This window comes from Citrus sinensis, chromosome 3 (assembly GCF_022201045.2).
Source record: "Citrus sinensis cultivar Valencia sweet orange chromosome 3, DVS_A1.0, whole genome shotgun sequence".
Taxonomy (NCBI): domain Eukaryota; kingdom Viridiplantae; phylum Streptophyta; class Magnoliopsida; order Sapindales; family Rutaceae; genus Citrus; species Citrus sinensis.
Window position 1 is genome coordinate 6766355 of NC_068558.1, and position 143194 is coordinate 6909548.

At 33.1% G+C, this 143194-nt stretch overlaps 13 protein-coding genes, 1 long non-coding RNA gene and 1 other non-coding gene across 42 annotated transcripts in view; 4 read left to right on the forward strand and 11 right to left on the reverse strand.

Moving 5' to 3' along the window:
- Positions 1–3997: 3997 nt before the first annotated feature.
- Positions 3998–20592, reverse strand: LOC102607057 (DNA-directed RNA polymerase IV subunit 1). Of its 9 annotated transcripts, none has more exons than XM_052437601.1 (20): positions 20541–20592; positions 20319–20396; positions 17571–17695; positions 16860–16980; positions 16641–16762; positions 15631–15681; positions 15340–15549; positions 13075–13230; positions 12857–12952; positions 10881–12749; positions 10459–10628; positions 10281–10347; positions 10061–10179; positions 8057–8205; positions 7198–7457; positions 6914–7087; positions 6669–6806; positions 6141–6397; positions 5360–5471; positions 3998–4688 (listed from the first exon to the last, which is right to left on the reverse strand). In XM_052437601.1, the coding sequence occupies exons 3-20, from the start codon at positions 17658–17660 to the stop codon at positions 4518–4520; spliced, it is 4332 nt and encodes a 1443-aa protein (XP_052293561.1). In that variant the 5' UTR covers positions 17661–17695; positions 20319–20396; positions 20541–20592; the 3' UTR covers positions 3998–4517. The 9 variants fall into 9 exon arrangements, 8 of the variants coding, with proteins under 8 accessions (XP_052293561.1, XP_024954741.2, XP_052293562.1 ...); XM_025098973.2 differs by having other exon boundaries at positions 20319–20400; positions 20489–20549; XM_052437602.1 differs by lacking the exon at positions 20541–20592 and adding an exon at positions 20489–20503 and having other exon boundaries at positions 20308–20400.
- Positions 20593–23773: 3181 nt separating this feature from the next.
- On the forward strand, positions 23774–27588 carry LOC107175325 (protein FAR1-RELATED SEQUENCE 5-like). Of its 2 annotated transcripts, XM_052438893.1 has the most exons (6): positions 23777–24296; positions 24665–26757; positions 26847–26909; positions 26997–27068; positions 27136–27204; positions 27292–27588. In XM_052438893.1, exons 2-6 carry the CDS (start codon positions 24676–24678, stop codon positions 27391–27393), a joined length of 2388 nt encoding a protein of 795 aa, XP_052294853.1. In that variant the 5' UTR covers positions 23777–24296; positions 24665–24675; the 3' UTR covers positions 27394–27588. The 2 variants fall into 2 exon arrangements, with proteins under 2 accessions (XP_052294854.1, XP_052294853.1); XM_052438894.1 differs by lacking the exon at positions 27136–27204 and having other exon boundaries at positions 23774–24296.
- Positions 27589–28377: 789 nt separating this feature from the next.
- Positions 28378–30701, reverse strand: LOC102616464 (uncharacterized). Its single transcript, XR_370035.4, has 2 exons — positions 30308–30701; positions 28378–28931 (listed from the first exon to the last, which is right to left on the reverse strand). It is a non-coding gene; the product is annotated as an uncharacterized LOC102616464 (long non-coding RNA).
- Positions 30702–39486: 8785 nt separating this feature from the next.
- On the forward strand, positions 39487–43193 carry LOC102608039 (calcium-dependent protein kinase 17). 11 transcript variants are annotated; one of them, XM_052436572.1, is made up of 6 exons: positions 39543–39644; positions 39793–39893; positions 40284–40974; positions 41070–41366; positions 41731–42129; positions 42593–43193. In XM_052436572.1, the coding sequence occupies exons 3-6, from the start codon at positions 40386–40388 to the stop codon at positions 42856–42858; spliced, it is 1551 nt and encodes a 516-aa protein (XP_052292532.1). In that variant the 5' UTR covers positions 39543–39644; positions 39793–39893; positions 40284–40385; the 3' UTR covers positions 42859–43193. The 11 variants fall into 11 exon arrangements, with proteins under 11 accessions (XP_006477382.2, XP_006477381.2, XP_052292528.1 ...); XM_052436573.1 differs by having other exon boundaries at positions 40369–40974; XM_052436576.1 differs by having other exon boundaries at positions 40488–40974.
- A 521-nt stretch (positions 43194–43714) lies between these two features.
- LOC102609104 (uncharacterized) lies at positions 43715–50376 on the reverse strand. 3 transcript variants are annotated; one of them, XM_052436578.1, is made up of 10 exons: positions 50237–50376; positions 49253–50120; positions 48232–48336; positions 47728–47815; positions 46733–47312; positions 46302–46355; positions 45608–45705; positions 45338–45463; positions 44362–44451; positions 43715–44122 (listed from the first exon to the last, which is right to left on the reverse strand). In XM_052436578.1, exons 3-10 carry the CDS (start codon positions 48309–48311, stop codon positions 43997–43999), a joined length of 1242 nt encoding a protein of 413 aa, XP_052292538.1. In that variant the 5' UTR covers positions 48312–48336; positions 49253–50120; positions 50237–50376; the 3' UTR covers positions 43715–43996. The 3 variants fall into 3 exon arrangements, with proteins under 3 accessions (XP_052292538.1, XP_006477384.2, XP_052292537.1); XM_052436577.1 differs by lacking the exon at positions 43715–44122 and adding an exon at positions 44210–44276 and having other exon boundaries at positions 48232–48383; XM_006477321.4 differs by lacking the exon at positions 50237–50376 and having other exon boundaries at positions 48232–48383; positions 49253–49796.
- LOC102609568 (UDP-galactose/UDP-glucose transporter 2) lies at positions 50168–53496 on the reverse strand. The gene is made up of 7 exons (XM_006477323.4): positions 52940–53496; positions 52575–52603; positions 52298–52499; positions 51882–52124; positions 51677–51778; positions 50989–51096; positions 50168–50648 (listed from the first exon to the last, which is right to left on the reverse strand). The coding sequence occupies exons 1-7, from the start codon at positions 53063–53065 to the stop codon at positions 50391–50393; spliced, it is 1068 nt and encodes a 355-aa protein (XP_006477386.2). The 5' UTR covers positions 53066–53496; the 3' UTR covers positions 50168–50390.
- Positions 53497–56563: 3067 nt separating this feature from the next.
- Positions 56564–62138, reverse strand: LOC102623253 (uncharacterized). Of its 2 annotated transcripts, none has more exons than XM_025098446.2 (3): positions 60798–62138; positions 57517–57637; positions 56564–57303 (listed from the first exon to the last, which is right to left on the reverse strand). In XM_025098446.2, the coding sequence occupies exons 1-3, from the start codon at positions 61545–61547 to the stop codon at positions 56795–56797; spliced, it is 1380 nt and encodes a 459-aa protein (XP_024954214.2). In that variant the 5' UTR covers positions 61548–62138; the 3' UTR covers positions 56564–56794. The 2 variants fall into 2 exon arrangements, with proteins under 2 accessions (XP_024954214.2, XP_015385232.2); XM_015529746.3 differs by having other exon boundaries at positions 56564–57315.
- A 3956-nt stretch (positions 62139–66094) lies between these two features.
- TRNAY-GUA (transfer RNA tyrosine (anticodon GUA)) lies at positions 66095–66185 on the reverse strand. The gene is given in 2 exon segments: positions 66095–66130; positions 66149–66185. It is a non-coding gene; the product is annotated as a tRNA-Tyr (tRNA).
- A 676-nt stretch (positions 66186–66861) lies between these two features.
- LOC102610170 (dehydration-responsive element-binding protein 1B-like) lies at positions 66862–67869 on the reverse strand. Its single transcript, XM_006477325.3, has one exon. The coding sequence runs from the start codon at positions 67755–67757 to the stop codon at positions 67026–67028; it is 732 nt and encodes a 243-aa protein (XP_006477388.2). The 5' UTR covers positions 67758–67869; the 3' UTR covers positions 66862–67025.
- A 7520-nt stretch (positions 67870–75389) lies between these two features.
- On the reverse strand, positions 75390–76629 carry LOC102610481 (ethylene-responsive transcription factor ERF027). The gene has a single exon (XM_006477326.4). It carries the CDS (start codon positions 76347–76349, stop codon positions 75660–75662), a length of 690 nt encoding a protein of 229 aa, XP_006477389.3. The 5' UTR covers positions 76350–76629; the 3' UTR covers positions 75390–75659.
- Positions 76630–92103: 15474 nt separating this feature from the next.
- LOC127901412 (uncharacterized) lies at positions 92104–94219 on the reverse strand. Its single transcript, XM_052438657.1, has 4 exons — positions 93890–94219; positions 93647–93784; positions 93045–93560; positions 92104–92841 (listed from the first exon to the last, which is right to left on the reverse strand). The coding sequence occupies exons 1-4, from the start codon at positions 94217–94219 to the stop codon at positions 92104–92106; spliced, it is 1722 nt and encodes a 573-aa protein (XP_052294617.1).
- Positions 94220–101427: 7208 nt separating this feature from the next.
- LOC102623553 (protein DETOXIFICATION 49-like) lies at positions 101428–103629 on the forward strand. The gene has a single exon (XM_006477528.3). The coding sequence runs from the start codon at positions 101718–101720 to the stop codon at positions 103257–103259; it is 1542 nt and encodes a 513-aa protein (XP_006477591.3). The 5' UTR covers positions 101428–101717; the 3' UTR covers positions 103260–103629.
- Positions 103630–115328: 11699 nt separating this feature from the next.
- Positions 115329–117084, reverse strand: LOC102610779 (BAG family molecular chaperone regulator 1-like). Of its 3 annotated transcripts, none has more exons than XM_006477329.4 (5): positions 116850–117084; positions 116381–116649; positions 116018–116274; positions 115781–115927; positions 115329–115705 (listed from the first exon to the last, which is right to left on the reverse strand). In XM_006477329.4, the coding sequence occupies exons 2-5, from the start codon at positions 116616–116618 to the stop codon at positions 115475–115477; spliced, it is 873 nt and encodes a 290-aa protein (XP_006477392.2). In that variant the 5' UTR covers positions 116619–116649; positions 116850–117084; the 3' UTR covers positions 115329–115474. The 3 variants fall into 3 exon arrangements, with proteins under 3 accessions (XP_006477392.2, XP_052291632.1, XP_006477391.2); XM_052435672.1 differs by having other exon boundaries at positions 116381–116643; positions 116819–117084; XM_006477328.4 differs by having other exon boundaries at positions 116819–117083.
- A 1213-nt stretch (positions 117085–118297) lies between these two features.
- On the reverse strand, positions 118298–122298 carry LOC102611681 (lysophospholipid acyltransferase 1-like). Its single transcript, XM_006477331.4, has 8 exons — positions 121848–122298; positions 121390–121445; positions 120736–120956; positions 120246–120642; positions 119827–119912; positions 118952–119015; positions 118748–118866; positions 118298–118630 (listed from the first exon to the last, which is right to left on the reverse strand). Exons 1-8 carry the CDS (start codon positions 122150–122152, stop codon positions 118490–118492), a joined length of 1389 nt encoding a protein of 462 aa, XP_006477394.2. The 5' UTR covers positions 122153–122298; the 3' UTR covers positions 118298–118489.
- A 19016-nt stretch (positions 122299–141314) lies between these two features.
- The window catches only part of LOC102611976 (rRNA biogenesis protein rrp36), a 4088-nt gene continuing 2208 nt past the window's right edge, over positions 141315–143194 (forward strand). For 2 of the 4 annotated variants that reach the window (XM_006477332.4, XM_006477335.4), the window contains exons 1-4: positions 141315–141710; positions 142474–142597; positions 142702–142832; positions 142922–142988. In XM_006477332.4, coding sequence (XP_006477395.2) covers positions 142496–142597; positions 142702–142832; positions 142922–142988 — 300 coding nt within the window. In that variant the 5' untranslated portion in view covers positions 141315–141710; positions 142474–142495. Of the gene's footprint in view, positions 141711–142393; positions 142598–142701; positions 142833–142921; positions 142989–143194 lie in introns of all 4 variants that reach the window. The other 2 variants (XM_006477333.4, XM_006477334.4) reach the window with 2 other exon arrangements.

Here is a 143194-nt window from a genome sequence, read left to right on the forward strand (position 1 = left end):
AACAACAGCCGACACAACGACCGCCAAAGATGAGTTTGTGTGCAATTTGTCAACTAAAAATGACAATAATGATAATAATTAACAATAAAGAAAGAAAGTGGAAGTATAACAGTCGGCGATAGCGGAGGATTGATTCTGTGCCTATGGATAAAGACAAAGGCTTGGGGTTAACGTTTGATTTGTGCCGAACGCTGCCACTATACGCGGACAACGCTATAACAAGTGTCACGCACCCATAACATGATTAACTTAGACGCACTGTGCAGCCGTGGATCGGATCCTTATCCAAACTTAACCCATTTCTCTTTTATTATGCATCCATTCAAAGTTGTACAAGATTGCATTTACAATTTTCTTTTTTAATTATAAATCAATTAAGTGTTGAAATTTCCGTTTTGTTTTAGTAGAATTGATCCGATCTAGATTCATGATGATTATAAATACATCAAACAAAAATACCAAGTTACTTTTCTTACTTGGGATTCTATTAAAATTAAAATTAAAATTACGTTTATTATAATCAATCAATAATTTATTTCTTACACTCTCAAAACACTTTGGAACAAATAATTTCTTTAACATAAGCAGATTTTAAAGAATGTAAGTATGTAACAACTAATTCATTGATTTTACAGCTAGTTCTTTAATGCAATGCACGAATATATGATGACATGTGACGTAGTGATAAGGACTTCTATGCTTGTGGTTTTGTCCAAAAAAAAAAAAAAAAAACAGATTGCGTTTACTAATCGGTAATTGAAATAATTTAGAATTAGAAATGAACTGAAATCGGAATGAGAAATGAGAATCGAAATAAATAATTTGCTTCAGTTGTAGGAATCAGAATCGAAATGAACTATATTGCCATTAATTTGTTTACTTTGTCTGGGAATCGAAATGTATTATTATAAGTTATTAGAATAACCTTAGTTGATTATCATTATTATTTAATATGATAAATGTGGTTATTATTATTCAAAATAATTATTTTTAATAATAATAATTTAATTGAGAAACAAAAGTAAAATTATGAAATTTAAATGAGGTGAAATAAAGATTTCAAAAGTTTAAGGACTTGATCCTAAAAATATGCAAGTTCCACATGTTTTATTCTCATTTTCACCTGTATTTAGTAAGTAAGAATAATAAATTATTCTCATTGTAGATTTCAATTTCCCAATCTAGAAAATAAATGGACCATTAATGTTACTACTCGAAAAAATAAAATAAAAAATAAAAAATCATCGAAGGGTGGTGATATTGCAATCACATCCCAACTTTTTTAAAAAAAAAATCGTAATTATTATATTACCCTTAAGTAATTCAATTATAGTTGTGTTGGACTACCCCGCCCGCAAAATATTGATTGGTTGTTATAATTTGTATGCCACCGTGAACCAGGATTCCATTTGGCATGCTTTCTTTCTTTCTTTCTATTGTATTTTTATTTATTTATTTATTTTCAAACTCCCATTGTCTTAATAACAACGTGATAAACAAAAACATCAATGACTAATTATAGTCTATAGAACAAAGATAAATATCTATCGATTATTTGAAGTTTTACGTTTTATTAAAAACGTATAAATATCTTTTTTTGTAATTATCCTCATGAAATTCACAGAGTGTAGCAAAATCACAATTTGTTACAAGATTTTCAGAATATTTTTTTTTTTTTTTTTTGGTTTGTGATCCAAATACTTCATTATTTATTAACCTCGTGCCCTAGTTTGCATGGAGAAGAAACTTGCTTCCACAATTCAATCCCGACATTATTTTCACCGAGATTCTTCCAGCTTTTACTGCTAAAAAGCTTTGATCAAGATAGAGATATTACTACTCTTTGATTGAAGCTAACATAAAATTTGAATATGTGAATTTAGAATTTGCCTACTCCTTATCTTTTTTTTAAAAAAAAAATATTATGAAAGAAAATATGAATTAAATTTAATATATCACTAATAAAATTGAGAGCATCTACGATTTAAACTGTTTTATTTTATTTGAATGGGACAATTTAACCTTATTAAAGAGAAGTCAACGAGCTCATTGTCATACCGAAGGACCACGAATATTTGTTTGGACGTATAAAAGTTACGTACACGCGTGACGTGTTTAATGATATTAATTAATAAGTGATTGCGGCCATAACATAAAAGAAGTGGCTGTCGCCATGAGACAGTGGTCCATTAATTAATCTAACATCGAATATATAAGTACAATTAAGATATTTTGAAGCTAAGCTTTCTGTAACTTCTATTGATACGGAGCTGTTTTACTACGACCGAAGTTTTAGTCACTAGTCAGACCGCTTAATTATAGATCACGTGATACAACCAGCACTCCTTTAAAAAATTTATTTGTTACTTTCTGTAATCTCGCACGCACAGACACAGACACGCACCTAATATTCCATTCCCTCCCGACAAAATCTAATTGTTGTGCTGCTTGTTGGCGGCCTTGCGATTCTCATAGATCTACATATTTTTTCGATACTTGCGATATAAAGATATGCATGAGATTACATTTTTTTTTTTATTTATATAACACGTCGCTGTCAGACATGATTAAAGGAATAATTTGGTGAGAAATTTTGGTTGATTTGAACTCATTCCTACTTCGGATCGTAGAAGAATACGTTGTGTCTCTGGGAATTTAATTACCGGTTGAGATGGGACTGTCGTTTTCAATAATTATTACCGCACACAAAAAAAAAAAAAAAAAAAAAAAACCATCAGTTCTTTCAATTCTAATTAAAATAACATATCAGAGGATTAATCAGACAAGATAATGAGCGTTGTTACATTTGACGTGTTTATGTATACGCTCTTCTCCTTACTTACGCAAATTAAGCTGCCGTGACTGAAGACTACTCAAAACAACGCGAGCCATAATGATTCTTGATGCAATCAAGTCGGGATTATTTATTCAACTCAGTACTAATCGAGTGTTTGATTCTTAAACACTACACATCTGTACAACAATATAATAAAGCAAGCACATGTCTTTCTCATACTTGATTATTGAAGTTCCTCTGCAAAGCTCCATTATTGCTCAGTCACCCATTCCTGGATCACAACAAATGACATGTGGTTGTAATTGGTGGTGGGGTGACTAGGGGGACTAGCACGTGATTTAGACCCTACCTCATGAAACCTAAAAGCCCACTTCCCACAACGTCCTCAACTGATGGATAGATTCTCTTTTGAAATTTGGTTATTCGACTGTGATGGGGTATTTTCGCTTTTAGTAATTAGGCCAGGCACAAAAGAACAATGGAGATATGTGATAAAGGTGAGAAGCACTTTTAAAATAACTGCTTCCCAAGTCTTTTATATGGGAAGAAATCCAAAGCTAATGTTAAAATGTGATGGGGATTGCATCTGGGGAGTGGGGATCACATAAGAGGATATTCTTCTTTATGTTTCAAGTTGGCATTCGCAGATCCGTCTGCTAGGCTCAAGCTACCATTAAAATTTAAAACTTAAAAAAGTGCATGCATGAGCAATGCACCTTTGGCCTTGGGAGAGTCCTTACACTCATAATGTAATTTCTGAAATATCTATATTAGTCCTGTATATCAGTATTCTTTTGGGGAAAAAAAAAAAAAAGTGCATACATTTATGCCAAAGAAAAAGTAAAACAAGTTTTTGCACTGCTTTCCTTTTCATGTTTCTTCTCTGCATGTTGCCTAAGTTTAGCTCCTTGACAAAACTACAAGAAGCTGACAAACACCCAATTTTCCATCTGAAGCAAATTTAGCCTAACTGAAAATACCTGAAACATGATGACAAGTAACTGCCACGAAAGCATATGCTCCATAGTGCTACATGAAGGATTTCTAGAACATGTATCGAAATCATAACAAGGCTAAATTCACCTGGCATTATGTTTATAGACACTTGCGGGGTGGGATGTGTAAACCATCAGCAATGGGGTTAGATGCAGGATTAGATTTGGAACGCAAGTTACCGAGATGGATGAAGAGAGAAGGCTATTCACGAGAATAACTGGAAAATCTTTTTCCATTGCGATATGAATTTATTGATACATCTTGAATATGAGAGTGCCCTTCACAGAGCTTTTCTTTGCTACTTCCACTAGCATTTTTTTGCCTAACTTCCAAGGGAAAAAAGATCCCAGTAGAAGTAGCAAAAAGAAGCATGGGAAAGGTACACTCCTATATTTAAAGAAATAACTACAGAAAAGAAAAGAAAGGGGGGAAAAATGAAATAAAAAAATTGTTGTACAGAGTCAAAAAACAACAGGCTTACTGTTTATGTAGCCTCTCCCTGTGACGCATCTTTCGAGAATTTACAGCTTTGGAAAGATACAAAATTTTGGAAACTATATATCCTTCTTCGATGGGGCATTGCCACTGTCAGAGTAGCAAAATTCATCACAAAATCTTGAGTCAGCCATCCAGCAAATCAGACTTGATTAGAATTGTCGAGGAGCACCAATTTTAACACTTCAGACACAAGGACATTGGATATTTACATGTACAATGAGATGGATCATGCAGTACCAAGTCGTTTCCATTTTGCCCGATAGATTTCTGCTTTCTCGGGGGCAATGATCTCAAGAGCACCAATAACACACTTGTGATATGAGAAGTCCTCAATTGAGCCATCTTCTCTTACCAATGAAAAGCAACGTGAATTCTGATGTTCAGGGTGATAGGTAACCTGAAAAAGATGGGGGAAGAAAGTATCATGATATCTCCTGCCACTATACGTACAATAATGCTAAACTACCAAAAGTAGTTTTTTTTTAAATGATGCGAAAGAACATGGCATCAGACTTGTATAAAATGTAAATGATCAGTTTGTTGAGGTAATAAAATTAGCCATCCAACTGAAAAGTCAGTTTCCGCCAAATCCCCTTTCTATCCTATCCTACAAGAAGCAACAATTAACTGAGGATCTAAGACAAATTCATCAATTAAAATAGGATTCCTTTGCACATATTATAAATATTTTAACTCTATTTTTATTAGATTTCTCCTTTATGTTAATTCCATGTTAATGAAAAGATTGCGCCCCCCCACAACCCCCCCCCCCAAAAAAAAAAACCTTGACATGTCAAAACACACACTAACCTCCCAAAGATCCATGTAACTTATTGCTTCATTTTATCTGAATTGTGTAAGTGTTGGTTAAAACTGTAATATGTGGAAAAGAATGGAAAAGAATACTGGAAAAGTGCCACAAAAATTTGATAACACTTTTTATATCGCCAATCTACTACCAACAACTATTTTCCTATAATTGAATCAACAAAATACAGGTTAACAGAATAGGTCAAGTCAACCAATCAGAACCAATAGAGATCTTAAAAAACTCTTTTAACCACATACCTCTATATCTGGAGGCTCAATTCCAAGCTTTTCATTGCGTCGAGGATGAAAATATAAAGCCCTTATCACAGTTGTTTTGTCCTTTTCACTTAACCTCTGACCAATTGAATATCTACAACAAAAGCAGCCACATAATTTTTTAGGAGAAAGAGAAAAGGCAAAAGAAACCTTTGCTCTCATTTTTTTACCCAAAAAGGAAAAAATCTTGTGAATTCGAAGAACTAACGCATCACACAAAGGGATCATGGAATTAAACAATATGGTCAGTTAGAAAACCCCCAAATATGAGTACATTTCTTAAATCTGCATTTTGATATGAAATATAAGCATGTGGGTTACTCAAACATTTCCTCATTACCGTGCTCTACTTTGTTCACAAAAGAAAGGACACTCTTAATACGGGGGGGGGGGGGGGGGGGGGGGGACTGACTTTAAATTCCACAAAGCAGAGCACACAGCTGGGAAGCCACCGTGCCTTGAATCACTTGATAAAAATCACGTAGGAGATAGAGAACACCATTCTACCAAAAGTTAATTTAAGTAACATGTGCGAAGCTGTGCAATTCAAGATGCTCCAATACAAGGCATCATTCCAAGGTGAAACTCCAATATGATCATTCACAATTTCAGTAAGATGTTACAGTTAATTTACAAAAATACAAAGGGAATAACAAAATCATATATAATCAAGTGTGATATGAAACTGTGTTAATTAAACATAAATGAATACCCCACTAAAGCCATAGACAGAACAAGGAGGAAATCATTGGAGAATGCTTACTTGTGTAATATTTTCTTTAAGGCATTACTGAGCCGTAGGACATCGTTATACGTCCAAGATTTTCTCAAAACCCCTCTAGATATGGTCTCGAAATCCAGGTTTCCCAGCCCTTTAAACGCAAAATCACCAAACTTAGCACCACATTTGTCAGATATAAGGCCCTGAGCTTTGCATACTTTAAGTTTTTCATTCTGCTTAGAACTGACTGGGGTGCTCAGGAGGTTATATACATCCACTGGCTTGGAAAGTGTGCGTCCCTGATGAATAATTATGGAACAGGAAATTAGAACTTTTAAATACAATTTATAGCCAAGTAATAAAGTCAAATGCTGCTCCCTCACAACTAAAAAAAGAAAATAAACAGATAAATAAATAGATAAAAATATAATCTGAAGAAAGAGAATAAATGCATGACAAAAAAAGTTGACCCAAAGCATTAATAAAAGGAAAAAAAAACAATTAAATTTCGACATTAAACGGTAAAAATTTGCACACTACTAATACTGGTAAGAAAAAATCAAAATTTACCTCCCCAGAATATATAATATCAAAGTGTCCGCCGGTGCCTACAGAAGGGACCTTTCCCCATCCTAGTGCATCTACACTCCCCTGAAGATTATCCACAGCTCCTGCCTTTGCAGCTTTAATAAAGGAAGCACCAGGATTCTGCAACAACATCCGAAACTTGAGTATGAACTACAGGCTCAACAAAAGCTTCTTTAATATCAAACCTCAAAGTTCTTCAAAGTAGGAAACAAGGCAGAGGAACTAACAGAAAAGAATGCTTGCACAAAAGGTGACGATACAGAAGAATGTTTTCGTTGTAGAGCCAAGCCTTTTGCATTTAAGCCAACAAACTCTCCTGTAGCTGACAGAGTATTAGCAACAATAAGCAAATGTTCAGGAAGTATGTTCTTGCCAGTGTCAGATATAGCGGACTCCAAATTCTGCATTTATAATTCCGTATTAGCAGTTAAGTATGAATTTATCACACATGAACAAAAACCACAAAAGAAAAAAAAAGGAAAAAGGAAAATCACAGTCAAGAGAAACATACAGTGAGAAAAAATTGTAACCCAGCGTCAATCCCATAGGCCAAACAGAAACTGCGAATATTATCTGGATGACTGCGTGTCCAGTCAATCATATCCATTATCTGGTGGCAGTCATTCATAAGTGCACTCCACAAACTTGTTATATGACATTGCCCAGACATAGAAACCCTCAGATAGAGCTCACCGAATGAATCGTCATGGGATTTTGATGCTTTTTGTTTATCCTTCCATAAAATATCCACCTTCTTAATCTCCCGGAATCCTAATAAACATGAAAAAAAAAAAAAACAAAGAAAAGAAGACTAAATATCCACAAGGGTAACATAACATATATGGAGTACCTAAATGCATTCTGGATTTTCAAAACTTTAAGTTTTGATAGTCCATTTTGCAGAGAAAAAAGAGCAGAACATTTATCAGGTTTCAAGAATTATCTGCAAGTTAAAAGATTAAAAAATAAGCGGAACTACATGGGCTCGTAATCACTATTCAGATATAAGAAACTGCATGTTTGCAAAACCACATAACAAAACTAGCTCAGTATACTCTTTTCATGTTTGGTTTTGAAGCATTTAATCATGTTTCTTCCCATCTTTGACATTCAGAATTGTCAGATTTCTAATTTTCCATTCCAGACATGCTTGGAACAGATTCAGTTCTTCCAATTCAACAAGATTTAAGAATACATTTAAGCAAATCCAAGTCTTGAATCAAAGCAATATCTACAAAGGCACAGACAAGACCGACATTTGAAACTACAAATGAGAATCAGCAAACTAGAATCAAATATCAATCAACAGTCATATCTGTTAACTTGAAAATTAAAGCAAGATAGACCTAGACATGCAGAGTGCTACCAACCTTTGACTACTGTTTTCAGAAGGAAAGGCATCACCCACATTTGAATTGTCTCCAAATCTATGGAAGTTCTCTTGAAGTTTTCAACAATCATGACAGTGACACAGAATGCGTCATTGCATTCCTTCTGCATGTTAATTGAAGAACAGTCCCTGCCATTTAATTAGATAAATTAAGATGAACAATAATCTCAAAAAAGAAATGGACAATGATGTTCCAGACAAGAACCATTATGGATTATTGCAGTAGAAGGAAACTCAGAAGTTCCAAACAGCTTTTAGTGTTATACATACGGTAAATTCAAATCCATAGTTCTGGAAAAACTGAGAGAGTACAAGAATTGGCTGGGAAAAAGTACAATTTGTAATGACAGTATAAATTTAAAGGCAAAAGCATGAAAGAAAAAGTAACCCACAATGAGAGAAATTGGAAGTGAGACAGCTATGACACTAGATAATAACTGCACAATTTATAAATTTCATACTTAAACGAATTTTAGCAGAGCAAATAACACAATTAAACAGCTTCAGATAAACTGTCAATCATTTTAGTGTAAGATATTAATAATATGCAAAACTACAAATGGTATGTCGCTAAAAAATTAGAATCCAATAGCATGTGTGTGTGCAATAAAAATTCTTTCCAGTAATTTGATTAAGGGAAATTATCCACTGTCCACCCGTTTTTTCACCGTTTTTCAAAAATACACTAATCTTTTTTTTTTTTTTTTGCAGCGCTCCACCTGAAGTTATCATTTTTTTCATTAGTCCACTCTCGTTATAACACCATTAGAACTTCGCTGACATGTAAAATTGTCATTTCACAATGACACAGTAGTGGAAAGGTGCAAAATAATATAACTTCAAGTGGAGTTCAGCAAAAAAAAAAAAAAAAGGTGGTCGGTGGATAATTTATCTTTTACATTTGAGGGTAAAAAAGTCATTTATACAATATTCTGTTAGTTTTCTTAATGGTTTCCAAACGGAAGTGGAAAAGTGAAAAGAAATGTAATTTCAGTAGATTCCAGCAAAAAAAAAGAAAAAAAGAATTGTGTATTTTTGAAAAAGTTGGAAAAAACAGGTAGACGGTGGATAATTTCCCTTTAATTAAATATTTTCAATCATATTTATCAGACAGCCTTCTTTTATATTGGAATAATCAGCAAGATCAAAATACATAATGATAAAATGCTAAAAACTCAAATGCAGACACTGCCATTTCTGGAGGAGATTAATAAAATATCAAGAAGATACGTTCAAGTTGTATGCCATAAGGCATGAAACAGGACTTAGGAGCTTATACCACGCATACTTGACCTCAGATATAGCATTATTATTTCAAAACTTTATCAACTGAGAGACAGTAAGACAGTAAGAAACAAATGTGACTGATACTCAAAACATAAAATGATTCTTTCAAACTTAATCAACTGTTTCATGACACTAAAAGCAAGTATTCCAGCATTAAATTACTACCTAAAACTCATTATCAATAGATTTAAGGATGAAGAGCAATTAGGAAAAGCATATACATACCAGAAAAAGGGAAAAAAAAAAGTTAGAAAGAAACAGATGTAAATTATAACAGCAAAATGATCAAAAGGACCAGAAACTGCACCCATTTTATGCAGAAGATAGAAGGAATATGGGTTCAAAAGTTGCCAGCCTGAGATTAGATATGCACGCTGGTAACAATCAAAAGTTGGTTAAAATTAAGAAATGAATTCAAGCCCAGATCACTCCACAGAAATGAATTTAACTGTCCTGTTTGGAGTTCAGCGCGATCAAATCAAATGTAGTGTCCATACCTAAAAAGTGGTGACTTTAAATAGACAGAATACACAATCCACATTGAACTCCTATTATATCAATCTCTACCTGTTATCTATTATACCAAGAGTTTCAATCTATTCATAACACTAGTGGTAAATAGAGTTACATGAATGTCCAGTAACTTCCTGTTGTAACAGCAATTAAATTTCACAGTTCCAGGGGGGAAGCAGCTTACTTGTTTGAAATGAGCATATCAGGAACACTGATTTTCAATTCTGTTCTAGCGGCTTTACACTGCCGGTACAAGGAATCAATAATGGAATGTTCTTTCAATCCTGTCCTCTTCATGATTTCCTGAAGGCACAAAAATTTATAGCAAAAAACAACACAGGCATATAAATGATATGTATATCCACATTGTGCTACCTTGCGCACATGGAAATGGCATATCCTACCTTGCGCACATGGAAATGGCATATCCAAGGACTAAAATGCTTCATGCTGCCCGTCTGTGGAGAGTAGCTAATATCCACAAAAGACATCAATCAGTATGAAATCACCACTTCACCATTATAGCCAATTTAAAACCAGGAGAGCAGTAAATGAAAATGAAATAGAGACATAGAAGTTGACATTATCATGGAAGTAGAAACAATATCTGACAACATTAGGCACTCCAAATGATTCTTGACTTCCAGGGCTCCATATTCAAAACCATGCCTCCTTTTCCCCAGTTTGTTGGATAAGAATAGAGACATAGTCTGGTCCGCATTGCTTTTTTTCGACCCGCATTCCAGTACGTTCTGTGCAATTTCATCAAATATCAAAACTGGTAAATTGAAAGTAATACTCAGATCCGTTTGAACATGATTGATGCATCATTTGTTTGGAACACGAAATGTAAAAAATTTTATTAACATGGTTGATCCATCAATTAGGAAACTCCACCTGGGTCATTAAAGATGCACTTCCACAAATTTTGAAGGAAAAGAAAAGGCACATAAACAAACTTGACTACACTTCTCAGAAAGAAAAGGGATGAAGGGAAAATGCACCTTTAGATTTAGCAGCGGTGAAGTTTCGAGCAAACTGATAGGTTGATCTAATGCACTGTATGCCGCCTCAGAAATAGCGCAAGCAGATAGTGAACCAACAGGTTGGTCACCGATCTCACCTGTTGGAGTAGATGTCCCCTCAATATTATAAGAGAATTGAACAATCTGATTCCCATAAGCATTTCTCACTGTTCCATCATATGCTGTGCACAGATCACGCATGAAGAACATAAGTCTTCGAGTAAGAGTACCCGGAAGATCAGCATTGTCACTAAAAGAACTGTCTCGACTTGTTACTGAATGAATAAAACATTCTAAGGGATTCAATCCTGTCAAAAAGGAATTTTCAACAACAGCGGATGGTATATAAGACTTGGCACATTCTGTATTATCCCCAGCCCTTAGCCTGTTCCAAGCAGCACAAGAGAGTTCATGGGGAAATCTAAATGACAATGGGGCTAATGAGTGTTGCAGACCAAGACACAAGCTATGCTGAACTAGCTTTAGTAAATTACCCTTGCTTCCTGCCTTAAACATACCCAACAATGAGTTGTCCTTACTCCCATACTTGTAGGCTAAATTCTGGATATCCCAGAACACATGCTTAAAAGCATCAACAGAAGCTTGACTGAGAGCGGCTGATCTCTGCTTTTCATAAGACAGGTGCTCCCCTTGCAAAGACCTGGTGCTTTCACTATCTTTAGCACTCATAAGAAAATTCATATGAGAATCCACCATCAGCTGTTGAAAATTACAAGTGTCCTGAGCTTCTCGCAAACCATAAAAAATTTCATCCATCAGAATTTTTCGGGAGCATGAGTGAGAAGCGAGGTACAAGTCTGAGAGTGAAACAGTCATGCCCCTAACTGACAGCCACTCGCAAAGAACTTCCTGAGCAGCATACAAGAAGTCAAGAACTTTATCCCGATAGCGCTTGATAAGATATTGGAAAAGATTTCCCTCATAGTCACGCAGCCAAGAAGATCCTTCAGCAGATATGAGCTTCCCACCACTAATATAAACATCTTTTGATGGAAATGTATACTCAAAATCTGGAGGCAAGAGCATGCTGAATAACTGCTTCCCAGACCAAACACTATCCTTTGAAATTTTGAAAATATCGGGTGACAGAAATCGATGAGGGCAGAACATTTGCAGCTGCTGCATTTGCAAATGGCTCAATAGAACACCATCTTCCATGAGTAAATGAGCAGCAGTCAAACTATCTTGACCAAGTGAGAGCAAGTTCCTACCACTCTGCTGATTAATTAGTTGCTTATCTAAAGCAACAAGCTCAGTGAGCTCAACTCGAGCACCAATTGCTTGAGGAATATATCCATGAAGGCAGTCACCGTCAAAGTCCCCATGGAAAGGGGAGCAACAAAGTGGATTTATTGTGACCACTGAGCTTATTGGAAGGACCTTCACTGTTAGAGCAATCAGGGAGTGCGGATGTATGGAGGGTGGCCTGTTTATCAATACAATGTCACCATCAGTTAGGGGCCTATAAATTATATCCCCTAATTCAAGTGCATCAATACGTCGAATACGAACCAGCCCACCTTTTCTGCAAACATAAAGCTCCCCTTTCTCAAGAAGACGAAAACTAATGCAGACACTTAGCCTTTCCCAGTTCCAAGAGTTCAGACGTTCAGAAATTTGTAACCTCTCTGCAACTTGACAGGGTATACCAATTTCTTTGAGTTTAATGTTAGGGTCACCAGTAACAACCATGCGAAAACAATCATCATTTCTCTTCCCAAGAACAACATCTTTGATCCATCTGAGACCAGAGCTGTTGGAAATATCAATATTCTTCTTTTGTCGGACCTCAGCAGAATCTTTTCTCGATGACTTGTCTAAGTGTAACTGCATTTCAAAAGTATAAATAAAAGCCAAAATAATTTTTCTCTCAAATAAGAAGATGCTGAAGAGTGCCTAAAGAAACAAATGCAAAACAATGTTGCACAACTTGCCTTTGATATCTTCAAGCAGTCCTGAACGAGATGACTCAATTCAATATCTCTCCCTCTGTAGTCAACCATTTTCTTTAAATGCCTGGTCCAATTATCCTACAAATTAATCAAGTACAGCATGACATGAGAAAAGAAAAACAGAACTCACACGCAATTATTTAATTAAGCCATCCAAATCTTAAGACAAGAAAAGCAGAGAAAGAGAAAAAAATACTTACAAAAAACAATTTCTTTTCATGCGAAAATGCATGTGGAACTTCTGTCACACGGTGATTATTTGGTGTTACTGGGAAACATTTGAGGAAGGGAGCATCTTTACTCAAAATAAACTCCTCTCTGATACTTGGATCAACATCTTTCAACAAATAACTTACCTATATAAGTGGACATCATAAGGACATTCAATTGGCAGCAGAGAAAGAAAGTATGACCTTATGACGAAAACAATAGATCGTGATTCTAGCTTCCAAAACCTATGACAGAAATGCTTTCAAAATAAAAACCATATGGATTTCCAATTACAACTTCTATACTCTGTTGGATTCTTCACTACTGGTTTACGCTATTTAGATTAGCAATAGATAAAAATGGTATAAGTTAACTGTTTAAATCCCCTTGCACTAGTTGAGATATGACAAAATAATGTCGTCAGGCCCTTGCTTATTAGCTTACACTTATCTGTTTAGTCATAATTTAATATTTCAAAATTCACAATTCAGACTACAGTTAGCAGAACAAACTAATCTATTTGACGGACATTTAAGCTTTTCCCTTCAGAAATTTCCACAAGAATAACAATAAAGTTCATTATCATACAACCTTTTAAGAGATGGTATAGCCTCAATGATAAAAGGTCATGCAGGAAGTAGCTGCAGAATTTTTATTTTATTTTATTTATTTATTCATTATTATTATTATTTTTGGTGAGGAGCAGAAAATATATATTAGTAAACAAGAATGAGGTTGGCAAGGCATCCAAACAAGACAAAAATGCCTGACACGTGTCTACAACTATACCAAAACATTTTGGAAGAGTTTTTATCTGTCTGCGCAGAGTGTAGAAAAACACCCTAAACCCTTGCTTCAAGAACCCCCCCAAGGAACCCCCCCCCCCCCCCCCCCCGGGTCAAAACCCTTCCCAGTATAGATGGATGCAAAAGATGGAAAGAACTTTGTCTTCACCATAGCATTCCTCCGCCCCCATCAGTTATCTCTTTATTAGAAATGGCTTCTGAAAAGAATTATAAGATTTGTCCTCAGTCCAACTTTACAACAAAAGGCATCTTTTTCCACCTCCTGGAAATATTACAAGAAAGATAAAGCAAGACTGACTGAAAGATTGGTATCATGGGGGAAGTGGCATTTGAATAACAGAAACTATTACAAATATCAAGCAATTCACAATTGATATGTAAAGCAATAAAATACTAAATAGTATCTTTAGTTAATACATAATGATATATTAATACCCTTTTAGTTAATTTCCCCATAACATATATACTAATACATAGAGTAACTTGGTAATATAAGTAATATAGGAATAGTAAAATAGTATAACAAAAGATTAAAGACACAAAATAATTCACATTTAGAAGTACATGAGACAATAATCAGACAACAACAAATACAAATTGGTTTATCTAGTTATTTGATTGAACTGTTCCTCAGACATTTTGAATGAGATACAAAGAAGGCCATTTGGTGCAGTGCAGGACACAACGTTTAAGAAACCAAGCAATATTGACAGGGAGAGTCAAGTTTTTGAGGCAAATGACTACTTCTTGGACAAAACTTGCTGAATGTATCAATCAATCTAAACCTTCTTTTTGGCTACTTATTGATGTTATATAAACAAAGTAATTTGGTACTGGAAAATTTTAATAATAATGATTATGCAAAATCATCAATATGCATTTATCTACAATTTTAATGCAAGCAACAGTCCAAAAGATAGATTTTGGCCATTAGTAACAACCATACAGAATAACTGAATGATTAAAAGAAAAAAATATGAAGAAATTAAGAGGAAAAGTAATTCATATTTAATGGAAATACGAGCAGAGGCAACACAAATATTGCCAACATAAGGAGTGCAGGCAAAAACATAGCAAGAAATTATTCCGTGCTACATTATAAACAGAATTGGCTCGCATGACTATGGTATTTTCTCTAGTAGCAAACAGAAAGATATTTTACACATAAAATAATATCTTTTACAATGAAGGTAAACAGGCAGCCTAAAACCAGACCATCATAAAAAAGAAAAGAAAGAGAGTGTTATAGTCGACTAAATCTAGAAATATGACTATCACTTATTGGATCTAATACAACAGACATGAATATACAGCAATCAGGGTCTTTCCAGCATTCAACATAACATACACATCTGCAATTTGTATAAGTGTGTGTAACTGTTTTACAGAAATGCATATTCATATTAATGGAGAAAATTATATATATATATATAGCAAAGGGCGTGCTACCTGTTTACATGATAAAACCTTTCTGTTTGGTTTCACACTATTTTCTTCTTGTTGAGCATCAAATGGAATAAAACCCCAGTAATCATCAGGCAATTTTTTATTCTTCTTTGACAGCTTTTCATCTATTTCAACAATAATAGCAGTTTTCCCTGAGAGATCTTTAGATGAAAGTTTAAACCGCATTCTTGGGTACCATTGTGCAGGATTTCGCTGTTAATAGGAAAAATTAGATTCATAAGCCACAAAGGAGAAAAAGGGAACAATCTAAACAGAAGAACCAAAAATACTTACAACACAATATTTGCAAACCCTTGGCTGTTCTTTCCGTGAAGAACCAGCCCCCTGGGACATGCATAATAAGAAAAATCAGAAAAGCATGACCTAAAAGATTATTCCACATTACAGTCGTTGACAAGACTGACAACTTTTTAGCCATTATACTCCCTAATATTAATCTTGGACTAGTATGCAGTGCAAAGTTTCTCACATTGATCACATGTAAATTCATGGACGGTGACAAAAATCGAAACACCAGCAAACTCAATTTTTCTTTCAAGCATTTTAGGACAAATCATAAAGAAAACATCAAGCAAAATACAACAAACTAAAACACTATTTGAAACATAGTCCATTTTAAGATTTACTACTTTCACCAAAACGCTATCACATATTGATCAATGGTGGATTGGGTGTGGGAGCACTAGCCCTTCCCAGCACAGTGAGTCTGCAAAAAATTTTGCAACTTTTAGCCAATTTCTAGCCGCTGCATAATCTGCATTATAATTTTTCCCCAAACTCTTTGCAGCCTGCTAAACTAGTTTATAGTCTATATATATATATATATAACTTCACATGGATGTTCATGATTCAGGCTCTTAACTTTTTTTCAGACATAGGGATCATCAAATGCACTGAGAACTAGATAAAAGGATTTCAGATTTGACTCAATGACGTCAAAGATCACAACTTTTCTTTTGTTCTCTGCAGTAAGATAATTAGAATTTTGTTGAATTGATAACCGCAGGAGGTCAAACATACATACAACTTAGGTGTGTGTAGTCATGTACTAATACTGCTGATATGGTTACTTCTAAGCTAATTAAACACCATAATGCTGCATTGGACGTTACTTCTATATATATATAGAGAGAGAGAGAGAGAGAGAGCTCCACTATTTTTTTAGATTTCTCAATCCCAGAAAATGGAAATATATCTAGCTAAATAAAGATAATCACAGATATCCCTAACTTTTCCAGTAGTACAAAACTTCTCATATCAACTCATAGCACTAGGTACCTAACCTTTTGTCTTTCTTTCCGGATAGTTTTGCACTTAGGACAGATACTATTTAAAAGCTTTGCAATGTCTGATAGAAAATATGGATGTAGTATTGTGAATGGAAACTTGATAAAGCCAAAGTGCCCTGAAAATTGATGGAAATACAGTTAGTGCAAAATTAGCAGAATTTATAAATAAGTATATATCAGTAAAGATAATATCGTCCAAATTATGCATCAGACCTTCGCAGGCTTTCCTATCTTTAGCTCCACATGAGGAGCACTCATTAGTTGGGTTCGGAAGCCCCAACCTAGGATTGGTGACCTCACTGACTGCACCAATTTCCATTACGGATAACTTTTCCTGTTTAATAAATCAGAATATTAAACTTTATCATGATAAATACATCACATCATTCTGAAAAATAAACTTAAGCAATGAAATAGTAAAAAGGTCTTCTTTCTCCATTTTGCCACGGCTAAACAGCCAAAGCATATAACATACAAGAACACAATGTGATGGGTTAAAAAAATCAAAGATTGAACGCAAGAAACAATTGTAAAGGAACATCAAAAGAAGTAAGAACTGAAAGAACAGAAAAGTACAGAATGAGTGTAAGGGGGGATGGAAATAGGAAATTCGTGGGGCTGCTTCAAAGAATAAATTTCATTAAACTGATACGTGCAGCAATACAATCTGATAGCTCTAAGGAGATGGGGTAGCAAAACTACCTTTTATAAACTTTTCAAAGTATAAAACAGAAAAAGAAAGTACATTAATGATGTAATGTACACTACCTTTTCGAAGTAGCATTTACTGGTCAAAACTTAAATGCACATGCATGCACATCGGTACGTGATTTACACACAAACACGTCAAAATGAATAAAATTACAAAAGAAAGGACACCAGGCACATAACATAAGTGAATAATCAGCTGAAATAGGGTCTCACTTTTTCAGTGTCTGTTGAAATTCCAAGAGATATCCCAGTCAGGATACCAGAGGGCACTTCCAGCCCTTCTTCACAGAATTCATTGTCCATTGAAGTTGGTGACCTTATATAATGGTTCGAGCAACCTACAAGCACATCCAAAGGAAGACCAACCATAAAATGGTGTTAGGCACAAATAAACACATATGCATAACAATAAGATTAAATCTAGACATCTATTGTAAAAGACCGTTCTGACAAAAACACACAATATGATACACAATAGTGCATCAGCCATGGATTGCCCAATAAAGTTCAGTAGCTTGGGGCAGCAACACAATTCACCAATGGTGAAACCAAAGACCCCTTCTTTTATCCTTTTTTCTAATTTGCTTGAACAAACTATTGTGTAATAAATCTTTGAAGGTTCCAAAAAAACCCATAAAAAAAAAACAAGGAAGAATATAAAATAACTATTAAGTTAAAGTTATCAACGATAAGAAAACCTGTTTGAAAATTTCTCTAAGACATATGTCAAAATCCCTTCAACCTGTGAGATTTGCTTGTCAGCAAAATCCTCTTGGCTTCATGAAGTGTCTTGGTATTGTGCTAAAGGCCTAGCACAAAAGACTTTAGAACTTCTTCCTCACCCACTAGCCAATCAGAAACTCAGGAAGAAGGGAAAACAGCGAAAAAATGACAATAATCATAAACCATCGGAAACAGTGTTGCAAAAACATCTAAGGCCTTAGTAAGTAAATCTTGCCACAAATTTCAATTATTATTATTATTGAAATTTGGTAAAGAAAACTATGAGTACTTATATTGGTATATAATGACAAGTGACACGCAAGTAGTGGACCAGGTATCCACCTAAAATCAATTAAAGCTATACAAAATTGTATCAACCCCCATTTCAATAAATTTTACTAGCAACAAACTTTAAATTTTTTTTTTTAAACGGTCTTCTTCATCTATTAATTGGAATCATCCAATGTATTTGTAACTAACGTTATTAATTTGATACCACATGCACATCTCGACAATTGCCTCGTGGCAGAAAAACACTCAAGCACACAATTGGTCTAAGGCTTTCTGTCAATATTTTAAATATGAACCAAACCATATATTATTAACAAATTCTTCAGAAATTATGAACAAGGAATAAAGAGATCAAGTACTGCAATCAAAAGAAAAAGAAAAGAAGACTTAAATATGTTATCTGGCCTAATACCACCACAGCTGGTCTAGGAGAAATGATAAGAGGCAAGAATCAACAAAGTATTAAATGTCCATTTGGTTCCTCAAAAGATTAAGGGTAGTTTAATATGTGTCTAAACAGAACCTTTGAGTATAACTTGTGTCATGATATGAATAGGCATGCCACCACCAGAAAAATATATATTGCTCAATACATTTATAGTCCTTAAATTGTTGTGGTTACAACAAAAAGTTAAGATCGCTTGCTTTGCATATTTGGAATCAATCTTCAAACTATCTCTCGTCGTAAAAGAAAAAGAATCATATCAAAAATGAATAACCAAAAAAGAAAAGCCAAAGGCATTCTAGCGTACAAATAACGGTCAAAACAAAAATAGATAAATGAATGAATAACAGCAAAACTTATAGCACTTAAAAATTAATCAAGAGATCAAACCGAAAGGTATTAGCTAAAGCATAGCTTTGGGCATCTGATTGATGCACCTCTAATGTATTTTATAAAATTCAGCACCGGCTTGCTACCCTAAGAGAATTCCATGTTACTTAAGCATGAATGAGGAAATCACCCTGATAAAAAGAGTAGGTTGCATGAGAACTTCAAAAATTTTCACCAAACATGACAAATATATCCATTGCACGCCAATTTATTCATACGTCACACATGTAATTCATAACAAAAATAACACGAGGCAATCAAGATCGCACACGTGCCACATCAAACTGAAAAATTAACATGCGGACAAAGTGGCAGTTACTTTTAAACACTTCCATAACCCACCATAATCAATTAGTACATACAAACTACCATTCGCGCCAATTCAAAAATCAAGTGCGAACATCATCACTGCTTTCTCAATTTGAATTTTTTTTTTTAAAGTTTCAAATAAGCAAAAGCACCAAACCCACCAATCCACCACCAAAAACAAAGGATCCCTCCATGAACAATCTAATGAAACAACCTACATGAGCTGTCAATTTCATTCATTGATCCGAACACATGAAAACCCCCTCACCCCCCCCACCCCCCCTCCCCCCCCCAAAAAAAAAGCCAAGAAAAACAAAACAGTGCGAACTATAACCAACTAAAGAAAAAAAAAAGCAGCTAGCAAGTCATTTATTTAAAAAAGAAAAAAGAAAAAAAAAGCGCACCATTGACACCATTGATCAATCAATTACAGAAAGACTTCGTCATTTGCAGCTTAAAAAGAAAAGGAAAAGAAGTCATATCAATCACTGACGATCAACAAAAAAGACTCAAACTTTATAAGCACATTGCTCGAGTTTCAAACTTTTACCCCCCTAACGACCAACAAAACCCCATATCACTCACTCACATTACTTCAAAACCCATGAGCTTCATTACTCATTGCATCCAAATAAACCCATATTTACATGCAAACAAAGAAACAAAACCACCCACCGTAATCCCCCAAAAAAAAAAAGTATTAAAGAAAACAAAAAATAACGAGACAAATAAATAACCACGATGAATTGTCACATACAAATTCTGAAAATAAGAAAAAATAAATAAACAGACCTTTTACTCACTTTGTAATGTACTTTTAACAGTCTTCACTTGAGAAGACAGGCAAATACAAAGAGAACTCAAAGGACTGAGCAGAGTGATGATCTTGAAACAAACAGTAAAGAAGCCCAGTGAATAATATAATAAATAAAACCACTGATAACTGAGTTAAAAAAAAAAAACGTAAATAAACCAAGAATTGAAGGGCAAAAAGGCTAGTGAAGACGCCGTCGTTTCGTTTCTACTGATCAAAAGACAAAACGCCGAGTTCAAGGCAAGAGAGTTGCGAAACTGCAACAGTAACGGTAGACTTTGAAAGAGACACGGGGGCGAGGACTATTTTTATAAGGTTCTTTTTCTTGTGTCAGTTATATACCCCTGCTTTTCTTTTTAATTACGATTTTATCAGCCCTTTTTCCTAAATAAAAATTGACAAATAAAGGAATTTTGTTTTCTAATCTTTAATTTATGGGATTCAGCTTTTTTTTGAAAGAAAATCTTATCTTTTCAGATAAAGCCTTTGGATTTGATTATTACTCGAATGTTATTGATTATTCTTACAGTTTGGAATTTGGAATAAATTTTAAAATTATGGGTATTTATTCATATATAATTATTACTTTCAAGGTATGGAGACTTTATACTTTAATGGTCATAACAATTTTATTACTTAGGGAGGACGTAACTTAAATTGTGGTACAATTTTTTTTTTCAAAAAAAAAAATTGTATGAGGAATGGAATATAATTTAATATATTTAAAATATAATAACATATGATTTTAGATTTTTTTTTTCTATCACAACGTAATATGTAATAACATAATCTTTTAGTATTGATGTTACACATATCTTGTTTGTGGTTGAAAGATTGAACATGATTCTTAATCAAACATGAAGAAGTAATTAAGGTTGGACGAAATGATTATAATTGAACCAATAATCAACTTAAACCAATCCAAACTAATTCCGTTCAGTTCAATTTTGACATTTAATTTTAGTTTGATTTCAAGAACTTTTGATCAATTAGTTTTCGTTCAGGACAAAATTTAAAATATAAACAAAAAATTAATATTTGAATTAAAGTTGGACCGAATCCAAACATTTCAATTTTTAGAATTTAATAAGTTCAAAATCAAAACTAAATTTACCAACATCAGAATTAACATTTTATTTATCGAAATTAAACTAATGAAAATGCATTATTACGTATATGTAGATAATGAAAAGTTTTCATGAAATAGTAATAAATAATAATAATTACGTTATTAATCCATACCATATTCCTCAAATTTCCTGTGATCAAATTTGTCCACAGCCAGCTAAGAATGAAGTTTAGGTTAATTTGTACATGCTACATTTGCATTATTTTCTAATCTTCCCAAATACACACCAATTGATTTTATTATTATTTTTTGGGAAGTACAACTAGGAGTGTTGTTATGAAGAAAGTTAGTTGTCATGGGCAAAGCAAAATTATTAATTATCCAAAACAGGAGAATGAAAATGAATGAATGAATTTACTCGCGGGGAAGGCTGGAAGAGTGGCTGATTCGTAATTAATGAGAGTGGTGGGGGCCAATTATAGGTCCCAGCATTCTGCAGAGGAAGCTAAAACAACAGTCAAAGGGCAGACCTGGAAAAGCCGGAAAAACAGAAAAACATTGGGCTTTGCGCTGAGACATACATATTTTATGAATTATGAGTTTGGATAATTTAACTTAAATTTTTTTATACAAATTTTAAGTCATTAAATACGATTTTAACTTTTAATATTCATCGGGTAATTTTTAAAAACTTTTCCTGAGGTTTGGGTTTATTATAAATAGATGACGAGAATTTATTTATTTATAAAAAATCCTCTACTGTCAGTTAATTTTAACATTGACCGTTAGTTGACTGTGCAAAGATAATATTACCCTTAATAACAGTTTGTAGACGGATATAACTAAAAAAAAACTAAAATTGTTGGTTATTTTACCCTCTTTAAATTATTGATATTTCCTTAAAGTTCCTACAAGAAAGATAAAATTAAAAACTTGAAAAATCCTCTTTAAATTATTGATATTTCCTTAAAGTTCCTACAAGAAAGATAAAATTAAAAACTTGAAAATGAAATAGTCATAATCTTTACCTATGATATTATAAATCTTTGAAATTGACAAGGATAAAATTGTCAAAAAATAGGATTTGTGCTTTTCGTGCCAACAATTTTAGTTTTTTTTTTAGTTATGTCAGTCTACAAACTGTTGTTAAGGGCAATATTGTCTTTGCACAGTCAACTAACGGTTAATGTTAAAATTAACTGACGGTAGGGGAATTTTTTATAAATAAACAAATTCTCGCCATCTACTTGCAACAAGCTCAAACCTCAGGGGAGATTTTTAAAAATTACCCAATATGCATCACCATGTTGTGTAACGTTAATAATATATAGCTCCATAGCTAGAGTGATTGGCAAAACTAAATGCAAATTCGTAAAAATTATATCATATACATTAGAGTGGGACTAATCTTTTTAAATTTTCTATTAGATATTTTTTAAATTTGAAATTTCAGGAATGTAGTACTTAATTAAAAAATAGTATTATAATTTTTTAAAACTAATGATATAGACGAACGATATTTTAATTTACGTGTATAAGTAAAGATATTTATGATATTGTATTTATACCTACGATAAGATTTAACTTGCTTAACATGCACAAGCACTACTTTGTTCGTCTATTTTTCAATTAAATTTGTACCATCCTAACATATGTAAAATTAATTTTTTTTATTAAACTAATGTGCACTTAGTTTGAATTTCAAATTATTGTGCACCACATTACATATTACCGCTAGGTGAACTAATTGGACAAAATATTTTATCATAAATTTGATACCGACAAAAAGCAACAACAACACCTCCGATATCACACGGCACAAAAGAATTTTCACGTTTTTTTAATATAATGCCAACTAGTTTTTTATTGGATGCTATGAAGATTGATTTTAACATGATTATGGTTCTTCTTTAAAAAAATATGTTATGCATATTTCTAAGATCATGTTTGCAATATTATAGAATCACTAATTATAAAAAAAAATATAACAATAAAATTATTTAAGAAATAAATCTTTAATAAATAATTATTTATTAAATAATATGACGTGCTTTAAAAATTAAGTAGAAGAAGTACACAAAGGAGTACAAGCAGCAGGCGACAACCAAACACGGCCTGAACTGGAAAAATCTTCGGTACGGGACAAAGAAAAGTTGCCACACGCACACAACGTGGATTGGGAACCTACAGAACCAAAAGGGTGTTGACGTGGCAGGCATGCATTGGAAAAAGAGCGAATCACGGAAAAAGTTTGTGGATTTTAGCCTTTTTGACAGTGATCGGAATTTGGAGCAGATTCTCATTTATTATTGCTACTTTTTTGAATTTTGTGGATGTGTGGGGGAGTCATTGTTGAAACAACACCGATATTCAGCCCACAATAAGCACCACAGTAAGTCCCGAACGGTGCGTTTTATTTGTAATATAAAAGGGCACTGTTTGAACAAGCAAACACACTGCACGCGCATCTCATCTCACGCATGCATCACTCTCACTCATGCATTTCACACCAAGCAACGAGTTCAATTGCAGCCAGTTCTTTGCCATCTTCAAGCTCTGCTCTTCATCGTGGGATTGCTCTGTCTTTCAGTTTTCTCTCTTTCTCTCTTTCTCTCTCGAGCGTGGGTCTCTCTTCGGTTGTGGCTCTCTCTCTCGCCTTGGGTCTGTCTTCGGCAGTGGCTCTCTCTCTCACCGTGGGTCTCTCTCTCTCGCCTTGGGTCTGTCTTCGGCTGTGGCTCTCTCTCTCACCGCGGGTCTCTCTCATCCGGCCTCTCACTCATCTCGCTGCTCTCTCCTTCGACTTTCTCTCGTCGTGGATCTCTCTCGCGCATCTCGTTGGGTTTCTCTTTCTCTGTCTGCCCTGTAGATAGTTGTAGCCGTCGTAATCAATTCGTGGAGGTAATTGGTTTAATTAATGCCCAATTTTGGTTGTAATAATTCCGAATGTGTGAAGATTCAATTGTGAAGTCAAATTTTTATATATTAAATCAATTGCGCAATAATCTTAAGGGTATCAATTGCGCAATAATCTTTATATATTAAATCAGCATCCATTGGAAAATTAATAAGCACATTGGGTTATATATTAAATAAAAAATCACTAAATTCCAATCAAAGGCATCTCGTATGCTGCAAATTCTGCTGGTATATATTAAATTTGTGTTCACAATTTGCATCACTAGTTAGTTTAGTTGTGTGAGGTTGTGCTGAATTATTTGTATTTTGTTACTTTCATTTTGTCAATGTGAATTATTTCAATTTTGTAGAAATAAATAATATGGAAAAAGACATCGAAGTTGAAGAGTTGGAGAAATTTGAGGAGAACGATGAGCCAATAATTGGGATGTCATTTGATAGTGATGTTGATTTGTTTATTTACTTCAAAGAGTACGGTAAAAGAAAAGGGTTTCCGATTTTGAGGAGAACTAGTAGAAAGGATAGTGATGGGATTCTTAGAAATGTGACTTTTGCTTGTGGGAGAAGTGGTGAAACAAGAAGCAAATCTGTGAATATTTTAAAGCCCCAACCTAATGCAAAAACAGGCTGCAATGCTAGATTGGGAGCTGGTTTAGGGGATGATGGAAAGTGGACAATTCGAAGCTTAAATCTTGAACACAACCATGTGCTGTTAACTCCAACCAAATCCAAGTATTTTCGGTGCAATCGTAGCCTCAATACATATGCAAAAAAAAGGCTTGATGTAAATGATCGAGCAGGAATCAGATTATGTAAGAATTATCAATCACTTGTTATTGAGGCTGGTGGTCATGAAAATGTGACATTCATAGAAAGAGATTGTAGAAATCATGTCCAAAAAGAAAGAAGATTGCGGCTTGGAGATGGGGATGCTGCTGCTCTTCAAAACTATTTTATGAAAATGCAAGTAGAAGATAATAGGTTTTACTTTAGTATGCAAGTGGATGATGAGGGACGATTAAAAAATGTTTTTTGGGCCGAGCCAAGGAATAGGGAAGCGTACAAGGAGTTTGGAGACGTTGTTACATTTGACACCACGTATCTTACAAATAAGTATGATATGCCGTTCGCTCCATTTGTAGGAGTTAATCATCATGGGCATTCTATTCTGTTTGGGTGTGGATTGATTTCACACGAAGATATTGAGACATTCACGTGGTTATTTCGAACATGGCTATCTTGCATGTCTAATTTAGCTCCTAATGGAATCATTACAGATCAAGACAGGGCAATGAAAGTTGCAATTCAGAATGTCTTTCCCAATACTCGACATCGGTGGTGTTTATGGCATATAATGAAGAAAGTTCCAGAGAAGCTAGGGGGTTATAAAGAATATCGTAACATAAGTAATGTCTTGCATTGTGCTGTTTATGATTCCCAGAGTGCTACGAAATTTGAGGAAACTTGGCACCATATGATTACAGAATATGATTTGGGGGATAACGAATGGTTACGAGGCTTATATGACGAGAGGCATCATTGGGTACCTTGTTATCTAAACAATACGTTTTGGGCAGGAATGTCATCTACTCAACGTAGTGAAAGCATGAATGCATTTTTTGATGGTTATGTTAACTCAAAGACTACTTTGAAGCAGTTTGTAGAGCAATACAGTTGTGCATTGAAGAATAAAGTTCAGAAGGAAGTTGAAGAAGATGTCAGGTGTCTTTCCCAACAAATGCCATGTGTAACCGATTACGCAATGGAGAGGCAAGTTCGAGATGTGTACACTATTTCAAAATTTCAAGAATTTCAGCAAGAAATGATTCGGAAAATGTATTGCGAATATGTCAATTCTATGGGTTGTGAAAATATTGTTAGAGAGGATGTCAAAGTTGGAGAGGGTAAAAAGAGAACCTTTTTTGAAGTTTATTTTGAAAAAGAAAATGGTGAAATACGTTGCAGCTGCTCAAGGTTCCAATTTAGAGGTATTCTTTGTAGGCATGCCATTGCAATCATGATCCGCAATGACGTAGAAGTACTTCCAGAAAAATATATTTTACGAAGATGGAGAAAAGATGTGTGGAGATGCCATAGTAGAGTGAAAACGAGTTATGAGCTTCATAGCTGTACGGATGAGCAAAAACGATATGAGAAAATGTGTGCTACTTTTGCGGAGGTTGCAAATATGGCTGCACATACTATTGAAAGCTCTAATCTTGTTTTCAATTGGATTGAGAATGTACGGGGGGATTTATCAAAGGCAATTCTTTGCGGAGATAATGAAGTAACTGTTGTTACAGGCCAAGGAAGTTGTAGTGTGGAAGTAGAAACAGTTAGAGATCCAGCAGCTCGGCGTCGTAAAGGTCGACCACCTTGTCAAAGAAAGAAATCTAATAAATTTTCAAAATCTAAAATAAATTCCTCACGTTCCAATGCAAAGGTACTTTTAAAATGTATTTTGAATTTAATTAAAGTTAAAAAATTTCTAACATAAAAGATGTTCAAATGTATGTTTTGTTGACTTTACAGGATGGACAGGTGAATGAGCAAGTGCCGACTGTGGTCCCAACACACGAGAACAATGTTGTAACGGTAGGTTTTATGGAATTCAAATGCATGTCGTTGATTTTTATTACTTAATCATAGACGTTTTTCTAATATATTATTGATCCACTGTAGGCATTTCAAAATCCTGAAGGAAGTTATATTGATATGAATATGTACCCACATGGAGTTATGGACTATTATAATGTAAGTTTTTCATAGTATGTGTTATGATTTTTTTATTATCTCTTCATTTAATGTATGTTTGTTTTAGGGTCTTATGAGCTTACCTCATATGGTTGGGGATAATGTTTATCTAACACCTACACAAAATTCTTGTACGGTAAGTGGTGATAAATTTAGTATTTATTCATATTATCTACTTTATTCTCTTTTATTATAACAAAATATTTAATTTTCTTTTTAATAGGAACCACAATTCCAGCAGCCTGGACATTTTCAGCAGCTACTCTTTCAGCAAGATAATGAATATGAAGTTGATAAGGAGTTTCGAAGTGATTTCGTAGAATAATCTTGTTTTTGTTCTTGCATGTTCCTTTATTAGATTTATATGCTACAGCTGTGTTATTATTTGGTCATGTGCTATTGGATTGGAATTGAGGGAGATGCTGCAAATCTGTTATTCCTTAATTGTGTGCTACTGGAATGGTGGATGGATAAATGATATTCTGTTATTTTTTAATTCTATGCTACTGGAATTCTGATATTCTTTAAAGTGCAGAAATTGTTTTATGTTATTCTGGAATTCTGGATGTATTCTATGCTACTGGAATTCTGTTATTCTTTAAAGTGCAAAAATTGTTATGCTACTGGAATTCTGGAATTATTTAAAGTGCAGAAGTGCATAAATTGTTATGCTACTGGAAAGTGCAAAAATTGTTTAAAGTGCAGAAGTGCAGAAATTCTGTTATTGTACTGGAATTCTGGAAAGTACAGAAATTGTTATGTTACTGGACTTCTGGAATTATTTAAAGTGCATAAGTGCATAAATTGTTATGCTACTGGAAAGTGCAAAAATTGTTTAAAGTGCAGAAGTGCAGAAATTCTGTTATTGTACTGGAATTCTGGAAAGTACAGAAATTGTTATGTTACTGGACTTCTGGAATTATTTAAAGTGCAGAAGTGAAGAAATTGTTTAAAGTGCAGAAGTGCAGAAATTCTGTTATTGTACTGGAATTCTGGAAAGTGCAGAAATTGTTATGTTACTGGAATTCTGGAATTATTTAAACTGCAGAAGTGCAGAAATTATTATGCTACTGGAAAGTGCAGAAATTGTTTAAAGTGCAGAAGTGCAGAAATTCTGTTATTGTACTGGAATTCTGGAAAGTGCAGAAATTGTTATGCTACTGGAATTTTGGAATTCTTTAAAGTGCAGAAGTGCAGGAATTATGTTATTGCTTTTTATTTGGTCAAAATATTATAATTATAAATGATTATATTTGGCTTTGCAACAGAGGAAAAATTAATTGATTCAAAGAAGCAAATGACACAGGAGTTATGGACTACCAACAAATTTATTGCAAAAAAAGGAATATCATTTCCCCATCAATACCAAAGTTATCTTAAAAACTGGTTCAACAAGTCATTGCACTAACAATACATTAATTAATTACACAACTTAAATATAATACATATTAAAAGAGTTATCATTATTTGCGGGACGTATGTTACAAGAACACTTGGTTGTTGTCTTCGCTGAAATTCTTGCTCAAGCAACTGAAATTTAAGAGATATGCATTCGATTTGATGGCCCAACTTGCGGACTTCTGCTAACAACATGTCAATTTTATTCTGATTTATAATACGATCTTCCATCCCTCTAAAATCATTACATTCACTGCTCTTCCAATCATCATCCCATTCAAAAGCCCCACATCCTTTGCACTTCCAAAACCTACGATTCGGATTTTCTTTTGTTCGTGAAGTTCGCAAGACCTTATTGTTGTTGCAGCATTTATCACAAGCTTTCAGTTGTGTTTGAATTTCGTTTGTGCTTGAAGACATAATGATTGAACAAATTCTGTTCAATATACACTTCAACCCAGATTCCTTCCAGAAAGAAAAAATGGTAGCCAATATATTAAAAACCAGCTTATTGATTTTTTTTCTCCCCCCCAAAAAAAGAAATACATCTTACTGCATTCATTCAGCTCAAATAAAATTATTTAATTTCAACTACAAAGAAAACAAAAAGAAGAAAAATATGGTCAAATGAGAAGAATGGGCATGGCTCTGTTCTTAGAAATGAAAGTGAATTGATGGAGTTGACTAGTTGGGGGTTAGTGTAAGTAACTTTAGACCATCAGCACTTGCAGGATTAGTGTAAGTAATTAAAATATGATGTTATTTTTTATTATCTCTTGTAACTTAAAAATAACTACGGGATAGTAACATAATGGCTAAAGATCTTAATGTTTCAAAACCTTAGTTGCACTATTACAACTCCATAATTAACTTTTTATTTTTCCTACCTGATTTAACATATATATTTGTTTTCCAGAGAAGTATTAAAATATGGTGACTTGATAAACTCAAATATCATGGGTAGAATGTTACTCTACGGCTTTTAACTCAAGTGGGTTGAGTCATGCTGGAGGTCAACCAAAACCCAAAATGTGGAATGAAGAATACTCAGCTCCAAACACACAGCTGACATATGCTTCAGCAGACTCTCGCACTAACTTAATGCGTGCATAGCTTTTTAACATAAATTCACTTCAGGAATAGCTAAAGCTATAATACTTTTAACCTTGATTCAGGACATAAAACCCCAAGCTTAAACAGATTGGTTTCAACTTGCATGACTAACTTCAACACGTGGAGAAAAAATTTCTAATATGGTAAAATTAGAGATTGGAAGTGTTTTTGTCTGTGCTTACTGTAAGTGAATTACCTGGGGGTTTTAAAGGGCTGAAAGAAATTTTTCTTTAGTTCAAAGCTTTGAGTATGCATACTTAATAATCTAGCAATTATTACTTACCAGTATATCAATACAATATTTTCATCTTTTAGTCCTATAACTTGTTGTATTTGTTAGAAATCATGTCAATACGGAAATCTAAATCAAGGGCACTGCAAAATTTCACACATCCGTCATGTAAAACAAAAGGGCCTTCCAACTGAACTAAAGCTATTTTTCCTGCAATTATGACCCAGCAAACATGAGAGGAACTAGGCAATCACATTTACAATCTTTACTAACTGATGTGATGAATAATCGAAATAAACTAGCTTTTGGATAATGCTATCACTCTCTACTCATCTTCAAACATAAAAGAACAAATTTCAAACTTAAATCTCTCTCTATCACTATGAACAGTTGCAATTTCACCCCTTCCAAAAGAAAATCATCCTTGTCCGGTAACACACAAATAAATAATTCACAATAGTCAATGACAAGCAATACTCACGAAATTTGCCATTACCTACACAATTTGAGAGCAGCAGAGACGATAGAGAAGAGAGAAAGCAGACCCACGGTGAGAGACCAACGACGAGAGATCCACGGCCAGAGACAAATGCCAAGCACCACCGCCGAGAAAGTTTGAGAATAGAGACGACAGGGAAGAGAGACAGCAGACCCACGGCCAGAGACCAACGCCGAGCACCCTCAGAAGGTTTGAGAACAGTGAGATTTCTGTGAGAGCAAATGGAGAAAAGTTGTGCGTCGCGTGAGATGGATTGCGCGTGTGTTGGGATTGCTATGTGTATTACACGTGAGTTGGCTCATTTTATAGTATGTCCAAAACGCACCGTTTGGTGCTTATTGTGGTGCTTAACGTGGGAAGAATCTCATTTTCCTTGTTGAAAACGATATATTTAACATGTGTGGGTTCCTCTGTAATCAATCAATTGATATGTAATTTCATTATTTAATTGCAGTCATACCATTGTGGACAATATATATCAGTGCTAATATAATAATATTTTTATTATTACCACTACTACCTAAAAATTATAAAATTATCATTCTTTGATGATACAATTCTTTGTGTATATTATTTTTTCTGAAATACTATCAAATGTCATTCTTTGATATATAATTGGAGCAATCTACACTCAATTATTTCACAATTAATAGAGAATTGAAACTAATTCTTATAATACTTTTATAAAGATTTAAATTCTTACTCTCACACTTTGTGAGTGCAAACAATCTTTAAGTAGGACAAAGATCTATTGATAACGATTAATATATTTAATTGCACACCAAAACAAAAGCAAAATTATGACCATCTATAAAGTAAAATTAATTTAATGTTTTCATAATGGAAGACAATTACAACAACGAAAAATGTTTGCTGTCGAGAATGCCAAGAGAAAGCTAAGAGAATAAAAAAATGAGAGTAAAACGTAATCCCATCACTCGATCACACACACTCTCTTTCCCTCTCTCTCTCTCGATTTTGTCCTCACTATTTCCGACTTCCAAAATTCCTATCACGCTTCCTCACTCTCTCCGACTACCAAAATCCCCATCATGCTCCTCTACTTTTACTTTCAAAATAGAAACTTAGCTTTGCTCTTTTCCTTTACTAAAACTCTACATAAGTTCTCCCAACACAGAAGCGCAGCCCGTTTTAGATCCGGACGCAGAACCCAAAGTTGGTAATTGTTTGATTATAAAGATGGATTCTTTTTGTTTTGAATAGTAATTTTTATTGATAAATAATAATAGAAATGCACCTACGTTTTGCTTAGGATTTGTTTGTTTTGAATATTAATTTATGTCGTATCCGTAATAATATAAATGTACGTGTGTTTTGCTTAAGTTTTACTGCTTTAGAGATCAAATGATAGCAATCTCTAATATTCCTATAACCAATTTACTAGTTAGATGATAGTGATAAATGATAATGATAATTTTGTTTGATTTAGAAATTTTTAAAATTTTAATTTTTAGAATCTTAATGGATTAAAAATTTATAATAATTCATTCTTAATACAAATGTTAATTATTTTGTAAAAATGGAAAATTTAAAAAATGAGCATGTAATTGAAGATGTGCAACCGAAAAAAAATGAGCCAAGTCTTTGGATGTTATTTGATAATCATGAGGAAATTTGAATGTTTTACAAAGTCTATGGTAAATAAGAAAGGTTTCCTGTGAAAAAATTAATTAGTAAAAAAAGGAATGATGAGATTGTAAAAATTGTCATATTTGCATTTGGCCATAGGCCAGTCAGAAAGTAAATCTATTAATGTGTCGAAGCTTAAATCTATTATAAAAACTAGTTGTGATACCATAATTGGAGGTTGTGTAAGTGAAGATAGAAAATGGGTTCTTCAAGCTTATAACCTTCAACACAATTATGGATTGAGTCTGGACAAAACTATGTGTTTCCCTTATAACCGTAGCATTAGTGTAAGTACAAAAAAGCGTATTGAAATGAATGATTGTGCGAGAACTAATATTGCCTCGAATTTTAATTATATTATTGTCGAATCTGGTGTGAATAAAAATGTCTCATTTAAAAAAAAAAGATTGTAGAAATCTTATTGACAAAGGAAGACAATTACAACTTGAAGTAGAATATGCTATGGAAATTCTAAAATACTTTCAGAAAAAGTAAGTAGAATGCAAGGGATTTTGTTTTAGTATTGATTTAGATGAGCAAGATCGATTAAAGAATGTATCTTGGGCATATCCGAGAAGTAGGACAGCTTACAAATATTTTGGAGATGTCATCACATTTGATATCACATATCTTACCAATAAGTATGACATGTTATTTGCTCCCTTTTTCAGAGCTAATCATCATGGCTAGTCTATTTTGTTAGGATGCGAATTGATTTCACATAAGGGTACAAAGACATTTACGTGGTTATTTCAAGCATGGTTATCATGCATGTTCTGTTCTCCTTCCACTATAGATAAAACAATGCAAAAGATAATTGAGAGTTGTTTTTCCTACGACCAGGCGTTGATGATGTTTGCGACATATAATAAAGAAGATGTTTGAGAGTTAGGGGCTTTTAAAGAACATGAATATATTATTTCTTCTTTATTTTTTGTTGTTTATGATTCACTGAGCCCTGTTGTATTAGACGAAGCTTGGCTTGACATGTTATGATATATGATTTATGAGATACTGATTGGTTAAATGGTTTATATGATGAGCAGTATTATTGGGTTCTATGCTATTTGAAAGAATGTTTTTAGGCAGAAATACCAACAACTCAGTGAAATGAAAGTATGAATGCATTTTTTTATGGGTCTGTTAACTCAAAAACAAATTTGAAACAGTTTATGAAGTATTATGAAAATGCGTTGAGAATGAAAGTTGAATTAGAATGACAAGCAAATGCCAAATGTTTTAACAAAAGTATTTTATGTGTAACATGATATGAAATGGATAAGTAAGTTGAAGAAGTGTAAACTATTTCTACATTTAAAGAGTTCCAATACGAATTAATTACGTTGATGTATTGTGATATGGTTAATTATATGAGATTAATATATGAAATCAGTCAATCATATGGGCAAGCCAAGAAACTAAGCTTTGAGGTTATTTTTTAAGAAGTTAAGTGTGAAGTTAGCTATATCTGTTTAAAGTTTCAATTTAAGGAGATTCTTTGCAGATATGCCTTTGCAATGTTGATATGTAACAATGTTGAATTACTTATAAAAATGTACATTTTATTAAGGTATAGGAAAGATTTGAGGAGATGCTAGAGTCAAGTGAAAGTTAGTTATGGTGTGCAGAATTTATCCATTCAATAAGAGAGATTTGACAAAATATACACTACATTCACTAAGGTTGCAAACATACTTGCTGATGATGGCGCTCGTAAAGGTCATTCTCCTTGTCAGAGGAAACAACCTTCAATATCTAAGAAACCCGACCAAAAGAAGAAGATTGCAAAAAAAAAAAAAATTGTTGAAATACAAATTTATGTTTTTTAATTTCATTTGGTTTTTATTTAATTGTTTATCATAATTTTATAAGATTCATAAGAAAATGATTCATCGTCTTATAAAAGTGCCTAATAAAATCTCCACATAGTAGAGCAACATGGTCATGGTAAGTTTTTGAATTTTTATGTTAAACTTTTCTTTTATTTTGAAAATACGTAACTAAGTATATTGTTAAGCATATATATACGTTACAAGAAGAAAGTACTATTAATATAAATCTCAACTAATGTGAGACTCTAAGCTACAATAATGAAAGAATTAAATTCATGAAGAAATTTTAATTTTTAATTTTTTATACGGATTTTACATATATTTTTTTATTTGCTTAGGTACTTATATACCCAACCCAATTTGGTGGAAATAATATTTATCAATCATTTCCTTATAATTGGCACACAATAAGTTGTTATCTTAAAATCATAGTTTCTTAATGTATACTTATATTTTTAAATTTATAAAATATAACATGATGTTTTAATTTTTTATGTATTATAGCAACCTATCCTATCGAATGCTTTGTAGTCACATTATTCTTCTCCTTCAATGATGTACGAAGGATCTGGAACTGAGAATTTCCAACAATTGCTATATCAACAATGACTTGTATTTTGTTCAGATTATTTTCTCTATCATTTTGCTTAAATTTGACTTAAAATGATGAATTAATCATTGCACAGTTGTTGTTTTTTCAGGACAATTTTTATTGGCCCAGTAGTTTTTTTGATAATTCTCGATGACATATTTTTGGTAATTATTTATGACATAAATCATTACAATTTCAATGTGTTTGTACTCATCATGTGTTATTTCGGCATCCAATAAAGATTTATAATAACAATTTGAATATAATTTCAAACACAATCAAGTGAAACAACTCATAATCTTATATTTGAAGGAAAATACTATTATATATGTTTACAAGTTTTTTCCAAGAAATATTATAAATTGAAACAACTTAAAAATAAAACTTGAATATAAAGCATTGTACAACATCACAAGTATTCTAATGAAATCATATCATGGCGTCTGTCTCTTTTGAAGTTCATTGTCAAACAATCATCTCTGCACTCTATATTGTTGCATATGCTCAAGTTCTTTATAAACAAGTAAAATTCAACAAACAAACACTTAATCTCCAATGTCAACTTTCTAACTTCCTTCACTAACAAGTCAATTTTTTCTTCGCTAGATTTACGGTCTTCTACAGATTGAAAGTTTTTACATCCTCTGCATTTTCAAAACTTGTGATTTGAATTCTTTGTAATACGTGACGTTAACAACTCCATTTTGTGATTGCATTTGTTATATTTTTGCAGTGAGTTTCGAGTTTCATTTATGCTATATGACATTGTCATTAATAGACTATTTTAATTGCCAAAAAAAAAAAGTACGAAAACACAAAACACTTTGCAACAACTCATATTTTTTAGCCAAGAAACATAAAAAAAAATTGTCAAAAAATGAAAATTAAATGAATGAATAAGAAAATTAATTAGTCATATCTAATATTCTCAAATAGTTAAAAGAAACACTAAGGATGTTTTATCACAAGATATTCATGTAAAACCAAGTTATTAGACAATGAAAATTAACAAAATTCAAGTAAATTCTAGGAAAAAATGAGTTCAAACAAAATATGGAGTTAGTGCATGAGACAAAGTATAAAAGTCTTTCCCCATTAATATTCCAAAGATAATCACAACAAGTAACAACAATTCTAGAAGCACACATACTAACTCTCAAATTACAAGAGTCAAGAAAGTAGAATGCAGCAAATCATCTAAATAAAAATCTAGTAAACCGTTGAAATGACCATGCGAACTACTAAAATTTCCCAAATTCACGGCAATTTTACATCACATTGAACCAAAATCCAACACTTTTCACATAGTAAAACCTAAGTAAAATGAGGGATTTTACATTTTTATTTCACCTAGAGCAGTAGTTAACAGCTACTATTACTGATACAACAAAAATTAATATTCAAAACGAAAAATTCATCTTTATAATCAAACAACTACCACCAAACAACAGATACTGAAACCTAGGGAATTCACAAAATTAATCCATAAATGGACAAAACACAAAAATTTATCATTTCTTTAATCACTGGCTATAAAACGGGCGGTGAATCTAAAATGGGTGGTGGTTGGGCTCTTACTTGGCAGCGGACTCAACAACCTCAGTAGTGGGTTTAGCTTCGACTTCGGCTTTGGCTTCGAGAGTAGTTTTGGGTTTTGCTTCCAGATAAAAAACAGACGGCGCTTCTGTATTTGGGAGAACTTGCGTAGAGTTTTGGTGAAGGAAAAGAGCAGAGCTGAGTTTCAATTTTAAAAGAAAAAGCAGAGGAGTGTGATGGAGATTTTGGTAGCCGAAGAGAGTAAGGATAAAGTCAAGAGAGAGAGTGATAGAGTGATGGGGATTATGTTTCCTCTCATTTTTATTTTTTATTATCTTTTAACAATTAAAAAATATTAAATTACCGAGAGAGAGAGAGAGAAGACTCTCTCAACTTTCTCTCAGCATTCTTAATACCTAGCATCACTCAACTTCATATTAACTTCTCCTTTAAAAGATTTGGTAACTACCAAGTGGTAGTTACTACTGAATGGGTTTGCATATCATGGGCAACCCTCCGATGGATACATTATGTCGGAGATTTTAAAATGAAAAAATTGAGGCAGTTAGCCTATATCTAAGTGGTGGATTACAGTTCTCATAATTTATAGTTTGAGTTCTTATGAGAATTTCTTTTTTCTTTTTTTATTCCCAATTGAAACTTAGATTAGTTTCATGTTAATAGATATAATACATATCAGTAACTGAAAAAAAAATAAAAAAATAAAGTAATTAATTTTTTTAAAAACTAAAATCAATCACAAAAAGAAAGTTACCATATAGTTAAGAAATAATATAAATCATTTTAAAATATTGAGGCAATTAGCCTATATCAGAGTGGCGGATTATAGGTCTCACAATTTATAGTTTGAGTTCTTATGAGAATTTCTTCATTTTTTTTCCTAATTGAAAAATATATTAGTTTAATGTTGATAGATACAATACATATCAGTAACTGAAAAAAAAGTGAAAAATTAAGTAATTATTTTTTTCTCAAACTAAAATCAATCACAAGAAGAAAGTTCGTGTACTTGATACATCACCATGCTTAGATTTGAAATACAAAAGTTTACGAGCATTCCTACTTGGACATAATTTTTTGTTGATAGATTTTAAAGAAAAAAACATGTAACTATTAAACTACATTTACTAAAATGTAATTTACATTAGGAAAAAAGGAAGCAATCTCATTTGTCAGACTTATTAAATTTTATTTTGTAGCTCAAGGGTCAAGGCCAACAAGAAAGAGGGTGCAATCAAAATATTAGTGAGGTGCTTATGATTTTACATTTTAACAAAAGATGGCCCCCTGAGCCCATACCTGAGACCCATCTAACTAAAACACTCCCTTGTTTGTTTGTCTGTCTTGTTTTGTTTTTACTATCTTCGTTCGGAAAAGTCAAATATAGGAACCGACTTTTGGCTGTCTAAATTACGAGTGATCTTTCAATGAAACATTGGTTGTTTTTCTCCATTTTGAAAATTGGAAGAGTAAAAATAAAAATAAGCATTAAATTTTTACTAGCAACATATATATTGGCAGTGTTGATAGAAAAATCATGCATGTGCATACTACTTTTCGTCCTTCTGCTAAAATTGAGCACTTTTCCATAATCTTCTCCCTAAGTTTTGCTTCAATCTTTCTTTGCAATGGCAGCGGAAATTGACAAAATAATAACATTTTTAGGTGTATAGGTCCCTTTATTTTGGTTAATATAAAAAGTTATTAACGGTAATCTCCTTTACTTTAGAAGGTCGTGGGATGATGCTGCAGCTAGCCTTATCCAACTGTTGGGAAGAGAGTGAAACATGTTTTTAAAAGTGAGGGTCATGCCCTACTTTCGTGCACTTGGTGGTTTTGTAATCAACTTCTTCAAGTATATTGATGGTGTGTTAATGGTTCTTTCTACTGGTAAGTATTCTTGCCTTGTTGACTTACTGGTTTTGATCAATTTATAGGTTTGATCTAGAATTTCTCTTTTTCTCGCTCAAGGGATCCTTACTGCCCATTTGGTGGTCTATATTCCCACTTTTGAGGAGTCTTTATTTCTTATCTGGTAGTCCCCATTCTTTGATGTAATGCATTGACAAACTTTCTTATCAACACACGGATTGGCTTTCTCCATTTTGAAAATTGGGAAGAGTAAAAATAAAATTAGGCATTAATTTTTATAATAAAAGAGCTTTTCTTTTCTTTTTTTGCAAGGTTGATAGATAAATCATGCATGTGCATTACTACCGCTTCATTTGCTTCATCATTCACAGCATCAACTTCTCCAATTTCGTCCTTATGCTAAAAGTGGACACTTTTCCATAATTTTCTCCTAAAGTTTTGACTCAATCTTTCTTATCAATGGCAGTCGAAATTAGAAAAAAAATAATCATCATAATTAGACATGATAAATTATGGAAAAAGAAACAAGGGTCATGCTTATTTCTTTTTTTTTTTCCTTTAAAAAAGTATTTTAAGGGAGAAAAATTCAAAAAACAGGAAGTCAAATATTGATTAAACATTATTTGTTAAATTATTTTTTTTCTAAACTAGCATTACCATTTAGCCGCCCAATTTAAGTCTTAAATTCTATTAGTATTGTACACACACAAAAAAATAAATAAATAATTGAACAATGTCATGAGCAACGCGTGATCATTCGCGAAAATAATTTTTGATGAGGTGGTAATTTTGTCCGAGAAGATAATCCAAGTTCTGGTGTACTTGACCCTGACTCGGTCTCAAAATCACCATACAACATAGAAGTCAAAGGCGACACAAAGTGTTTCATTGAAATCCATGTCAAAATTCTAAAAAGTCAAACAGTTTCTTTTTATTTTTTTAAAAAAGTTAAAATTACATTATTCGGTGCCGTGCAAGAAGAGTGTAAAGCTGGTCTGTCAACATGGAAACACAGTTTTAAGGCAACGTGACAAGATGCACACAAATTTATACAGTCACAGCTAATCACAACACGAATCCCAGCTGGGATTTTGCTTTCTTTTAATCTAATGCAATAATGATATGAAGTTACAAATATAAGTAGTTCCCTTCCCTCAACATTTTTGCTTTTTTTTTTTCCCCCCCAAAAAAGGCGCCCAGTCACGGCCACCTGTACCAGCCCCTGATCAAACCAATCAATCAGGACCCACACTCGTCAGAAACGAAATACAGAAACGCAATCATGGCCATCCAACCACTGCTTCTCCTCAGGGTCCCACTTTCAACTTTCTCACTGAATTACCTGATAGCTACCCTAACCCTTGTTGCATTTAACTTGCTTTAATTTCCCCTCCACCGCAATAATTTTGAAATAAATGTATTTCCAAAAAGCAAAGTTTAAAGATAAAATAATAATGGAAGCTTCCTTAAATTAAAAATACAAAAATATAAACTGCTGGTAATTCGCTTAATCATATTTCATAATAAGGGCACGTGCCCACGTGAGGGTAATCTGGGAATAAAAGGGTTTGCAAAATCGGTGGCCCGGATTGTCAAGTTGGCTCTCTTGGACACGTGTGAGATGCTAGTGGTGAGGGTATAATTTTGATTTGCACATTACTTCGTAGTGCTTGGTATTTCGCAAGAATAAAATAATATGAATAGTTATGTAATGGTTCTTCCGGTTACCGGTAACATGTGGAGAGTGTTTGAACTAATGAGAGAAGAAAATGTGACTGGTTTTTGGACCGGGGGTGATGGAGTTGATCTTCTTCAATGGTTCATTGAACAGGTCAGTCTCTGTCTTTTCTCTCTCTAAGCTACACTAAAATGTGGCTCTTTTTGATGCATCATATATTTTGTTGACTAAAGATTTGAACCTTGTGGTTGTTTTGGTGTACATTTTTTTTTTAAATTACAAATGTTCGAGGTTGTCTCAGGGTTTTCTGCATGATGTTTCTATTATTGGGAAGCTTGCGGGTTGTTTTGTTGTCTTGAAAGTTAAGAACTTTTGAGCTTCAGTTTGAGAATTCTCATGTGGGTGAGTTTCTGTTTTGTTTTGGAGGTTCTGCTTTGTGTTTTATTACTTTCTGTTCCGCTTCCGGATCTGAGGAAAAAGTTCGAAAAAGATAGGCTGCTTTTATTTTACGTTTTGCATACATGTAAAGGAAATTTAAGCATTCAAACCATAGAAAAGGATAACATGGTATGGGAGAAAAGAAATATAGAAACCATAGAATTTTGGGGTTTAAGCAAGTTGTCTGAAATTTGAAAGTTCTTCTTTGTTCAGTAGGTAGTAGATGTTGAACATCGAAGAATCCCATCTTCGTAGTTTTGGCAATTGGTGGGTCTATCCTTTGTTGTCAATATTGTTCATGATATGAGCTTATTTAGTGATGATGGGTTACACTCCTTTTGGATGTCGATTCAGTGAATTATTTTGCTAAAGGAAGATGATGATTAGATAGTATTGAGACTTAAAAGCAAGTTGTTGATTGGTGGCTTCTTATAATTAGAGTTGAGCATTATTGGTATGGACACAAACAATAGTGAAGATAGTAGCCAGCTTTCAACACAATTCTGCAACAGTTACAAAGTCTCAAGCCTTACTGGAACCATTTTGGATGCAACCCAGATCTCAAATTTGAGCGATCGGTATGTTCTTGGAAAGCAATTGGGATGGGGGCAATTTGGTGTCATTAGAGAATGTTCCGATAAGTTTACTGGTGAGGTTTTGGCTTGTAAGTCTATTGCAAAAGATAGATTGGTTACGGTCGAAGACGTTCGTAGCATCAAGCTGGAGATTGAAATAATGACTAAGTTATCAGGGCATCCTAATGTTGTAGACCTCAAAGCAGTTTATGAGGAGGAGGATTACGTACATCTGCTGATGGAATTATGCGCAGGTGGGGAGCTATTTCACCGACTTGAAAAATATGGGAGGTTTTCTGAGACTGAGGCTAGAGTTATTTTTAGGCACTTGATGCAAGTGGTTAGTTATTGTCATGGCAATGGAGTTGTTCATCGGGATTTAAAGCCGGAAAATATTCTCTTGGCTACAAAGTCCTCATCCTCTCCAATTAAATTAGCAGACTTTGGTCTGGCAACTTACATAAAAGCTGGTAAGGCCTCTATCTTTTACTGTCTCATTTAGTGCGGATCTATAAGTATGGTTGCAAGTTTTCCTATGTAAGTATATTTGGTTTTTGTCAAACAGGCCAGAATTTGCATGGGACAGTTGGGAGCCCGTTTTATATAGCCCCTGAGGTACTGGCAGGGGGCTACAATCAGGCTGCTGATGTGTGGAGTGCTGGCGTTATCTTGTACATTCTTCTCAGTGGGATGCCTCCTTTTTGGGGGAAGACTAAGTCAAAGATTTTTGATGCTGTTAGGGCTGCAGATCTACGGTTCCCTTCTGATCCCTGGGATCATATATCTGCATCTGCCAGGGACTTGATCATGGGAATGCTTCGTGTAGATCCTTCAACTAGGCTGACTGCAGCAGAGGTTCTAGGTATGTCAGTTATGCAGTTTTGTCAGTAAAGTGGCTTAAAAGTGACAAAGAAGTTAGTAGATATACTCTGGGTTATTGCGTGGCAATTGAAGTAAATAGCAATAAATACCTAGTGAACTAGTTTTGTGCTTGTTCAATTTGTGAGTTTGTTGACTAAGAATTTGATTGCTGTTGTATGTGGTAAAAAGTTATGACATTGTCAGTTAAATGCCATTTGTGATTATTTACACAATAGAGCTGTTTCTTTTCGGTACTGCATATTAAATGTAATTTGGTTCTTATTGAAAAGTAATCTTTGGATGTCACAAAAGATGTGTTTTCGAAATTTCTACACCGAAACTAACAATATAGTTTACTTTTGCAGCCCACTCCTGGATGGAGGAATGTGAACAAGTAGCACAAAAACCATGCAAGCAAGATGACCTTTGTTGCAAACAGCTGGAAGTGGGTGGAAGTTCTTTCTCTGCCACATTTATCTCCAGGAATATGGACTGTAGTTTTGGTGATGGTCAACTGGAACAGTCACCTGCATTCACTTGTAAATCATCATTTTCTGCTTTCCTCGCTGATGACGGTACTCCTTGCTCAGGATATGGAGGTTTTTCTTTTAGCAGCTGCTGTAAATCAAGTGTGGCTGACTTCTCTTCACCAATCCCTTCGATGCCAAGCTTTTCTTTCTTCAGCCCAATTTCTGCAGTTGAGCAAGGAAATGCTTCATTAGGACATAAAGTCAACATGACAAAACTGGACGAAAAGCATGGAGGTATATATGTTCATATGATTCCTTGCCACAGGTTTTGTAAAGGACCATTGCATAGTCTAATAGTTAAGTTTGGGACCAAATATTTAGGTTTATGTCTTGAGTTAATTGTTCATAATCACATTGCTTTAATTAAATATAAAATAGAAAGGATCTAGGAAACTAATTAGAGGATTGATATTTGTCAAGTGGAACATGATGACAATGGCTGGTTCTGCTCATTATTAAAATCAGTGCACCACAAGTGATAAGTAACACACGCATAACTTCCTACTTTGTTCCTAAAGAGCAGTTTCCTTACCTGGCTGTGTTCCTTTATTGCAGATTGAATGCACTAATGATTGCTTGAAAGAATTACCAAAATAATCTAGACCACTTTTCTCTTGGTTGCAAAAGTAATATTGACAAATTGGGTTTCTTCTCTGCAATAACCCTTAACCCAAGCATTTTGGCTTTGCATGTACAGAATCAAACTTGGAAAAGCTGTTTGTTCTGCCAGGTTCCTTACTTCCTGTTAGGCGTGAGGTAAGGGAAATAGAGGACAGGACAGAAGTTCCAAGAGGTGGCACTACTGCTTCAAGGGCTTCAGGCATCCACAATAAACGGAATCGTACAATCGGACTCGGTGAGCTTGATCAACTTAATCTCGTGGTGACCGAATCAGTCATCCGTTGGGCATCATGCACGCACATCCCAACTGCCCCATCCCTTAGATTATCACTTGTCTGTTAGAAAGGGATATGCAATCAATATTATTGGGTGGGTGTTTGAGCGGGGAAGATTATTATACTGACTGAAAGAACTGTATGCCTGAGAACTGGAAGCAGAGACAGAGATTGGTTCATCTGAGAAGCTGAACTCCTATATATAGGTCCTGAATTGTTTAATTTTTTGTGATGTGATTGAGTAATGATGCTTTTCTGGTCAGGAAAATAATTGCAGTGTATTAGTTTGAGGTTACTAAATTCAATTGACTTCTTAAAATTCAGCACAAAAGTTTCAACTCTAATTACTAATGCAAATGTAGAGGATATGGCTGCCATTTGTCTATTTAAAAGCTTTTTTTACGTGCACCGAGTTTTTTTTATTTTATTACATGCGACTATTGCTTAAACTACAATTCATATTATATGAGATTATAATTGATATTTACAAATTAAACTATTATTGAGACCAACTTATATCAATGTTTATAGAGTTCTGCTCAAATTTTAACGAGGAATGACTACTTCACTCACACTTAAGTAGGGTAGAAGACAATCTTCTCTCAATTATACAATATAATTAAGGAAGAAAATACGCCTCTTAATTTTGATTGATGAAATTAAATCAATTATATGATTTTATGCATCAAGCTGAACCGATTAATCTTGAACCTATTTGCTTATCCACCTGGTGCCAGGAGTGCAGGCTTTTATATAAGTTGGATAATTCCAGTCTTAAAACATCCAAAATGCTTGTTATCGAGCATCCTAGTGCAAGATGGGATAAAATTTGTTCTCGTAGAAAAGAATCAAAATAGTGATGTATTTAACTTCTGTAACTGCACTATATTGAAAAGACACCTGACAACAAAAAGAGAGAGAACACAGGAAAAATTGTAAGTTAGTTTTTTTAATCATAAATATTAATCAAATATCATGCCGACTATTCTCTTATGATACAAGTATATAACCTCTTAAACGTACGATCATGTCGTAGGTCTTAACTTATAAAAACTTACCCCGTTGCTCTTGAGCCTCAAATAGGAAAACAGAGGCCTCACTTCATTATACAGCAAACTTGGGAAAATTTAAGTCATAACAATAAGGGTAATGCCACTATTCCAGGAATAATCATTACAATTTGATACTGTCGCCTAACGCTACACTCACGAAGCAGGTGCATATTCTTGGATAGCTGTTGCAAGCTTATTACGATCTTCCTCCGTTTTTGTTCTGATTAAGAAGGTACGTGCTGCAGCACTGCCATTATTGCCACCACCAGCATCATCACCCTACAGAACCCAAAGGAAGTTACTAACTATAAATTACATGATATTATTAGCATAAATGCTTTAACATATAACTTAAGGACCTTTGGTCCCAGATGAACCCAAAGGGCCTTAATGTTTGATCCTAAAATCTGCATAGGGAAGCCTTGTATTGCATCTGTAGTTGTTTGTCAGATCTAAACTAACCAACCAAAACAGTATAAATTAAATGCCAAAAAAAAAATCATATTAATATGATTTACCGAAGTATGAAATATTGCAACGATGGAATTCTTTTGTAAATTTGTCTTTATTCCTGGATAAAGCAAAGCGTTAAGCAGCACCCTTCCCACCTGCCGTAAATGAAAGGTTAATAAACGTGGAAGTATATGTTGAGTAAATAAAAATCATGCATGAACATCAAATAAAAACAAAAGAAGACGAAGAAAAATTAAAAAGAAAAAAACATGACACAACATGAGTTATAAAGTTATTACAGAAACAGGGGCAATGTCAGGAAAATGAGCAAAATGAGAGAATTTTCCTTAAGAAGGAATCTAAGATACCATGACAACACATAATTTTTCAACAGGAATAGACACATATTAGGAATAATTGTATTTTTAAATCACATTCTCTACAAGGAATATTGAATTGAAATATTATATCCAATCTAGTGGTGACGCCATTTTCTTTATTTTGCTGTTGCTTTTGTTCTCCACTAAATGTACCTCAAGAAAGACATTGCCTGAAGCTGTTGACTAATGATCTCTCCATTCAGTATTCTCCACCAACAATACATGCAAATGTAACAATTAAATATTTCCCCTTGAAATCCATCACTTAAAAGAAATGACTCATATTGTCTTTCTAATTTAATGAAAAACAATTAGCCAGATAATGGAGACGGTACATTAATGTCACTGGATTTCAGGGCAATTAAATTGACGATCATCAAGTTTTAGAAATCCGATGCCCCCAGGGGCCTGGCTGAGTAGATTTCTTACAGTTTCATTTGACTGGTCACCCCTTAAAAAAAAAAAAGTTTAGAAATGCAGTTGACATTCTGCGCAATTCCCCAAGCCGTAAACATAAGTACCTTGATTTCAGTCTCCATATTCTTAAATCTATCACTCTAAAAAACAGAAATAATAAGCAGGAGCAAATTTATAGTTAACTGAACAAGCTGTCACACAAAATTAATTTCACACAACAAAATATATAAAAGAGGGAACATACATCATTTCGAACAAGAATTGTTGGCTTGGACTCTTTTGTACCCTTGCTGATACCCTCTTTGCATTTTATGGAAAGCTGCCCTGTGCCTCTATCTTTCCACGTGTCTTTATCAGCAGGATCACTCGACTGAACATATAATACAAATAAAAAGAAAAAGATATAGCTGTGAATAAGCTTAAGAAAAAATTATCTCTTGAGAAGGGTAAGAATAAACACCATGTATCTGGCACTTCGAGGCATAACATTGTATAGGTTTTCACAAGAAAATACCTTGACATAAAGTTTGCACTTGACTTCATGGACTACAATAATGCCCTTCTCTTCTGACTTCTTCAGAGATGGGCTACTAGGCTGCGGTACTTCATCTTCTGATAATCCAAAAACAGGGCATTAATTATGCTTGTGAAAGGAGAAAGAAATTCCCGGTCAATAAAGAAATATTTATAAAATTATCCATTGTAGAATTCATGGTTCTGTGAAGGTACAAGCTGTCAACATAAAAAAGGAGAAGACATCATAAAAACTGAGACCCTGAACCAGAGAATAAAACCATAAACAAAGGAAAAGCAACTCTACTACAACTGATTTCTTTTTTCTTTTTTTGATAAATACTACAACTGATTTCAGTAACACAAGAAGTCAGAAGTCACAAAGGCAGGAAGCTCAATTACATCAATTCTCGGAAACCAAAGGCACAGTGCCAAGATGGTAAAAACAACCAACCAACAAAGTTTCATTACTGAATCTGCCATTCCTTCATAAAATCATTTTGATCTAAACAACTTAATCAGAAGAATAATGTGAGTATTTGCAACCTTATGAAGAGAAAAAGATTATCAAATATGTCATGCAAGTGAGTGTGAAAATGCACAAATGGTTTAATGAAGTGATGGGTTTAACAAATCAAATAAAAAATATACATGCATACATTTATGTATGTATTAAAAAAAAAAAATCAACTCACCACCATCAGCGTCATTCAAATCATTACTGTTTTGGAGAAGCGAGCTTTGATTTCCTGGAACAAAAATATTGAAGCAGCACCACTAGAAATCATATAATCTCCCCAAAAAAAGCAAATGCAATCAAACGTCAAACACATTACTCCTTCATTTGTATGTTTCAAATTGAACAATCAAACCACACCCTACTAAATTATCATCCTTTTCTAGTTTAGTGTTAAAACCAGAGAAGGCAGATAATCTAGCAAATAGTGCAGAGATCATTGTAAACAATCCGTTATGGATTATTCCAGATTTTACCATAACCTATTATAAAGTGTTTCCACCTTTATTATTCAACTAAAACTACTTTCCATATCATCTAGAGAATACACATGTAGGAATACAAAAATTTAATAACGCAAATCATCTAAGTACAAAAGAGAACACTTACCAAAGAAAACAGGCGTTTGACTGTTGGAGACAGCTCCAGAGCTCCATGAAGCTGCACTGTTGGAGATTAGAGAACTCCCTGAGGTTGCATTGTCGGAGAATAGAGAACTTCCTGAAGTGCCATTGCTGGAAAATAGTGAACTTCCTGAAGTTGATTTGTTGGAGAACAGTCCAGAGCTCCCTGAAGCTGCATTGTTAGAGAATAGTCCAGAGCTCCCTGAAACTGCATTGCTGGAGAACAGTCCAGAACTCCCTGAGGCTGAATTGCTGGAGAACAGTCCAGAGCCTCCTGAAGCTGAATTGTTGGAGAATATTCCAGAGGTCCCAGAAGCTGCACTGCTGAAGAATATTCCAGAGCTCCCTGTAGCTGAACTGCTAGAGAGGAGTCCAAAGCTCCCAGAAGTTGCAAAGCTTGTGGTTGTAGTTACCGGAGTAAATGTTTTCTCCTGAGATGATTTTACATCATTAATCTTGATTTCAGTTTCTAATTTCTTTTCCTTTGCAAAAGGTTCGGCAGCAGATGAATTTCCTGCTTTTAAAGTATTTGCTTTGAGCCAGTCGACAACATCACGGAACTTCTCCTGCAAAGGGTCAAAGTTGCACATGAATGGAGTTAGAAAATCAAACATAATGTCTTCACTTACATTAGATCATATACGGACAGAGTATTGACTAGAGGCTAATTTTAAAAACAATAATGAGCATGAGCATTTCAAATCACATTTTCCCCTGAAAAGGTACTTAAAACATTATTTTATTGAGAAAATGGCCTTAAAATTGGCTGTTAACTAAATCACAGCTAATATTATATTGTTCATCATTTTGCAGATCCTTATCACTGTGGCGAGGTATGTCCTAAGCAAATATGCTTGATTGCTAGTTTGCTACACAAGTTATCCATAAAACAATTACTAGAAACTAAACCAATTCAGTTTGCAAACCAAGGGGATATATATTAACACTTTCCAAATGTGCCAAGAGTTTGCCAGAAATTACCATTATCTTTGAAGCATGAGCTAAGTAGTCTTGAACTCCATCTTCCCAAAGTTCATCAGGGTGGTTCTTCAATTGTGTTTGCACCCAACTATTCATGAAAAAAAAAAGGTTACGTATTCAACTGTCCAAAGATTTCCATATGACATAGTCATGAGGGAAAGAAATAATAACGAATCAAAGTCCGCAATTTCTAGGACAAAAACAAGGAAATTAAACTAAACTACTAAAGACCAAAATACAAATTTATTACTCTACAAATACAGTACAATATATTTTTTTTCTTGAAAAAAAAAAATATAAGCTAGTTTAAATATGAAATATAAGACAACATACACAATAAATTTGACGAACGTATTAGTAGTACACGCAAGTGACCTCATGAGCTAGTCAATACCAACCACACGAGGAGAGAGAGGGGGGGGGGGAGGGGAAGAATAACATACTACTCAATGGAAGTGCAGTTTATGAAATAGGGAAATAAGGAAGGGAGATAAAGAAACAGACCTAGCGAATTGGGTATTGAGCGCACTGACATGCTGTCGAGACGACTCAGCGCGTTGCATATCCAATGGTTCTGTTGTCATTGACTGTTGTTGAGATGGCTCAGCCCTGTGAACATCAAACAGGGATCCTTCCATTATTCTTTTATTTCCAAACTGCATCAACATTGAAAAGTTTACAATAAGTCTTCACATGATAGTAGACATATCAAAAACATGCAAAATATGCACCCAAGACTAACATGAGAGAATTCAAATATCATTTACCAGAACTTGAATAGTTCTCTGGAAGCCAAAGCTCCATTGTGCGACAGTTCAAAGGGCATTGTGGATATTGTAAGAAGCATTTGAATGTTGTAACAACCAATAGAACAGAGTTCATGCACAACTAAGTCTTGATCCTAATTATTTCAGCTTCCACTTGCATTAAGCCACCAAATAACAAATAACTAGATTCTTAGATCTCCTCATTTGCAGTAAAGAAGATAAAAAGAAAACCCCATAAATGCAACTATGCAAGGTTCTCTGAATTCTAACAAAGATAGCCAATTCCAACATAAGCTAAATTCCAAAATCCTCAAACCAAGATTTTCCATAACCTAAATTCATTAAAAAAAAAAAGAAAAAAAGAAGAAGCACCATGTAAGTTCACATGATTATAGATTTTCATAACTAGTACTCAAATAACTCGATTCACCATGTTACTCAACAACTTTCCAGATAAATTAAGCTGACAATGCCAAAATAATTTGAAATTTTCAATATTTCTGAGTTTACATTGTTTTGAATTTAATAAACTAAAAACCAACCAGCTATATACATTGATCATAATGAATAAGCTAGGCAATTTAAGCAATGTTTTCAATTTAAAATTAAAAAAAATCAATAAACCTACTCCAGTAAAGCTTAATTGAGTGGAAATTATTGCTGTCAAACCTCATAATTTCAATAAATACGCAAAACGGAATAATAAATAGCTTAGGGCTTATAATGAATGCGGAAACAAAAAAAAAAAAAGAACTTACAGCTGAGTCGTTCGTGTCCTTGGCCGAATCCGACATGGCGAGACGTTTCGTTCCTCTCATGATTTATTATTTATTTTTCGTAATGGAACTTTATTAATTTTAAAGAGAAACAAAATGAAGCTGCAACGGGTAAATTTAGGGTTTTGGTTTGAATTTTCTTATTGCTTATATTTGAGGCTACTGCCTGTTGGTACAAAAAAAGAGAAGGGTGAATTTTTTTTTTTTTTTTTTAATTTGGGTAGTAAATTAATGAAATATGGGAGAATTGTGACCGTTGGATCAAGTGGGGAACTAAACATTTAATTGGGACCGTTTAACGAAGAGGCTGCCATCATTTGTTTGTATTTTTTAGACATGGGCCACGTGCTGTTGTGATGAGGTTGCCCAAGCTCATTGGGCCCACCATTATATGCAATTGGGCCTGCTTTTTTATCCGAAAGATGCAGAGTGATAAACATCTAAATTGTAATTAACTTTGGTTTTTTTTTTATATTAAATAAAATACAAGCATAATCTAATGGTGCAGACTGCAGAGTGATAACTGATAAACATCTAAAATGTAATTAATTCTGGTTTCTTATATTAAATAAAAAAAAACAAGTATAATCTACTGGCACACTGCAAAATTAATTAAGGTTAGTCATCAAAATCTTTAATGATTATTATTTCAAAAGTTACCAAACTCTCACGCATTCATGTTCTTAATTTTGGAGCAATTTTAGTATGTATATGTGCGTGCGTGCGTGGGTGGGGTTCGCGCACATGATCATGACGTGTTTGTTATGTCCCTGCAAATTTAGAACGGAGTTTTCTCGCCAACTTTCGCAACGACACTCACTCCCGTGCGGAGTCACACGAGTCACTTCCCCTGTTTTCTTGCACAAAATTGGAAATGTATTCAATTGATGCATGTGGTCACTGTAACTAAATTGAATTACCAATTTTTCAAAAGAATGTAAATTCATTAGCAACAAAGAACTTTACATTGCAAATAGCTATTATTGCCTCTGCTTCTTTGCTGAAATTCTACTTCTATGCCATGGATGTACTAGAAGACCAACGAAATGAAATGAAAGTTCAAAAATAAAATATATAAAAAAAAAAAGACAGAGAAAAAACAAATAGACCTTTGTATAGTTTATACTAAGGGTTGTTTCTCTTCAACTTCTCCGTTTGTTTCAACCAAGCTTTTCTCTTCTGGCTCAGGGGACTTCCTGCGCTTGACATTGTTGTGTGAGTTTGGTCTGTTGTTGGCAGGGGCTTTATTTTCTGGCAACATCTTCAATATGATTCCCATGGCAATGAGCAGAAGCCCAGTTCCATGCTGTTCGGTTAATGGCTTTGTAAATATCAAGTATGAAAGAAACAGTGTGACTGCCTTTCTAGCAGTGGTTATCTGCAAGTGAATGCAAAAGTAAGATCCAACAATTAGAGGTTTTTGAAAACAAAAAAAAAAAATTCAACATGAGATCCAATAATATACGGTGTTGTCATTTTCAACGATGTTCAGATGGTTCTATTTGGAGAACAAATGTAGTGTGACCATAAAATGTTAGGAATGCTATCGTAACAAGAAAATATCAGATGAAAACAGGGAACAAGGTGAACATAATCGAAATCTTCATATGCCTTTATAGAGCATTTTGCAATGCAGTTTGGCGATCAACATAACAGAATCATTTCAAATCCTGTTGATGAAGTAGATATTTAGATAAGCAGATAGAAGATGCACTTACCATGGCAGTGGTAGCAGCTCCAAAAAGGGCAATGAGAGACAAAACAGACACCTGACCCACAAATGTGGCCATGGCTTCAAATACTAACACCCCATATACATATAGATGCTGCAATACATTGAAACAAAAAGTGGAATTATTACTAAAGACACAAACTAAATACATTGTAGGAATTGAAACCTGATTCTAAAAACAGAAGTAAAAGCAGACAATGGCAAAGCAGACGTATTAATATTCCTAGGTGACTTTGACAAGGATCCCACCAATGTAACAACAGATATGAGTTGCAAAAGACAAAAAGAGAGAAAGAAAACACAGACAATGATCAGTACAAATAAAAATAATGGATCAGCTTCATTTGTCACTAAACGATTAATTAATCTGATGGGCCAACTGTAGTACTCCTAAGACCAGCCAAAAAAAAAAAGAAAAAAAGAAAAAAGGGGACCAGCAGAAAATATTCCTGCTTGACCAAGTTGGAATATAGTATTAAGCATTAAATAAACTAAAGTAGTAGACATTCTACCAGATCATTGACTTTCCCCCCCAAAAAAAAAATTCATTTAGGCCGGCTTTCTTTATTATAAAATTCACATTGAATAAACCTCTCCGAGGAGAAGAAGCAAAAGAAGAGAGAAAGAGAAGGAAAAAGGAAATAATAAATATATCGAAAGGAAATGTTCTTTACTTGTGAACATGAATTCCAGGCCCTAACAAGCTCTCCTGTTAGAATCATCGGTACAAGTAAAAAAGGCAAACCAACTACTGTAGAGCAAAACAGCATCTCCATCTGTCAAAGAAATATTAGAAATCAATAACAAGAGAAAGAAGATACATTTTTGTGACAAATTATTTTTGTATTCATATGCTAATTGTAAATGATGTTTGATCACCTGAGTTGTGTCAGGATTCACTGTAAAAATTGCTTCTTGCAAATTTCCCAGAAAGGAATCCATAACCAAAGCACCGGAAATCATTAGGACACCGATCAAACTAAAATTCGGAGAAGTTTGGGCATCCGCCATAGTGAAAAGTATCAGACCAAAAACAAGAAGCAGGGCAGCGACATATTCATGAGCAGGATACTTCCTTCTCAAGCCAGGAATAAAGGCCCCCATTATCATCACCGGCAGTACCTAAATTCTCAAATCACATGAGCTCTCATAAGATATAAAGTAAACCACAAGCAACCAAATATGCATCTCATACTCACACATTCCCTAATGCAAATTGCAAAGAGTACAATAAAGGTTTAAACTTGACAAAGACAGCAATAACAAAAAGTTTTAAACTCTATCTATAAATTTACCTTTGTAGATTTGAACATGATCTGTGCCGGATAATTAAGAAAGGCCAAGGACCCCTTGGTTAATCCATGAGAACCCATTAATACCGCTGAGAGTTTCACATAAGTCTTCCACGGATTCACCATCTGCTTGGTGGTGAAACCTTGCAAGTATATGAGTACCAAGTACACAAATCCTTGCACAAAAGTGAAATACCAGCCATAGCTGCAAAAATCAAATATTTAAGTAAGCAAACAAACCAAAAATGTTAAAGTAGCAACACCATTGCGAATTTTATACCTAAATTGAAGCCGATTGTATACATATTCCTGAAAATCAAACAAATGAATATGTAACTAATCAGATAATAAACGCAAATGATTTAATTATGACATGGATATAAGAATTCAATACGAATAAAACAGTAAACTAAGAACAAGAGAAATGACAATTCCATTTCTTTTATTTTCCAAATTTTCTCAGGATCCAAACAGAGAGCTGGGCAGCAAAATCAAACACATGCAAGATTAATAACTCAAACAAAAAAACATAGCCAGTTCAAAAAAAAAAAAAAGAAAGAAAAGTTTCCCACAAAATATATAAATCAAATTTAAACCCTCAGAGAAATGGGAAATTAAAAAAAAAAAAAAAGAGGTAAAACAAACCTCACAAATGCCATTAACAAGGTAGCCAAAGAAGAAGCCAGAAGAGCAGATGAGGAATTGCTGCCACCTGGATCGATCAGAAAGAGAGATACCGAACAGAGACCTTGCTTGCTCTTCGTGCCTCATCTTGTTAATGATCGTCCGATCAAGAATCAATCAAAAAACAACCAGGAAAAAAAAAAAAAAAACAAGAAGTCTATCAAGATTGCTTGCAGTAGCGGTGCTGCATGGCGTTCCTGTATTTAATATTATATTTTATGAGTAGTAGCGAATTTGGTTAAAAAGAAAGGTTGGTTTCGTAACATCAAGAAGAAAAGTATCGAAACGATAATCTAAGTTAAATATGATATAAAATAATTTTATTAACGGAGGTTGCCGGGTGTTTGTGCGATTTTGAGCTTGAAACTAGGGGGTTTTTAAGACTGGGGCAAATTCATTCGAGAGTCACGACGCGTTTGGTGGTTTCCAAGAAAAGTTTCTTCCCGGTTTTCATTTTCTCGCGAAAATGTTGTTGAAAAGGAAAATTTTACTAGGATTTCGCTTTGATGTTTCACAAAAATTTCCAATCTCATCACATTGGGGAAAGAGGCCTGTCTAAGTCTAACCCTTCCATCTTAATTTGACAAGTGTAAAGTACTAATCCTCTCTCTTTTCAGTAATTGTGAATTTTATTTATTTTTTTAAATAATAGTGAACTTCGATTAATTAAAATTAATGATAAGTGTGGAAAAATTTGTTTACATTTGTCAAATTCATATTAGCTGCCTGATCGTAAGACTCTTTCCATTTGGTTAAAGTTGTCATTGGAGAAATTTACAATTTTTTTCTCCTTAATTTGGACATATATAATATATTCATCTAAAATAATTGAAACAATTTAATCTATGGGTGATAAAACATATATTTAATTTACTTTATAAAAAAATCTCGAGTGCTCTTAAAATATTTTTTTTCACTTTTTATTACAGGTACATGAAAAGGTATAATCTAAATGAGGTTGGTTTATCAAATTATAATTCTCTTTTCATTTGGATATAATTATTATCAAATAAGTATGTAATTTTTTTAATTTTGATAGTCAATATTTAATAACTTCACCTAAAAAATCTAAAATGTTTGAATAATCCATAAACGTAAAAGAGGGAAATCCAATTGTTGTTAAATAAATTGGTAACATTTACCCTCCCATTTAATCTTACAAAATAAGCATATAATGCGATCATATATAACATTATTCAGGTTTATATTGTTTTTCAATAAGATTGCCGCTGTTTATGCATATGGTTAAAGAGTATTATGGTTAAAGAGTTTAGTATAATCTACTCAACTCATTTTTAATAACTCGCGAGATATTGGACGTAATGAACTCGTGAGTAGTTTCAAGTTTGATATCATTTATTCATTTGCACGGCTTCTCATGCCATGCCGCGTGTCAAATTGACTCCTTACAAACAGGCCATGGCTGGCAATATGACCAGTAGAGTGTTGTTGATGGTATAGAGACCGACCTGCTGACCGAATTTGCTAACATAATGGAAAACGACACCGTTTTTGTCTGGCTCTCATTTACTCTCTTTAAAATTTTTAAAAAAAAGTGCAATATTGAAAATAAATTAACCCATACATGTAAATGAAAGTTGGGAACAAGAAAATAATGGTGGTTTGCTTATGCTAGATCTATGTGAGGGGGTATCAACTTATTTTGAATATTACACGTGTTTATTAGTTGTGAACGAAAGTCAACCAAAAATAGGACCGTTTTGCTATTTTGTCAGCAAATTCGGTTTCTTACCTCTTTAGTGAAGTGAAAATTTAAAAATGTTTATAAAAAGAGTGATAGGTGACAGTTGATTGCTGATTTGAAGGCAAAATCTAAGCTGGAACGTAGTGTGCATTCCTTCTTTGGGTACTACGATGTCAATTGCGTTGAAGAATGGTTTATCATATTGGTGACGGATTGGTGGTCCGTTTAATGGGCCTAGGAAAAAAGGACTTCAACTATTAACTCAGCAGCATAATAGCTTTTAACGGCCCCATAAAATCTTTCTAGAGTTGGACTATTTGCACCCCTCTAACCTTCTCATAAAACTCCTTTTTCCAGTTATATTGATTTTTTTTTTGATTTTTTTTAAATACACTTCTAATTTTTTATTATTAAAGCTCAAAATGGTATTGTGCCATTTTTCATTTCTTTGCAATCTTATTATTACACCATACACAAATTAAAAATATTATGGGTGATGAATTTTTTAATGTCAGCCATCAACTGAAATTACACATATTTTACATTATAACTTGAAAGCAATCTCAAATATAAAAATATTCAATCAATGAGAAATATGAAAAAAAGAGTTTATTGTTATAAATTTGTAGAACTTATTTTAATTAAGTAAGAAGCAACGGGTAGAAAGAGAGAGAGAGAGGGAGATTAAGAGATTGATTATGAATGCAAGTAATTTGTTAGGGAAAAAATATATGTGTGTTTAATTCTTATTTGTCCTTAACTATAATTTTATTTGAAGTGGAGTTTTACAATGGCTTCATTCATCTCTATAACACCTCTTTTGAATGTTATTTATTAAAATATTTTCAGTTTAATTGAAAAAATAAATGTATTTTTTTAAATTAACTATCTTCTCATAAAATTTTATCTAAAAAATTATTTTTAATTTGCATAAAAATAATAAAATATTAAACTTTATCTTAATTTTTTTTCTTATTGTATAATTTTTATCTTCATAACTCTAAACTCTTATAATTTTCTCTAAAAATATTTTTAATTAAGATTTAAAATATAAATATAAATTATGAAATGAGATGCGTTTAAAAAGTTTGTTAAAGAATAATTTATCCATGTGTTTAACTGAATTTTCATTCAAAATAAATTAATTAATTTGCGTTAGGTTATTTAAGTAATTTCAATTAAAAAGGAGTGTTATGAGAAATTTTGAGGGGGGTGTCAAAGCCTAGTCTAATTGAATTGATCCTGGGCCGGATTACATCACATTTGATTCTGGTCCTTGATTCAATAAGGGACTGCATTAGTGGATCCAGGAAAAATGGTTTGGGCTATGATAATGTTGCTAACAGTAAAACACGTTTAAAAAATGCTAAGAATTTGGAGCCGCACTGAACAGTTTTGTATTAAGCTGTATCATAACCACTATTATAATGATTATATTATAAATTACCGGCATTTATCACTAGCATTGAGCCGCACATTTTATTAAAAATCAAACAAAAATACCAAAGACATAACAATAATATAATCATGAATTAAAGTAGAAATCTTAACATAAAAATATATAAAAAAAAAAAAGATCAACAAGAAATATGAGAGAGTTCAAGAAATTTGCTGTGCAAACCGAAGCTAACATGAATGTGCCAAACGTGACTTAAAACTGCCACCAAAACAATAGTCCCGTGGTGAACTGGTGTTGTTTACAAAGTTGAGGATGTTACGAAGGGTCTCGATAGCAAATCATTCTCTCAATAATTGGGAGATAAAGTAGACATATACCTCGTTAGGTATGATTCTCGAGTCTACTTTTAATGATGGTGTAGTGTAACTATTTTTTTTTTTTTTTTAATTTTTGTTTGAAAGTTACTAAGCTAATGAAGAGGAACAAGGAACCTCATCTATTCCCCTTGATATTTCAAAACTTCTTGAACCAATTACCAATATTCCCCCTAAGAAAGGAGAACAAACTAAAATCTCTCCATTACAAAGCCTCGGGGTGGTATTAGTCATTCAAGCCAATTCTCTCCCCGCTTCAAAATGACTAAAAACAACCCCGAGATTTCCCAATATTCTCACAGACTTTGTCGCAATTAGTCATCGCTCATCAAATAGAATCACCAGGAGAGATCAAGAACAAACTCATCCATCAAACGATTAAAAATCTCAAGCTCCAAAGCCAAACCCACCTCTTGTTTTTCCTCTTCATTAACATCACTCCACCTCCCATTCTTCTCCATATCGTTAACATAAGCCTTTCTCCCATCTTTCACCTCCCATCCCTGCAACAGTTCTTGGGGCTGTCCGTTAATCCAGTCTTCTGCTTCCCTCAACAAGTCCCGCTCCGTTTTCGCCTTATTTTCCGCAAGCTTTTCTCTGAAAAAGTCTGAAAGCAGATTCTCTGCCTTGCACATATTGTAGCGATTAGATGGTGATGTTGATTTCATAAGCTTAAGTAGCTCCTGAACTTGTTTAGCTGTTTCGTCTTCGAATGATTGTGTTGATGATGATTCTAGGAATGTATCATCAAGCTGGAATGATGCTATTCGTTTCTCTAAGTCGATTGGCTCCAATTGAGCGAGGCTTTCAAATCGTCTGAGCTTTTGCATGAGCTTTTGTTTCGTTCCTGCCCTCAAAACTTCAGTCGTCACCCTTAGCATATAAAGTTATAAACTATCACATTATATGTATACTTGCTTAATTTATATTTAACTAAGGGAAAAAAAAAAAGAAGTAACAATTTATCTAGAACTAAGAAACCTAGCTCATGCAGATAAATATAAATATAAATACACACACACCCCATACACAAGACAGAATGAGCTTCAAGTTGTGATACCTTCCATGCCGGCAAGTCTATGGTCGAAAGGAGGAGAGTTAATGTCTTTTTCATCTTCAAAAGGACAATCCAGCACAGATACTGGACTAAACTGCTCCTTCTCTTCCTCACTCCGCCAGTCCTGTTACAATCAATACATCCAATCATCGATTAGACCAAATAAATCTTCACATTAATGGAAAATGTTAAGCACTTAATTTGAAGTGTGACCATATCTATGCTTTTATAATGCTGGTTCCATTATTAATTTTAATTTAATATCATACGGAAGTTAGACAATACAATCCAACTCAAATTTACATTTTAAAAACGTGTGAGTTCAAGCAATATAGACGATAGAGCGACTCCTAAAACAATGGATTAAGATTTTATTTGGTTAAAAAATAATTTATCACACTTTTATCCATAATTCTTTCGATTTTTTTACTTTTTTTTTCAGGTGATGTTATATTTAAAGGAAAATTTATAGATTCTCCCTTCAAATTTAAGTTAGCATTTACCTCAAAACTTAAATGGACTATGATACTTATCCATTCAAATTTAAAAACGCCACACTTAACCCACTTTCCCTAACAATTTAATTTATTTTACAATAAAAGGTCCATATAGCCTTTAATCAATTCAAGTTATTTTACAAACTATAAACATCCAGCAAATTACGAAATATTATGTATCTATGTCATGACAGTATTGTCTTCAATAAGTTGACTTAATTACTTGATTTATGAAACTTTTTGTTTTTTTTTTTATTTTTTTATTAATTTTTTGACTTAAAAACTGAAAAATACAAACAAATTGAGCAATGCATTATTTGAAGGTTTTGTGAAGCTTATTTTATGTGCTATCAATGAAAGAATATATTGTCTTATGTAATAAATAAAATTAATATATAATTCATGATGTGATGGAAATGGAATAAAATGAAATTGTCTTATTATGGAACAAAACTTTAAAAGAAATACCAATATACAAGGGTCCGGCTATGTTGTAACTGTGGTACCGTGCCACAGTTGCAACCAGCCATTGGATCCACTTGAATGGAGGGGTGCAACAGTGGATTCAAGTGGATCCAATGGCTGGTTGCAACTGTGGCACGGTACCACAGTTACAACATAGCCAAGTCCAATATACAAATACCTTATGATGATGCCAAAATTTTTATTTAAAAAACAAAAATTAGCTAATTAAATTAACTTATCAATTGCAATTTATTGTCATATTATACGCAAAAAAAAAGATCATTTTGATGAATATTTACTGTTTGTAAAATAACTTAAATTAATTAGGACAATGTGGACTTTTTCATTGTAAAATAAGTTAAATCGTTAGTGTAAAGAGGTTAAGTGTACCATTTTAGAATTTGAAGGAGGTAAGTGTCAAAGATCATTTGATTTGAGTTTGGGTTAAGTATTTAAGGGAAAATCTGTAATTTTCCCTATATTTAAAAAAGTAAATAAATAAATTGATCTTATGGGTGATTTTCAGTAATATCCTCTCAATCATCTCCAACCCACATATAGGTGGACTTCATGTCTAAATTAGCCCGAACCTTCCCCAGACCAAAGGTTTAGTTTGTTTGGTTGTTCCTATCAAGGGCAATTTCGTAACGTCATAACTTTTCTTGAAGCTGGCTTGAATATATGGTCAAATGCATGCGCTTTCAAATGGCCTTTAATTTGAAGAATTATGAAAAATGTTTAAATTTTTCATAAGACGTAATTTTTTTTGAAATAAATTTAAACTTGACGCAAATTCTGAAAATTTACTTCAATATTTGATGATATGTAGGTGCTTTTAAATAGATTTAAGTAAAAGAAAATCAGTTCAATTTGTATCAAAATGGAGGTGTCGTCAAATGGCTTTACACTTAAAGAAAGTTTAAAAATTTACTCTAATATTTGATTAATGAAAGTGTTATACTGTTATCAGATTGTTTTCTTATTGAATATATCATTTAATTAAAATTTAATTTAATGCAAATATGAAATACAAAAGAATATAGTTTTTAGGATTATATGACTTATTTTATTAACCAAAAATTTCCTTTTTGACTTTATTTATATTGCCTCATTTTTTTATTTTCACATATTACAAAATAATCACCCGCATAAACATCATTCTTATCCATTGGAGGTATTAAATTTGGATTTTTTTTTAAAATTTCTTTCATAATTGTTTACTAAAAGATATTACTGTATTTTCCCTCAATTGTTATTACACTTAACAATCAAATGTTTAGATAAAGAGAGGTTAGTGTTATTTTAGACATAAAATCTATTTGTATGCGTGGGTCAAAAGATGATCTAGGGAAGGTAGTGAATATCACTCACGTTTTTATATTTCGACCGGACAAATTAATGTCAATACAGTAGAGCCCGAGCCAACCGCCCGGGTCCCGGGATCAATAGAAGTAAATCCCAAGATCAATTGAGCTGGCCTAGTCAACTCATTAGGCGAGAGGGGCATGACATCTGTCCAATCATTAATTAATTGGGCCACTCAGTGTGAAATTACTTTTATACACCCGGTGGAAATTAATGAATTTTAATGACCAATTCAGTCCAATGGAACGTGCAAATCACACCAGTAGTTGCATACACAAGACAATACTAATGACCCCATACCCTTTTGGTCACCGACCAAAAAATGGGGAAAAAATAATAATAAAGAAATGCCACCGGATTCTAGACTGCCCATACCAAATCCAAATTTCAATCTTCACTTTTTAATTTGGTTCACCAAAACTTAACGACTCCAGTAAGACCAACTATAAATCTCTTTTTGAGTTTTTTTCCCCCCTTTAAATTAACTAAGTTTGACTAATTCAATGTCTAATTAGACTAATTTTGCTTTCCTTTGACAAACAAGTTTGAATTTACTTTAAGGGCATTAAAGTAAATCATGTATAATTATTTGATTTAGAAAACAAGAGAGGCAATCTAGTATCACGTGTTCCTTGAAAGTTGCTGACCTTGCAAGTTTCATCGCCGTGGATCAAGGGCGCATGACAACATGTGGCGAGATCCTGGACCTTGAAACACTCGACCCAATTTAATCCCATAGTCTCGAGACGTACTCTTTGATTCCCAAGGTATACCCCACGGGCGAAACTCATTAAATTCCCAGTCCCCCCACATACAAAAGTTTAAAATCCCGGATATATCCCCTTCGGTGGGGAGATGATGATAGATTAACAACCAATCAGAGAGAGCCACCAACAGACAGAGATATAACATTTAAAGTACACACGCGAAGCATTAAATAAAAAGCTTGCAACGTACCTTTCTGTTTTCTTCCGAGCTGGTGTCCGAATCCTCACCGACTGGTACGCCTACCGTATTGCCGCCGACCGGTTTCTTATCCGGTGATTGTAAAAATTTTTTAATCTCCACGGAGTCATTTTCACTTGAACTCTCTGAATTACCACTCGATGAGTGTAAAACATGCGCGGTAAAATCACTCTCAGCCCAGCTGTTGTTGCTCTCACTCTTGCTGCTAGTAGTACAGGTAGAAACCCTCTTGGGAGTCAAGCTTGTTGTAATCTGATCAGACGGTTGGTGTTGCTCTTCAAGATACTCGCGGAAAATTTTGCACCGTTTGATTGTTCCCTCTTTCTCATTAGCTTTTCTCCAAAAGCTCCTTTTTAACAGCTTACGCGAAAGACTTCTAGGTAGAGCAAGCCCTTTCTTGCTTCTCTGGCTCTGCGTCTGCTGCACCGACGATGACGGAGACTTAGCAGACGGAAACGGAATCAGCTTAACGGCGTTACGGAGAGCCCCCGAGGCTCTCTGCAAGACAGAGATTGTCTTAGAAGCAGCTACTTTTGAACGGCTTCGTTGTAGGAGCTGCTTAGTATTGTTGTAGTCTTTGGCTTTGAGATCGACCTTGAGGAGAAATCTGACGGTTGTGCAGCATTGTCGACGTGGAAATGATTTGAAGCCACTTGATGAGCACGAACTGAGATCATCTTTGAGATAGTCTTTAAGCATCAATGGCTTTCTCTCCATTGATAAAGTCTTAACTAAAGCCATAATGTTTTCGAATAATAAGAGAGAAATAAAAGAACTGATGATCAATATTGATCAGTAACAGAAGGGACCATGAAGTGACCCAAGTTGAATGCAAGCTCAGAGGGTGTACAGAAAGCTAGCAACTTTTGGCATGGGTTAAGGTGAAGATCTCAAGGTGAAATGTTAATTTGAAGAGGGAACTGTTAAGAATGAGAAGAAGAAGAAGAAGCTCGGAGGATGCTTCTACTGTGTTGAGTTTTTGAATCTAAAGTTTGGTTATTTTAATGCTTTAGTTGTAGCGAGGATCACTGAGTTTGAATTGTGATTTATTAAATGCGGTTGCAGAATGTAATGCGAGATTTATAAATTTATTGCAAGGGGGGGTTGTGTCTGTGTGAGACTGTGTAAGTTTGATAATTAGGTTTTTCTTTTAGACCAATGTAAGAGAGACCAGGAGTTGACCTTTGACAAATCTTGAAAATGATATGCCATCTTCCATGCAAACTGAAACTGGCCATTCATCACGCGCCGGGGCACGTGTGCATGTCGTTAAGTTCTATACGGAATCGCAGTTAACCAGAGAGAATCTGATCTGGGTTTAATGACCCCTTTTTATTTGTTTAATTTATTATTATTGTACAATATTTTTTAATTATATTAAAATTCCATCGCACCGTTTACCAAAGAAAAGCTATCAAGAGTTAAACTAGTTGTACAATGGAGCAGTGCAAATAATATTTATAATTTAAGCATACAATTTATCAATTTTTTTTTAAATAGTTAAAATAAACTAACTCTCACTAATGCATCATGGATTTCCCATTATTTTGGCAAACTTTTTTTTTTTCAAATGTTACAGGTGGGGCACTAATCATGGAGGTGCTAATGATTTTGATTTGCCGGCCACAAAATTCGAATAAGTAGACACTAATTAGTAGCAAGTACATATGATTGATGGTTAATGATTTTTTTGTTTGTTTAATTTGGCAATCATCTATTGTCGTACTGAAGAATGCATGATGGATCGATCAGTTCAGTGGCGTTCAAAATTTTATTTGATCAATTAATATACATTTGATAATAATGGCAAGAAGCCAAGAGTAATTTGAACGGGAACAGAGTATTGTTTTAACTATTTTAGTGCATGCCTGGTCAGTGATGAATCATGACGATTCACAACTTGCAAGCTAAAGTGAAAACAACATGAATGCATTCTACAATTTTTACACCCACTTAGCTCCAGCCCCGCTGGCAAAATCATTACATAATGTCATACGTGTCGCTCCCTGGCTAGCCACTAGCTAATGTCCATTCTATTCCTCGACGTTGCATTGGCCAGCAACCCCAGTCAAAAGTAAAACACTTGCTGAATGTCGGTTGCTTGTTTTGAAATTGTGGGCTTTGCTGATATTAACCTCAACATTATATTTAGTAAAATGGCCACCGACTCACCGTGCATACATCAACATGACTTTATATTACTTCCTCTTTCGATAAAAGTCCAATTCACATCCCACAAACAAAAATAAGGACAAATGCAGAGCAACTAATGAGCATTGAGCAGCCTTTTTGTACAGTCTGTGATATCTATTTAATAAATTAATAATGAGACATCTGAGCAACGCAAACAGTCCACTAGAATCCAAAAGTACAAAGGTGCCATGTTTTTGAAATAACAATGCTGGACGAAAATTAGCAGCCTATGGGTTATACTGATCGGGGGATAAACATTTGTTTATTTTCTATATTGCGATTTAAGTTTCTGTTTATATCTTATATTTTAAAAAATATATTAAAACACTCTTGTTGTTAAATATATTACATTTTACTTTTAGTTTTTTTTTTTATAATAATACCCTTATAATAATATTTTTAGAGAAATTAATAAAAAGGAAAAATAATAATTTCTCAAATTAATTGTAAAATTATGTAACATAACAATTTACACGTATTTTACTTTTAAGATTAGTTTGGTTAATTAATTTTTTTATAAAATAATTATTCATAAGATTGTTGTAAATAAATCAAACATTTCTTTAAGTTGGTTGATAGTAATTTATTTGTAAATAATTATTACTAAAATTGGTGTACTCGTACAAAAAATACTAGTTCTTCCACACTGATATTTACCTGATTAATTTACTAATAAATAATTATTAGATAATTGACTAATTAATTTTTTATAGATAAATGAATTAATATCAAGAATATTATTGGACGATATTATCATAAAAGCAAAGAAAAGTAAAGGTGAGAATATAACATATTTAACTATAACGATAGTATTTTAGGGTATTTTTAAAAATATAGGAACTAAACAGATATTTGAATCAAATATAGAAATTAAACAAGTATTTACCTCTTATAGAACAGATCATGAATGAACTCACCATATATTTAAATATTATGAAAGAGTGGTTCTCACCTCTTTAGCCCTATGCCTAAATTTGAGGGAGCAAATTCGATATTATACCAATTCAATTTAGTAATTAGATTAATCCTAGACATTGAAAGAGCATTTTACGAATTTGGAACTACAAACAATTAGATAAGAAATAAAAAAAAAAAAAACCAATACACTAAAGTTGTATTCGATTTTAAACGTGAAATTAATCAAACTTATTTTTCTAGAATCTTTTGTTGTTAGCAATCAGTTAATTAGTTAATCATGACTCTGAATCATTGTGAAATGAATAACTAATTAATATCCTTTTTAAATGAAAGGGATTAGAATCCATCGTGAATAATTATTATATTCAACAAAGAAACAAAAATACTTCGATAATCATAGGAAATTCTATAATGTCATGATTACAATTACAATATTAATGCTGTAATAAACATAAATTTTGTAAATTATACATAAACTAGTAAATAAAAAGTAAAATAAGCAAACTAACATAATAGTGGTAAATTATTGTTTTAAAATTGTAAACAAAACATATCATTATAAAAATAACATAAAACTTATAGATCAACACTAGAATTTTAATTTTAAAAAATAGTTTTTATTTAATTCATTTAAGTAAAGAAAAAAATTACTCATCAACTGAAAAAAATATTGTATTGAAAATAATTGGAATAATTTTTATTAAATTTGTTTAACCATAAATTTTATATTCATGCTAGGAAATTTATATACTTTTTTTTCATTTTATATCATAGTATTTATTACTACACAAGTCAATTAAGCAAAATTATTTTTCTTGATGTGAATCAAGTCAAAACAAAATAAAAAGACATTCTTATATTACTAGACATATATGAAATATCAATAAAATTATATCTAAATTTTAGTTTTATATATATTTCATTTAGTTTCAAAATTTACTTCTTACTTATACTAAAAGATCATTTGGGGTTGCTTGTTACTTATACTAAGAACGATGCAAATTCAATTATCTTACAAATAATTTTAAAAAATATGAAAAAAAATCTTCCAAAATAAAATTTCACATAAATCATCACATGCATTATATAAACACAAAACTATCATTATTCAATTTAGAAATGCAAACAATAAATATATAAGGTAATCATTATTATAGTGACTTTTCATTTTGCATTTGTAAGTTTTTATTTTTTTTTCAATAACTGTTATAATATTTACTTATTTTACACTTTATCAATAAATCTCCTATTTCATTTACATAATTTATATATCATTTTACACTCAATGTTGAGTTACAAGTTTTATGTTACATTTGTAAGTTTGTATTTTGTTTATCAATAATATATCATTTTACCACTTTTATTTTATTTACTCATTTTACTTTATATTTACAAGTCTTATATTTTATTTACTTAATTTATGTTTTATTTTACATTTAATGTTGATTTACAAGTTTTTTATTACATCTGTAAGTTAATTTTTTGTTTACCAAGCAATAATACATAATTTTACCACTCCTATATTAATTTACTTGTTTTACATTCTATTTATAGGTCTTATATTTTGTTTACTTAATTTGTGATTTATTTGATACTTAATTTACAAGTTTTATGTCATATTAATAAGTTTTAATTTTATTTACCAATGATATATCAATTTACCACTCCTATGTTAATTAACTTATTTTACCTTTCATTTATAAGTCTCATGTTCCATTTACATCATTTATGTTTTATTTTACACTTAATGTTGATTTACAAATTTTATGTTATATAAATAAGTTTTTGTATTATTTATAAATAATACATCAATTCATTGTTATTATGTTGATTTACTTGTCTTACCTTCCATTTTCAAATTTTATGTTCCATTTGCACAATTTATTTTATTTATTAATAATACACGAATTTATCACTCCAATTTTAATTTACTTATTTCACCTTCTATTTATAAATCTTATATTACATTTACATATAGTATATTTTATTTATACAATTTATATTTAATTACGATATTAATAATATAATTTTAATCATGACATTACAAAATGACCCTTACACATGTTGCGGTATTTTCAAAAGATCAATATTCAAGTAAATCCTCAATTCGACCCATTTTAAACATGTTTTACTGTTTTAGTACTTCTTTTTCCCCTTTCCTAGGTAGGTTAAAAAAATCCGACCTGCCGGATTCGAACCAGCGACCTAAGGATGTGCTGTTGGATAACCCACTACAGTCCTCCGCTCTGCCAACTGAGCTAAGGTCGGTTTGCATGAAGGCCACGTTTTAAAATAATTAATATCTTAGTCGTCCATAAAATTAGGCCACACAAGAAGCCCGAGCTCGACTTATTTGGGCCACATTGAGTCTAGCGCACCTGCCTTGGACAAGCTTTCAGAGGTTCACATAATTGTTTGTTTGTTCGGTTTTGGTTTTTTGTACTTGTTTGTTATTCACAAGCACCAATATTTAACGCTTCATGCATATGTGCAAATTAGATTATTTTTTCCTCCAAATTAATGTGAGGGGCCACTTGATCCTTTGATCTTTTAGTTAAACTATATAAATGACTAAATCAACCAAGGGAGTTATATTGTTGAGTCTTCACAATTTCCTCAAAATGCAAAAGGTTATTATAGCTATACTCCTTTTCAATTTGGTTCTAATGTGAAGGTCGTGACCCTTAGGATTTGTCCACGTGGTTTTCAAACAACATTATTTAACTTGTCACTTGAATTGAAATCTTATGGTATTAGGGTTTAAATTTTCGTAAGTCAGTTTAACTGAATGGTTATTTCAAGCAGTTTTATTTATTTGATCATCTGAGTTTGAATCCTATCAGTAATATGGGCTAAAAAAATTAATTTGTACTCTTATCAATCCCTATCTTTATAAAAAAAAAATTCAATAATTGAGAAAGTAAATATATTTGATACAATAAAAGATAAAAATAATCCCTTGTTATTCTCAGTTTCTCACAACCATGCAATCTGAATTTTATAACTATATGTAGAACTGCCTTAGCTAAATTTAAATTAATCTACATGCACAGTAAATACACTGAAAATATTAAAGTGAAAAAAAAAAACTACGGTAGAAATTACTCGTCAAATTGAATGACTCCACAACGACACACAGCCATCACTTTCCCCGTTATTATGATAATCCCACTTCATAACATCATCATTTCCAAAAAGTAAAGGTGGTGGTGAAAGAAGCAAACCCTCCGCCATGTCCGCAAGCAATCCCGGCATATCAAACACCGCGTGTTCATCCATATATAACACATTTTCTGGCAGCAATGTGTTTTCTTGCATCGTTTTCTGTACTTCCTCAAGCTTCACATGGTGAATATTGCTTTCTTCAAGTTCATCATCACGAGGTCTAAATGCTTCTGCTGCCTCAGCTGCAGCTTTCCTTATATCCTTAGCATCCGTGGAAGCCGGCACCGGTAACCTCCACACTGAGTCAGCGAAATTCAGGCAAGCTGATTTTCCTCTCAGTGCCAGCGCTGCCACGTCATGTGCCCTTGCAGCCATTTCTGGAGAAGGATAGGTACCTAGCCAAATGCGTGTTTGCTTGTTGGGTTCACGTAGCTCACATACCCATTTATTATTGTTTCTCCTTCTGACTCCTCTGAAAATCGGATGACGTGTCTCCTTAAACACTCTCCTCCCCGCCCGCTTCTTCGGCCTGCTCGTTGCTAGCAGTACTACTTCCTCGTCTGAGTGGGCACCTCGCCTTGGCGGCGCCGTGCTGCTGGCATCTGACTGTGTTGATGACTCCGGCTTATTGTCAGTCAAACCAGGATCTGAAACTTGGCCGAATAATATGTCCATGGTTTGAAGTTAGAAGTGCTGTGCTTGTGGAATCTGGGATAGAAAGTGCGTTCGAGTTTGACTTGTTTACTTGTTCTTGGTTCTGGATTCTAGGTTAAGGAACAAAGAGAGTGAAAGTGAGCGCTGTATTTATAGTTAAGTTGAGTTAAGATTTTGACACGTGGGCGAGAAATAAACACGCACACGGGTCTAATGGCTGCTCTCTCAAGTTGGCTGAGCCGCTATTGGGCCACGGTTCCTACAGAGTAAGATTGACTATTTGACTTTTGTCATTCAGTTTACTAATTATGGAAGAGGAAAAAAAACGCTGATTTGAAAAAAAAACGAAAAAAACAACTGACTGACGCTGAGCCTGCCCAAGTGTAATTTATTTTATTTTGTTTTTTCTTCTTATTTTTCTTCTTTTGCATTTTTTTTCCTTTTTTTGTTTCACAATGTGCTCCCATAATTTTAGTTTGATGCGGCATCTTAAGAGTTGAAAATAACACGTGTAAAGTTGTTCAAAGTACAGTGCGACATGTATGGAAGCACGATTCTCGTACGTCTTGTCTGCTTTTCGATGATTGAATTAGAAAAGATGACACCTGAAGGATTTGAATCACGTGGGAGATTTATTTTCAAAGTAATTAAAGTAAGAATGTTCTTTCGTAACTGTTACTATGAAGGATCTATCCAAAAAAAAAAAAAAAAGTATAGTTCCTTTAAAGTTCAATTTTAGTAAATTTAGGAGGAAATGTTAGTTTGGTCTCCCAATTTTAAACCTATTTTAATATTAAATTTTCGTAGTCTCTCTTAAATCGATTTGAACTCATATATTTATTATGTAACAAAATAATAATAGACGGATTATTATAAAAAAAAAATACTTTTTACTAGCTAGAATAGCATATGCACACATACGGTCCTATAATAAATTAACTTGACAAGATTATACGATTCCTCCTGAATAATTTTGAAGAGGCGAACAAATTAGATAAGGCAACTAGAGTTGGGAAATTGAGAATAATTACTGTATGAATTTCAACATTGCATGGAATAGTATATGCGCACATAATAATAAGATCTAATAAATTATTGTCACATCACTAACGTTATAAAATTAAAAATTTAAGGATTGGTTCAATTTTGTCAATCAATTTCATGCAAATTAAAAATTAATCATGCGCCCAACAATCTTGGCAACTTGAGTTCAAATCCCCCTAACTCCCCTTTGATAGGGGTTTATTTATCTACCTGCATTGGGGGCCGTATTAAAGTGAAGGTTGTTATTCGAACTGTCTCGATTGATGTTTGACTTTACTAGGACTCGAACTCCCCTTTTTTTTTTTTGGTCTAAATCATTCGGTATCCGGTGACCACATTGGGCCCCGACTACTCCGGATTCGAAGAGAGGGCGATTCTCCTCCCAACGTAGGCGACTCCACCAAGACTCGAACTGGGGAGCAAACCTAGTCGAGGCTTGAGGGGTTCAGTTCGCTACCAACTGAACCAACCAGTCGTTGGTTCGAACTCCCCTTTAATAGGGATTTATTTGAATATCCGCTTTAGGGGTAGAATAGATTTCTCTTCCATATTCAAGCGAGGGTTGTTATTTAGGTTGTGCCTTTTAGAATTATAAATAAGAATTCTAATTTATGTCTGATTGTAAAATATCAATAGAGTTCTTATCAGTATATCAAATTATATATATATAAGTGCTCACTAGTCTCTTATTCAACAAATATGAAACTAAACTGATATAATCAATAGATTTAAATTTGTTCAATTTTGTTTCTTTAATTCCTACACGTGATGATATCACTCAACAAAAAAATCAAAGATCGTCGCCCATTAAATAGTTATTCTATATACACTAATTAAACAATTAAAAATCATACGGTGAGCATAATGGTCAGGTTGTCCAAAGAGAGTCATTGGTCCATTATAAATTAACTAATTTATTCAAGGATGAAAACCAGAAATTTACACGTTGCCCCGCAAGTGGAAAAAATAAATATTTGCTAAGATTTGGAAAAATAAAAATAAAAGAATTGAAATTTCACAGCCCGTGTGGAGTAGCAAACAAAAGCATTTGTCTTGTCATAAATGTTTTTTAATTCGAGCAACAAAAGTGATAAAAACGTTGGGTAAAAGCTGTCAGTGAGTCAGACGATGGTGAGTGTCTACTGTCTACTTAATTAACGTGACGTGATGCAGATACATCTGGCAAAACCTTCTTGATTAAGGAATGCGTGACATCGCATCAAATCGAATCATCCTCATCCACGAAATAGAAACGGTTTTAACCACTAGATCCTGGGGACCAGAAGCGAGACCTGCTCATCGTCAAGGCGTGGGATCGGTTCATAATTCGGCGTTCACATTGGCAGAAAGCTTTATGGGCTGTAATGGGCTTGATAATTATTCTGGATCTGCTACTACTAACACCCCCGTAAAATTCTTATAAAACCCCAACTGTTAGGACTCCCCCCTTTATTAGTCATCAAAATGTCAGTTCCGACGTTTAACCTAAAGCCCTAAAAACTTTTTTGTTTCTCTACAAACGCCAATTTTACCCTCTCTCATAAGGTCCTTACTGCCCCTCTTTTCAAATTACGTCCCGAATTCTTGTGTTGCCAATGGATCTTCCTTTGAAATTGGCCACTGAATCTTCCTTTAAAATTGGACGGACAATCTCGTACGATAAATGTATAAGTTCTTTTAATTGGGTCCGACCTCAGTATGCGGCTCACCTTGCGGCTAGCTAAGTAGCTGTAGAATACTACTGTAAGCACCCCAGGACCAAACCGTCTACACCACACCACTCTTCATTATAAGGCACGGTTCTTTTATTGCATAAAAAAATAAGAATTTTGAAAAGAGCTGTGACATTTCACCCCTCAAATTTTCTCTCCAGCCCCCACATTTTTATTAATCATACTTATGTTCACAATTATCCTTATTAAATAATAAAAAGAACAATAAAAAAAAAAAAACACAACAAATACAATTCCAAAAACACTAGCCGCCTCCTACCACCTCAAAGCAATTGTACCACTATCCCTTAGTTGCCGATTGACCCTAGTAGCAAATTCTCCGACAACCATCAACCTATTAAAAGATAAATAATGAAAATGAACTAGCAATAAAGCGGTCGAGATTAGGATGAATAATAAAGAATGGTGACTTGAAGTAGTAACAATGGTGGTAGAAGGTAGCTAGGGTTTATGGAATTATTTTTTATTCTTTAATTAAATTTTTATCTTTTAATAGGGATAATTTTATAAATAAGTGAGGTTGATTGAATAATGGGGACTAATGAAAGAAATTAAGAGGGTCAAATATCATCACTCTTTTGAAAACTATACGTTGCCGTGAACCATTTTTACTCTCAATGTCCACACTCTTTCTCTCTTATTGCCATTACTACACAATTAATTTTTTTTTTATGAAGTATTACGCAACTAAAATGCCAATTTTTAAAAATATTGAATATTGAATATTTTCATAGATACATCCAAAAATCCTGTTAAAACATCTTAAGCCCAGTTCATTACCTGTCGGGACTCGGGATACATCTTATGCATAATATTTATTGTACAAATTGGAAACATGCTCCCTAACGAAAGTGAAAAATTACTCCTCATGTATACATAGAGAGATTCAAATCGGCCATAACTATGAGGTCAGAAAAGATCCACCACTGAGCTAATTACTAGTTTGTACTATTAATAAACCAATTATACAATAACAAATACAAATGAAGGAGTATATACTAGGGCACTTAAAATTTTTCTGTACTTAGATCGCTATTGTTTGTGACTTTTATGGACCTAACTTTTCTCTGTTTATAGTGATATAAACTCTTATACAATTTCTTTTTGGTAAAAAATAATATGTCAATATACTATTTGCCGGATGTTGTCATAGGTCAATTCATTTGTTACATTGAATTATATATAGTTTAATGATACTAATAGTATATTGACACATTAATTTATACAGAAAAAAAATTATATAGAAGTTTGTAACCCCATCGTTAACCATACAGATTATACGAGAATAACAAGTAGATGGTTCCTTTTTTCTTTTCTTTGCTTTAACATATATATTATTGCAATTATGCGCCAAGGATGTGCAATGATTTAGGTAAACATCAATATCTTATAACTTTGTTATAGACCAGCATTGAAAAATTATAGTTAATTAACAATTAAGTTAAACAGACAGAATAATGATTACTAATAATTAACACAATAGTAAAAGAAGAGAAAGAATATATAGTTACCATAACTAGCAAACCAATAATAATAATAATAATAATGATGGAGATCACTAGGGAGACAAAGCTTTGGTGGACCACTAAATGTTAAGTTTGAGACCTTTTAGCATGTATTCCAAGGGAGAAAAGATGAGATATTTAGAAAGAGAGATTAACAAATTTATTTCCACCTAACATGTTTTCCCTTCTATTCATAAATTTATCCAAAACTAAACAATTTTTCAATTTGAAGAATTTGTTTAAGATTAAGGTGCTTCGATTTTTAATCGTAGATTGTTAAATTTATAACATCTTACTGTTAAAAGAAAAGCTAAAATTATTCACCAAAAAATATAAAATATTATAGATAATTGAGGCATTATGACTTTTAATACACAACTATTGTGAACTAAAGTTACTGACTTTGCAAGAATTTTAGAACAACATATAAGATAAAATTATTCAAAAATCTATTTAGTAAAATATTTTAAAAAATAAGCTAAAGTACAATAGATATAAGTGTGCCTTAAGTTAATTAAAGTACCTATGAATAATGTGTTTGTCCTTCCATAAAATTTATCTTTATAGCTGGTTAGCTGATGTTGAATTTCATAGATTGCTCAGAAGGAAGAGAATGCTATTATTTTCTCTAAAGAGATATAAAAGCGTTTTTCCATTGTCCTTATATAGACAATAAGACCAATCGTAACTATATATTATAATAAAGAATCAAAATAAGACTCCTGCTAGTAATTTCTAAGACAAGTAAGCTTCTGAATCTTATGCATTAGTATATTTATTAATTTATAAAATCAAAACAGCTTTTTTGTTTTTTGGTGTAAAGTATATAATGCTTAAAGATATATTAAAATAAAAGAAAACAGCCAGCCAGCAAAAAAATAATTTAAAATGCATGATTTACTTAGTAGGGAAACGAAAACGAAAATTCATTATTTCTTGAGATTTTTTATATTGGTAATAATTAGCTCAAAAAGGGACTATAAACGTCAGCTTCATGGTTGATGATTCTAATGAACTTATTATACATCTAATTAATTATTTTGCGTGTATTATGTGTGTGTGCGCTTTATTTATGGGAGAAGAATGGCGAGAGGGACGCATCAAGAAGAAGAAGAAGAAGCAACAGTGACTTAGAAAAAGAAAAAAAAGTGGAGTTGGTTTTGTCGGCCATATATGCCAAACCAATGGATGGATTAATTGGCTTATTGATGTGCCATTTTTAATTTCTCATTCCAAATTTCGGCTGCACAAAGCACTTATATATTAATAATACACATGCACTATCTTTCTTTCGGCTTTTGGATTTCTTGGCCGACTTGCATCCATGCATCTTTTTTTTTTTTTTCCTTCTTTTATTTTGCACATGGTATAAAATATTTTGAAGAAAACTAAAAAAAAATAAATTATAATTTAATTAATTAAATTTGGGATGAGAAGTGTCCCTTCCATTTTGAGGAAGGGTAATTGATGCAGCAGAAAGTAAGTCAAATACTAGCAACAGTTGCCTAAAATTGCAGATTGACTTTAATTTTAGTAAAGGCGACGGGTCTACACTCTACATAGACCTTAAGGATTAAGGGTCCACTTCTAGATATGACAATATATGATTGTCTCCTTAAAGTGGAGAAAATACAAGTGGGGCCTCACAGTCACAGCATTGATTTGATCGCAGCGCCTCAAATCTTGACTACGTGTTGAAAACGCATTGGCTAAAACCACTTTACACTTCTTCAAATCGTTTGATACGTGGATTTTACGAGTATGTTATTAAGATAAAAATTATTATGCCCTAGCACTTTTACTTAGTGATTTTCATATAATTTTATTTAGTTAATCAATCCGGATTTGATTTTTGATGAATATGGAACACCTTACCAATCTCTACTTAAAAAAATAAAAATATTAATAAATAAAAATTCCCATATCAACAGAGTTTTAATCTCTAATGTTACTAAGGATACTTGCATAAAATGTGGCGGACAAGTATTATGAGTATGCCATCTGCTAAGCATGAAGATTTACTTGTAATCTGAAGATGATGACGGACAATAAACGTAGTATCATATTCAATCACCAACTTATTCAACCCGGAGTATGAGTTGAGATTGCTCAGCAGCTAAATAACAGTAGTAAAAAGAAAATATAGACAAGCAAAACAATCTATCAAAACACCCCCACCATCTCAAAATAAATTATCAGCAGTTAGTATTACATAATTTCCTTTATTCAAGCTATCCATATTCGCCTTGCAAAATCTAACATTCACTTCCAAACTCAGAATTTGGTTAAGGTAATACATACATGTGTACTGTTTATATAAATTTCGATCAAGTGCATGAGTCGCATATCAATTTATTGTTGGTAGAATTGTGTTATGGGGTCCACAACTCCACTAATTAACGAACATCCACCACATGAACCTATAAATATTAATGATGACTTTTAACCACTGAAATTTGAGGGCTCCCAAACCTTGTCAAATAGCACCTTTGTCATCCATAAAATTGAAAAATTGAGACTTTAAAGCATTAGACAACAAGCCGGTAGAATAATAAAGTCAATCTCCTATTGACATGTTACTTATGTAAGAAATCGAAAATTCACTATATTTCTTCTATGAAATGTAGGTTAAATTTCTTAGTTTCTATAGCATGGCTTAATTCTGGTGACTTATTACTTAACGTGGATAGTTATCTTTTTGCTATCTAGTGATGATGAGGTTGTAACTCATGGAGCATTCTAAGAAAATTTCCTCATAAAGCAATTAAATCGTCGAGCAATGATGAAAAATCATTCAAGAGATAGAAAATTTTTCTTTATATGTAATGATTGTAAAAAAAATTAACACAAAAATTTTATTAACTAATTGAAAATTGACACATAAAGAACTAAAGAAAGGGACAGAACAGTTGCCCATGATTGCATTTGTACCCAAGACATAAATTAGTCTCCAGTAATTAATTCTTGCTACTTCAAATCCACTTTTAATCTTTCATAGAAAAGATATTGACATTTTAGTGGGGCCCCTAATGTTTTGAATTTGATTCATAATCTCAAAATTCCAAAAGGATGCAAAGACATAGTGAGAGACATGATTAAAGAACCTTGTCTTTCAATTTTGCTTAATGTATGAGAGGGAGAGATAATTAAAACTTTTCATGAATTCTTTCTTTTATTATTATTATTTTTTCTTTCAATCTCAGCAACGTGTTTACCATATTACCCCCATATTATTCAAAGCTGCTGCTGATTCAAATCTCCCGTGGACGATACACAGTCATATAATTTTCATTTAAAAAAAGCAAATTAAACTATTAAAGTATAAGAAGATCGAAAAGATAGAACATAATTGTGTAGAAGACATGAGAATATGAAACAAGCGGCGGACCGTAACATTACGTATATAAATTGATACAGTGTATAATTAATAAAGCAGGAAGCACACAACATGATCAGTAAATTAATTTAAATAACTCTACGTCCTGAGACTCACTGTTTCTTATCATAGACTACGTGAATTATCCTATTTTTCGTTTCACCTCTCTCTCCTTTTTTCAAGATTTATTGAATTATCTTATATTACATGACCATATCAAACCGTAACGAACAAAAATGCCATGTTCAGTTCATTAGGAGCATTATCAAAAGTAGCTCCACAAACGTTCTCCATCAGAATTCTCCGGCGAATCATCAGACGGCGAAGAGTTTAGTCTAGGCGGGGACACCATCATTCCCTCTGCCATGTCCACTAGCAAATTAGGCATGTTCAAAAGTGCGTCCTCGTCAACAAATTCTCCAATCACATCATTGCTGCGCGACTGTTCCATTCTTTGATTCTCATCAGGATCACTTACACTTTCGGCCTTTCTTCGAGCACAAGAAGCAGCCGCAGCTGCAGCGGCGTTACGTATGTCCACAGAAGAAGAAGAAGCAGGCACCGGGTAGGTTGAAACAAAGTTAGGGAAATTGAGCACAGCATCACTTCCTTTGAGGGCTAGGGCTGCAACATCATAAGCGGCCGCTGCCATTTCAGGAGTAGGATATGTACCGAGCCATATACGTGTGCTCTTGCGAGGCTCCCGGACCTCCGACACCCATTTGCTGTTCCGGCACCGGATTCCTCGGTACAACGGGTGTTTCTTGGTGGAGCTTGACGGGGCAGCGGCCATGGTACTGGTGTTAGATGATGGGTGAGCTAAATTTTCACTTATGGGAGAAGGGTAATTTTGACACGTGGAAGTATTATTGTGAAGGGAATGTGGCCCTCGAAGTTGAAGATAGTGGTCTAATTCGGGTACGTTGGTAGGATTTTGAGGGTCATGATCACCCATATATAATATAAGGCTTTTAGGAAATATTGAAGATAAATAAATATATATATATATATCTGGGGGATTAGTATAGTTATATATGTTGGGTACTTAATTAAGGTGATATAGCAATACATATTTATAAAAAAAGTGAAAGCGTGGGCAATTCGCGGGGTCGATTGAAACTCGTGGTATCCAGTAATATTGCTAGCTGCTAGCTAGGGTTTTCAAGTCTACTTGCATGTTTTCTAAGTGGAAAATGATAGTTGACACTCTAATATATATATATATGCATACATATTTTTATGTTTTTTTTTTTTTTTGGGAGCTATATGATGAAATTGATGGAGAGAACGCACGCTTAATTATGCTCGCACGCTATTAATTAGTTACGATATTGCCTTACATAACAATAGCAAGGCCAAGAATTGTGAATTCCGCTGTTAGTAATTAATGTAGAAGTACATCACATAAGCACACACGAATAATTCACGATTAGAAATATATGAGTTTGATGCTGAGATTTTTATGTACAAGTCATGATACTGGCCAGGAATTTTATCAGGGGGATTTGCAAATTCAAAGAATATGTATGTATAGTTGTGTTCTGATACATAACTACATAGACTATTAATGAGTTTCATTCGTTGAATGTTCTTAATTACCTGATTCTAGGCAAATTTAAATTAAATCTGGTAACCAAAAATTAGGTAGTGGTTCGATCAAATTATATTTATAATTTAATCAAACAAGGCAAAGTTACAAGTATCTCATAACCTAATGACAATTAATGAGTGACAACTAATCTAAATACCACACACATGTTCCCCCATGGATGAAGGATCCTAGCTAGCTTCAATGAGATCAATCTTCATGAATAGTCCGCAGGGGTCCCATTTTCGTGCTTGCATCCTGACCAAAAAGGGCCAGAAAACTGCAGACAGAGCAAAAGATGTTTCTTCAGATACGATTATTACAGTCAAATCCATGTTCGGTTTGGGCGGCTGGTACTGGTACTTTCCTTGGACAATATTTGGCCAACAAGGAGTTTTTGTTTTTCCACGCCCTTTAACAGTCTTATTAGTTTCTCTTTGTCACACATGATTTTAGTGTCTGATTGTGTCACTTCCTTTTCCTCATCTATGGAATCCTTAATCTTTTGGGTACGGCTAATACCTTTTCAATTGTTAATGTAATGTATGCTATTTACTGAAGAGATTTCAGATTTGAAGGTTTCCTACCATTCAATGTACTCTAAAAAATCTTTTGTTGGGACCAGAAATATGTTGTATATTTGAATGATAAGTGCGTGTGATGTTATTGCCCACTCGTGGAATTTCCCAGCAAATCTGTGTCACTAGAGTCTTGAATTGCCAACAAAACTGAGTGGATGGTACCTTGTGGTCCTGCATACATTATTGTTCTTAGAATTAAGAAAAATGTTTTCTTGATTAGCAGTTGCTAACTATTTAACAAGATGTTTTTGAATATATTTGACTATATATTGTTTTATTGATAAATTTTCCTATTCTATCGTGGTATGCTAAAACCTATGTGCGTATGACATATATTTTTTTTTCTTTTTTTCTTTTTTAATTTTCAAATCCATTAAGCAGAGTTAGTTAAGGACCTAAAATTCCTTTTTAACCTCAGCTTCTTTCTTGTCACTCATAATTAAGTGCTTACTTGCTTTACAGGAGAATGAGTGAAGAAGTGAGAATTAAATCTTTCCAAATATAAGTAGCTATTTGGGTAGAGAAATGAAATTCTTTTATAGATCTAAATATGAACCTAGATTTTGTCATAGGGCCAGTTTGGGATTGCGAAAACTGATGAAATAAGTTGCGGATTAAAAAGGTAGTTTGGTGTTTTGGTAAATTGTGCTATTGTGGTTGTTGTGAGTTTGAAAAGTAAAGTATATGTGTTTAGTAAATTTTATTACGAAAATGTTGTTTTATTATATAATGACCAAAATAGACATAAGTTTTAATTTTAATTTTTATTTTTAGAGTATGTTTAATAAATTGTTTACACATATCTTTTTTTTTTAAATATGTAAAATTACATTAAAAACTCAATTAAAAAAAAAGAACTTTATAATCGGTTACATAAAATATGATAAAAATTCATAGTTACACATAATCTAAATAAAATAAAAAGTAATATGTATTACATATTTACATTCATAATAAATTTTTTGCAATAAAGTTCCTCCAATTTTTCATTTCTTGGGATCCAGACCCATTAGTATTGTGATACTTTTCTTGAGTGTTATTATCTCTTTCTATTCCTTCATTAAATATTGAAGTAGGATAATTTTCGATGTTGTCAAAATGCAGATCACATTGCACATGTCTTCTTATATAATTGTGTAATGTCATGGTTGCAATGACTATTTTCACTTGTTTGGCAAACAGATAGCTAGGTATGTCTCTTAAAATCTTTCATCTTTTCTTCTCCATACTCCAAATGTGCGTTCAATAATGGTTCTAAGCAATGAGTGAGCATGATTAAATATTTCTTGATAACCTGTGGGTTTACTACCTTGACGAAACTCTGGAAGGTGGTATTTTTCACCTTTATATGGACCTAAAAAACCACTAATTTGGGGGTATCCTGCATCCACTAAGTAATATTTTCCTGTTGAATAAAAAACATGTAAATTTATATCGTAATATTTTAAAAGATTAAATTAAAATTCAACTTGAATACTTTGTTAACAAAAATACTAAATATTTAAGAAATAACTTTAAAAAAATGAAACACCTTTGGGAGGCTGTGGAAAATTCATTGTATGATTTCTAATAGCTGTTAGAAAAATCCTTGCATGCCTTCCCAACCTGCAAGTGCAAAAATAAATTGCAAATCAAAACTACATTCAACCATTATATTTTGAGTCGGTATTTCTTTTCTATCAATATATGGTATTTGATCTTCTAGGGATATTGTGGTAAGAACATGCACACCATCTATAGCACCAATATAATCCCAATAATAGCATGAAAACATATTTATTACTAATCTGTAACTTTGAAAAACAAAAATTAAAAATAATTTTTTAATTACCTTAAAGTGGGGCATGTATTTCGAATCTCTCAGTATTTCTTTAGGAACCTCCTTAAACTCAGGATCTTCTGGCTTTATTATATCTATTGCTATAAGATACACAATATCTAATGCTTGCCTAAAATATCTGTTGATGGTTTCACCTGAGTGTTGAAAGCATTTTTGTGCTAACCTATTTCCAACCTCATGTCCCAAAGTACGCAAAAACATTCCTAGAATCTCAGTAGCCCCCATTCTTCTTGAAACTTTTAGCCCATAATTTATTTTTAGATCAACATATAATTTAAAAAAATACAGACTTTTCCATTCTAAACATCTTGTAGCACCAATTATCATTTCCTTCTAATACATCCTTCAACCACATAATTCCAGTTTGTATAGAATTCATACAAGGTTGTTTATAAATATATTTGAGATAATAGTCTTCTATAAGAAGTGCAGAGATACATACAATTTGGTCGAACACCTCATCATCAAATGCATCCATTTCTAAAATAAACTTATAAACAATTATTCAAAAATTATCACTAAACATGTAGTAAAATTTAAAAAAAAAAGTAAAAATAAAAAGTTGTTATAAACAATTATGAAAATCATTCATAATTATTATTACAACTAATGTTTAATGAAAGGTAGTATGAAAACAGTATCAAAAAATTAATTGTTCATGAAACACCTTATTCTGAAAAGAAACTAAAATCTAAAAGCCTAAAGGAAAATCTAACATCATCTAATGAGATTACTACAATAACATATTTTAAGATTATAAACCGATGATTTCTCAAATTGAAGCCATTTAAGCATTGTCTCTGGGTCTTTCATGATATAAAAAAAAATCTCTCTCTTCTCTTTAGATAAAAGAGTCGAGTGGTAAATAACCATACGTCGCTTCCAACTTCCACTCCAGGTAAAAATTCAACCATTTGCATCACTTCAGGAATACTACAGCTGATAGTGTCATTTTTTTTTTATCCTCAACAACATTTATAGGGTGGTCAATCTATTGTGATAATTTCATAGCGCCTCCCATCTTTGCCCTTCCTAATCTAACCTTTTTAAATTTCTTCACCTTTTTATCTACTATCTCACATATTTGAGCTTTTCTTTTATCCACCAATTTCTCAAAATTTTCAATACCTTTGTCAGATTTTAATTGATCAGTGAACTCATCCAAATCACCATTACTTTCTCATGGAATAACATTTTTCTCTAGCTCTTCATGACTTTCATATGGAAAGACACCAGCCGAAGGTGCCCAAGCATGCTTTTCGGTGGCTGCAGTGTTCATGAACATCCTGTCCAACTGCCCTTCTAATTCTTTATCAAAGCCTCCTTTACGAAATGTTAAACACTGTATAAAGTTAAACACTAATTTTGTATATAATAAAAAAAATTGTAAATGGTAAAATAATCAGCATTCATACCTTTATTTTCTTCTTCCACTACTCTTCAGAAGCATCAATAGTCTTTAATATGGAATTCCATCCTAGACCAGTTTCTTTCCCCACAAGATCTTTCCATAATTTCCAATTACTTTTAAGGGCATCCCACTTATTTTTCAAGTGTCTTTTAGTATACGTTTTTTCAGTTGTCTTAATGAAATTTGCAACTAAGCTTTCCCATCCAACATTAGTAAAATGAGTTACTAGTGTGCCTTAATAAGTTGTGCATTACTGGAAGTTTCAGTAGAGTTGGCAATATTGTTATTCTTCATCTATAATAACAAAATGTAAAATCCAAAACTCATTCATGACAGTCATGGCAAACAAGCAATAACGGATATCAAGCACTCAAGAAATCAAACAATTATATCATTAATGAGCATATCACAATCAAAAGCCACGTTCATACAAACATGGCTATAGTGAAATATAATTAACTATATATTAAAGTTAGACATTTTGTGATTATAAGAAAAATAGGTCTGGAAATATGTATAAAATACAAACTTAAATTATGACAATAGATTAAATAATTACAATAGATATAAAACGCTAAATTAATACCAATGAATTAATGCTTCGTTCAACTTTTTTTTTCCGCATTGTAATATTTGTAAGAAAAAGAAGAACAGTAAAACGAAGAAAGAGAGAGGGGGCGAGGGGACCACTGAATTAATTCACCCATTCTTTTAATGCACCCAATTTATTTTGGAAGCATAAATCAGGGAATTGTGAATTAATGCACCCGTTCTTTTTCTTTGTTTTTTTTTCCTCTCAATTAATTTTTTTTCTCCTCTTTCTGAATTGCATGACGGATTTTTCTTGAAAATTCTGATATTGACAAAAAAAAAAATGCGAATGAAAAAAAAAAAAAAACTCAGTTGCCTGACAAGACACACAGGCAGGCTTCCATGTTTCAAATTTTGCACAAACAAAAAGACGGATTGTTCTTTTCAAAACAAATAGCCAACAAATTTGAAACAATTAATTAATATAAAATATAAATATATATAGATTAAACTTTAAAAGCCATAGTTATGAAATTAGAATGTGAACTTATTGGATCAAAACTGGAGAGAACGTACATAGTTATGGCGGTAACTAAATTATGACGATAATATAATATCTAATGATTTATATACTAGGGTTTATGGATAAGTAAGATACAATTATATTTTTATTAAAATATAGGGTTATAATAGGAAATTTAAAAAAGTGTGGTAGCTTAGTGAATAAACTGCTTATGAAAAGCAACCCCTACCTTCTTTTAAAAGCTGCTGACAAAATAGAGAAAATGATTAAATAAACTGCTTTTACAAAATTTACCAAATACTATTTTTATAAAAAATATGAAATAAACCGTTTATTAAATTTCAACCGCAATCCGAAAATGACCCATAGACGGTCAAGATCCATGTACTGATTTAAATAGTTCACACGTACTCTCATGGTAAGAAAGATGACCTCAATATTTTGTTAATTTCTCTTAACGATGCCACTCAACTGCTTGATCAATTATTACTCCAAGAAAGCCACAAGATAAATATAATTATGGAATTTAGGAATTTTCAAAATGGGCAAAATGTTATTGGGAGATAATTCATAAGTAGTAAGGATTCAATGATTGATATTTTTTTTTTTTGAAAAGTAATTTCATTAAGCAAAACCAATTACAAACTGTTTAATAACCAAGAGGGTGGAGCTAAGTACCACACTCTAGAATCTGACATAGAACTTCCTGCCCTCACAACAATGTGAGCAGCAAAATTCGCAGATTGACTAACAAACGAGAAATTCACTTCTCCTATAGATAGAGCTAATGCCCGACACTCCTCAATAGTGAGACCAAAGCCATTAGGGCCTGAAAAACCCTCAGTCAAAGCTTGAAAAACTTGAAGGCAATCCATCTCAACAACACATGGGAATTGTAATTTCTTTAACCAGCTAAGAGCCTCCCGAATGCCAAGAGCTTCTGCCTCCCTTGAACCGAACATTCCAGGTCTGCCAACACAATTTACTGCCAAAAAACAGCCATCTGAGTTACGAAGAACACAACTTAACCCAAACCTTCTCTGTGATTCAAAAATGGTTGCATCTACATTACACTTAACCCAACCAAACTTAGGCCTTTCCCAACTCACAGCCCCATGAGCCAACCTATGCACATCATCATCAACATAATACACTTGCTTTTTAGCTACTTGCCATTGATATAGAAACTGCCCAGCAAAATTTAAAACCTACTGGACATAGCCAAACTTGTCGTTCCAGATTATGTCATTTCGATGGATCCATATTCGCCCGCAAATCATCATAGCTATATTGCAATCCTCCCTGCTGCAGCGTGTAAAAATATGCTCAAGCCACCCCAAAAAAGAAGCACAGCAGCCAACAAACCTAACAAGAGAAGAGAACCAGCATGACTTAACAAAGTTGCATTCTATCAATGCGTGCAGAACAGACTCCTCATTAGCACTACACACAACACAAGTAGATGTGATCTCTACTCTTCTAGAGATTAAGTTAACTACAATAGGCAACACATTCTTTGCAGCCCTCCAAATAAAATTCTTAACCTTGCTAGGAACATTCAATCTCCACAGTTTCTGCCACACACTAGCAAATAAATCAGGTGCAATAGGATTAATAATTTGTAACAGCTCCTCACCTTATAGCAATCGTGAGGATTGGCCTTCCAGTACCATAAATCATTATCCCGTCTGGAGCTCAGGGGAATTTGTAAAATCAACTCCTTATCCCTTACATTAAAGATATCCGACACAACATCATAATCCCAAATCCGTTGATTAGGCACCATTAAACCACTTACAGGAGTGTTGAGTGTTAGAAAATGTATATTTATAAAGGAGAAAATCGTCATTTTACATTTCACGTCTTACTAATAACCCTTACTTTTATGTATTTAAGCTTCTTGTAATTTAATTATGTGTGTTTTAGTTTAATTAAGTATTTTATGTATTTTAGGAGCATCATGGTCATTTCACAATAAACGAGAAATCAGACGGCAAAACGGACATCACTTTTGAACTCAGGACGGTCGAAAACCTTAAGAGGAGCATAAAAGGAAAAATGGCACTGTTCACATGTACGGTACTATTCACGTGTACGGTACTGTCTACGTTATTGTTCACGGCACTGTTCACATAGACAGATTGATGACGTGGCATTGACTGATGAGGTGTCATGATCCTGTTGGACTAAAATTCTTATGTACTGTTGATGGTGACGTGACAGCATATCAATAGACCAAAAATCTCGCGTACGATACATGCATCACACAGGATTATTTTCAACCAAACCGCGTCACTGTTCAACCCGGGTCAAACCGTGTTACTGTTCATCCGCGTGGTCAAACCGCGTACTATTGACTGATGACGTGGCGCAATCCTGAGCGTCCAAACTGTTTTTAATCCGATGGCCACGATTTACTCAATGTATCTATAAAAAGGGGGTCTTCCCCCCCTAATTTGATAGCTTTGAATCCATTTTTGGGATCCATTTTCTGTAATTCCTTCTCTATCTTGTATTTTCTACGTATTTTAATAAATTTTCATTTTGCCCCTAGTTCAATAAATAGTGGCTAATTTTCTTTCAAGCTTGGGTTGAAGGTAAAGTCTCAACATGTGTCATGGGCTTTATTTGGTAAATTTACTTTCTCTTCCCCTCTAATTTTTGTGGATGTTTTGACTACTCGTCGACAAATAATACTAATCTTGTCTAGTACTGCCTTGGTTTCACCGGCGCTCTAGTACAAGGTTATTATTATTTGGCACGATAAGCCCTTAGCACCATATTGATTAGAGCGTGGTTCATGAGGTGTGGATTTCTCCCTCATGATTTAATTGGCATTAATAAGGATTATTTAGTCCATGATGCATGTTGATACGGATCCAGATACCCAAGTACGTCATCTCAATAAATTTCTCTTCAATTTATTCTCGCCATTTCAATTTCAATTTTAGAATTTATTCTCGCCATTTCAATTCCAATTTTAGGATAATCTAAATCATTTTGACCACTAATCCAACCATCCATTTACAAAATTAATTCTACACACAATTAAAATCCACCTCCTCGTGGGATCGACACTCGTCACCATTAGTCTATTCTACAATAGATTCGTGTGCTTGCGGGTTCAATAAAATTTGCATAACAAGTTTTTGGCGCCGTTGCCGGGGAGGTAAGTAATTTTAATTCATAGAATTAATTTTTGTGAATAATTTCTTTTAATTGTTTTCTTGTAATTTTTTTATTAAAAAAAAGTGAATCTACATTTAAAGGTTAGTATTTCTTTTCTTTTTCTCTTCTTTAAAATTCTGTAATTTAATTTTCAGTTTATTTTTCTTTATAATTTTTTTTGTTTATCTTATTAATTTATTTTTTGTTAATTTATTTCACGTATTTTTATAGTAAAGTTGTAATAGCGCAATAAGGTTAGTATCGTAATTTCTCCCTCTTCTTTATTTTTATTTGTTTTGTTCTAATCTTTATTTTTATTTTATTTGTTTTGCATGCATGGTCGTAGGTCATTATTACATAATCTTGAACCTATAGACCTTGAATTAGAAAAAACACTGCACACACACAAACAAGTTAAAAATAAAATGGATTTGCAACCACAAGAGAGGTCATTTAAGGACTACTTCAGTCCTTTAGCTAATTTGAGCACATCATGCATAAGATTCCCAAATGTAGTTGCTAGGAGTTTTGAACTAAAACCTAGTGTGCTAAATTGTCTCCCAACATTCTATGACTTAGAAAATGAGGACCCATATAATCATTTGAATGATTTTCATGCTATTTGTCAAACTTTTAAATACGAGAATTTTTTAGATGATGATGTTAAACTTAGATTATTCTTATTTTCTTTAAAGGATAGAGCTCGTTCATGGCTTAATACATTGCCTGCTAATAGCATTACATCATGGGAACAAATGGTAACAAAATTTTTAAATAAATATTTCCCAGTGCATAAAACCAATGCTATTCGCAGGGAAATCTCGGAGTTTACCCAGAGAGAGGACGAGCATTTTTTCGATTCAATGGGCTACTCTTGAAGTGTCCACATCATGGGTACGAGAAATGACATCAATGCCAATACTTTTTGGAAGGATTATTGCCGAATGTGCAAGAATGGCTAATGGCAACAAGAGGATGAGAGCTAATGTCAAAAAGTGCATCAGAGATTTGGGAATTTTTCCAGCGACAAGCGGATAATTCCCAACAACGGTCGGTCACTCAGGAATACTAGAAGAATTAAGGGAGTACATGAGGTTCACATTGGCGAATCCAGTTCAGAAATTAAAGAAGTCAAGGAGATGGTTGAAGGTCTTGCTCGACAAATAGCATCGTTATCGACTGCTAAATCAACAGAACCACATGACCATGACTCATACTCAGATCAAGCCAATGCCATAAGTGTAATGAGAAAGCCATCAAATTACAACCCATACTCTAATACATATAACCCTGGATGGAGAGACCACCCAATTTTTTCATGGTCTCAAGGATTCCAACAGAATGGACCAGCAGCTCCAGCTCCACCAATGCAACAAATTTCTCAAATTCCTCAAGCCTCTCAGTCCCCATTTAGATCATACAATCAGAACCAGAACTACTCTCAACCCAGACCAAGGGAGGATGCATTCCAGAATTTCAAGAATGTTACTCACTCCACGATTGAGCAACAGAATTGCACCATTGATGGACTACGAAATGAGTTGAGAGTAGGCTTCAATTCACAAGCCCAATCAGTTTCAAGCCTTGAGAAGATGGTGGGACAACTGGCTTCTTCAGTTCAGACCTTGGTAATGACCGTTGAGAAAGGTGGGTTTCCAAGTCAACCAGTGCCTAATCCTAAACGATTACATGAAGCAAGTACCAGTTCACCACAGCAGCATGGAGAAGTCAAAGAAGTCATGACCTTGCGAAAAGGAAAAGAAGTCGACAACAAAGTGGAGATGCCGGTGACAAAAGAAAATCAAATTGTACCTGTAAATGTTGACGACTCATCACTGGAGGAGAAAGAAGAAACCAACCCACGAGAATACGTTCCCAAAGCTCCATTTCCTTAGAGGTTAGCTAAAGGCAAGAAGGGAAAATCCACAGGTGAGATTTTTAAAATCTTCAAACAGGTAAGTGTTAACATCCCTTTGCTTGATGCTATTAAACAAGTTCCATCTTATACTAAGTTTCTTAAAGACCTTTGTACTAAAAAGAGAAATATTCATGTTCAAAAGAAAGCATTTTTAACAGAAAATGTTAGTTCTATACTCCAATATAAAATTCGTCTAAAATGCAAAGACCCAGGCTCCCCCATTATCTCATATAGCATAGGGAACCACACAATTGAGAATGCTTTGTTGGATTTAGGAGCTAGTGTAAATCTGTTGCCTTACTCAGTATTTTTGAAACTTGGACTTGGAGAATTACACCCCACTTCAGTGGTGTTACAGCTTGCAGATCGGTCCACGAAAATACCTCGTGGCATTGTGGAGAATGTGCTTATCCAGGTAGACAAGTTTTATTTTCCTGTTGATTTCATTGTAATTGACACTCAACCAATACAGGATTCAAGGAAGCACATCCCCATTATTTTAGGCTGACCTTTCTTGGCAACTGCGGATGCTTACATTCAATGCAGGACTGGAAATATGCAGTTGTCCTTCGGCAACATGACTATGGAGCTAAATATTTTCAACATTGCCAAACAACCTCACAGTGCAGATGATGGAATTGTTGATGTGGATTTAATAGAAACAATAGTTGATAATACTTTTCTTTCAAACCTTAGTGATGATCCTTTACAAACATGTTTAACTCACTTTGGTTTGGATTTTGATATTGACAGATCCTACTTGACTAAGCACCATCTATGGACACTAATAAATGGAAGTCAAGAGTTGAACAAGTAGCACCATCAGAGAAGAAACTCATCCCATCATCAGAATCACCACCAAAACTCGAGCTCAAACCATTGCCCAACACATTGGAATATGCGTTTTTGGGAGAAGAAAGTACTCTACCGGTAATCATCTCATCATCCCTAAATGACGAACAAAAAGTTAAGTTGTTGGATGTTTTAAAAGAGCACAAAGGAGCATTAGAATGGACCATAGCAGACATAAAATGTATAAATCCAGTAGACTGTATGCATTACATTCATCTTGATGAAAATGCTAAATCTACTAGGGAAATGCAACGTCGGTTAAATCCTAATATGAAAGAAGTTGTTAGAACTGAAGTCCTTAAGCTATTAGACGCAGGTATAATTTACCCAATTTCTGATAGTTCATGGGTCAATCCTATATAAGTTGTCCCCAAAAAATCAGGAGTCATAGTAGTTACTAATGCTGATAATGAATTGATACCAACTAGAGTAACTACAGGATGACGTGTATGCATTGATTATAGAAAATTGAATTCTGTCACACGTAAAGACCATTTTCCTTTACCATTTATTGATCAAATGCTTGATAGATTAGCAGGCCATGAATTTTATTGCTTTCTAGATGGTTACTCAGGATACAATCAGATCCCCATAGCACCAAAAGATCAAGAGAAAACTACTTTCACTTGCCCTTTTGGCACTTTTGCATATAGGAGAATGCCATTTAGATTATGTAATGCACCTGCTACATTTCAACGATGCATGTTAAACATTTTTTCTAATATGGTTGAACGATTCCTTGAAGTCTTTATGGATGACTTTTTTGTCTTTGATGATTTATTTGATCAATGTTTACATCATCTAACATTAGTTCTGTAGAGATGTATCGATAAGAACTTAGTCTTAAATTGGGAGAAGTGCCATTTTATGGTAAAACAATGTATTGTTCTCGGTTACATCATTTCGAGCAAAGGTATTGAGGTTGACAAAGCCAAGGTGGATCTCATTTTTAATTTTCCTCCACCCAAAACAGTTAGAGAAGTAAGCTCTTTTCTTGGACATGCTGGTTTCTATAGACGTTTCATTAAAGATTTTAGCAAAGTTTCTAGACCCTTATGCAATCTACTTGTTAAGGATGTACCTTTTGTCTTTGATGATTCATGTTTTGTGACATTTGGAAAATTAAAGCAGTTGTTGACATCATCACCCATAATTCAGCCCTCAAATTGGAGTTTACCATTTGAACTCATGTGTGACGCATCTGATTATGCAGTATGAGCAGTATTAGGATAAAGAGTTGATCGAATTCCTCATGTTATTTACTATGCTAGTATGACATTGAATAATGCACAGTTGAACTATTCAATTACTGAAAAAGAAATGCTAGCAGTAATGTTTGCATTGAAAAAATTTTGATCTTATCTCATTAGTTGTAAAATAATTGTATTCACAGATCATGCTGCTCTTAAATATCTTCTCACAAAGAAAGATGCAAAAGCTAGACTAATTCGTTGGGTGTTACTTTTGTAGGAGTTCGACTTGGAATTCAAAGATAAGAAAGGCACAGAGAATGTTGTGGCTGACCATCTCTCTCGTCTCCATTTTGACACAATTATGAAATCATTACCATTGAATGAGTCATTTCCAGATGAACAATTAATGAGTGTGGAAGTATTACCATGGTATGCTGATATAATTAATTATCTTGTTACAGGTAAACTTCCAAAGCATTGGACCAGGCAAGACAAGGCTAAATTCTTTGCAGAAATAAAGAATTTCTTTTGGGATGACCCGTATTTGTTCAAGTATTGTGCAGATCAAATTGTTAGACGATGTGTCCCAGAAAATGAAATTCAGAATATTCTTTCATTCTGCGATGAACAAGCTTGTGGAGGCCATTTTAGTGCTAAGAAAACAGCAACTAAAGTTTTACAATGTGGTTTCTATTGACCAACTATATTTCGAGATGCTTACACTTTCTGTTCTTCATGTGATAGGTGTCAACGAATGGGGAGCATTACACGAAGGAACATGATGCCACTAAATCCAATTTTAGTGGTTGAGATTTTTGACGTATGAGGTATTGATTTTATGGGACCATTTCCCCATTCTTTTGGCCATCAATATATATTGGTTGCTGTTGACTATGTATCGAAATGGGTAGAAGCAATTCCATGTCGAACCAATGATCACAAGGTGGTGATATGATTTTTGAAAAGCAACATTGTTTCGAGCTTTGGATTCTTACGAGCAATAATCAGTGATGGTGGTGCCCACTTTTGTAACAAAGCATTCAAAGCTCTTTTGACAAAGTATTCAATCACACACAAAGTGGCGACCCCATATCATCCGCAAACCAGTGGCCAAGTTGAGATCTCCAATCGAGAAATAAAGCACATATTAGAAAAGACGGTGAGGCTAGACAGAAAAGATTGGTCATTAAGACTTGATGATGCCTTATGGGCATATAGAACGGCTTTCGAGACCCCGATTGGGATGTCACCCTACAAGTTAGTGTATGGAAAAGCTTGCCACCTACCTGTGGAACTTGAGCATCGTGCGTATTGGGCCATCAAGAAATTCAACTTTGACATGCAGCAAGCCAGTTCAGAAAGAATATTACAACTGGCAGAACTTGAAGAAATTCGCAATGACGCATACGAAATTGCCAAGATTTACAAGCAACGAATGAAAGTCTTCCATGACAAGCAAATTATGAGAAAATCTTTCACTCCAGGTCAGAAAGTGCTTTTATTCAATTCTCGCTTGCACCTATTCCCAGGTAAGTTACGCTCTCGTTGGTCTGACCCATTTATTGTACATACTGTTTTTCCACATGGGGCAATTGAAATTAAGGACCCAAAGAATGGTGTCACGTTTAAAGTTAATGGTCAAAGATTAAAGCCATATCTAGAGTACCAACCACATGGAAAAAACACCGAAATAAATTTGAGTGACTCACCAGATTTGAATTGATTTTTTTTTGTTGATTTGATTTTTCTTTCTTTCTTTTTATTATTCTTTTGCTAATTGAAATTATTTTTGCATAAGTGTGTTTGTTTAACTATTAAGTTTTCTTTTATCATTTTTAATCATGACTACCTTAATTAGACCGCTCCTCCTTAACATTCTTAAACCACTTCAACGTGTCAAAACTCATCTCAAAAGGTAGATTCAATTTTGTAAAACACATCGCATTTGGGCTCTACAGCCACTAGAGTTAGTAGCCTATGTTAAGGGTTTAGAAAGCCAACTCAGAGACATTGAGATAAGTGTTTACGACATCCAGTTGGAGCTTGAGGTAAATTCAATAAGAGGACGATTTTAATTTTCTTTGTGTATTTTAATTTGTTTTTCTGTTTGTGTGCTTTAGTTTGTTACCCCGGTGAAGTGGCGGATAACGGTACTCCGTGACAATCAAGTTGGTTACTTCAGTTTCCCATAATAACTGATATTCTGAGGCGAAAGTATGGATAGAAACGACATTCTAGCGAAGCTTCACAAGCGATTCCTTCACTTCCTCAGAATGCCCTCCTTACGATCTATAAAGCTCGGTCCGAACGCATGCGATTACTCATGAGGAATAACATACATGCTGATATCTGTTGGTTAATCGAGGCTAAAGTACGATCGGCAGGTGAGTTACCTCCAAAATTTATTGCATACATGCCTAGTTGTGGTAAAGGAAATTATGCAAGAAAACGACGAGCTCGAAGAATTTCTGTTGCTTGTCATAAGTGTGCCAGAATGAGATGCGATAAAAAATCATGTTCTTTAGGTATGCTGTCTGATAACAGGGAAGATAAGATTCAATTCATTAGGGATGACTTGAATGAGGAGTCATTGGATGATATCCTTATATTGAAGGTGAAGTCTCAACATGTGTCATGGGCTTTATTTGGTAAATTTACTTTCTCTTCCCCTCTAATTTTTGTGGATGTTTTGACTACTCGTCGACAAATAATATTAATCTCATCTAGTACCGTCTTGGTTTCACCGGCCCCCTAGTACAAGGTTATTATTATTTGGCACGATAAGCCCTTAGCACCATATTGATTAGAGCGTGGTTCATGAGGTGTGGATTCCCCCCTCATGATTTAATTGACATTAATAATGATTATTTAGCCCATGATGCATGTTGATACGGATCTGGATACCTAAGTACGTCATCTCAATAGATTTCTCTTCAATTTATTCTCGCCATTTCAATTTCAATTTTAGAATTTATTCTCGCCATTTCAATTCCAATTTTAGGATAATCTAAATCATTTTCACCACAAATCCAACCACCCATTTACGAAATTAATTCTACACACAATTAAAATCCACTTCCTCGTGGGATCGACACTCGTCACCATTAGTCTATTCTACAATAAATTCGTGCTCTTGCGAGTTCAATAAAATTTGCACAACAAGGAGCTGTAGAAAGCTCCTCAGTGAGAGTTGTAGAAACAAACCCATCATTGATATCCGGAAGCCAAGGATCATTGCCGATGGAGATATTATGCCCATTACCAACCTGCAGTTTACAACCATGCACCACCACATCCTTAGAAGCTAAAATAGAACGCCACACAAAGTTGGGGTTGTGCCCCAAAGACGCTTGAAGAACAGATTTTCGAGGATAATAACGAGCTTTAAGAACTTTAGCCATAAGCAAATCAGGGCAGGTTAATAAGTTCCAAATTTGTTTTCCTAGCATCGCAATATTGAACAAGTGAATCTGTTTAAAACCAAGACCTCCACTCCCCGTTGGGTTGCACAAAGGTTTCCATTTCATCCAATTAATTCCTTTGCCCCCCTGGTGATTGTTGCGCCACCAATACGAGTTCATCATCCCCTCTAAATCTTTACACAACTCCTTTGGCAACAGATAAACACCTATAGCATAATTAGGCATTGCTAAGGCAACTGTCTTCGGTAAGATCTCTTTTTCAGCCCGAGATAGCATCTTCGAGCTCCAGCCTTGAACTCTCTGCCAGACCCTATCCCGAATATATTGGAATACCTTTTTCTTCTTCCTGCCAATGTAAGATGGGAGTCCAAGATATGCTCCATGATTGGTAGTAGCATTAACCTCCAGAAGATTGCACAGCTGTTGAATATTGGATCCAACATATTAGCACTAAACGAAATTGATGACTTGTTAAAGTTAACCACCTGGCCAGAGGCTTGAGCATACATTGTCAACAAATTCTTAATTAACAAAGCTTCATTGTACGTTGCCTTAAAGAAAAGAAAACTATCATCGACAAAAAACAAATGAGAAACCGTGGGAGCCCCTCTTGCAACTCAAACCCCATGTAGCAAGCCAAGTCTTTCCTGCCTTCTAATCAAAGCACTTAAGCCTTCCACACAAATAATAAATAAGTACGAAGATAATGGATCTCCTTGGCGGAGACCTCTGCAAGGAACAATTAACCCAGCTTCTTTACCCTCTCGGATCACACTATAGCGGACTGTAGACACGCAGAGCATAATCAAGTTCACCCATTTGACATCAAGCCCCAATTTGAGCATCATCGCTTGAAGGAAATTCCACTCCATCTTGTCGTATGCCTTGGACATATCGATTTTTAGAGCAGCAACTCCATGCTTTCCTTGCCTCTTCCGCTTTAGGAAATGCATGCTTTCGGCTGAGAGTATTATGTTATCTGTGATGGCTCTACCCAAGACAAAGGCACTTTGAAAATCGGAGATAATCAAATCAAGAACTGGTTTCATAAGGTTATCTAGCATTTTAGATATAATTTTATAAAGCACATTACATAATGCAATTGGCCTCATATCGGATACAAGTTCTGGCTTTGGTTTCTTCAGAATCAACACAATAGACATGTCATTCAAGCCCGCTGGAAAAAAAAACACTCATTAATAAATTGAAGGCAAGCCGAACTAACATCCTCACCAACAATGTGCCAGAACCTTTGGTAAAATGCTGGATTCATACTATCTGGACCAGGAGACTTGTCAGGATGCATATCAAAGAGAGCTTCCTTAACTTCCGTGGCAGAAAAAGGTTGCAACAGCATCGAGTTCTGCTCGTTTGTAATTCGAGTTCCCACACATTGAATAACCTATGCACTATTACTCCCATCAGATTGAAATAGGCTTTGAAAGTAATCAACAATTAGATCATCAACCTTATCCGACTTGGTACACCAAACCCCCTGCTTCTTTCGAAGTTTCCCAAAAGAGTTCTGTCTTTTCTGCGTTGAAGCAGAGGCATGAAAAAAGCAAGTATTCTTGTCCCATTCTTTCAGCCAAATCGATTTTGCTCCCTGCTTCCAAAACACTTCATGGCTGTGTAACAGCTCATTATAACGATTTCTTGCCTCCGTGAATTCAGCCACACCCTCACAATCACGACAACCCCTTAATACAACTAATTGCTTTCTACACTCCAGCATACGCTTACGAAAATCTCGAGCTAAATGACTTCCCCACTCCATCAAAGCAGACCCACAAATCATATTTTTTTGCTGAATCGAGCTACTAGTAGGAGAAAACCAGTTGTCTCGAACAACATCACAACAATCAGCTTCACGCAACCAAACATTTTCAAAACGGAATCTTTTTGTCTCGAAGAAGGTACTTTCGGATTATGATCCAAAAGAATGGGTTGATTTCTTTTTAAGTATTTTCTTTATTATTTTTTTAATTTCCCTATCTACCATTACTTATTAATAAGAGAAAAACAAAATAACTTAACACCAATATTTTGTTAGGGCTATGGTTACCTTGGAGCTGCCCTAAAGTAGAGCACGAATCATAGTCACACATGAAAAGTGATACATAGTTAAAAACTAGTTATAATTTTGATTGTGTGGTTATGAAGGGGTGCTCTACCTTAGAGCATTTCCAACATAGTCTGGCCCGTTTGTTAGTGGTAGGATCTTCACCCATGCCCCTCAACTTTCAAGACACTGGTTCTCCAAGACACAGATTCTCCGAATGGGCAAAGCCTACTAATTTTTATGATTGTTACTTTTGATATCTAAACTCGAGTATTGATGGTTGATCCACTTAATTTATCTCACCAGCCTCAATTTTTTAGTGATTCTAAAATTACCCCTTATAAAACAATAATTAAAAATTTAATTTATTTGTTTGATTCAATCAAAATAATAACTCTAGTAAAAGCTTCTTTTTTTTTTCTTCTATCAATACCTTCCTCATTTCTAGTTCTTACTTCTTGAGAGCAATAACTTCATACCTGTTTGGTTTGACTTATCTAAATGTTTATAAGTGTTTATTTAATCTCATAAGCTCTTTCTAAATTGTTTTTGTTGTTGTTTGGTAGCTTTTTTAGTAGAGCTTTTAAAGATTAAACAATTTTATTTTTCCTCTGCTAATAAAACCTTAAATTTTGAGATTTAGGAATAGAGATTGAATAGTTTTTTATAATTTTAAAATATTTAAAATATCGTTTATTTATTTGAAAATCTTATTTTATTCCTTTCATAACATAACTTTAAAAAGTTTGTCTGTTAAGTAACTTTTATAATTTTTAATAAAAGCTCTTATTGACAATCAAACAACTAATTGTTTTTTAGTAAAAACTCTATTGGTAAAAGTTCTACTACAACAAGTTCTATTTAAATAAGTTTTATTTGAAAAAATATATATTATATAGAGCCTTTAATATCATTGGAAAACACCTTTACACCCAAATCATAATTATAAACAGAAGTACGTAACAATAGCAAAATTAATTAAACCAGTGAACTTCAGCTTCAATATTAATTAATGGGGAAGAATATAAATTCCACCTATAACAAAATGTTATCAAAAGAAGGCTTACAATTCGTTTGAATAGGTCCATACATTTGGGCTCAAAATGGGCCTGGAACAAAATGTGCTGGAGTTGTTAGCCCAATTTCAAATGTCTTTATACTTGTTTTAATTAATAATTATAATTTAACAATTGTTTGATTTGTTATAAAAAAAAATTGTTTGATTTCCTTCACAAAGGAAAAGAAGGATTAAAAAAAGAAAAAGGTAAAATAAAATATTTGTTTCATCCTAAATTTGAAATAAATATACATTTTCTCTATAAGGTTCTAGCGAAATGAAGTTTGCAGATGATGTATGATAATTAATGGGATTCGTGGAATATTAATGAAAGAATGCAATTGCAAGCCCACAAAATAAAAACCAATAAACTTTATGAATAATGCTGGACATCCTAACATTTAAGTTTTAATTTGAATCTAACTTGATGTGTCATTCATTCATTGAATGGTAGTTAAATAATTATATAAGTTATGAAATTCTTTATCAAATAAATGAGAGACACATAGTATTAAGACTAAAGTTAAAACTCAAATATCTATTAAGATCCCTAATATTATTTTAACTTTATTAAGACTTATTATTTAACTTACAGCAGCCTCAGGATTGCTCTACAAATATATGGACATGGTAGTTGGAAAAAAAAAAAAAAAAGGGTCTCAAGTGTCAACCAGCACAAGCTGAAGCTGCCGACATAAATATCAGTTGGCGGTAGTCACATTATTGCCGGTTGCCTCACGATTCAATTCGACTGCCGCTATCAACGCAAACTCACCTCGGCCTGCTTTTCTCTATACGACTGCTGTGTTGACAAGAAAAATATATATCCCCTGCCAGTCTGCCACACCTCTCTAGAATCCTTTACACATGAAATTTCATGCAGTTTCTGCGTCTACATTACGGTAACAGTCTGATTTGAAACTACGTAATGCTACCCAGCTTTTATCAAACGTAACCGACGATGCCGACATAAGCAAATGTATACTTTTTCTAGGGAAATTAGTGCAAGATTTTCTTAATTTTGTTCTGAACCTTCGTAGAATTTTCTTCACTCGTTTACATGACATGACTGGTACTGTTGTGTCCACTTGTAGGTTCTAATTTGTCCAAGCTAGGCTACGCTTTCAGTGCTGTGCGATATACAAAGAGTCACAAGATCGGGACTAGGGAATGTATTGCTCTTGGTTTCAATCTAGGTAGCCTAGCTTCTCAACGTGATTAATTATATAATTACCCTTGTGTCCTCCACTCACCAGAGCTTGTTGCACGTTCTGTTTTTTGTTTTTTGTTTTTTGTTTTTTTCCTGGACAAGTAGCATAATAAAAGGTGGAATGGAAATACTGGATTTCGATGGAAAGAGTCACTACCCGAGTATAGTCCAAGTCAATACATTCATTCATTAATCTTTGATCAGACTTTGTTTCATCAGTTTCATCTTATATAGGGTGAGTTTGATATTGAGGTTGGGCAATTATAGCTTAAAAGTTATAGTATTAAAGTGTTTGATAAAAATTAGCCGTTGTACTTTAGAAGCTGTGTTGATATGATTTTTTAATTATATGATAGAAGATCTATTATATCTTTAATAATTTTGTCAAAATTATTATTTAAAATTTATATTTACTATATACTATTAACTTTTAATTCATAGTCACAACTTTTTTTCTACAGCAGCTGTAACTTAAAAACTACAGTACCTCAATTCCAATGAGGACTGTAGTCTTATACTTTTGTTTCCTGATTTGGAAGAACATAATTAGTTGGGTCCTCTCGAAACATCGTGCAAAAAAAGTTAGATCATGTTAATCATGAAAATTTATCGTTTTCCTTTTAAAGGTAAGAGGGGTCGATGGATAAATTCAATTTAATTTCTCAGTCCCCTGCCTATAACCCATAGGTTGTGTTTGGGAGTAGAACAAAATGTGGGATTAGACTAATTGTTTGGATAATATATCTAATCCCATATTTAGTAAACACACTAAGATTAGATTAAGTGGATTAAATTCAAATTTAATCCTACAATTATAGGATTAGTTATCCTCATTTTCACATGGGTTTAAGGAGGATTAGACTAAGCAATGTTTGTCCTTTTTATTGATTTTTATTCGCGGTTCCATAAAAATTAAGTAATTTATTTTTTATTTTACTTGTAACATCTTCTTTCAGTTATTTATTTATTTGTATTAATATTTAATTTTAAATAATTAATTAATAGTATATTATATGTATTAACAAAATTATTATTAAGAAACATCCCATTTATCATTTGAATATTATGTAAAACATTAACATTTGATAAATAAATAATTTTATATTTAATTGTTTAATAATATTTTATTTAATAGGCAAAGTATATCATATATAAAAATATATAACTTAAATAAATTTAATTATTCTAATTAAATACTATTTAACTTCACTTGTATTTAATTTGACGTAGTATAATCCGATATTAATCTTATATCGTACCAAATGTAGGACAACATTATATATAATCCAGGTTAATACAATCCAACCTAATCCAATATAGTTCTTATAGTCAATCTAATTTAATCTTGCATGCCAAACGTAGCGATAAGGTTAAATCTTCGGGGGGCTAATTTGGCCATTCACATCCAGTTTCGTTGGCCTATATTGTGCGGTTTCAGGTAGGGATGGCAAATTTTTCCGGATCCGGCCCGGACCCGGACAAACCCGGATCATCCGGTACGGGTTCAACCCGCACCGAATGCATTAATAATGCGGATTCGGGTTGTAATTTTTCAAACCCGGATATATTCCGGGTCGGGTCCGGGTTTAGGTGAACCCGGATCTCCGGAACCCGGACCCGGACTACTATTTATTTATTTATTAATTTTTATTACAAACGAAAAATATATAAGCATTAAACAATAAGTTGGGCAGGAAAAAAAAATTAAAAGCAAACAAGACAAACCCGCAAAACCCTAAAACAAAACAAAACAATTGCACCAGCCGCCACCTAGTTGAGGGGAGGGGGGAACATAAGCAAAACAAAACAATCCCTCAATCTTCATCAATTCATCTCTCAATCTTCATCTCCATCTTCATCTTAATCTTCATCTCACTCATCCCCAGCGGCCACCTTAATCCTCATCTCCCTCATCCCTAGCGACTGCCACCTCAATCTTTGTCTTCTTCATCCCCAACGGCCAAGTTCATCAATACATCATCAATTAAACCATCTCAATTCATCATCCATTATTATCAAGAACAACGAACAAATACCCAGCTCCACCATCGTCAAATTCGGTCTCATCTCTCTCCAAAGAGCAAGCTTTGCTGCTAGTTTCTAACTCCTTCTCGCCCGCAATCATATTTTTCGCTGGCCCATCACCGCCTTAGCTGCGACCTGAAATTTTCTTTTGTTTCTCTGTATTTCTCTTTTAATTTTTTGCTTTTGCTTAATTTCGGTAATTATTAATTTTTTTCTTGTTGTTAATAGCCAAACGCAGCATCTTAGCACATAATATCCATATAATTGTAAATTTTATTATTGAAGTAAGCAAATTTGGTTGTGATCCCATGAATTCGTCCTATTGTTTTTTGCTTCTGTAATTCCAAAGAACCAAAAAGTGACAAGTATTAAATCTATCTTCATCCAATACCGGGTTTGAAACCCGCAATCCGGAAATCCGGATTTTTCCGGGTTGAACCCGGGGCGGACCCAGAGTGAAATAATCCGGGTTTATATCCAGGTCTGGAAACGTAAATTATCATCCGGGTCCGGAACCAGAAACGTTAAACCCGGACCCGGACCCGGATTTTGCCATCCCTAGTTTCGGGGGTTCCTATGGGCAGAGCAAAAACATTTCAAATATTAAAAATATTTGTTGAATACTTGTAAAAGTTTTGAATATTCGAGTTTATCTTTTGAGGGAAATCGTTTATTCTTGAAGTTGAAAGAATCTGAGCAAAAGTTGACTAGAACAAGAAAAAAAAAATTGGAATTGAAGGAATATCCAACTAGCATTTGAACTACTACTTGCAGGCACAATGAATGAGAGGGCACGTTTTAAAGATGTCCGTTGTATGGGTAAGAACGTATCTAGCCAATACAAAATGCTAAGAACAAAACAAACAGGAACCATAAAATACAATTAATTGACTCGATTAGCTCGTTGTGAGCCTTGAGCATGCCTGATCCACTTTTCATTGCATACGGAAGATGAGGGTCATATAAGAATCTCAGTATGGGTATCAAAACGACTAGTTTATATATTGATGAAGCAGAAAACAACAGAAAGAACAAAGTTCTGAATAATATGCTATTGGTAAAAGCTGTGCAACCCTTAGGTTATGCAACCATTTATAGTAGCAATAGAAATTATTCTTAAGTAGTCCTGATGGAGACATTAGTTTATTTGATCACATTTGAATTTTCTAATAGGCGAACAAACCGCCAATGACGGATGATCAGGTGGCAGTTAGTTTCAGTTTCTCGTAGTGGGTGCATGTCCCCAATTGATTTAATTTGTGCCACCATTATTGAATTTTAGCCCTGAATAGAAAAGAGTTGATGTCGAAGACGACGGTACGGACAAAGAAGAGTCGTGCACGAAGGCTGCCCCCTCGGCCACCGCCAAAAGGAAAGGGCTAAATAAAATGGGACCGTATTGCTATTTTCTTTTTTCTTTTTTCTTTAACGTCTATTAAAAGTCTCATGGTTCACCGTCACCGAGCCGACCCTGCTTCAGGACAAAATTTTTACCTTATAAACCCTAGCCCCATGTTGATAACATTTTAAATTGAATTCGTTATTTTTCTATGTTGCATTATTAAAAAAAAAAAGGGCAGCATGCTTTGGGCTACAAGGACAGTGCTTAAGGTTTGTTAATGTGGTGTAGCAAAATAATTATAATAATAATAAGGTGGTTTGATAGTTAGGAATCTATTGAGATTAGAACTATTTAATAGTTGAAAATACATACACTAATTATTTTTTCCCTACTTATTTTCAAAAATCTTATAATACGTATGTATATTATAAATTATACATGATTTAAATGTTTTATTTTTTTCCCGGCAATAGATAAATAGATAGTAGGGTAAGTCAAACATAAAATGAGTTAGAAGATCTAAAATTTTTTGTGAAGATGATTTTCTTTTTCTTTTTGAATTATTTGGAAATATATCCAATTTGTTTTGGGTCTATAAATTCACATAAATCGAGTAAACTCTTTAATGATGCAATCCAAATATTATTCCAATTACACTGAATCGGATCTTCTTTAAATATTGACAGGAAATTTTTTTCTCTATACACACACAAGAAGACAAGTGCTCCTTCCCACATAGTCCAATGGTGATAATCCTCAAAGACACGCAAGGATCAAGATGTTTGATTATTTCACAGCATATACAAATATAGAATCGACTTATTTGAATTAACTTGGATAACGAATTTAATCAGCTATATTTTCACAACTCACCGATTGACGTGGTCCAAAATCAAACAAAATGTAGATGCTGAAACTATTACTAATACTAAACAAAAATGTTTAAGTCTTAAGTCTTAAGTCCTTGCATTCATAATGGGTCCCGTTATAACCGTCCAAATTCTATTAATTTGTCCAGCGTTGACTACAACCCAAGCACTCTCACCCGAAATGTTCTCCAAAAAAAAACATACAACGAATCAAATGAAAATTTGAAGTTAAAATTACTAGCCATAAATACAAATACCCACCATATAAATACACGTCACCAAATAAATAATATTCTTAACACTTTCCATAAATAAATATTTGTCTCTTCCGTCAGCATTCGGTCCGTTCCATTTTTCAATTCCTTAAATACCACAGAAACTCTCTCTATTCTTCTCTGTTATGGGAGATTCGTCTTGCAGGCCCCAACAGTGACACACACACACGCACAAATGGTTGATTGGTCATAAAAGGCCGCTTGAAAATTAAAATATTTCGGAGAATTTCAGTTAGAAAATTTTGAAGCTTAATTCTGTCAAGCATTATCCTTTTAAATACCTATTTTGTTCTCCTAAAGAGCCGTCCTAAAGTTCACTAATTCCATTTGTGTCCCTCGATCTTAAACCCTTTAAAGCTCCGTTCTTTATATCCCAAATCAATGTCATAAATAATCCTTAAACCATAACCCCTTTTAATTTCTCTCTTTCTCTCAAAAATTAAAAGTCCATAAACTATGTGCCAGTTACCTTCCTCTCATTCTTCCAAATGCAATTTCAACCAAGAATCCAACATGCTCTCTCCTTTGACCTCTAAGAACCCAACAACAAATCAAGAAAATAATCCAAATGAAAGCACCCATTTGTTTCTTGCCATCAAAGAAGCAAGACGCATAGCCAACATAGCCTTGCCAATGATTCTAACCGGCCTTTTACTCTACTCACGCTCCATGATCTCCATGCTCTTCCTAGGCCGCCTTGGCGATCTTGCCTTAGCTGGCGGTTCACTCGCCATCGGATTTGGTAACATCACCGGTTACTCTCTCCTCTCCGGCCTAGCCATGGGAATGGAAACCATTTGTGGCCAAGCTTTTGGTGCTGCCAGATACAAACTTCTTGGTCTGACATTGCAAAGAACTATTCTTTTGCTTCTCTTAAGTTCAATCCCAATAGCCTTTTTGTGGCTAAACATGAAAACGATCCTTCTGTTTTGTGGCCAAGAACAAGATATTGCCCACGAAGCTCAAATTTACCTTCTTTATTCACTTCCTGATCTCATAGCTCTATCTTTTCTACACCCTTTGCGTATATATCTTAGAACCCAATCCATTACCCTGCCTCTAACATTTTGTGCTACTTTTGCAATCATTCTTCACATTCCCATTAACTATCTTCTTGTCTCTGTTCTCAATCTTGGACTCAAAGGCATTGCCTTAAGCTCGGTTTGGACAAACTTCAATCTTGTGATATCATTGATCCTATACATTATGATCTCTGGAGTGCACGAGAAAACTTGGGGAGGGATTTCTTTAGAGTGCTTCAGAGAATGGAGATCTTTATTGAATTTGGCAATCCCGAGTTGCATTTCGGTCTGTCTTGAATGGTGGTGGTACGAGATCATGATCTTGCTATGTGGGTTGTTGCTTAATCCACAAGCAACGGTTGCTTCGATGGGAATTTTGATTCAAACGACGTCGTTGATATACATTTTCCCATCTTCTTTAAGCTTTGGTGTGTCCACAAGAGTTGGGAATGAATTGGGTGCTAATTGTCCGAAGAAAGCAAAACTTGCTGCTATAATTGGCCTTTCATCAAGCTTCATGTTGGGCTTCACAGCATTGGTTTTTACTGTGATGGTGAGGAATATTTGGGCTAGCATGTTCACGCAAGATGCTGAGATTATTGCTTTAACATCAATGGTTCTGCCCATTATTGGACTCTGTGAGCTGGGGAACTGCCCGCAGACGACCGGCTGTGGCGTGCTCAGAGGCACTGCTAGGCCTAAATTGGGAGCAAATATCAACTTGGGTTGCTTTTACCTTGTGGGCATGCCGGTTGCTGTTTGGTTGAGTTTCTATTCTGGGTTTGATTTCGAAGGACTCTGGTGCGGCCTCTTAGCCGCCCAGGGCTCATGTGTTGTAACAATGTTGTTTGTCGTCGCTCGGACCGACTGGGACCTCCAAGCTCAACGAGCAAAAGAGCTCACCGGAAATGCTACTATTGATGATGAAACTGAAGCGCACAATAAGCATTCAAGCACTTATTGTTCACTGGTTTAATTAATTATTTTTTAGGCCTAACCAAATTTAGATTAGAGAAGTAATATTCTTTGTCAAGAATATGCTAGCACATGACCAATTTTCTGATTTTTTTTTTCTTTTTTAAACCTCGTAATGTGTCAAGATTCAAGTGTCTTGCAGTTTCTTTTTTTTTTTTTTTAAATTGGTCGATTTAGTTAACAACAGAAGCAGGGATAGGCAATCGCAACAGAGACACAGTAAATAATTATTTGTTGTCGATGTTGATATTGTTTTTGGGTTGCGGTTTGTTTGGATGTTTGACGTTTTAGTGAAACACACATGCGTGAGTTGATAAAATTAATAGTGACCCAAAAATTTGAGCAATAATAATGAATGGAGATTGGTTTCAGCCGTGGGCAGTTTAAAGTTTTAACGTCGATGAATTTGACCAGTCAGCGTTTTAATGTTTCCAATTCCGTAAATCATCTTCTTTTTAAATTCGGTGAGTAGCCATCTCGTGCGGACATCAGTTAAGAGTGATTTTCTTATTTTCCAAGTGTTTCGTGGGTGCATTAAGTGATGAAATTATATTGCATTGAGCGATGCAGTCCCGTTTTCGGCTTGCTAACAGGCTGATGCAGCAGTCGTCTCGTCGCATTAAGCAAAAGTTGGTTTTGCTTCTGATTTCGAGTTTTGGCTTGTTTGGACAAAATTCGAACAATTTCACCGTGGCAAACTATATAAGATTGCTTTGATAAATGCTCGTGAGTCTTCAAAATTATTCATTACACCATCTCACGTAAATTAGTTGAGGTTCAATAAAATGATTCAAAATCTTCCTTAATATTTAAATAAGATTTTCTCGAATACAATTTGAAGATTCATATACAATTTTTGGGCATGGATATCCATTGCCCATATCCACCCGAAAAATGTTCTTCCCAAGCTAAATGCACTTTGCAAGCTTGTAAGGTCCGCAGAAATAAAGACGGGCAATGGATATTATTTATCCGAATTTGTCTATTATGTTTTATGAACTTTTGCAGCATTGATGACAGGGTTGTTATGGCCCCTGGATTCGAATACTTTTAATACTAATTACTCAACAATTAGTAGGTAGTATTTAAGTTATTGACAGTATGTGTGTTTATGGATATAATTTTTTTTGTGATTAATTGATAAATATTTTCTAAATCACCCACAAAATATAAAATTATAGTTGCAAATACGCACATTAATTTAGATGTGTACAAACTAAATATGAATTATTTAATGCTCAACAACACTTGATGATAGAGACCTTTTTTGTCATTTATAATTGGAACAATAAAATTTTGAAATCATGTTTTTTATTCATTGGCTATACTTTTTTTAATTGTTTAATCTTAAAAAATATGTTTAACCAATTGAATAGCGAGTAATAACTTCTAAATAAATAAAACCAAAATATTATCCTAATTAACTTCCAATCGTGTGTACAATTGATTAAATCTAACGGTATATTTATGCTACTAACGATGATATAATTTATTAACAGCGTCATAGAATGCCCATGTTCATCCAAATCCCAAACATTGACATCCTACACAAAATGGAGCAACACTATTGAATTAACCCAATTTTTTTTTTCAAGAAAAAAATCCCTTCTGGTGTTTCGTCAAGGGAAATATATCAATTATTTTCCAAATTAAAAAGATATTGCTTTCCAAAAAGATAAATCTCTTCGAAATATCTATGTCTAACGAAAGAATGGGATGTAACTGTAGATACCTGAATTTGGCGTTTACACTGGAACAGCCTCATTAACAACAAACAGTGTACATACATCTATGACTATGCTTTGATCACCCCGTGCAACTTCTAGCTCAACTTGCTATTTGATTCATAAACAATCACTTCACCAAATTGATCCCACTTCTACTTTTTGCTTCAATTTTTCTATGACAAATCATGACAACCAGCCACATGGCATCGTAGCACAAATTTTTTAATGTTTCAAGGGAAAGCACAAGAGTTTTATCATTATCATTGTCATTATTATTTTTAGATTCATGATAGTGTTATCTTGAACGAAATAATTAAGCTTCCATTATCGAAACAAGACAAATTGTCCATTAAATTGAGGATCTATTGTTCACGTGTAAAAGTATCTCAATTGAAGTGCATAATTAGCATATGCTTATTATCGTTTTGAAAAGGATCTATTATTCACGTGTAAAAGGATCCCATTTGAAGTGGTTAATTAGCATATATATGCTGACTGCTAAAACAAGTGCCTCGATAAATCAATGTGTGTATTCGCTTACTGCAGCTAAGTCGGCGTGCATACATGCTAGCTAGGTCGGCATATATTTATGCATAGAACTTATCTAAACGATCAATCCGATTTAAACATATGCCAATTTTTAGTGATTTGTCAACGATTTTAGGTGAAGAATGAACAAATTAATACTAATATATTCCCAATTAGAATTTCAACCTCTTATGTAACTTGTAATCATTGTTCTTGGAGGTGATTAAACAAATATATATGTTGCTTTACTCGATCGGAAATGAAGGAAGGGTGATGGATTTCACACCACAATTAAAGCAACCAATATTAGTTATTAATTAAATGATTAATCTGCAAAATATTATCTTTCTCTTGTGTTTCCATTAAAAAAAATATATACTTCAATTCGTAATTTGTTGCCGGCCTTTCGGACAAATGACCTCTGAAATTCGTGAACGTACCTGATCACAACAGTTGACTTTATCTCTCATTACAAATCTCTTCGATGTTATGTTGGGTTGACGAAATTATGATTCTTCGGCTCAAGAGCATAAAATAATAATGTTGATGCCTTGATACCCTCTTAATTAAGTTTGACTGGTGATACGACACTCACCAAAAACTTATGTCAACATGTTCATTTAAAGTATATTGAGGTAGCACTAATTAAGAGCGGCCTCAATTAAATTATACATCAGCTTTTGCCCTCATCTTATTTTTCAACTAGAAAATAGAACCGCGCTTCACGCAGCTTTGAAAAAAAAATTTAGTATTATCCTTTTTTTTTTTACTTTACACTTGATGAAATTAATAAAAAATATGAATTGATTTTTTTTAAAGATGAAACAGCCTTATAAAAAAAAAAACTATTAGCCAGTAATACAAATAAAGAAGCAACGCAAGATAAAAAATAAAATGAGATAATTTATTATAGAGTGATTTTATTTATTCCAATTGTGTGTGTACAAAATAAAAAGATGAGCTCTCCTTTTATAATTACATAATCACTCCATGAAATTAATGAAAAATTATGGATCATAATTTCATTCCTTGTGAGATAATGGGAGTTATAGAGAAGCTAAAGGTTGCTAATGAGAGATAGTGGGGAGACTAAGAGATATATGTTATGAACATCCACATTTATTTTAATAAATGTATAACACTCCCCCTTGGATGTTTATTATAAAGAATATGCCTCATTAAAACTTTTACATAATTGTTATTGTGTAATAACAATTACATTAATTATGAAAAGATGAAAAACCAAATCTAAAAGAAAATTTCTCTATTTATTAGATAATAGAAAATATAAAAAGATGAGAAATAGTGATGCCACATCACCTCTTGTAGTCCCAGCTTTATATATATATATATATATATATATATATATATATATATAAGCTATTAGCTAGCAACAAAAATAAAGAAGAAACACAAGATAAAGAATAAAATGAAAGAATATATTATAGAGTGATTTTATTCATTCCAATTGTGTGTGTACAAAACAAAAAAGATGAGCTCTTATTTTATAGTTACATAATCACTCCATGAAATTAATGAAAAATTATGAATCATAATTCCTTGTGAAATAGTGAGAGTTAAAGGAAAGCTAAAGGTTGCTAATGGGAGATCATGGAGAGACTAAGAGATATATGTTATGAATATCTACATTTATTTTAATAAATTTATAACACACCCCCTTGGATGTTCATTACAAAGAATATGTCTCATTAAAACATTTACATAATTATTATTGTATAATAACAATCAAATTAATTATGAGAAGATGAAAAGACAAATCTAAAAGAAAATTTCTTTATTTATTAGATAATAGAGAATATACAAAGATGAGAAATGGTGATGCCACATCACCTTCTCAAGTCCCAGTTTTATATATATACTAGAAAATAGAACCGCGCTTCACGCGGCTTTAAAAAAAGAACCTTTTGTCTTACTTTACACTTGATGAAACTGATAAAAAATATGAATTGATTTTTTTTAAAGATGAGACAGCCTTATAAAAAATAAAAAAAGCTATTAGCCAGCAATACAAATAAAGAAGCAACACAAGATAAAGAATAAAATGAGAGAATATATTATAGAGTGATTTTATTCATTTCAATTGTGTGCGTACAAAACAAAAAGATGAGCTCTCTTTTTATAGTTACATAATCACTTCATGAAATTAATGAAAAATTATGGATCATAATTCCTTGTGAGATAGTGAGAGTTATAAGGAAGCTAAATGTTTCTAATGGGAGATAGTGGGAATACTAAGAGATATATATTATGAACATCTACATATTTTAATAAATTCATAACACTCCCCCTTGGATGTTCATTACAAAGAATATATTTCATTAAAATCTTTACATAATTGTTATTTTGTAATAAAAATCAAATTAATTATGAGAAGATCAAAAGTCAAATATAAAAGAAAATTTCTCTATTTATTACATAATAGAGAATATACAAAAATGAGAAATGTTGATGCCACATCACCTCCTCAAATCTCAGCTTTATATAGATATATATAGATATAGATTATTTTTTCTCCACCGATAATCACTAATCTCTTTTGTTAATTTTCTTTGCTTTTTCTTCATCTCAACGACGTGTTTAAGAATTTAAGTTATTTGCTTATTAATCTCTAGGAATTCTTACGAACTAAGATTTAAGATTAAAATTAAAAATTATTCAATCATTGGATATTTATTTTCGACTTCTGTCTATTGCTATATAGTGCTACCTGAAATTGTTTAGTGGCAACTCTCATCCGTTTAATTTAGGTTCATAGATTAGAAAGAGCACATGATATCAAAACCATCAATTTCTAATTTTAAATTCACACGTTTGGGGTTTTTTTTCATATATATTAACTTTTATATGTATGTATGTATGTATGTATGTACTGATTATGGAAAACTTGTTCTCATGAAAAAAAAATTAAGTTTTGTCGAGGACCGGAGGAAAAAAATAAGGGAAATTATCATTACACCACCCTATTTTTGGCTTTATGTTCATCAAACCATCACAAAATTCTAACATGTTCTCTGCATCACATTTCTTTTTAAATTTGTATCAATTAGCCACTTTTGCACTAACACCGTTAAATAATTTAAGTGAAATGATAATTTTACCCCTAAATAAATAAAAAGAGCATTTTGTCTTATAAAAACTTTGAAAAATAAAATAAAATTATAATTATAAAAATGCCCCTACATTTAAAAAAATAAATCCAAAATAAAGGTGCTCAGTTGGTTTTTATTAAATTTAGATTTTGCAAAATTTTAATAATTATTTTTATTAAAAATTTATAAATTTGCTAAATTTTAATAAAAATAACTGAATTTATTTATTAAAAAATTATAATTTTGCAAAATTTTATTAAAACAACTAAATTTATTTATTAAAAAATAAATCCCAAATATTAAATAATTTAGGAGATTTTTATTAAATCCAAAAATTTTGTAATTATTTTTGTAATTATAATTTTTTATTAAAATAATTTTTATTAAAAATAAAACTTCTAATTTTTGGATTTATTTCTTTATTAATTGTAGGGGTATTTTTATAATTATAATTTTTTTTTATTTTCAAAGCTTTTATAAGATAAAATGATCTTTTAATTTATTTAGGAGTAAAATTATCATTTCGTTTAAATTATTTAACGGTGTTAGTGTAAAACTGGCTAATTGATACAAATTTCAAAAGAAATGTGATGCATAGAATATATTAGAATTTTGTAGTGGTTAGATGAACAAAATGTAAAAGAAATGTGGTGCAATGATAATTTTCCAAAAAACAAATTAGAGGTTATGTCAGATGAGTGTAAAATTTAATTGATGCAATTTGCAAAGAGAAGTATTATTTCATAGAATAAAAAAAGAGAGAATTATTATTTTATTATTGATTGTTTTATCTTGTCCTCAACAGTAATTTCCTTCAAGGATATTATTGTAATATAAATTTTATTAAAACAATGGGTGCAAGGAGTACTTTCTTTGATTGAAACAGCCTCACCCACTAATTAGTTATTGAATAATTAATTTCATAATCTTATGAAATTACCTTTCAGTACATTAAGTTGAGTATTACTCTTTAACAGACTAACTTTGATTGATATTTAGACAAATTGAATCACAAAGCTACTTGAAACTGTAATATTTACCATAGTTGACCACCGGCCTTTCCAAGTGGCCGCCGCGGACTCGCCGGCGTTAACCGTTCAATGATTATATGATTATATGCAAAGATAATTGGTGATGATTATGTATTGTGTTAAAAGAAAAGCTTAATTTATTTGCTTCATTGCCAACGTGGATTGTGTGGGATGGCTAAGAATAATCTTCGCTAAAGAAAATCATTTTCATAGTAAGCCAGCTTATGAGTAGCTGGATTGAGCTTGCAGTCATCACCAATGAAAAGATTAAATGGTGGGGGGTGGGGGGTGGGTGCTGTCGGGGTGGCTGCGATTAATTATATCTATTCTAGATTACTTTATAAAGTAGACCGATAATAATAACTCACGATTTTCATTTTAGTTCCAATTAGATATAAAATACCAAGGTATTATTTCTTTTAATTATTTTTCATTTTACTCGTGCTATTACTTTTGTTAGTTGCATGCATGAACACATTCATGATCCAAATCTCTGCCTCAGCTGCCATTTGCGGTTACACATATATATATATATATATATATATATATATATATATATATATATGTAGTGTGTGTGTGTGTGTGTGTGTGTGTGTGTGATGTATATGCACGCATGCAGCCAGCCGTGTGATGTAAGACATGCTGCATGCTGGCCGTCCTAGCGGCATCATCAGCCATGGGACCATGCACATGTCTCTCTGTAAGACTAGAATGTACTATGAGCAAAATCTTACATTTTGACCATCAATATAATTATTTAGTTGAGGTTCCTAACCATATTAAATTTAGAGATAATGTAAAAGATAAAAAATATAGATTAAAATTAATATCTTATACATAATAAAATACACTGTATTAAAATTAGTTTTTTTTTTTTTTTTTTTTTTTGTATTTTAGTTCGTTCCACTTTAATATGGTCAAAGATGTCTCCAAAATTTGACTTAAAGTTGGCAAGAGACGCATCGATCTCATGGAAACGATTTCAGTTTATAATTGTCACTGCGTCTGCATGCAATGTCCCATTTGATTTGGTAAAACCCTAAATTATTAGTATATTCAAAAAATATAAACCAGATTCGTTTGACAACTTACATTAAATTAATCAGGAAGAAATCTTATTTTCAGTCATTAATTCAACTAAGTGGCTAATTTGCCTTTAATCATGCAGTAATCAATTTATATTTGTTCTCAACATGCAATGTTAGATGGTTTCGACTCCCTTAGAGTACTAATTTTATATTGTGTATTGACATGCAAGACATCAAGAAAATGACGAAAATCAATTAATTAGTTATTGAAAATATGCCCATATGACCATCAAAATAATGTTGAGTGTGAGTACAAAGTTGTTGACTCATAATCTTAACACGCTACATATATATCGAATCGTACATTTATTTAAAAATATACAATTGATTTAGACCATAAATCGGAAAAATTCAATCCATGCATGCATTTGTACATGTTGAGTCAGAAATGCCAACTTTTTTCTAAATTTGCGGTTTTATTAATTCATAATTTTAACTTCAACAATTTTGTATACTTTTGCAAAAACATGCGCAAAATGAATTAGAACGTACTTCAAAATTCAACAAGAAATAATGATATCAAATCTTATTGAGTCGTGTATTATTGCAAGTTAATCCAAATTTTGTTTTTTTTTTTTTCAGAGTACACAAATTTGCCAACCCATGAACCCGACACGGAATATTTGTACACCATATATACTAATCAAGTGCATGCATACATCTTTTAATTTCCTTATTCAATAATCAAATGCCGGCTTCTAGACAACACGGATAATATTTGATTCTTTTCAAAAACACTTTTTAGTACCATCCGGTGGTAATGTGATTTGTATCAAACCATATATGGAATACATGTGCAGAGTTCAGAACTGAGATTTAGCTCTAGTGGTACGAAGCAGCTTTCTTAAAATTCAAGTCTTGAATTTGAGTTTCAGTAAGTGTATGAGTTTATACACACACACACACACACACACACACACACACACAAAAGAGAATATGTATAGGAGCGAGTTGCAAGATCCATGAGAAGGGTATTAAAAAAGAGTATATTTCTATTAATGAACATTCTTTATTTGTTACTGTTATTTAAAAATATTACATTAGAAATCTTCTCGGTCAACTCTATGCTCTTGCAAATTATTGGAAGGTTCCTTACACATTCTTTAACTTGATAAAAATAAATAGTCATTCCTTTAATGTTGTCTAAGGTGGCTGAAAATGAGAGAACAACTATACTACGATGCTATCCGATACAACACCATCAACTCTTAATTACATTAAAAATACGTCAAATTTTTCATTACGCTCCTAAATTTTTTTGTTACTAATTCCCTAAGCTCTGGTTCTCCACTCCCAACTGGTAATAAATTACGTAAGTACCTGTAAACTTGAAGTGTTAGTCACGAAAAACTTTGGGTAGCAAACGGGTGGAGGAGGGCGCAGTTTTTGTTCCATATTGCTGTTACCATGGCGCCTGACAATCGAATACGGTTGAATAAATGGGCCACGCATATTAGCCCAAATGACGTCCCAGACAGTTGGCCCAGGCCCGGTGGCATCTCAGTATCCCATCGATAAAGAACATAAAAAAAAAAAAATAACAGTGGGACTATCGACATCCCCCTAAATACCTGTTAAAATTCCTTTAATTATTTTATAATTTTAACCTTTATTAAAATTACATAATAGGATAATTTCTAATTAAACTTCACTCCAAAGTTAAATAATTTTTTATTTTAGAAATTAAAAAGGTTGTTTTTTTTCAGGCGAGGAACTTACCACCAATGACTACAATAAAAAGAAAGAAAATCTTTTTTTTTTTTAAATGGAAGAAATCTGGTTGTTGAAATGAGCTTTAATAATAAAAATTAGAGAATGAGGTTTACACAATAAATTTTACTTAAGGGGATTTTTGTCATTGATGGAGGTGTTAAAAGAAATTTTAAATTTTTTAAAATATTGTAATGGAGTTAATTAAGAAAAAGGGTGTTAAGAGATATTTAGCGGGGTGCCAATACTCCCACTCAAAAATAAAGAATCAATAGGAACAAGCAGGGGTCCCAAATTTTTTTCTTTGCTCCAAAACTAATCAACAGAAAGCATCTAACAAGTTTAGAGAACCACAAGTCCTATGGGTTGCTTTTAGGTAATCACTTTCTTTTTCTACTTTCATGTTGCAGAGAAATGTAAATCAGAATCAGATAATCGATTTATGTTCATTTATTTTGACAATATACAGGTAGGTAAAGATATAATTATTAAGTGGCGTTGCCATAATAAAAAGACATAAAATGGGTCAGGTCCGCACAACACAAGCAGCATCAGACGTACAATAGTCTACTAGTGGGATAAAAAATGAAAATTAAAACCAACAATATCTTTAATATAATTATTTAATACATGAAATTGAGGGATATATTAGTTATTCTAATAAATGATAATTTTTACAATATTTTAAAATAAAAAGATATGAGGTAGATAAAGTTCAATTTAATTTTCTTAATCTTCTTTAGGGTTCAGACTCAGAGTAACACTCCAGCCCAAACTTTGAGAGCAAATTTGACCACAACTCATAAATGAATTTAAATAACTCTTTACAATTGATAACAATTCAAACCTCAAGTATATTAGACAACAGAATAATTTAAAATTTTGGCCAAACCATCTACCATCCTTAATTCAAGCCCTTCTTTTCACTCATCATGAATTAATCATGATTTCCGGAAACTGAATCACAATAAACTATAATAAGTACAAAACTTAGTAAGCAAATTAATTTTTCTTATAAAAAAATACATACATACTTATACATAATGCAAACGGATGATATATCATGATCTTTTCAAAATACAGTGAAAGGAATTCATCAAAACTTCTTTTTTTTGTCGCTTTCAAACTTTCACATTTTCTTTTAATAAAATATATATCTTGCAATGACACTTTATGTTGTGCGTGGCACTTTGCACTATACGTGGCACTTCGCGGCATGTCGGGTCTCAAGAGGTGGCCCCCATACAACTTCAAGAAGTGACCCCCACTGCAAAATCTCATAAAGTAAAAATTCCATTTCTTAAATATATACTTTCTCATTCATAGAAAACTTAATGCATTTTCATGCTTATGCTAATGAAATTTCACACATACATATGCCCATGTACATAATCACGCTCAGCACACAACAACACATGACATAAACACATGGACAGAGACATAAATCCATATTCATTCATATCAAAAATACGTTTTTCACACAAGTTAAACATTTATGTTGTTTATTGTGATTCATTTAACAGTTTAGTTTACTTTACCTCTTGGCATCCACACTTAACAAATGCGTATTGACATCAGCAACCTAAAAATAATTAATAAAATTCTCATAAGATATAATTGAGTTACGATCATAAAGTCCAATATTCTCAAGTATCCCATTTTGAACAGCTCCTAAACTCAATCTCAAATGCCTTCAATATTCGTTCCTCAAAACCAAACAATCCAACTTTTCTGATTTTTAATAAATTATTACCGTATTGGAAAAATCTCAAATTTTACAGAGCATATGCTGACATATTGGGAATTCATTGATAAAAATTTCATAGCTTAATTCCTTAAAAAATGATTGAAAATAATTTACGTTTCAGACATCATCAATTCTGTTAAACAGTTTTCTATTCTAGACATGTTTGCTTTAAAAATACAAAACAATTTATTGTTTAACCATAAAATCATGAAAATTTCCAAAATCACATAGACATATATAAAAGTCTCTGGTCCAAATTTCATAATTGTTGAAGAAGTCTAGTTATGGTAAAAGTAATTTTCGTAATCAATGTTCTTCATTGAAATAAAAAATTTTCAGGTTTTCAGACTTGACTTCAAAAAATCGTATTTAATTGAAATCTTATTCGATTAGCTTAAAAAAATTTTTAAAACAGTCTAAAGATGTCTAGTTTAACATGTCCAAAATTAGGAATCAAAATCAATTTGTACAACTTACTATGATTTTCGAAATAACACACTATCAGCATATTTCCTTCAAAATCTTAAGTTTCTACTTCTGTTGCAAATAACTAGACATGCTTATCCATAACAAATTAATGAAAACCAAGAATTAAAACTTACCTCCAATTTTCTCTCAACAATATTCAATTCAAACACGCAATTTGATCTCATTTCTTCTTCTTCTTCCATTTCTTTCTTTTCTTTTCTCTCTTTTCTCTACATCTCTTTTTTTTCACTCTCTATCATTTTTTTTTAATCTTAGTTGATCTCTCTTTCTCTCTCTCTCTCTCTCATAATGGGAAAGACATCTTATTTTTTTTATATTAGGGTAAAAAAAATCACTAAAAAAAAACTTAAATACTCTTAGAAAAATTGGGATATTACAATTCAAACAAAGAAATCCTCAAAGAAATCTATTTGCAAATTACTCAAACCAAGCTCCATCAAATGAGTGAAATATATAACATTATATGACATAAATAATAACCGACTAATAGACTATCTCAAAATAATTTTTTAACACTTAAATATATCTACTCCACTGCCATAATTTATACCTAAATTAACAACCTTAATGGCCTGGTCCCAAATTATACAGTGCACACAAAAAAGCCATACATTAATTATAAAAAAAATTCCCCAAAATATATACACAAATCCACCACTCTTGTATCTCCATTATTTCTTGAGTCACCAAGTGTGTATATATAAATACAATTTGCAATGAACCAATTTCAACAAGGCTTATTTTTTCAAGCCCCTAGAACGGTAAGGATTAAAACAAAAGCATGCCTCAATCAAAAGTTTCCCATTTTGTTGTCACCACAAAAGAATCAGAATCTCTAAATGAATGCATCAGTTCTGTCAAATTCCTCTGCTTTGCTTGCTTTTGCAGTGGCACCGTCACTTTCCCAGATGAATGTTCTTGTTTCTGCAATGGCACTTTGCCTGATTTGCTGCTGAGCTGCGTATTGCGTAGCCTTAACATATCAAGTGTCTCGATGTAACTCTGTACTCTCTTTTCCTGAAATAATCAATAAATGATTATGTAACAAACAAAAAAGCCAAGGAAGTAATCACAAAGAATGCCAAAGTACACCTGCTTTCTCTTTTGCAGCTTCAAATCTCCATCAACAACAATCTCGTCCAATTTCACTAATTCTGTCATTAAGTTTCCAATCAAATTATCCAAATGTTTATCTGTCAGTTCCACTCCTCTAGAAGCTATTGCTTCCAAATCCGTAACCTGCTAGCAGGTTCTTAGTCAGAATTCTGTCTCATTTTCAACAAAAAGACAATCGATCACTTATCAAAATGTGTCAGAAACAAAATTTACCTGCTGAGCAAATTTGTCAACTTGAAAGCAGATTTGCGCAATGGAATTTGAATCCTTTTGAAACTTTGCAATTTTGAGCATCTCAAGGCACCGTCTTTCTCGGTTAATAATGTCTTCTACTAAGACGATTTTCGATCCATCTCTCACTCTTGCAACATCCAAATACCCTTTCGAATCTCTCTCTTTCTTTTTGTATATCAGTTTCTGTTCTTCAGGGTGTAATCCAGTTCTCTCCGAAAGCATTTTCTTCAATTCCCCTGCAACACAAACAAGGAACAAAGAAAAATGTAACTTGTAACCCAAGCAAAGAGAGAAAGAAAGAATGAAAAAAAGAAACAAAATGGTCTCAGGAATTTGTATTACCAAAGCTTGCTTGAGGACTTATAAGAACTTCATGATATGTAGAGCCAAATTTGACTCTAACTTTAATAGTGGGAACAGAAACAGAACTCCGATTGCTGGATTCTGAATTTCTCATTTGCACGAACATTCCTCCAGGCCTAATTTCCAATTCTCCGGGATTATTATTATTATTATTATTATTATTCATATTAACTCTGCTGCTAACACTAGAGCTCTTGCTTCTTGCCAATGAAAGCATCCCTTAAAGCCTTCGAGTGGAGGGCCTGAAACTAGAAAAGTGACAATTAAAATTAAAAAAAGAAGAAGTGGGTTCAGGAGAAAAGATGAGAAAGAGGGAAAGGAAAGTGCAGCAAAGGAAAGTTTCTGAAGAGAAGAACTAAAAAAAGAAAGAAAGAAAGAAAGAAAGAAGAAATATATATGAAGATGGGAAGTAGTTACGTGAACAAGGAAACGAGCAAGGAAAGGAAACCTTGGCTTCTCATAAGGAGATTGAGCTAAGATCTTGCGCATGCATATTTTACAGCCTCACAATGCAAATTATTATCATAGTTCATATGCTACCAATTGAGCTGATTATAACCATACTACGATTATATGAATTAAAGGCGACGTAGAAACAAAACGGCAGGAAAGGAAAGAAAAAACAAAATGGGCCAAAGCTTGCGCCAGCGGCAGAACTGGAAAGCAAATAGCGCATACTCCACCGAAATATCCGAAGCCAGTTGGCATCTGTCTGTTTACCGACTTCTAGTGGTTGGTTCAAAGGGACCGACTCCTTCTTGTCCTTTTCATTCTATTATTATTATTATTATTATTATTTTAATACTATGTGATTATAATTGTTTGTTATCCTGTATTTCCTTAAAAAAATAAAAATCTTAGTCATGATAGGTAATTATTATTTTTTATACATTAGAATCATAAGTTTACTATAAGAAAATCAAACAATAATATTTGGGCATGAGCGGAATTTACTTCTAAAATTAAACTACATTAGCACATGGAAGAAACTTGACCAAAAATGATTTATCATCTAGCTATTAAATGGTTATAGTGTAAGATTCTGATTTTAGAAAAGATTTTACTTCAAAATTAGTGAAATTGTAATGCCAGGATTTTAGTCGGTGTAAAGAATTTTCAATCTTCGTGCTAACAACCCACCAATTTCATGATGTAAGAACTAACTTAAATTTAGTAGTCATTACCAACATTGCATGCACATGTAATAGACTGGAATGCCAATCAAAGAAATTGGACGGAGTTTTTCAGATGTGTTGTAGGCGTTATCACAATCAATTCCAATAACAGAAAAAAAAAAAAAAAAAAAGTGAATTATCCAATTCACGGGGGTTCAATTTTAATGGATGAAAACGATGTTGAAAGCAAACATTTCCATTTTCCAGTGTAAAGTATCTATCAAAGGACTGTCGGATGCTCAATGTTAGCTATTAAGAGCCAGTTTAGCAATACTCTAGATTTTAAAATAATTATTATTAGTTATTAAAAAAATCAATTAAATATTTAATTAGATTTATTTTTAAAAAATACTATAAATTTTAAAAATAATTGCATGTATTTAATAAATCTTACTGCTAAACTACTGTAAGAATATAAATCAATGAATTCAAAAGAAAAGTTATGTAAACATTTATAAATATGCATATGAAATATTTTTTAAAAAATAAAAATTAATGATTTTATCACAATTGTTTATGTTTATGTTCCACCAAACTTTTTTCCTTTGGTTAGTATCTTGGAATTAAGCCTGCATTTTCTGAAGGATAATCTTGGTCTGTATACTCTGGGGAAAATATAAAATCTTCTCAGACATTACTATGTTATTTTTTCACGTTATCTAATCATTTAATCATGAAAAACAAATATGTTAGTAGGGAGGAGACTATCTAAATAAAAAAATGACAACAGACTTAAGGTTAAATTAAATTAAACTTTGAGCAGATTTCCACAATTTCAGAGAACAAACTAGTGTTACAAATCTCTTGGGGTAACAAGGTGAAGAAACCACACAAGAAACCGGAGGTGTGTCACTCCAGGAATCTCATTTGAGGCACCTAAGAGACAATGAACTGTGGTTTCTATCTCACATTATCACTCATCTTTCCGTGTTTTTGATCTGGCAGGCTTTCCAGGTTTGATTACATAACTGAGGAGGATCAGTACTATCGGAATGATGGTTCCTATGTAATACACACTCCCATATGAAGCAATTGTCTCATGCAAGCTCAATACCTGCAGTGTACAAAGAGTAGAATTACAAGCTTAAAATTTTTCCCGAAAAGGTCATTCCTTGAGCATATGTGCATGTGTCTGCATGCAGAGTCTGAGAAAGAGAGAGTGAAGACTAACCATAAAGCCAACACACGAATAGTTCAGAACTAGAACTGTGTAAGCGAAGTTCAAAAACACCATTATCTTCTTAACTAACTCCATTTTTGGAGGCAGAGCTTGCTGCCATCTGTAAATGACTGAAGAGAAAAACAAGGGTAATGTGAAGCAAAGAATAGAACAAATTGCCCAACCAAAGGATTACGAGGATGGTTAGATCAGTACCTCTGGAGCCAGCAATCATCAATGCTGACTGGACAAAGAATATGATGTACCCAGGATACAGTCCCTGTAATTCAACGAAGACAAGATTGGAAGGAAGAAAGTTACATCGAAGGAGAGGTCTCATTAAAAAAAAAAGGCAAAAGAAAATAATAGTCCATGTCTATATTTAAGATAGAACACTTATCAATAAAAGGGGAACACATTGAAATTTGACAGGACTATTCTTGATCTAGCTGAATATAAGAATCATGCAACAAACACTTTAGGCGGACATGAGATGAAAGTTATAACATGATGGCAGAACATGAAAAATATTAAACCAAAAAAAAATCAATAAATCTATTTAGAAAATTTAGAGAACACCAAACAGTGATAATGGGGAAAAAACACAAATATAGAACTGTAAAGGATCATGATACTATGTAGGATTGCAAGAATGTGCATTCTAGTGATGAAATATGCAGCGGACATCTACCAAGGAAATTACATTATCATGATAGAATGCTCAATGATTAAATGAATGAGGTACCACAATGTCCAGAAAAGTAGTTCTAACAACTTATAACAAAACTGATGGTTAGTCACATCAGGGATTATTATTTATTAATGAAGAAATGTTTACAATAACCAATAGGCATACTACGATACTGAGAAATTATGAAATTAAATTATAGTTCTAGATAATAGCAGATGTATTTATCTTGAAAATAAATTTATGTTGGCTATTACGTTAAAAAAAAAAAAAAGTGGTGCCCAGGAAAACCCTGAATTCATTTGTAACCAAAGCATACTTATCAATTGTTTATTCATCATACGCATAGTAAAAGCAATCTCAAACTAAAAGTTGGAAATTACAAAGCTTAAAGAATACTTACATGCCAAACAGCACTAACAGTCTGTGTAGCAAGCAGCTGGAAGAAGCCAGGTTTCTTTCCATTCTGAATTAGCCTCTCATAAACATCTACAGTGATGCAAAATATTAGACATATTACATGATTTAATAGGACGTACCAGTAATTAACAATCTCCACTCAGAGAAATCAACAAAGTCAGAATAAATACAATTAAGGCAAGGCTTAAGATATATATATCAAGTCTTATCTTTTCTCAAAAAAATTTTGGAGCAGTTTTCAGGCATGCTTACAGAGATGATAGATAATTATGAAGACATACAATCTAAAGCCTGAGTTAAATTTTCTCACCATGGAGAAGACAATAGCAGTAGCTTTACCAAACGTAAAAAATGTAAAATCATATACGATTGGCACAATTCAAAGGAGGTAGACACACTCACAATGACGGAGCCAGGTGCTGACTTGTATGTTCCACACAAGTGGAATCTGAACAGCACTCTTAGCAAACTCAACACCTAAAATGTCAACATTTTTTGCTCGATCCCATTTTGGCTTTGGTGGAGAAGATTCTGTCCATCCACTAAATCCCAGGCCAGAAATAATGATTGAGGCCTCTGAAATTGACCAGATGAAATAATATTTCCAACGTGCTGTAAAGCCAGCCATGTACTGATAACTCAACCGCTTCCAGAATCCCCATTCTTGGTATATGGGTTCAGTAAATCTGGTCAAGGGATACTGGGGCACCAGGTAAAGGTACAAGGCCATGCAAACACCAGCTTGGAGAATAGCGCGAAGTGTTGCTGCATAAGGTGATGGCCAAGGCTCACTCCAAATCTGAAGTGAAAGCATCAATAATAATCACAGAGACTGAATATTCCAATAAGTCAAAGAATAAAGAAGCATAAACTTAGAAAATAATAAACGCACCCCTTTCCTTTCAGTCCACTCTAGATAATCCTTCATTTCATAAACTGGACCAGCAAAGTGACTGCCACAGCAGAGACAGTAACCAATATACTCAATCAATGAGGGCAAACGAGTCAGCCGATTTTTCTTCTGAGCTTCACGTAAGTTCTCTTCTGTCACTAATCCATCATTATAATTTATTGCACACGAGATGACTTTCAGCGTTAACACCATTAATGCTCCTGAATATTAGAGAAACCAGGTTCACAGACAATATTTGGTAGTAATATGAAGCAGAAGAATTGTTGCACGCATAATAACAGAAAAAATATTTGAATAACATTTATATATGCATATGCAAACACAAATAGAAATTCAAAACAAGTCCAAAATTCAACTAGCCTAGTAGAAGAGAAACCTAGATGTTATAAACCAATAATCAGAAAACCTCTCATTTCTTTCACAGGTAGTACCACTCATCACAACTTAGGCAAGAACAGAAAAGGGATAGAACAGCTTCCCTAAAGAACTAAGTACCAAAATAATAGACGTTTTCTATCAGCAAATTTTTCAAATCAGAAGTTACATCATAAAATAATGAATCACTTATCACTAATATAGTAGCATTCAAAGAAGGAAACGCAAGGCACAGAGAAAGGCTGCAAGTATGCTTACCAGTGGCATCAATACCTCCTTCCTTCCATGCATCTCCACTCATGTAGTATACGTGGCTACAAATTAAATGAATAGTCAAGAATTCCGAGAACAAAAAAGCATATGCAGATAAAATAAATATTCATTAAGTAATTTAAAAAAATCAATTACAGCAAAACATGTTATGGAAAATCAACTCATCACTTCAAAGTAAGCCGGATGACTCTACGGTCCCTCTTTCAAAAGTACATCCCCCTAAATTGCTTTAAACAGCCTTATGGCCGCGCATAGCAAAGAAATTCAAACATTGGCTCACATATAAAATAGAGTCGCCAATCATCAGCAGCCTTGACTACTGCAACTACTGTTATATTTGTCATTGAATATCGCACTGAGAAAAAAACTAATTAAGTACACACTTTGATTGCATGCAATAATCTATCTTTAATGCAGAATCAACAAAAGTCAAAAGCAATTACCAGCCAATGAGATATCCGAAGCCTAAGAAAAACGTTATGATTCCACATTTAGCGCGGTAAATCGCCATGGAGAGGTAACCCAACAACATTGGCACCAAAAAATGCAGATTTGACGAGAATCCAAATGATAAATACGATAATAAAGCGCCCGAAGCGGCGGCGTACACGTGTTTACCGGTTCGACTCGGTACGAATCGCCAGAGGAAACTCACTGGAATCGTCGCCACGTAGCACAAGAGGAATCTCAGCACCGCGACGGAAACCCCGATCGATCCCGCCATTGACTCCATCTCCAGTAAGGCCATGATTGGGCTTTAGAGTTGACTCAGTGCGTTGGGTTTCAAACTCACTGAGTTTATTTTCTCGGTTCGGAGGAGATTGAAGAAGTACAAGGACTTGTTCGAATATGGTTGCTTGTGGGGCTGGCGATGAACATGAGAGGACGTTTAAATTACGGATTTGTCCTTTTAGATTTATTATTGTTTGAGACGTTTATACGTTTATTGTTTAAAAAATAAAAGTTAGCCAGCGCCCGTCACAAACAATCGCAAGTTAGCTCACCGCGCGGACTCGAGCTGTTGAGAATTGATTGTGAAGTCAGAACGTACAATGAGTAAGCAGCATGGGGTGCCCACAGACGACCACACGCGCTCGTTAACTGCGCGTGTGGGTTTCTCTTTAACTTCCTCGATGCCATCGACGGAGACATTGATTACAATGCCCATATGCATGGAGGGTGGTTGATAAACGTAACGAGACTGCAGCCAATTCAGGCCCACTTGAAGGGCTCAAGCTGTCGGGGCTAATTTAAAAAATGGCCGCCGATTCTTTCAAGGTAATGGCTATCTTTGTAGGTTATAATCATAGGATATAATTTAAATTATGTGGTTATAAAAACATACTCTATCCTAAAACAATTCTAACATAATCAAATCTTTTTTTTAAGATATTGTACTGTTTATATTTTTATATTAGTGTATGATTAGAATTTTATTATTTATACTTTTTTAATTTATTAACTATCAATTCATAAAAGAATCATGATCACTATTTGAAGAGCCCCACAATAAAAATATTTTTCCTTCTTAAATTTTTATCCCAACAACTTTTTCAAATTGTGAGAAAATATAATTAATTTACTTAAATATTATAAAAAAATACTAATTTTTTAATAAATAATACATCGTTTGAGATGAGTATCATTATTTTTCTACCTACAACATAATACAACTCTATATGGTTGATCAAAATTAGATGGTTAGATTTCATTAATTAATATAATTTTTAATATTGATGGAGCCGCTATGGGACAAGTAGGGGCAGCTGCCCTAGTTTGTCCAAAAAATTCAAAGGACATGTTTGTAAGCTGAAATCATAAATATACACTCTCAGAATAATTAAATGCATCGAAGTTAAGTTCAAAATTATTTTAAAATCACACAAATATCATTCATCTATAATTTATTAGTCCAATTGCATAATTTATATGCTCAAAGCGCAATTAAAACCGTTAAAAGCGAAGGCCTAAGGTCTAATTTGATTTAGCCCAAATACCCAACTTAATATTAAAAACTCATCAGAACAAAACTTATTATTTACAAAATAAAATAAAAATATTCGCTTTTCAATCTTCACGATTTAGCGGCCTTCCCTTAAACCTTTGGTTTCTTAATATAAGTGTAAGAACAAATACTAAAAGAATAAAAATAAAAAAATAAAATAAGGCTGTTAGTTTTTTTCTTATATTTTATTCGGTCATTTTGCCCTCACTAATAATGATTTTCTTACTCCGATACTAAATTCACCCTTATGTGAGGATCACGAATAAAAAACAAATTGCTCAATACCAAAATAGAAATACATAGTTGCATACTCGTATAAAAGAGGAGAAAATACACACAATTCAATTTTGGATCAGGATTCTCTCCTGATTTGATCATGTTCTGTGCAATAAGTCAATTATTGATTGATTGTTAATAAATAAATAAAATTGAATATTACCCACATACTACCACTAAAAGACACATGACATGAGATCTTAAAAAGCTCAAAAGAAATCAGTTAGGAGAGAATCTTTTTCCTTCAATTTTAATTGGTCCAAACTCTCCATCTTATAATTTTTTTGAACCGTTCAATTCGGGATTTGTTGAAATTTGAAAATTGCAATTTAAAAACATCGATGGACGATGATCTATGGAAAATTGTTAACTTTATTATTTTAGTCAAAATAAATAAACAAAAAGAAATTAAAGTCGCAAAACCCATCGTCAATTTGTCAATAGCCGCAGTACAATGTGAAAAAAAAATTTATCGTCTCGAAATTTCCATGTAACCAAAGTCCATAGATTTATCTTTCCAAATTGGAATTCTTTCTTATCATATCCTATTTTAGGTTATGAAGTTTACGTTGCAAGTATATGTTATTTTCAAAGGAACGTGGTCAAGCCCGTTTATGTGGAATTGGAATTAATATCGTTGAATATACAGAGTCTATCACTTGTTTTTATTTGATACATATTTGAAAATCACAAATATGAAGCATTGTCATTGAATGAACTTTGATGCCAAGATAGGTACATAGGGAAAATTATTTTATGACCAAATCTGATTTGGGGACATAATATTCCTTCTACAGCTAGCTCCATTCTTAATCACAAACACACAAATAACAAAGGGCGGGCGATCCCTTAACGTGAAAGTTTGACTGAAAAAAAAAATGGCTTAATTTTTTTTCCAATGGGTCTATTTAATTCAATACTAATTTAAATTTAAAATGTAGTTTCTAATACAAAAGTATATTTATATGAACTAAAGTTTATCATCCTGTTATTGTTATTATAATCATAATTTTAATTTCAATTGTAATAAGCAGTGGTAGTTGTAATTGAATTTGTTATTGTAATTGTATTAGATGGTAAATAAGTAATCTTACAAATCATAAAATTCATTATCTAATACATGAATGTAATTAGTAGCGGTAGTTGTAATTGAATTTGTTATTGTAATTGTATTAGATGGTAAATAAGTAACCTTACAAATCATAAAATTCATTATCTAATATATGAATGACCCATAGTAATTAGGACTCAAATTAAAACTCAAATGTTGGAAAAAAAATTGATACGTTTAATAAACAAATTAATTCGATTCGATTCGCTAATTAAACGAATTGAATCCAGATTTAAACTTATTAATTTGTTTATTTGTTTAATAAATGGTCATAAACAAATCGAATGCCATCCATTCGTTTACTATTCATTTAATTAAATTACTTTTTATTTTTAAATTCGTTGGAAATTTTTTTAAAATTCGAAGGTTAATATTATAATTTTAGTGATAATAAGATAAACCATAAAATTTAAACAAGAGTTAGGGCAGCTGGCCCTAGTTTTCTCAATTCATTATTTCGCTCTTTCTTCCCCACACCTCTCAACTGCAGCAGCCTCTCTTGACTCTTGTGTGCACACTCAGCAATTTCCTTTTCTTTTTCTCCACAATTTCACAGCCGGCACCTCACAAATAAGCTCTAATTCTTTTTTTTTTTAATTTAATTTTTGAGCTTTGTAGCTTCGGCTTTGGATAAGACTAAGAGCCTGTTTGTTTCTTTTGACTTAATGACTTAATTTTAATCAGTTAAATCATCAAGTCTGTTTATTTTTTTAACTTAATAAAAATTTTCAGTCATTAAATCATTAAGTTATTAAACTAATTTTTTTTAGCTTTTTACTTAATCTAAAAAGTTTGAATGATATCATTAAAAGATATTCTCCAAAATATCCCTAATTAATTAATTAATTTTTATCTTTACCTAAATAAAATTTAATAATTAGCATTATTACCCTCTCTATATAACTTGTGATAATATATAGTGATAGACTATTATTATTGTTATCTATTTATTTTCTTCAAAAATTAACTTTATTTATCTTCATAATTTTTTATGAATATTTTTCATATAAAAACATCATAAACTATAATAAAATTGATTAAAATAAATAATATAGAATATTAAAGAGTTGTATCAAATTAAATATGATTTATGTTATGATAATTTATTATTTTATTTATATTCCTTGAGATGTTTATTATTTATTTAACATTTATAATTTGTAAGGACATAACGTAAAAATATTATTTTTTAGTTTTTTAAGTTAAAAAAACTTAATATTTATTTTTAACGATTCAAATAGAAAAACAAATGTATGATTCAGATTCAAACATAACAAATGTATGATTCAGATTCAAACATTCAATTCTATTTAAAATTCAGAATAATTCAGCTCTATTCAAATTTCAGATAAAAAAATAAACGCCACCTAAGTGAATAGTTGATTTGTTATGGAAATGGAAATTATAGAGCAATACTATTGCTTAGAATTTTATTTTTATCTTTTAAAATAAACTTATTTCAATTTGAAACTTACTAAACTCTAGCTAGATTTAAATTTTTACATTATTGTATAGTTTTTGCCTTTAGATTTCTCCATCAGCTGAGATTTATCTCAACACATTTTGAAATTTAAATTCATATGATTCTTTTTCTTTTATTTTTTTTTCCTCAAATGCACAATCATCAAGATGCAGCCTTTACTAGTGATTCGTTTTTTCAGCTTAGAATTTATTCAAGCTTATGATTGGTTGTATTTAAATTTCCATCTCATAATTGATAAAATGAATTATAGCTAAAATGAAATGTTTGAAAATTTTGATGATTTATTTAATAACATTAACTATTGTTTCTACTGCTCATCTTATCCTAATGACAATGTGGGAGTGCGATAAGTCAAGTTTTATCTTGTTTATTTTTCTTGGCTTTATAGATTTAATTATTATTTCCTTAGCAATACTAAAAATATGTTGTATATTTGATATATTGAAATATTATAGTGGCTATTATCAATATTGTAACATGTTAATATCATTTATTTACTTTTGGTGTAGGATTCTTGTTTTCAAGTTGACAAAGACAAAATGAAGAGAATTAAAGAAATCATCTTAGTTTATAATTTGAATTTTAATTACTGTTATTTGTATTGTTAAGAATTTGTAATTTGGTGTTTGGATGATTGTATATTTAATTTTAAAATATGTTTTGGATTATTTGTATTTTGTAGGATATTATATTTGTGGATTTTTTATATTTTATTTTGCTTAATTTGTTTATTAATTATATTTTTCTAAACAAATTGTAAATGAATCTAAATTTGATTTGATTCGTTATGGATTCATAGTATGATAAACAAATAGTAAACAAATCCGGATTTGATTCTATTCATTTATTAATTCTATTAAACAAATAAAACAAATTGAATTGAATATTCGCTTCATAAACGGATCGAATCCGAATCCTAAGATTTCGATTCGTTTATTAAACAAATCGAATCTGAATCAATAGAATTTTGACCCAATTCATTTATAATTTGATTCGTTTATTTATTTTGCCACTCTTACCTCTCCCCCCCCCCTCCCCCCCAAAAAAAAAACGGTATATCGACTCCCTAATCATTTCTACTACCTTCTTCATTTTTTGTTACTCTCTTTTTCTCTCTCTCTTGAGAAATTTTGGTATCTCTTAAGTATTAACCAGTTCCGCACTATATTGTATTGTATTGTATGGTAATGTATTAAATTATACAATAACTCACGTTTGGTATAGATATGGTTTGTATTACATGTTTTAATAGTTAGTATTATTATTTTATTATAAAACTAATTTTAATAATTATTTAAAATAAGAATGTTAATCGCTGGCCACTGCAGACAGCCACCATCTACTACCACTGACAACCGCCCACTAGAGATAGTTGAAATCAATATTTATACCATCTTCATTGTCAGATCTACACTGTTGTACAGAGATAATAAACAAAAGAAACTTTGTTAGTCTCTTATTATTTCTCTAACCATTGAATAAGAAAATTAAGCTTTGCCACAGTTATGTTAATCAATTGGTTTTTTATTTTTATTTTTGTTAGGCGGTCTTGCGCCTCTCTCAATCTAAAAAATTAGTTTGAGGTTGAGACTTTTCCTTACACTTATAAAATCATCACTAGCCCTTTTTACGATACACGATAACCCCAAAGATTTCGGCAACCAAGGGTATGTAAGTTCAATTCATTCACAAAATGAAATTTCATTTTCTTTTTCACTCTGTATTTTCAGCAATCAAACTAAAACACAAGGCTTTCCGAAATCTAACTAAAATTAAAATGCATCATTTGATTACGTTTCATTCCAGTTATTAACTGAATTAACTACAATTTGGTTAGCAGTTAAAAGTTGATTTCACCCTCACTTATTAATTTTATTTTTACCACGTTAAAAACCTAATCATCTGCCAAAGTCCACGTACGTTAAAGTCGATTTTTTTTTTCATATTATTTATAACCTTTGTTTGTTCTCCTGTAAAAACACATAATTTCCCCATTTTCAAAAGACATTTCATTGATAAATTATGTAAAGAATTTGATTTGTTGACTCTTCCCTCATAATATTTGATTTTACCTGAATAGTGCCCGTGAGAAGAGCGTAACCGAAAAACGTTGTATTTGATTTATTGATACCTTCTTTAAAAATAAAAAATAAATTCGATCCTAATTGTCCTAGAAGGAAAAAGCAAACAATATTCTAATAGACTCATATTCCCAAAGGGAAAAAGAAAATGATAATTATAATGATAAGAATTCTACTCGTAGACGAACTTCGCCCGCGTCCCCTTCCAACGTCCCTTCAAAATTTGTATCAAATTCTTTTTTTCAATTATTCTGGTTTTAATACTTAAAAATACCAATATTCTATTAAGTTCCATTTATGTCTTTGATCTCATGAAAAAAAAAAAAAAAAATTCTTGAAGCGATTTATTTACCATAACCTCGATGGCAACACACAGCAGCTACTGGCGTTGTCTCTTTAATGTTAAGATTCGCGCGAGATTATTCAAAAGAGTATGGAATTGATTGGCAGCACAAAGATAAAGGAGTTAGACGAAAGATGGTCAAAGTTTTTTGCCAAGATTAATATCTGCATTGATAAGCTAGGACAATACCAGTTGGAGCAAATAAAAATTTTCACTGATGCAATTGAAAGATCTAAGGGAACAACGCCACTTGTGGTTGATGATGAAGATGGAGATATTCAATTGTCCATGTATCCAACGTTTGCGCGGTCATTGAGCCGTAAAGTGACCAAAACACCAATGCTTTCCCGTGAGATTGCTGAGAAGGGTATGAAATTCGTCGGAAGCAGCAAATTGGCCGAGTTGGATGAAACATGGAGAGAGTTAAGAAGCCAATTTGACAAGCTTTTCAAGGAAGAGATCAATCCTTTACTTTCGGAGGAGGAACAGATTTTCAGCGATGCACTTCAAAGGATTAGGAGCCATCCTTCTTCTTAAGGAATTCAAAATCAATCAGTTGTTTTAAGTTTGTTTTTTATTTATTTTTGTTTTCAGATTCGGAAAATACTTAATTGCTTTTATGTAATCTGACTCTACCCAAACAATATTCTCAATTAAAACAATGATAATAATAATTGGAAAGAAGTTTGAATATGGGGTTATTTGATTTCAAAGTAAATGTACTCTCGTATTTTAAAAAAAACAGGAAAAGAAGTTTGAACATGGAGTGATTTGATTTCAAAGTAAATGTACCCTCATGAAAAAGAATTTATACACCCCAAACATTTAGAGAAAAAAATTTAAAAGTCCTTAACGTTTTAAAATGGATATTTAAATCCCAAATTATTAACGGATTCTTTTAATTTTAACCGAAAATTCATTTTCAACTTATAATTACCATTTTCTCCCTCTAACATACAAGCCAATAGGGTAATTTTTAAAAACCTCCTCTGAGGTTTGGGCTTGTTGCAAATAGATGGCGAGAATTGATTTATTTGTAAAAAATCCCCTACCGTCAGTTAAGTTTAACATTGACCGTTAGTTGACCGTGCAAAGACAATATTACCCTTAACAATAGTTTGTAAACGAAAATAACTAAAAAAAAACCAAAATTATTGGTGCAAAAAGCACAAACCCTATTTTTTGATAATTTTATCCTTGTCAATTCTAAAAATTTACAATATCATAGTTAAAGATTATGACTATTTCATTTTTAAATTTTTAATTTTATCTTTCTTGTAGGAATTTTAAGGAAATATCAATAATTTAAAGAGGATTTTTTAATTTTTTAATTTTAACTTTTTTATAGAAACTTTAAGAAAATATCAATAATTTAAAAAGTGTAAAATAGCTAATAATTTTGGTTTTTTTTTTAGTTATTTTCGTTTATAAACTATTGTTAAGGGTAATATTGTCTTTGCACGGTCAACTAACAGTCAATGTTAAACTTAACTGACGGTAGGGGGTTTTTTACAAATAAATCAATTCTCGCCATCTACTTGCAACAAGCCCAAACCTCAGGAGAGGTTTTTAAAAATTACCCCAAGCCAATATATTGATCTGGACATGTCATCAAAAAGTTATTGATTGTCCAATCTGCCCATGGATCGTTAATAAAATTACAAGCATACCCTTATTTATAAGGATTGGAATTTGACCAAGAGATCCAATTTAATTTTCTATTTTTCTAATTTAACCATCCACTATTAATTAAATTACAAGAACACCTTTATTTAGAAGACCATTTAAAAGGAAATCAAAAGCTGCTGGTTACAACAAAATCATTAAATCTTAATAATAATCCAATCAACACGAAAAATCACAATCATCTGACTAGTTTTCATAGAAAGCCACAATCTTTGAATTGGTACCACCATTCCAATAAACATAACAACAAATCATTATATCATAGTCCTATATCAAATTGGTACCCATAAACATTACAACAATAACCATAATCTTTTTTTAAAAAAAAAAAAATCTGTTCACAAAAATACTAATCATAATAATAACTAAAATCCTAAAAAGTTATTGTGATTCATACATGAAAAAAATAGTGCATTGAAAAATAAATCAAAATGAGTTCACCAAAAAGACAAAAAAGAAAAAAAAATACCACAATTTATCAAGCATAATTTTTTAAGGAAAGTTCATCAACAAAATGTGACCAACTTTGCTAGATTTCAGGTGATCTATGCTTTAGTAAAAAATCATAATGAGATGCAACGCCAACAGCTGCATAAAAAATGAAAAAATATTAATATCTCAAAAACAAATATAGATAATAAACAAAATAAACCATCCTGCCTGACATATATGTCTCATTCACATATGTTTATCAAATGCAAATAAGGAAGATTGAGTTTTTACCTTGATTTGATATCAAATTGGAATCACATCCATCTTTAATGATGACTTGAATAGGGTTGTTTTTTTACTTATGTTAGGCTACTGCCGACTTGAAGACGGGTGATATTGTTGCTAACTTGAATGCTAACTTAAAGAGGGGTGTTGCTGATGACTTAAAGAAAAGTAATGCTGATGTTGAATTGAAGAAGGTTGATGGTGATGTTGACTTGAAGAAATGTGATACAGAGGTTGAATTAAAGAGGGCTGATGTTGAATTGAAGATAGCATGTTTCAGTTCGCAATTGATTGTCAGAGTGAAGGATGTCATTTTGAAATGTTGTTTTGAATTGGCAAACTTGTATGACAATTCTGGTTACTAGTTTTTTTAGAGATTCCGCTCATAGCTTGTGTGGTTGTTGCTGCATTATCAATAATGCATGATTAGTGTATAAAGACAACAACCATAAAGAAGAAAAAGATAGTTTTAGACTTACCTGATGGGTGTTGAAGGCATCCTATATAGTTATGCTCTATGTTGCATTTCTTTTTTTTTTTTCATGGTGACCCACAAGTGCAAATGATAATGTGAACTATTGAGCAATGGATACTAAGCATTTTAGCTATTAAGTAACCTACGAGTGCAAATGATAATGTAAACTATTGAGCAATGGATACTAAGCATTTTAGCTACTAAGTAACCTATGAACGCAAATGATAATGTAAACTTTTTAGCAATTGATACTAAGCATTTTAGCTACTAAGTAGTGGATATTAAACATGCTTTTGCACGAAATAAGTAGGCGCAAATGTAAATAACTCAGAACCTATCCAGTGGCATCAACAAGCGCATTTTTGCATGCTCTTTTGTTATGGTCGAAAATGGTACAATTGCTACATCTTTGCTTGGTCTTTCTTTTCCCTGGCTGTTCCCCTGGCTCTCTTCTCCTCACTATTTTAGTCCTACCAACTCTTGCTTTGACATATGGTGGTAAGATTTTTAGGCATTCAACAGTAGCCAAGTAATGTGATCTAGAAGTGGATGTATGATATTTGCATATGTGGCCAAACATGTTTCCACTGTCAGTCTTTTGTTCACATAATCAACACCATCCTCATGTCTTTGAGCGATACATGGCATCGCATGTTTACAGGGTACCCCACAAATTTCATAGACACCATAGTCACAAGTTTTATTCTACAGGCTAACTATAAGTGTTTTGTTATTCTCATCTATTACCTCAAATTTATACTCACTAGCCACAAGCACCCTTACAAATCTTCATTCTTGCTTGGAAATATTCAACTTTCTCCCCACAATTGGAGGTAGCTTCCCAATCCATTTTCTTGCATTGGAATGCCTTTTGTACAAGCTTTTCATAACTTTTTTCCTAATGAATTCCATAAGTGTCAATACAAGCTTGTCTCTGCATTCATTTAACCAACTGTTCCATGACTCAATTAAGTTGTTGGTTACATGATCAACTTTTACATCATGTGTAAATGCATGTCTAGCCCACTCTTTCTTGTCAATCTTGATCAAATAATCGTAAACAGCCTATGTGTCTTTTTTAGATGTTTTTATCTCATCATGTTTTCTTCCCATTCATCTTCACTAGTGGCTCTTGCTGCAGCACAAAATAGGTTTCTATCAATGATATCAAGATGATTACTTTTTAAGTTAGCAAACATATGCTTGGCACAATGCCTCACCATGCCAATATGCTTCCAAGCCTAGTAATATTTCTTTTTGCCTATCTGTCATAAATGTCACTTGACTTTGATTCCATATATTCAGCCACTCACTTAATATTGCCAAAAACTATTTCCATCTATCAGCACATTCTGATTAAAAAAAATACAAGTTGCAATTGGAAAAATTCCATTGTTTACATCTATTGCTACTGCTAACAATAGCACACCTCCAAAATGCCATTTTAAATGACAACCATCTAATCCTATAAACCATCTACATCTATTAATGAATCAATTCTTCAAAGTTGCAAAGTTAAACATAAGCCTCCAAAGCTGACATTATATCTTTATCAAAACCAGACACAAATTTCATCTTTACTAACATATCAAGATAATCTGTATAGTTCCTATTTAATTCATTCATTGCTCTTTTCTTGGTCGTATGCATTTTCTTCATGTTTGCCTTAATCCCTAGGTTGCTAACTAACTCATCTTTCATTGCCTTTATAGGTATTTTGGGGTTATTCTTCAAGGTTCTCTCAAATTGAGAGGCAATCTACTTATATAATGCCTCTTTGGTCTCTAACACTCCATTACACTCATGTACATTATTCAGCTTTTGAATTATGAATTTGGTCCCAGATTCTACTTGTGCTGCATAAATAAACCAAGGACAACTCTCGTTCGAACACTTTGCCTTGAACTTTTTGTTGTCATTCTTAATCTTGTTAAGATCAAACCCACTCTTAAGACTGTAGTTTTAGAGTACTCTTATGAAATGTTGGACATTTTTAAACTCCTACCCAACAACCACTCCAGTTACTTCATTAGGATTAGCAGTGTAATAGTTACTTATATTATGTTTATTTATCTAATTGATTGTTTGCTTATCTTCCGAATCTGAAAGCAGACCATGTTCTCTATCATTTGACTTACAGTTGGAAAGAATTTCATCTCCTTCTTCACTATCTTTACAATCCACTTCTTCACCACCTTCAATGTGTCTTACAACCCTTCTATCGTGATCCCAATTTAATTCACTTTCATCATCAACATGTGTTATCTCTTTATTATCATCATTTGACCACTATGCTTCATCATCTTCTTGTTCAATAAAATAAAGTGGGTTAGTATTCAGGTTTTGGGATGACTAATCAACATAAGACTTTGGATTTACGTCATCAAAGTCGATCTTAACTTGAAATGACTGTTGTGGTTGGCCATTATTTGTTGGCATCTGCACACCAGTACATGCTTTTCATTTGTAAAGTTAAGCATGAAATTCACATGCTTCATGACCATGAATAAAAAGGAGAATATGCATAATATAACACCTAGTTGAGTATTCTAACGAAAAGGAAAAAAAAAACACATAGGTGAAAGAATATAGATTTAATTACATGTGTTCAATTACAGATACATGTATAACTACAAAATGTAAATAAATAATTCAAAGTGAAATTTGTGATGAAACAAAGTTCCATATTGTACTATTAGATGTATTATTTTATGAAAAATAAAGCTAAAAAGTCATTAGATGTATACTTTCTACAATCATGCAAAGAAATAAGTTATAGTAGCAACGACAATCATTTAAAATTATAATATGATTAAATTATTCCTTTATGTTTGTTAGGCTTATGGTAAAAGCTCATCTCTAACTAAATCATTACTAAAAGAATAAACACGCATGGTGAAGCAAATAAAAATATAAATAACGAAAAATTAAAAAAATCCCTAAAACCTAAACTCTCTCGCACGAGCCTCCCAATCGAATGCCATCAGAGCTGCTTCTATCACCATCGTGGCCAAACTCATCCACCATCTTTGTCGTCTTGGTCCATCGGCTGCAGACAACAACTTGTTGCCGGTTTCATCTCTATTGGGCTGTGTCAATTTCGTTGTTGTCTTGGTTTTGTCCCTATCTCATTTCATCTTCAATTTCGTCTCTGATGTCAATGGTTCTGATCCAACATACATCTGTTGCTAACGATGATGATTTGTTGTTGCCGTTGTTGTTGATGACAATGACAATTTTGATTTTGATTATTGCCGTTAATTTTTTTTTTTTTGGGAATGGATTATTTTGTTGATGATGATTATTTGGGAAATGGATTAATTTGATTTTGATTATTATTATTATTTTGGAAATGGGTTATTTTGTTGATGGTGATGATTTATTATTTTATTATTATTAATATTAATATTATTATTATTACTACTATTAATGATAGATTATAATTAATTAATATATTAACAATAATTTTAATAATAATAATAGTTATTATTATAATTAACTAAGGGCATTTTAGTAATTTGAAATAATTCAACTTATTTTGATTCTGATTTCAAAATTAAATAAACACATCAATGAGATTCAAATTCATTCAAATTCCGATTTCTACAACTGAAATAAATAATTTATTATAATTTTCATTTTTCATTTCCATTGTAATTCATTACTATTTCAACTCATTCCGATAAGTGACAAATAACCGAATGGTTGTAATTTTTTTAAACCACTCCAGTTTGCCTTAGAAAAAACAAATACAAATATATAAAGAAAGAGGAGAGAGAGAGAAAAAAAAAGGGTAGAACAGTAAATTGCAATCGTGCAATCCCTAACGCCTAACCATTCATACACAGTCACAAATCAGGGATTTGTTCGTGGTATACCCCAAAAAAAGGGTATTTATCTAAAAACACCTCCATACTCTAAAATTCCTCATATATGCCTTTTTTTATGTGCAGTTAGGAAATTACCCTAATTAAAAACCTAAATCATCCAAATTACCCTGCACAATCAGTCACAAAACATGCACCCATCCCTGGAGTTGAAGCTAGAGGTGAATACAAAGCTCTTCTTCTTCCAATTGATTACCGTTCGTTCTTCTTCCAATTGATTACTGTCTCTTCTTCTTCAGAGATACAAAGCTCCCTCTCTTTGCCCGAAGAACATTCTTAAGTAACGTAGGTGTAGCAAGAAGCCCCAAATCCTTGATTTGGCCAGGAACAACTGCACTGCTTTGGCCCCAGAAGCGAAGGGAATGAGCTTGGCTGCTTCTCCTCCACACTGATTTTTCTCTGTGCCCGTTCCGCATGCGCTTCACGCGCCTTTGGCGCTTTGCTCTCCTCTTATTCTTCACCGTCCCTTAAACCCAACGCCTTACTCCCTTCTCCTGACTCTCTATTGCTGCATTGATTATGCTAATTGTGCAAAATTGGACTATGCCACTCCTTGGAAAAATGTTTCCACTGTAAGTTTCACATTATATGCTTAGTTTTTTACATCATATGCACTACAAGTAGATAAAAATAGTTACCGCATTTCGTAGATATATTTGTCGTTACTTGTTAAGAATATTGTCTGTATTTCGTAGGTGTATTTGCCAATATTCATGAATGATCATTGGGTTCTCGGTGTGGTCGATATACTTAGGGGCAAGATTTTTATTTATGACTCCATGATAGATTTAACAAAGGATTCAGTTTTTGTGAGACAATTGCTGCCTGTTGCAGACATGATACCTCTAGTACTTCAGAAGATAGCATATCACGAAACACATCCAGACTGTAGTGAGATTATATCGAAAATTCCTTGGCCCATCGTGCAAGTGTGTGACAGCCTACAACAAAAATCAGGGTATGTACTATATATATAATGTGTTTTGAACATAATAATAAAAATGATGATTTTTAACAATTGATTTCTATGAATTTTTTTAGTGGTGATTGTGGAGCATTTTTGTTGCGGTACTTGGAGGTCCTAACCGATGTACTTGATGTCAATTCATATTGCCAACAATATCATGTTACACCATTTCGAAAAGCCTTGGCTGTAAAATTATTTGGGCATAGGTCATGGAAAAAAATTTTGTAGTGTCATTTTTTGGACTATGAGATGTAATAGTTATGATGAGGATGTTGTTGATATTTAATGTCATTAAAGATAACTTGACAGCATTAATATATTTTATTTTTTTGTTAATTATATTAATGATAAATAAGATAGTTTGTACAATCTATGTGATATAGCAGGATTGCCATATATGCACAGGGAATACGCTGTAAGAAAATACACGACTGCAGTCGGGTTTTTGCACAGATACACGACTGCAGTCGGGTATTTAAAAATAAACATGACAAGCTCTTTATGACAAAATACTCAACTGCAGTCGGGTATTTGCACAGATACACGACTGCAGTCGGGTATCTGAAAATAAACATGACAAGCTCTCTGTGACAAAATACTCGACTGCAGTCAGGTATTTGCACAGATACACGACTGCAGTCGGGTATCTGGAAATAAACATGACAAGCTCTCTGTGACAAAATACTCGACTGCAGTCGGGTATTTGCATAGATACACGACTGCAGTCGGGTATTTAGAAATAAACATGACAAGTTCTTTGTGACAAAATACTCGACTGCAGTCGGGTATTTGCATAGATACACGACTGCAATCGGGTATTTAGAAATAAACATGACAAGCTCTCTGTGACAGTCAGGTATTTGCACAGATACACGACTGTAGTTAAGTATTTAGAAATAAACATGACAAGTTCTATAACAGCCAAAATACACGATTGTACTCGAGTATGTGTACAGAATAAAAACTCTTTTCAATCATTCATTATATTGATAACACAATCAATATAAATTTTAACATATCAAACTTCAAATAAATGAAACTAACTATAGTCTGGTTGCCTATCAAATAACATAAATCCAATACTTATTGAAATTGTAAATAAGTCGTAATACAATAGAAGTTGTTTAACATTCATCATAAATTTTTGGCATATTCAACCCAAACACTCGGTCTATATTTTATAAGCCTCTGGTCGCCTCTTTTCAATACGTATTCTTAGAAAGCCACACGAACATAATTATTCCTCTGCGAAATAAAAAAAGTAGAAATTTATCACTAAATATGAAAGATTTTAAAAAAATTAAACAACAAAAAATAACAAGTATATAAGGTTCATAATAGTACATGTGCTTGTTTATGTTTCATTCGGTCTAACTACGGGCTTATTGTTAGACAGTGGGATTGGTGCACTGCAAGTTAGTCGATTATGTCCTCGAGAACCACACCTACCACACTTACGGCGCAACTTCTCTTCGCCTTGTGATGGTATCCTAATTTGTTGTGGCCGACCTTTTTTTCGCTTTTCCACAGGGGGCAAAACCTCATTACTTTGCACTTCTTCTGAAACCTCCCATTCTTCTTCTGTGCCAATAGGATATATTATTTTTGCGTATGCTGCAACCCATGCTTCATTGGAATAGTAATGAGAACACATGTCATATACAGACAATGTTTCTCAACACCTACAAACAGCTAATGCATGTTCACAAGGTAGTTGATCAAGTTGAAATTCCCGACAACTGCATGTCTTGTCAAGAATGTTGACTTGACCATTGAGGTCACCATTTTTAATAATAAACTCATACATATTTAGTGTCACCACTTTATATGTACGAGAATTCTCAGATTTTGTAACAACTCATTTTCAGCCCATTTTGTAAGTCGTGTATGACAATTAATTATCTCTTCTCACCTATCACAAAATCACTCCCGTAGCTTATCAATGATCGAATCCAATAACTTGTGAATGGGCAACTGTTGGGGGTTTTTAAGAACAGAATTCATGGATTTTGCTATGTTTGTTGTCATAATACTATAACGCAACCCATCAAAATGAGAACGAGCCCACTTCTCATACCCTGCATCTTGAAGATATTTTACAACTCTTTCATCGACTTTTTGTATCTCATTCATAAAGTAATTAAAATGTTGTGGTCGATAAACTTTTGCAGCTAGTTCAACAATTGCACCTACCTCGATTTCTTTAAACTTAGCTCGTAAGTTTTGCTTTAAATGGTGCGTACAAATACCATATGCAGCATTTGGGAATGCGATCTTAACATTCTTTTGGAAACTTGAGTGCCTATAAAAAATGAAAACCAAATTAGGAACTTCACCTATTGCTACTTTTAACTTCATTAGAAACCATCCCCATGATGCATCATTCTCACTGTCACCAACACCAAATGCAACAGGATAAAGTTGATTGTTACCATCAAGTGTCGTCGCAATGAACAAAGTTCCTTTAAATTTTCCCTTCAAGAACGTTCCATCAATTGCAATGACTGGCCTTATTGATGAAATAAATCCATGTATACAACCCCCAATTGCCATAAAAAAATATTTAAAGTTATTTGCATTGTCAACTTCAAGAAACATGCAGGTGCCCGAATTTTTCTTCTTTAACATTTCCATGTATAAAGGGAGTAACTTGAATGAATCCTCAGGCGTGCTTCTAACTTTCTCCATTGCATATTCTCTTACTTTCCATGCCTTGTGATAACTTATTTCATACCCAAATTGTTTCTGAAAATCTTCTCTGATATCACCAGGCCTTTATGAGGACAAAGCACCATCAAACTTATGACAAATCTTATGTCCGATAAGTTTAAATGAAGCATGACGATGATCTCTCTTACGGACATCAAGTGCACAACTATGGACACTATAATACTTTGTGATTTTAAACATATTTAAACTTCCAAACTTCATAGCACGAAGTCGCTACTTACAAGTATCGTCAACACACTTAACAACAAGAATATTCTTCTCTGACTTGAAGGTTTTAAACTCAAATTTTTTCCTTAGAGCTTCCATAAAAAGCACTTGTTGCAACTCTTCTTTTGAACTAAACAACATTTTTCCCATTAACCAATTACTATCACCAACAACTTCCATAGATGGCAAGTTAATAGTATTAGAATACAAGTTATCAGTGTCAAATGAACTGCTGCATGCAAACAAATTAACTCTAAGCATATATCTATTATTGGAATATGCTACATTCCCCAGTGTTGGATCACTAACTGTTATCCCATCAACATCATCATGAACAATAACATTCACATTTTCCTCATTTGACCTTCTATCATTAGGTTGTGTTTCAAGAACAAATTCGAATATTGACTGATCTTCATCAATAAAATTGTTTGGGCTTAAACCTTCACCTTCGACATATGGCTCAACAGGTTCTTCTGGACAGTTATCTGGCCTAAAATTAGGGTCCACATGAGTAATAGGGGTAACCAAAATCTATTTTCTTTGGTAGGTAATGCAAAGAAGAATCTTCAACTCAGCTCCACTAATTGTTTCCTCTGGAAAATAATCTACATCATCATCATTCATAATTGGGACGGGCGGCATTGGATCGAATGTTTTGAGCTTGAACTTCATTTCAATATCAAATTCAGAAATATCAATACAAATAACCCGAGATACTTTTTCTATCAATTGTGCATACGTTGTAGAACGGGGCACCATGATCCTTCTTGCCTCCGTACCATTAAATCTATAATGGTTGTTTTGCTCAATCCATTCACCACAAAACATAATAGGCACACGTATTGAAGTCATTTCCTGTAATAATACAACAGTTGATTATACAACAAATACAAAAATAAAATCAAACAAGATTTATAACGAAGTGTGGATTTGTCTGTCTATTTACACGACTGATGTCGTGTAATTGATAATTTACACGACAATAGTTGTGTAACTTGCTAAAATACACAACTATAGTTCTGTAAACAGTCAGATGATATATTTAATAAAATATAACTATAATCTTTGTACTAACAGAATGTTAGGTGTCATAACAACTAATATATCTTTCAAACTTGCACGATTATTGTCATGTAAATTCATACATACATGACAGAAATTGTGTAAGTTGTAAAAATACATGACTCAGTAAATAATCAAAGGACATATTTTTTCTTAAAAAAATGTTGGGATCTCATAACAATTGGAACATTTTACATATATACACAATTATAGTATGTCAGTTTATATGTACATGCTAGTAGTCGTGTAACTTATTAACATACACGACTATAGTCTAGTAATAGTAAAAGGATATATATAGTGAAAAATATATATTTTTTGAACCAATAGAATGATAAGGTGTCATAATAATTAAATTTTTTTGTACATTTTCACGACTACAGTCGTGTAAATACATACATACACGACTGCTGTCGTGTATGTCGAGTGCAGAAAAAAAAATTAACAACAACTTCAGGTTTTAACAAATGCAGTTATAAAATCCATCAAATAACAGTCATATAATGTAAATGTAGTGAAAATATGAGTTGCTTTAGTATTTATCACAAACCAAACAAAACCCTAAAAATAATATAATATCAACAAATTGAATAGATAGCCCAAAATAAAAAATAAAAAGTTTCAAATACCTTATTCATGGGATGAATAATATACCCAACTGCAAATAAAAATATCAGTACATTAACTGTTTGTGAGTGATTTTAAGTGTAGTGTGAATTTTTATTGTGTGGAGTTAAAAGAGTGCGAAATAAAGAGTATCGTGAGTTATGTGTATTTTATATTTTTTTTAAAGATATTTTAAATAATGTACCACGTAAAAAGATATATTTAAATAATTTTTAAATATGGGTATATTTAACTAAATACCTACTTTTAAGGCATATTTAATTAAAAACCTCCAGTCAAATCTCCCTCTCTTCTTCTTCAATCTGCACAATTGCCGGCTGACGACGGCGAACGCAATCTCCTTCGCTTCTTCATCAATCTTCACAATCGCGCAATCCCTAACGCCTAACGACACACTCGCTCAAACACAGTCACACACAGCCCTAAACCCGCCAAAGCTATCAAAGGCCCACGCCGCCGCAGCTGTCAAATCCGTTCAGGTGCGCCGGCGCTGCGTCTAGCTGTCCTTGAGCCGATTTTCTTCCTCGTTCCAGGCTTCAGCTGCTGTCGTCTCCGCCATTTTGAGCCAATTCACTTCCGAGTTCCAGCTGCTGTCGTCTCTACTTACGCTGCCTCCGTGTTCGTTCACCATCATCAGCCGCACTAGGTAATTTCAAATTTACATACGTTTTATAGCAATTTCAAATGCTGCATGAATGGGACAGTTTTATTATAATTTCAAATTTGTATAATGGCTGTTTATAACTCAATCGGGCATGGCCAAAAGGACTTGTTGAGTATGCTTGGTTCGTAATTGATATTTGTTTTTCAATTTTTTGCATTATTGATCTGGCCATTAGAATAGGCAATTTGGAAACTGATCTGGGGAATACAAACACGAACGCGTAATAATGCCCCCTTTTGTTTTAAAAACTGCAATGTGTTGAGAGTCAAAGCTACATTCATAATACCAATCATTGTACTGTGCAGAAAATATTCATACTGCCAATACTAAGGTCGAACCTGAATTGCAACCTGAATCCAAGTTTATAACCAAAATTTAAATCCGAACCAAACTGAATTTAATTTGATTGAGTTCGGTTTGGGCTTGAGCTTCGAACCCAATTGGGTTGAGTTCTCCAACCCTAATGGGTTGCAACCCAAATTGAAACCCGAGCAACCGGAACCGAAGCTGAATTTGCCCACCCCTAGCTTTAAAGGACACAAATATAAATATAATCTTTAAAAATAATTTTAAACCATTAGATTTAACAAAAATGAATGGTGAGGATTAGATGACATGACTATATTAATTTCATTAATATTTTTTCTCTCTCCTCCTTCCATAAGGAATTTCCCATCTCTCTCTTCTCTATTTTGAGAGGAGACTAGCACAGCTCTTAGATTGAGCTGATCATAATTGGTTTTAGTTCAGAGTTGTTGGAACTGAAAATGAAGAAACCCAATAATGCAACTGCGGGTTCAAGCAAAACCAAGTTCAAGGAGGAGTCTGAAGAAGACAACAAAACCACTTCTGTTACTTCTTCAGAAGAGGTAATAATCTTCACAAAAAATCTCAATTTCTTTTTCTGTTTTTTATAGTTACACCTATCGAAGCTGTTGTATTTTTTTATTAAAAAAATTGTGCTCGGTTATAGGAGGAAGAGATAGAGCGTGAACTGGCAGAAATTACATTCGAGGACCTACTAAAGGCCCGCTCTGATGGATCGCATTTGGTTTATAGAAAGAATAGTCAGGAAAAGAAAGCTGGCAGGGCTAACAAAAACAGGTTATTTCATTTATCTTTTCTTTTAAAAAAATTTTATATTGGATTTTGTTGATTTTAATGTATAGTGATTGTGGTTTTTACATGTGAAGGCCGATGGAGGTTAGTGCAAAGAAGCCGGTGAGTCGGTTTAGAGAGGTTGTTCAAGCACCTAAAAGGGTATGTTTCATTTTTCATATTGCTCTTTTGAATTATAGGTTATATAAAAGTTGGTTACTTGTCACATGTCAGCAGAAGCATTGTAACTAGTTCAAAATATGAATGGTGATTTATATTCCTGTGATTTTAATGATGGTCAAATGGTTTTATTTTGGTTTTGAGCTTACTGAGCTTTGCCGAGTGTTGCTTTATCCTTTCTTTTTAGG

Bases quoted from the DNA above. Each gene is read 5' to 3' on its own strand.
- LOC102607057 (XM_052437601.1), bottom strand. From the start codon at position 17,660: ATGGACAATGAATTCTGTGAAGAAGGGCTGGAAGTGCCCTCTGGTATC. The intron at 13,231-15,339 runs GTAGCACGCCCT...CCACTTATATAG, and splicing joins AGGTTTTATCATGTAAACAG to GTAAGTTATTTGTTGAAAGA. The intron at 7,458-8,056 runs GTTGGTAGCACT...CATGTTTATTAG, and splicing joins TCTGAAAACAGTAGTCAAAG to GATTCCGGGAGATTAAGAAG.
- LOC102623553 (XM_006477528.3), top strand. From the start codon at position 101,718: ATGTGCCAGTTACCTTCCTCTCATTCTTCCAAATGCAATTTCAACCAA.
- LOC107175325 (XM_052438893.1), top strand. From the start codon at position 24,676: ATGGAAAAAGACATCGAAGTTGAAGAGTTGGAGAAATTTGAGGAGAAC. The intron at 26,758-26,846 runs GTACTTTTAAAA...TTGACTTTACAG, and splicing joins CCTCACGTTCCAATGCAAAG to GATGGACAGGTGAATGAGCA. The intron at 27,069-27,135 runs GTAAGTTTTTCA...TGTTTGTTTTAG, and splicing joins GAGTTATGGACTATTATAAT to GGTCTTATGAGCTTACCTCA.
- LOC127901412 (XM_052438657.1), bottom strand. From the start codon at position 94,219: ATGATTTGTGGGTCTGCTTTGATGGAGTGGGGAAGTCATTTAGCTCGA. The intron at 93,785-93,889 runs GTTGATGATCTA...ACAAACGAGCAG, and splicing joins GGTGTACCAAGTCGGATAAG to AACTCGATGCTGTTGCAACC. The intron at 93,561-93,646 runs GTTAGTTCGGCT...TTGATTCTGAAG, and splicing joins GGCACATTGTTGGTGAGGAT to AAACCAAAGCCAGAACTTGT.
- LOC102623253 (XM_015529746.3), bottom strand. From the start codon at position 61,547: ATGGCTTTAGTTAAGACTTTATCAATGGAGAGAAAGCCATTGATGCTT. The intron at 57,638-60,797 runs GTACGTTGCAAG...TGATTGTAACAG, and splicing joins GCTCGGAAGAAAACAGAAAG to GACTGGCGGAGTGAGGAAGA. The intron at 57,316-57,516 runs GTATCACAACTT...TGACGACTGAAG, and splicing joins TAGACTTGCCGGCATGGAAG to TTTTGAGGGCAGGAACGAAA.
- LOC102611681 (XM_006477331.4), bottom strand. From the start codon at position 122,152: ATGGCCTTACTGGAGATGGAGTCAATGGCGGGATCGATCGGGGTTTCC. The intron at 120,643-120,735 runs GTGCGTTTATTA...CTTTCACTTCAG, and splicing joins AGTGGACTGAAAGGAAAGGG to ATTTGGAGTGAGCCTTGGCC. The intron at 119,016-119,826 runs GTAAGTATTCTT...GTTGAATTACAG, and splicing joins CTGTTAGTGCTGTTTGGCAT to GGACTGTATCCTGGGTACAT.
- LOC102610481 (XM_006477326.4), bottom strand. From the start codon at position 76,349: ATGGGTGATCATGACCCTCAAAATCCTACCAACGTACCCGAATTAGAC.
- LOC102610170 (XM_006477325.3), bottom strand. From the start codon at position 67,757: ATGGACATATTATTCGGCCAAGTTTCAGATCCTGGTTTGACTGACAAT.
- LOC102609104 (XM_006477321.4), bottom strand. From the start codon at position 49,312: ATGAGAGGAACGAAACGTCTCGCCATGTCGGATTCGGCCAAGGACACG. The intron at 47,816-48,231 runs GTCTGTTTCTTT...TTTCATGAATAG, and splicing joins CTCAATACCCAATTCGCTAG to TTGGGTGCAAACACAATTGA. The intron at 44,123-44,361 runs GTAAATCATATT...TGGGTTCTGTAG, and splicing joins TTGCAATATTTCATACTTCG to GGTGATGATGCTGGTGGTGG.
- LOC102609568 (XM_006477323.4), bottom strand. From the start codon at position 53,065: ATGAGGCACGAAGAGCAAGCAAGGTCTCTGTTCGGTATCTCTCTTTCT. The intron at 52,604-52,939 runs GTTTGTTTTACC...TTTGATTTTCAG, and splicing joins TTGTTAATGGCATTTGTGAG to GAATATGTATACAATCGGCT. The intron at 51,779-51,881 runs GTGATCAAACAT...TTTCTTTGACAG, and splicing joins TGAATCCTGACACAACTCAG to ATGGAGATGCTGTTTTGCTC.
- LOC102610779 (XM_006477329.4), bottom strand. From the start codon at position 116,618: ATGCTTTCATTGGCAAGAAGCAAGAGCTCTAGTGTTAGCAGCAGAGTT. The intron at 116,275-116,380 runs GTAATACAAATT...TTTGTGTTGCAG, and splicing joins AAGTCCTCAAGCAAGCTTTG to GGGAATTGAAGAAAATGCTT. The intron at 115,928-116,017 runs GTAAATTTTGTT...ACCTGCTAGCAG, and splicing joins TTGACAAATTTGCTCAGCAG to GTTACGGATTTGGAAGCAAT.
- LOC102608039 (XM_052436568.1), top strand. From the start codon at position 39,510: ATGAATAGTTATGTAATGGTTCTTCCGGTTACCGGTAACATGTGGAGA. The intron at 39,645-40,487 runs GTCAGTCTCTGT...GATGCAACCCAG, and splicing joins TTCAATGGTTCATTGAACAG to ATCTCAAATTTGAGCGATCG. The intron at 41,367-41,730 runs GTATGTCAGTTA...TTACTTTTGCAG, and splicing joins GACTGCAGCAGAGGTTCTAG to CCCACTCCTGGATGGAGGAA.